This window comes from Sinohyriopsis cumingii, chromosome 4 (genome assembly GCF_028554795.1).
Source record: "Sinohyriopsis cumingii isolate HCF-2022 chromosome 4, ASM2855479v2, whole genome shotgun sequence".
Lineage (NCBI taxonomy): Eukaryota > Metazoa > Mollusca > Bivalvia > Unionida > Unionidae > Sinohyriopsis > Sinohyriopsis cumingii.
The window spans coordinates 75,844,788-75,988,966 of NC_142964.1; positions in this window are offsets into that span (position 1 = coordinate 75,844,788).

Sequence of the window (144,179 nt, forward strand, 5' to 3'; positions counted from 1 at the left end):
GCTGGCTTTGGTTTCGGGATTCTCGGTGGTAAAAAAATGAATGTCACGTTTCTTTAATTCTTTTTGGAAAGCTTGGTTCAGAAATTCGGTGCCTTTGTCCGTTTGCCATCGAAGAGGGTGACGACCGCTTTGTTTCAACACTCGTTGCAGGGCTCGCACTAACTCGCTGCTCGATTTGGAAGTCAAGGGTACGACCCAGGCAAATTTGGAAAAGACGTCGATGACACAAAACAAATATTTGTAGCCACGATTGTAGCTGGCCAAATGAGAGACATCGGCCAAATCGGCTTGCCATTGATGATCGATGCCTTCCACTCGGGTGCGACTTCTGGCAAACTTGCGTCGAATGGGTTTGTGTAAAGTGTAGGTAGCTTGTTCTTGTAACCATCGTTGCACTTGAGGTAAACGGAGACTTTTCATCGAGTTTTGGCAGCACGATACAATATTTGAACTCCTGCGTAACCTGCAGGATGCGAGGGATCGTAGTAAATGCTGGCTAACACATTCTCCATTTTTTTGGTATGTTATCAAGTCACCCACTCTTCCGTGATACTACTTTGGGTGGGACGAAAGGGTGGTTTAGAAACGGATTTACGTGTCCGATGTTCTACGGGAGTAGAAGTCGAAGGTAGTGGTGGTGGAGGTGGCAATGGAATGGCTTTGGTCTTCTTTTCATTTTTCACTTCTGGCTTCCCTTCATTCTTTTTCACTTCTGTCGAAGGAGGAGTGGACATCATCTTTTAACCCAAGCTTTCATTTCTTCTCGTTGGGGTGTGGGGGACGGGGTCAACAAGGATGCTGCAATCTTACTTGAAATGGGTGCTGCTGACGGTGTTTGAAACACTTCTCGCATCTCTTCTTCCTTAGGTCTTCGTGGGGTAGCATCTCTGGTAACCCCTGGAGATGGTAGTAGTGGTGGTGGTGGTGGTAGTGATGATGGTGCTGCACTTTTCATCAAGGTCTTAAAATCTTTCAGAGTGGGTAGAGCTGTTTCGTCTAAAGCTTTCTGGTGAAAGAGTTGCAGTCGTTGCAACAGTTGACAGTACTTTTGCGATTTTTCTGTTTCGGACAAATCTTGGCGATCCATGAAGGACTGCAATTCTTGTTGTAACTGGGACATCTCGCTCAAATTGGGATTGGGAGGTAAATGCGGGGTGCGTTGTTCTTGCCAACGATGGTATTCTATCCATCGTTTGTAAGGCACTAAAGCTAGTTTTCGTCCTTCCATGGGGTTGTCAGGGGTCGATTCTGAGATCTTGGGACTTCAGAGGGCCTTTTTATCTTGCTCCCACCAGTCCTCCCAACATGGTTCTCAAGACTCCTTTCAGCAATGGACCTAACAAGAGGGGTAAAATACCTCCACGTTGGACCAACATCTTCTTCTTTTGACGAATGGGAATTTTCTTTTGAACCATTTGGCGAAGAAAAAAATGATGTTTGCCTAAGCATTGTTTCTGGTGTTTGGACAAAGGAATCGTGCCTTTCAAAACGTTCAAACAACATTCGCACACGGTATCGATGACCTCTTTGGAGGCCGTTTGAATGAGTTTTTTTCGTAGGGGTGGAGAAGCTTTGGACAGGACAGATAACATGTCCCCATGTTTGGCTAAACGTGGTGGCAGTCCTTTCCTTTTCTTTCCTTGGGGTTTTCTGGAGGGTGACATCTTTGAGTCTTCAGGAGCACCAAAAAAACACTGATACCCTACTTGGTCACAGGCCTTTTTTATACTGGAACGCTTCGCCACTGATTGTCTTTACGTCGTATCAGTTTGAGGACAGGCATGACACGTCGTGCAAGGGTACGTAACGGACTAAATCGAGCCAGTTCTTGCTTGGACAAATCCAGTAAACTTTGTAACATGCCCGATCTTTCTTGGACTTTGATTTTGGGAGAAGGTACTTTGTGAGCAGCAGCCACTGCCACTAAATTAGAGGGTCCTGCCACTGGGGAAGTTCTTTTTGGGGTCATCAACGGAGAAGTTCTTGGTGTGATCAACGTCTCCAAGTACTCTTCAGTTCTTGGTGTCATCAACGGAGAAGTGGATGAACGTAAGGCTGCCGGAGACGCAGTCACCGTCGTGGCAGGTCGTGGTTTGCGAGTGTAAGGTTGCGTCCTGGCCGAAGTGCCTCTCTTGCGACTAGTTTTCTTCTGTGGACTTTTCTTTTTCTGGGGGCTTCTTTTCTTTTTCCGGGGTGGTGTCTGGTAAGAGGAGGGTCCCACCACTGGAGAAGTTCTCCTTGGGGACCTGGTCTTTTTCTTCTTCTTGGAACTTCGTTTGACTTTTTTCTTGGGGAGAACTTTGGGGACATTAGGATCCCATCTTAAGAGAGAGCGAATGATGACCCCTCCTAGAGTACCGCTCCCTCCAGGTTTCAAAATCATTTGTTTTTTGGTTTGAGTGTCGATGCGAGGATCGGCCAGTTGGGTCAAAGCGACTTTGTTTCGATCAAAAAAGCGTTTGGTTTGATGAGGAATCTGAATGATCCCTTGGAATAATTGACGTGCTGTCACCGTGAACCATCGTAAGACTTCTTTGAGACTAGCTTCTAAGACACGAGCTCGTGTTTGTGGATTTTTTGCTCGACTGATACCATACAAGGCACGAATCACTTTGACGGGAAGATGCGACTGAAGGGACGTCATGTTGACGTTGTGTGAGACAGACGAAAAGTGTCTGAGGTTTTTATAGATTTTTTTGTGGAATGAAGTTAAGTCGAGGACGGAGACGTGTACAGGACAGGCCCTCCGTCTTGGCACCAGTGGTGAAACAAGTGGGTACGAAATCGCAAATCCTCGGGGGTCGTAGGTTTTAAATCGACGAGCAAATAGGCGTGTGGAGTTTGAGTGGCATCGTCGTACGCCTGAGTCAGCCAAGGCGTTCCTAACTGTTTGGCTAAGACTTGCACTTGCGATTTATCTCGAGGGCTTTTAAACAAGACCACGTAATGCGCATTGAGACTGATGGTGCGATGGGCTTTACTTTGTTGAAACAAATTTTGGGTGATGTAAACGACACTGGCATTACGGTGATGCCCTTTGCGCGTAAACCACAATTTAATTTCTTCTTCGTCTTCTCCTAACATGTCGTCGAAAATGACCAAATGGGTTAGACGGGAGTCAGAGACGATGCCATCGTCTTCTTTAGGAATGCCTTCCACAAACACGATGGAATCGCCTTGACTTTCACGCAAGAGGTTGTACGCCGATTGCCACTCTTTGTAACACCACACGATCCGTTGAGGGGGCCGATCGATCAAATGATGTTTATGTTCGATCAAACGTTTGACGAATTCGGTTTTGCCTGAACCGCTAGGTCCAGCAATGAGCATGTTAAAGGGATGGCGAAGATACAAAGCCTCCCAACTGGCACGATCTAAGTGTTCGTCGATGACTTTGACAGTAGAGGAAGAGGGAGCAGAGACAGCAGAGGTAGCCATGGTATGAGAAATGTCACTTGTGACACGAAAAACAAACAAGACAAGAGTTTATATACTTTTTCAGAACACGTTTATTGAATGTTTCAAATATGAACACGAAAGACAAAAATACATACAACCCAAATAGTGATGTACAGGAATATAAAACACAGCAAAGCGATCAAAGTGGAATATAAACAAGTGTCTGTACAACATGTTTTGGGTAACCAAGATGTCCTAGGGACAGTGTGTAATGTTCTTACAGTCTCTACATGAGGTATTGTCACACAAGTGTCCTCCCGGAATGACCTTTCAGGAATGTCCATGACAGTCCTGTCCTGAAGCGAGTGGTTGTTCTCGGTGACGGGTTCTTCTGGCACCGTCACTAACACAGGTTGAAAAGTAACTTTTTTCCTTGAACAACTCTTGTGCATACTGGGCCACTTCTTGGGTCCAAGCCTCAAAACCCCCCTTTTTCCAGTCACGAACATCTGTCCAATGAGGGTGTAAGTCACAAGCTGCACACACATCGTCATACACGTCTTGGGTCGCTAAAAGTTGACGAATCTTTTTTTCCTGTTGAGGTCGAGAAGTATCCAGATGAAAACGCAAGGCTTTGAGCAAAAGGAGTTTTTCGTGACCATTTAAGGCCATGGAGGTGGTAAGTACTGATCGTAAAGAGTCCACAAAGAATCGGCTGGTAAACGAAATCCCAGAAAACAAGTCACTAAGACACACACCACTTGTCGTCCAAAATTGAATGGATACAGTTCTTGTAATAATCGATGGTAATGATCCACGGTTTGAATATGGTCATTGAGTTCCTTCCACGGAATCTGTTGGATGACATGTGACATAAACCGTGGCATGGCAGCCTGTTTTTATATTCTCTTTTTTTCGGATGCAATAGACGTACTTTCTAGCCAGAGATCTTCGTTCTCCAGTAGGGAATCTAAATCTTGCATACTGTAACCGAAACGTCAGAGTTCGTTTAGGTGTTTCCTCTTCCTCTAAGTAGATTCCACGTAAAATATGTTGGTAATCCTTTAACTTGTCTTCCTCAATGCATTGCACTAGGTGAATCTCGAAGTAACCATAATCATGAACATGTCGATCATTAGCGACCTCAAATTTTTGAACAATGTCTGACCATTGAAAGAATTTCTGACGAATCAGTTCTCTTATACCATTCAGGTACCAGTGGTTAAAGATCTGGTGACGTATCGGATGCAATTGTTCTTTACGTTTCACTTGTATTTTCACCAGCTCTCGGTAAATCCTTTCTCTCAACTCCACAGGCAAGCCCAAAATGTACTCTTGTAAAGTATCCATAAGTATATACACTGTTTTTGGAATCGTTGGGTGGTAGCCAATAGCCTCGTTTAACTATGTGCCTAATGTAATATCCACTCATAATCAGTCTTCTTGTACTTTGGAACAGAGCATAATTTAAAAACGGATGAATCACTTTGAGTTTACGTTTCACTTGTATTTTGACCAGCTCTCGGTAAATGCGTTCTCTCAACTCCACAGGCAAAGCACGAATGTTCTCTTGTAAAGTATCCATGAATAGGTCATACTAAATCCTCTTTGGTCTGACACAAGAAATGTACTCTTTGCACAAACATGGTTTCACTTCAGTGTCGAATTTAAATCGTTGAGTCACTAATCTACATATTACAATTCGTTCAGAAGTTTCCTCTTTCACCAAGTTGACATTGTGTTCAAGATGTTGGTAATTCGTTAACTCTTCCTCTGGAATTCGATGCAGTACGTTTACAATGATGTAACTACAATCGTCCATACCAAACCAATCCTTTTTAAAACTAGAGGATCGTTGATCAATGTCTGTCCAATGGAACACTTTCAATTGAATCAGTCCTTGTATAGCCTTCAGGTACCAGTGGTTCAAACACCGGTGACGTATCGGATGCAATTGTTCTTTACGTTTCACTTGTATTTTGACCAATTCTCGATAAATGCGTTCTCTCAACTCCACAGGCAAAGCACGAATGTTCTCTTGTAAAGTATCCATGAACAGATTATTATGGTAAGAAGTTACTTCAATGTCTCGGTCCCACTAAGGGTAAGTAATGACAATTCGGTGACCATCGAGCATGTTCTACGTAGGCCGAATCTTGCGGTTCCCAGTGGTGAAGTGACACACCGCAACTGAAGCACTTGACTTTATCTCCTTCGCCCAAGTAGAAAAATCCGGCTCTGGCTAATTCTTCGGGGGTCGGTCCTCCCAGATACTTTGGCCATTTTCCTTTGAACGATTGAAGACGATTTTCAAAGTCGCAGTATTCCGACAAACGCACAGGAAACGAATATTCGTTTTTCACAGGTTCGTTTCGATGAGGGTTGAGTGAAATGGGCAGGAGTTTGCTCAGGGCTGGATGACATCCGTAGGGAGGTAAACGTGAAGGTCGACATTCCCCTTTAAAACGAAACCCAGTAAAATGTCCAAGAGGACGAGCAGCATCGCTTTCGCATCCCACAGGTTTGACACGCACAGCATCACTTTCCATGACAGGGGTAGGGGCACTAAAGTTCCCATGATGCTTTACGGCATCGCTCAGGTCACAAGGTACAGCATCGGTCCCATCGCAAGGCTCACAATCGCACTCGTCTGCAAACTCCGTTACGCAATTACAATGGTAACCACATGGACAATCGCAGTTTCCTTCCGGACATTTTCCGTCGCAATGTCTGGGTCTTATCCATCCAGTATTAGTCACACTAGAGAAAGATACAGCTTTTTTACAATCCCCAAACTGGAACGATGTCTCTTTCAAAGTATTCTTCTTGTTCGCTCGGTCTTGGTAGTCACAATGAACTATCGATCTTGCCTAGGGTTCCTTTTTTATATACAGACCAATACCGACGTGGCCGTACGGTAAGGTGAAATGATTGGGAAGTCGAACTCGCTTCTGGTACACGATTTGATAGACTTTTTCCAGGGGTCGACTGACGATGTGGTGAGTGGGTAAACATACAATCTTGTTCGGTTGGTGAGTGGTCACTTTAAAGTTTCCATCCTCTCCCGATTGCAAGGCTTCTTTCAATACCCCAAAGTTGACCACTCGACTGGTACGATAATTCAGAGTCAGTCCTTTCACTTTGCACGTCGTGTGCACTTCTCCTTGTTTGTCCCGGTATTCGTAGCCGTAATTTTTGGGACCGCCACTGACGAAACTTAGAATCTTGTCGTCGGGATGCTCGTCTGTCCAGGCTCCTAAACGGTCTCCTTCGATGTTAGGGTGATGTTGAATCGGGTGATGGATGTAAATGCAACTGTCCGTGTCAAAGTACAGGACGCGTTCTTCTAACAGTTCTAAAGCTTCGTACAATTTTAAGCGAGCATGGGCTGTCACGTAAGCCGCAATGATGACATTTCCAAAAGGGTCGTCTTGCACAAAGTCCAGATCTTCTTCGTAATTGACCAAGATCAAATTCTCTCGAACGACGTCCACGTGTTTCATGTATTTGGTTTTGTCGTGAATCATCTGGAAGTAGCGGGAAGGTTCTGTCAAATATTCCGTCTTGGGTAAACACGGTCGTTGTGCCATTTTACCCCACAAGCAATTTAACATCACTTTGGCAAACGATCGCCTGCCTTCGTTTTTCTCGATGTGGTCTAAAGTGATGCCTTCTTGTTCCCGGTATTTCTCTTTGAATTGTATTTGGTCTTCGGGAGTGTGACACCAGGAAGGATAGCCGCTGGCTTCTTGCTTCAGTTTCAAAAAGGCATCCACGTAGTCTGCGAAAATGCCTTTCTGACTGGGATCACCCTTGCAATACTGTTGTGTCTTGGGAAAGTGGCAAATTTCGTACACTTCTAACAGTTGGTATCCCATGTCCAAAGCTTTGAACAATTCTACGCTGACCCAGGTTCCCGTCAAGGCCCGTTCTTCCTGGCTGTGCTGACAAGGTTGATCTTGGTTGCACGTTTCGGCACAAGTACGGCACAAGGGAAACATCAATTTGCCTTGACAATGGTGAGGTAAGACGGGATGGTATAGGTTCGTGGGAGGCAAAACTTTACACTTGATCAAGCCTTCGTATTGTCGAATGTTTTTCAGGTCGATGTGTTCCGTCAGGAATTGCGGGTGCCCTCGGGGAAAGCGACAATATTTGCACACGTAGGGATACAGCGAACACACGTCCAAGTATTTGATTTCTTCTCCTATCTCTTCGTCGGCTTGGTACAGCAAACAGGTGGCATTGGTCCTTCCTCCGTACAAACTATCCCTCGGGTTCAGCGGGTCCATGAACTGGTAACTTTCCACGAGGTGTTTAAACTCGGGATCGGTTTTCATACGGTGATCGTACTCGTGTTCCCACATTTCCACCACTTGGTATCCTTGCTGTTCTAACTTTAGGCGTCGCTGACAAGTGTCCTGGTACAAGTCTTCCATGGTTCGTTGCAAAAACTGATTTTTAGTGCCACGGTCAGGGTAACAGACGGGACATCCGTGAAATAAGCAACCGTTAAACTCGTACACGATCTTGGGGTTTTCTAAGTCCCAGCCATCGACCGAATACGTTCCGATGGTCTTTTCGCCCCCTCCGTTGCGGGCATGCTGAATCCACTTGTCTTCCTTGTCGCACAAGTAATGTAACCAACGTAGGGCTTTGACCGAGTATTGACGTTTGACAAAGTGGGTCGTTTGAGGACTGATGACAGCCACGGTCTTTTCAGGCATGAATCGTTGTCGATACACTAAGGAACACGCTTTGGCAATGGTGCAAGCTTCTTTCAAAGGATCGACCCCTCCGTGTTCCATGAACAGTTCTCGAAATTTTCCACAGCAACGCCGTAAAATGTCCACGTCGGAACGACAATACTTTAGCATTTCTTCCTGAAAGTCGAAAGGGTCCGAGGCGTGAATCTGGTACCAAGCGTAGAAAGCTTCTCGTTGTTCGGTACGCATGTTGTCGGGGTCGTAATAGTGAGCCTCTGGTAAATGGGGTAGAACGGCGTGTTGATTGGCTTCCGTATTGAAAAAGTGTGGAAAGTACCCTTTAGCCATTTCTGTCATTCCAAACGTTTTAGGCATTCGACTCAAAGGCATGGCCAAATAGCTCATCGAATCTTTAAACTGTACTTGTCCCACTTGCATGAAAATGATTTTGGCTCCGTTCAAAGTCACTTTAGGACGCTCGGTGCCTTGTTCCGTATAGTATCTGAGAAGAAACTGTCCATCGTATCCGGAGAAATTGTGAGCCATCACCGTGGCATGACGATGACAATCTCCGTAACGTTCGATGTCCTCTTGGCTCCACGTCTTGTCGACGGGGTCTAAGACCCATTGGGCAAAATCGGCTAACGTGTTTGGTCCCCGAAAGATTTTTTCACGCCCTCCGGGAATCTTGCTTCAGTGAGGGCAATGACTGAAGATAGGTTCTTGAATGCACTTCTCGCACGCTCGATGAGCCACGCAGAAATTAGGAATGTGAATGCCAGTCTCTTGCATGCATTCGAAATCGAAAAAGATGAAATTGCCTTTCTTCTTGTGACCGTCCTCTTTCTCTGGTGGGGGTTGTATTTTTGCACGTAACATTCGTGTTCCAAGTCCACGATGTGGTGACAAATGTGACATTTTTTCTTTCCTGAACATACGTGTGCCTTGGTATTATTGGTACGTATGCCTTGTCCACACGTAGGGCACAATCTCAGGAGTTGACAAGCGCATTTCTTCTGTGAACCTTGCGTCTTCAAATGTTGTTGGTAACAGGTAGGGCTGACAAACGTGCGCAGACAAGTGGAACAAGGCACTGGTTCTTCGCTCAGACAGGGTGGAGAGGCCAAACATCCTGAGCATTTCCATCCACAATGTTTGTGTTGCTCTCGATTATTATAACCATAGTCACATTTCTCACAGTAATAACCGTATCCCAGGAATCCGGTGATACTGGTAATGGTATCGAAATGGTCATCGTGATGATAAACATGAATGTATTTTCCGTCCTTAAAATCTTGGCCTCGAAACAATAGAGGCCCGCGCATTTCTTGAGGGTGCACTTTCAAGGTGTATCGTGGAGCTAGGACATCTTGCAATTTTTGCATCTCAGGAATGCCGCAGGGTGTGTCTTTGGGCAGTCCGGCTTGTTGTAACAGGAGTTCTGCTTCGTTTCGTTGTTTGGCTCGGTCGGAACGTTGAATAGTGTCCCAGGTTCTTTTCCATTCTACCGTGTCGTTCTTGTTGGCATAGGTTCGTCCCACCACGATGGCACGGGCTAAACACATCTGGTCATGAGGGTTGTTAATTCGGACGAGACTCGTTTTGGTGTTGCGAAGGTCGTCCACCAATAACATCTTTTTGCGTCCTGTCCCTTGAGGAGGAGAGACGTGGGTCATGTCCAGTGTGGCTTTACCATCGGTGATGTCAAACTGATCATTAGATTGTTGTACGTGTTGAATCTTGTCCATGACTTTGGAAGCAGTCAATTCTGCAGGGGTGCTAAACTCGATCCAAACAGGGGATTTCAAACCGTCGTGTTGTATGGAAAGTCTCAAGCGATCGTCTTCTTTGGGTTGACATTGTCGCTTGAGTGCAGTGAGCAAAGAATCCCACACCTCGGTGATGAACACTTCTGCTTTCTCTAACGGCACTTCGGACTTGAAATCTTTAAACTTCACCGTGTATTTGTAAGCCGTGGTTCTAAATTTTCTAGAGGAGCGCTTTTCCGTCTCTCGAATGGAATAGTACTTTTCAGGGTTAACTAAGGGTGGTGAACTTGGTTTAGAGGGTTCGGATTCTGGTTCACTCATGTCCTCTTCAAAATCACTGGCATGAATTTGTGCCAAGATTTCAGCCCTGGTACGAGGCGATAGATCACGTTTCTGCCTCTTACTTTCTTCTTCTTCTTTCTTCTCGAATGAATGGGATCGTTTTATCTTGAAAGCAAAAAGTCAAATGACTCAAGTTCAAACACCATAAACTACTTTATAGTCATAGCAGACCAGCGTATATAAAAGGGTGTGTGTCTTGTCCTTTCACTATTCATTTCACTCTCAAGCCGAGCACAACGATGGAAGAGACTAACCAGATGGAACGTTTCGTCAGAGCTTTGCGAGGGGTCATTAGAAAATTCTCTTCAGACCAGCCTACGGACTACTCTCCTTCCTTTAGAGATAAAAGTCAAGATACTTGCTATATCTGTCAGAAGAAAGGGCATTGGTCTTCAGAGTGTCCAGACCGTCAAAAAAGAAAAAAAACAGGGGATAAAAAAGACAAAAGTCAAGATACCTGTTATTATTGTAAAGAAAAAGGACATTGGTCTCCAGATTGCCCCAAAAAGAAACAAGAGGAGTCAGAAGAAAAGAGGAATTCTTCAGAAGAAGAGAGGGATTCTTCAGAGGAAGAGAGGGATTCTTCTGAGGAAGAAAGAAGACAGGTGAAGAAAAAGAAACAGGAGAAAAAAAGAAGGGAAGAAAGCGAGGAGGAAGAAGAAGAGGAAAAGAGTGTGACGGTGAAGAAATTCAAAAAACAGAGAGACTAAAAAAGGAGAAAAGAAGAAGTCAATGAACTTTTTATTAAAGTGTTGTGTTGTGAATTGTGAATTGGATTGTAAAAAAAATGGAGAAAAGAATAAATGAATGATATAAAGTAAGAGTCTTTGAGTTTTGATTTTAAAATAAGAAGCTACACTCACGCACTCATACACAGACACGTACTATAAGGGTAAAATGGGTGAGTTTTTTTTTTTTTGAGTTATTGGCAAATTGAAATTGTATTTCTTTTCGAGAAATGTGGGTGGCCCTGAAAAGGGCCTTTTTTTCTTTATGGTGCAGGGGTGAGTTTAAGCAATCAATTTTAACTGCCTTAAGCGTTTGCCACGGCCAAGGCCTACTTCTGGACTGCGTAATGATGATAATGATTGGGTTGAAATCACTAAGGGTGGTACGGTAGGCTTAGTCACAGGGTTGACATGTTTGGCTCGGGAAGGTCGTATTCTCTTCGGTCGTGATAAAGAAGTCTGATACATTTGTTTCAGACTTCTTAACTCCGCTAAAATGTCCAACAGTACCGTGACCGTTTGATTTTCACCCTCTTGTTTCTTTGCTGCTACTTCTTCTTGCTGTTGTTTTTTTCTTACCTCTTCTTCTTGCTGTTGCTGTTGCTGTAGGAGAAAAGCCTGTTCCGCTTCCTTTTGTCGTTGTATAAATTTCTCCAATTCTTCTTTCTGTCTCTGTCTAAAATTCTCCACTTGCGGTAATGAAGAAGGTAACGAAGGTTCCGGAACAAATTCTTGCGAGGAGAGAAAATCCACAAAATCCCAATTCACCTCTTCTGAAAGTAAGTCCGGGTTCCCTTGGGCGGTCTCCCCTGCTGGTGCACCCCACTGGATCGTTTTCTGAGTTTCCGTCATGTTGAATCACTATCGCATAGATTGACTGCACACAAGCGCTAGCGAATCTATATTGACTACGTGACGTCACAGACTGCTCTCTTCGGATTGGATGCGGGCTGACTGAATTCTGTAACGCGTGTTCGGATTGGTGAATGAACTCAATCCGTTTCAATCCTTCCTGTCCCTATAAATAAGCGCCGTTCACTGCATTGATTCACCTATTCTCGGAGCCTCAACATGTGGACAGACGTTGAATCTTCAACCCTTGTGTCAACGATGATGTTCAGGACGGACATGCTCATGTATGTCCGATCCAAGTGGACCGTTGTCCACAGGACCAACAGCAGCCTGTGGATAAGAAGAGTCTATATAGAGAGACAAGGTTGCCTCAAGAGGACTCTGATGTATGGCCCTGCTGTAAGACGAAGTTTGAGGAAAAGAAGATGTCGCAAATGCCCTCTATGTTAAGGGCATATTAACATAAACCAAAGGCCCTTTTTAGGGCCAGCCATATTTCTCGAAAAGAGATAGCCTTTCCATTGCCTACCCCTTTTTTAAAAAATTTTTTTTAAAAAAAATCCCATGTTAAATTCCCCTTGTCCGTAGAGTGTCCCACGATTTATTGCCATGTTAAATTCCCCTTGTCCGTAGATTGTCCCACGATTTTTCGCCATGTTAAATTTCCATTGTCCGTAGATTGTCCCAAGGGGTTCTGTAATGCTAATTCCCATTGTCCGTAGGGTATCCCCTTTCACTACTACCAACTATACCATTCAACACCCCGTATACACACCATCACAAGCGCTCCGTGTTAGCTTATGGTGTAAAAAGACGAGATGAAATCTCACAAACATACTCTCATGCAACTTATATACCATGACAATAGTATCCATTACATCATCTTTACCATCCATCACCAGTATACACTATCCAAAAACGTCCTGGGTCAGTTTAGAATATATTGGAAGGAGATAAAAGCAAACAAAACACACTAATCATCACGCCATAAAAAAAAATATCCATCACACCACCTATACCACCCAACATCCCAATGCCATCCAACACCCTATACAAATACAATCATACAATCAAAGCTAGTAAGTATTTATTGTCACATCGCTACACACTCGCATACAATTCACACACTAAAGTAGGGAAAGGGTTTCTGTTAGGGAAGAAAATGGCAAAGACAAAGACACACACACACACAATTATACCATTTTTAGGCAAATTTGTTAGTCTCTTTTCTTGAGATCTGGGTTGCTATGAAAATGACTGCATCGCTGTTTTCGGATTTTTGGTAATCTCTTAACGTCTGGGATGACGATTCGGTCCCGGTGCATACTTTCCTATGGAATAAGGTCTATTTCTGCGGAAGAAGAAGGACAATTCTTTAGTGTTCAATCGACAATTCACAAAACCTCTCTTTTTATTCTGTTGTTGTGTCGTTGCTGCTGGTTCTGCTGCCTATATATCACAGTCCACTTGTCCTCTTCTTGCTACACTTCTTTGTGAAAGACCTTTTCTATCAGGCTTGTGACAATTTTATCATCTAATATTTTCTATTTGTCCTGGCTTTTGCATCAGGCTCTGCCTGACACGATACAAATACACGTAGGCTTCGTTCAGCTTAGCTAACTTGGAAAGCGTATTACTGGTTGACGAGTCAACGATGGATGGCCAAATTGACTGGCTGCCTGAATTTGGATTATAGTGTCTTGCGCCGAATAGTCATTTACGACTTGTTTATGCCCACATAGGCGGGCTTCTTAATCGATCGCGAAAGGGGAAAATGTGCCACTCCTCTCACGCGTTTATGCACACATGTGTGCTTTTTAATGCTACCTTACAAGTCGAGAGACAATGAAGTCCCAATCATGTTGTTGTGGACTCTAATGACTGGGAGTAGACTCAGCACATACTAGTTATAATTTAACATCCATCGCAGCAGTATGAGACGTCGAGCGTGATTGGACAGAACTCTTGTGACGTCACCCTGGTTCCTTGCGTACACGCTCTTCGGGACACCTGATATTAAGACGTGTGGGAATCGGTCCACATACTCGTCTTAAATTGTCAGGGAAGGGAGAGAAAGGACTCATCGGGTGGCACCAGTGCTCTCGAAACCCCGAGGATGAAATGTCAGGCGTATTATATCTCAAATCTAGCCCAATTATACTAATGGGCGATTCATACTGCTAACAATGTTTAGGTCACCTGTGCAATTAGTCTAATCAATTAAAGAAAATCAGTTAAAGATGAAAATTTTCCTTATTAATTCATTCTAGTTTGAATTTAGTGTACATCATTTTCCTAAAATTAACCCAATCAGTTGAGTCTTAGTGACTCATATTAATTTTGTACCACGCTAAGTATGAAAAAGATAGTATAATTTAGACGGCGGTAAACAAGAATAAAGAATTATCTAAAGGTGTTTCCAATAGCCAAAAGGAAAACCCCATCAATGGCAATTTTGGTCTCCATTCTTTAGAGTTTGCAGGGCTCTTGCAACTTCTCTACAACCGGTTTCAACTGGTCTGGTACTAACCATTCTCTTGTTATATGGATTTGATGGGACCTCAATTGATCATACCCGCTACACACCACTCTTGGTAGTCCTCCATGTATGTGAGTGGCTTTTCTTCCATTAACCGGTGAGCACCATTAAATGTTCATGTAACAAGGTGGCAAGTGGAACAAGACAACTTGTATATTTCTCTCCCATTGTTCTAATGGTGCTTGTCGCCTTCCTCTATTTTGGTCTGGTTGCTCGTGTGACGATAACATCTCCTTTTTATGGTTTTCTTGCATCACAGACCACTCGATGATTGTCAGTGTGTTTAATTGCAGCCGCCTTATCTCCGTACAGATGCCTTATTTCCATTTTGTCTGCTTCCTCCCGTATATGTAATAGTAGTTTCAATTCCCATTGTTCATCTTGTCTAGTTCCAGTGGTTTTGTATTACTCCCTCACCTTTTTATTGGTGTCATAATAGGCTATTTGGTAGAAGGGGGTTGAGGTGAGGAGGAGGAGTTATTTGTGGCCAGACTGATTTGATTAATTTGTTTAATTAACGCGATTTTTGCACTATTGTGCATGCATAACGATTTATGCCATCACGGCTGGCTGTTTGATTACTCATGGGGGAAGGAATTAGTGGTTCATCCCCCAGGCAGTTATGTGTTCACATAACACTAATTAATTTGGCCTTCAGGTCGTGGGACTAATTAGTCCCTAACGACCTGAATGTAGGCCCGTCATGAGTGGGAAAGAAACAAACACGCACTCATAATAAAAAAGTTGGTATTCAGCTGCGATTGAACGAACCAAGTGTCAACCCAAGCAGTATGTAACGTCCGCTACTGTTGGTCGGCACCGATGACGTCACATTAGGACACCAGGTTTTTTAACGGATGGAAATGGTTCCACATCTCCGTCAATGTACGGTGTCCGAGAGACGCAAGGAAGAAAAGGAACTCGGCAAGCCGACCATGGATGTCGTGTATTCCCAAAAACGCCAGCCCGTACTTATTTCAAATCGAGTCCAGTTATGTAAATGAACAATGATATACCAATAAGGTGTAAGCCACCCGTGCAATTGTTCAAATCAACTGAGTCAGAAATTTAAAAAAATGATTCATTCTAAAGTTGGAATTTAGAGTACAAAGTGTACATTCAATAACTAATTTAATACCAATCGGTAAAGTCCAAATGACTTATAAATAGTTTGTATCACGCATAATAATAATTAGAGAATAACATTTAGATGGTGGTACCAAAACAGGTCAAATTAGGATTTAAAAATAAAGATAACGTAGGACACCATTTTTGGTTCTGTTATTTTGTGGTATTATAGGACACTAATAATTAAGACAACCATACATTTTATGTGAAAAATGTTCATTGTTTTCATTCATTCATCAATTGTATAAGAAGGTAGTGTTATAGTTTTATTCTCGACTGAGGGCAACCTACATTTGCTGTGTATCCAAAAATTGAAAAGATGTCATGGGTTTTTTTTTGGTTTTTTTTCCAGCACACACAACAAACAATGTTGCAAAATTTTTATAAAAGCTGCGGACAGCATCAAAACGCGCCCTGTTCGAATCAACAGTCTAAACTCAGAGATAATAGGTCGAACAATGTCACATTATTTTCTGAACACACGAGAAGTATTTACGTATAAAAGCACGTAGTCACAGTATGACCTTGAAAACCCCCCGTCATTTTACTCTCATAATAGGATTCAAAATAAAATGTTGTTTACTTGTCTCAGTGATTTCTAAAATCAAGGTCTGGAACTAAGTCAGCTTTAGGTGTTTACAACTGAAGAATCAAGGTCAAACTATTTTCTGAAAAATGTCAAGTTCCTAGTAAACAAAACTATATTATTTTGACATATAATAAAATTAAAAATTAAAAGATTTTAAAAACTGACAAACAATTAAATTAAATCAAATATAAGTTAAATCAAATATACGTAACAGTTATGCAGTGCAATGTCACTCACATCATGGTTGAAAAAGCCGTTAGTTTGTTTCCTTTCTGAAGAAACAATTCGGTAGATCTAATCTTAGATATTATTTTCTGTAACTCAAGTTAGTGCCAAAATAAAATCAAAGATATCTGTCTTCTCAAAATAGATTTAGCCTGGAAATAACGTCACATAAATAACTCTATCCACAAGCTAGGGTAATAATCAAAACAAAATAAGTCTAAACCTACCATAACTAGTAGACAGGCTAACAATCCAAAAATTAGGGAATAAATAAGAACAGATGTCTTTGACAACTCTTAGCGACCCGAGTATTCGGCAAATATATCTGTGTTATCAAAATAGATTTAGCCTGAAAATAAAATAACATCACATAAATAAAACAAAATAGGAACAACTATCATAACTAGTAAACAGGCTAATAAACTTAAAATTAGGGAATAAATAGGATCAGATGAATTTGACATGTCTTAGCGACCCGAGTATTCGGCAAAGATATATGTCTTAATCAAATAGACATGGCCTGAAAATAAAATAACAATATACAAATAGCTTCATCCAAAAAACTAGGAAAATAAATCAAACATAAAGATAGATTAGCAAGTACTTAGCCCAACCAGAAACCCACGCATATAGAAACAAATAAACTGCAATAACCCTTAATCTAAATTAATTAAAAAGATTTATTTCTTTTATTTTTTTCTTTCTTTAAAAAAAATTAATTATTTTTCAAGGGCACCACAATCCTACAACATAAAATTAAGGACACTACCATCTTTTTCTACCGCAATGTGACCGCAAATTATCTGTAGTACAACAAACGCAACTGCACGAAGGCACAGTCTCTCCTCGAAGCGCTAAAACAATTAGAACATCTAGATGAGACCCCAAAAACTAGAATATATAAGGCAGTCTAAAAAGCCCAAGACCATCAGGCCCCGCTGCACAAGGCGACAAATTCTATCAAGATAGGAAAACTTACTATAACCCCAAAATTAATGCCCATAAGGTGGTCCAAATCCCAAGGACTATCAGGCCCGGCCGCACAATGCGGCAACCAAATGCCTAGCAAAACTAGTTAGGACCATAAACTTAAGAAAAGATCAGGTGGTCCAAACACCAAGGACCATCAGGCACAGCTGCACAAAGCGGTGCACCATTAAGCCCATGAAAGTTTAAATAACCATACACAAAAAGATGAACTCAAACCAAGAACCACCCCACCCAAATCAGACTCAATATATAAAGCTTAAATAACCCTACAGACTATCACTAAGCGGTCACTGGTGCGATAATATCTTTAATAAAAACGACACAGAATATATCTCCAAACTTCCGTCAAGACGACAATTCATTGACCTTTTAGCAAGGGAGCCAAAAATGTATACCCTGGATAAACCAAGGTGCTTTCCTATGGAGCAGGGTGCTCCTTGACCGAACCTTCCTCCTCGCCACCGCCGGGCATTAAATTAATAAACGTGCATAGCACATATTAAATACATGTAGGGAGAGGAACTTTTTCTCTCTTCATGAACAATTAATTAACCCTCCATATAGGAATAAAAACCTAGGTGTCCCGATGTGACGTCATAGGGGCGACCAATCGCTACTGGCGTCACATACTGCTTGGTTGACACCTAGCGCAGCTTATGCAGACTGAATTGCTACCTTTAACTCAAGTATGTGCTGGATCTATCCCCATTCGAGTATAGCCTTACATTCAGGTCGCTGGGGTAATGCCTTTGGGATGAGGCTCTAATTCCTTCTCCCGGGATCAATTAAATAGTCCACTTATGGATATTGACCAGACGTACATGCGCGTCTAGGCGAAACGTCTATAATTTAAATGTTGTTGATGTCTACGATTTATTGTCTATTCAGCAAAATGATTATAAAGATAAGGTTAAGGAACGTATCTTGAAAGGGTACGTGTTTGTATCTGAGGCATATTGAAAACGAAGTCAAAGAACTATAAAATGAAACTCGACAGACCCATGTCGAATTTGCAGGAGACAAACAGCAATTAATTAATTGATTGGTTGTGTTAGGTCAAGAAAGTTCATAAAGACTATAATAATCTCAAGCAGCTCAAATTAGAATTTCGCCCATGGTGACGTTTACGTCTCCCTAGATGAGAAAAAGTTATATATTTTAGAAAATCAATTTCAGGTATAACAAAAATACAAAGAAAATGTTTTCAGTCTGGTGATAAAGATCTGGCTCTCTTGCCCATACCTCAAAATCCTCTTTAAGCAAAATAACATTCACCTTAAACAGTTGAAAAGAAAGTAAATGACTTAAATTATATCATTACACTCCTGGGAGGTAAAAAAAAGCACTGACCACATGAATATGTTAAAAGAGCATATTAATAGAGATAGCCCTGTTAGTCATTTAGTCGATTTATTGGCACCGATCCCACACTCTGAGGATTTAAATAATGGAATGAAATCGGACTGTAGAGACTTTGAAGTCACCAGTCTTTGCAATTCAGAAATTATTTATAATCTGGAACTGGAACTTTCACATAGACAGCCAGAATAAAGATTGAACTGAAATAGATATTACTTGAATATGAGAACCTGTTTCATGATGGTCCAATGCGAAATAACATTCTACCATTACTTTAAAACTGTAGATTATACACAAGTGAAACAAATTAATACAAATTCAGCATTTGCTAGATAATGATTTCGTAGAACCAAGTGAGCGTAATTGGAGTTCACCATGTATCCTTGTGCCGAATATGGATATTACTTTCCGCATGTGCACAGACTTTAAAAAAGTGAGTAGTGTGACTTAAAAAAATTAGTTTCTATTTCGTAGAATTGATGAGTGCTCTGACAAAATTGAAAATCAAAAATATTTGACCTTTTCAAAGGATTCTGGCAAATTCCAATGACGAAAAGGCCAAAGTAAATATAGATATTCATGACTACAGATGGACTTTATCAATATAATATATATTCCACGACTGAGAAGGAATAATCAGCTCTGATACTGGCTTTGCAACACTTTGAAAAGTATATTATATCCGCTCTTTTTCTGATTATTATATTCAGTGATAACAACTTATTCATTTTTATTAGCGAGACGGAAAAAATCATATTATTAGGGCATAGTTTGATGTTGCATAAATACAATATTGGCATCAGGCACATCAAGCAGAAAGATAATCTGATAGCAATTGTACTTTCACACGAATAATACTGATTCATGAATATGTTTGTGTCACTCATGAAACTTCATCAGATGTAATTTTAATCACATGTATATATGACTAATATTGAAAAGAAAGCTTAATTTTACTATTTGTTTGGTTTTCTTAATGATCTTATGTATATTTGTAAATTGTATTTGATCTTCATCCAAAATCAATTTTATTGTGTACCTGTGTAGGTACATTGGTTTTGTAAACATCATAAAGCATATCTAACATTTTCTCTGTGATTCTAGACTAAATATTCAGATCATTATTAATGTAAACATGTTTATCTTGATCTTAGTCTAGGACATTAGAATTCACACACACACACACAAAGACACACACAACATGGAAAAACAGTAAAAGGGATTATTTTCTTCGCAGCTTAAAATGTCCTAGAAATGAACTTTTAGCCGTCATCCTGATTCCTTTTCTGTCTTAGAATTCTATTTATTTTTGTTTACTTGAGAAATTGCTCATTCGTTCATTAACATCTAGACAGAATCAGCCTTATTGCTGTGTTCAGTATTACATGTAGGTGGAATTGTTCATTCAAATTGTCATTAACCGGAAATACAAAGTGCTGATCTTTATTATTCTTGGACTTGAACATTAATTTGGACAAAATTAATTAGTAAATTCAGGAAACAATCATCTGGACTATATTATTGTGATATATCAACAACAAAAATTAGCACGTCGCCACAAAATAGGCTACTGGCACATTAGTATAATCGAGACTACAGGTACATATACATATTCAATATTGCAATACATTTGGAACAACATTGAAATTATAAATTTGGACTTGTGATAAAACTCAATAAATGTTTGTTTATATTTTGCAAAACTTATTGTTTTAGCTGTTTTCTATGACTTAATTTAAGACCGTAGATTCGTACACTTTGATTGTTAAAAGGCTCAGCAGATCAAAGTTGTTGAAGAAATATGCGTTAAATTCACGGTGCGTCCGGTTACATCTTAGTCCCCTATATACGGTCCTATCAGACCTGTTATGGTGTATACCATTCTCACAGAGAGCATTGCAGTTCAAACAGTGCAGCTTATTCAAGCTTGCGAATCCAAGGAGAGTCACAATCAGCTAGAGTTCACGTCACTACCTACTGACATGTCTCTATAAACCCAGCTAATGGTTATCTTGAATGTTCTGCAACACATCCTTCAGAACATTCTGCGCAATACATACCTACTGATAGTTCCCCGTATACATGTGTTCGTACGTCATTGACAAGTCAAGTTACTGACCAGCATTGTGCAATTGGAATGACTTTTTTTTCTCACGCTAGGTCAGTGGTGCTCCTACTACAAGAGAGAATATACAACAACGACAATAAGTAAAATATGGCGATTACTATTGTATCAGAAACAGTTTTCTCTCTCTAAGCAGCGAATGTAGAATGATCAGGATTCAATCCCATTTTATTCATGCCAACAATACGAGATCTGTTTGTACAGATACTGCTGCCGTAAACGGCTATGTTGGCAATGGCAATCGAATGTATCAGCAGCTGTAGTCAAGTCTGTTTTCTTCCTGTAAATTTCTACACGAACCAGATATTGAGTCTGTCAGTCCGCACGGGAAGCGTTTATTACCAAGTCCACTTAACGTCAATTAGTGAAATTGCAACCATGATAAGAATTTAGTATGTTTGAATATAATAGTTTATTTGAATTTGTTACTGGCGAGCGGAATAAAGAACGAATGCTAAATAAAAAATCTTCTACTACATACGCTTTATATTTAAAGTTGCGATTAGTACACACAACATTATAAAAAAGATGCTCGTTGCTGCTTAAGTGATACAGATGGCGTTTAGGTTTCATGAAAAGCAGTGACAAATGGGTGTGCCGATAAACTAACGGAAGCATGGTCAAGATATATCATTACAGAAAAAGAAACGAGGTTATAAATACAACTGCTTGAGTATTACTCGACAAGAAATTAATTCTTTCATTTAATATAATTACATATTCCATACCATTGGGAAGAACCTCTAAATAGCACGAACAATAAAAGCATTACATGAAGAAATGTGTGTATATATGTGTTAAGGTGCTATTATAAGAGGATATTAACAATTAATGTTTCTAGTAAAAATACTGTACATCTGTGACCCAGAGTCAGCTTACTCCAACCATGCGTAGACAGGAATGCCAAAGATGTTATCATTAACACCAAACTAAATTGGCAAAACTGTCATTAATATCAAGCTGATTGTATTCAATGTTTAAAAAAACCGGGGTTGTGCGAAAATAACCATTTTAGAATTGTAAAATCCTTGAAGTCAAAGCTATTTGACTCTCCTTGCAATAGACCAGATTATATTAGCTTATGAGATGGCCTGGCACCCACCGTCCGTCTGTCCGCACAACTTTGTTTTCGTTACTACTCCTTAACTACTTGGAGGATTACCATTAAACTTTACACACACACACACACACACACACACACACACACACACACACACATTCACCCTATGGTCTAAATGGTCCCAAATGAAAATGGTGATATTTCGAATATCTTGTTATCACTGAAGATTATCATATATGATTGCAACACCACTCGGCAGTTAAATGTAAGGGATGATATTATCTTAAATTCCTGGAAATTCTTTCTACCCAGTAGAACGTCAGTTCTTTCAATGGACTTTGTTAAGATATAGTGTTGTTCTCTGGGCTAATAAAAGAGCCCCGTAACAGTATCTACATATGATTGCATGGTTTCGTCTGCTTATAGGTACGTTAGAAGGTAGAACATACAACGTTATTCCGGCCTTGTTCCTAAGTTGTATACTTTTTAACGATGATTAGACTAAATTGTTCACAATGATAATAGTATGTGTAACAGACACTGTAACATTAATTTAGAAGTTTACATATTTTAAATCAAATAACCTTACTACTACTATTACTAGTACCGCTGCTGCTTCTGCTCATCAGTCTTACATGTATATGTATTCGTAATCGATACTTCAACCATCAAACGTCCGTGTATGTATGTATGTATGTATGTATGTATGTATGTATGCATGTATGTATGTGTTCATTTACGTATGTATGAATGAAGGAATATTCTTTATTTCCTTTTTTAAAGAAGAATTTAAACTGTACCAAAACAAAGTAAGAAAAAATTGTTGCGATTATATGGCCTTAAACTAAGTATCAGAAAAGAGCGAAAACCAACTAGTTTTGTAAAATTCAGCAAATAATTTACTTCCCAAAAATACAAAGTGACAATTTAAAAAGAACTTACATTGTTGTGAATTAAATCTCAAATAGTCCAAAACCTTCTAGCACAAGCGACGTTACGAACGAATTCCGATCTTGACTGTGCTGATGTACCAGTATCCTGCAATATCTTAATATGTTAGAATCACCAATCAGTCATATAGAATCTACATGAATGCTTCATTATTCTCCATAATAAAATAAGACTGGGGATAGTTTGACCGAACAAATGCATTGATTTCGGTACATGACCGTGACCCTAACCTGTTTGAAATAAAAATAGCTCTGTGGCAATCAAATATAGCGCGCCATTTCTTCTTAGAATAAGTGCACGCAGCAAAGACAAAGGAAGTTTGATCAGTCTTATCAGAAGTTTCATTTCTAAACGTTGTTCCAGACTGAGTTTTGGAAGTACTCGTATGAGATAGAGATGGGTTTTTGGCACACACAAAAATGCTGCTGAGAGGAAGACGTATTGACAAATGAAACGTTGTGAGTCAAGGAATAATCATCAGCTGTACGAACAGCATTACTAAAGTTCAATCTTTTGCTCATCAAGCAGGTCTTGACGTCAAAATGGAGGCTATTCTTAAACCAACTCATGACCCTTCAATATACATTCCTCAAAACATCATAATTAGCACTTTGTTGTAATGACAATATTGTGGATAAATCTCAAACAGTTCTAAAAGTTCCATACAAGTCCAGAAGTATATAGTGTTCCGAATGTATACCAGTGGCGTTACGAAAAAACTTCAATCTTGAATGTGTTGATGTATCACAATGATAAAATCCGGAAAGCCCTTGATTGAATTAACAATAATTCCAAACGTAGCAATTTACTCCAAATGTATCAATAAGTACTTTGTAATTATAATGAATAATTTTTAAATAAACAAATCCTCTCAAATTATATCTGACCACAACTTAAGATAAGTATAGGAATGAATAAGTCTTATGTAAAAACACCCCTAATTTAAAACCTAAGACCCAACAAGAGGTCAGAATGATGGTCAAAAATCCATTTCCAAATGATCTAAGTTGTAAGCTATATAAAATAGATCTCCATATGACCTGTGTAGCAAAAACCATTTTCTAAAAGTACTTTTGACGTCTTAACGGAAATTTCCAACTAGCTGTAAACAAAATTCGTTTCTAGATTCCTCTAAGGTCAGAATCAAGGCTACCTCAAGAACTCAAACCTAAATAAACATGTTCTTTACGAGTGATAATTAGCTTTAAACAATGACAGACAAATATTAGCTATGTAATTTATTGTTTAGAAATTGATCTATAGAATCTACAATCATGAAAAAATAAATGAGGCAACATATAGATACACACAAATAACATTACATTATGAAACATATATGTACATAAAATAAAAAGAAAGTTACATCTGCATACGCGAATGTATCTTTTCGAAGTGTGTAATCAAGCTTTAGAATCCATGACATAGCGCATGCAAATCGGATTTGAAGAACTACGAAAGAACATTTTGAGGAAATCCAAGATGCAAAAATGTGAGTATATTTTATATTGCCAGCTAAAGAAGACATGATTATTCTTTGTCACATGCATGCTCTTCGTAGGGACCCCATTTATGATCTGTATGCTCTATCGCTAGCCTAAATCCAAAACATCGTATCAACAAAGTTAACGCGGAAAATTGCAAAGCAGCTGGTGTGTTGATAGATATTCAGCCAGTGGAAATCGTCGTCTTGGCTTATTAGCTCTGATGCCTTTACTTTGTTTACCAAAACCTTCATTTGCATTTTTACCATGAATTAGTACTATGATTGTAAAATGGTTTTGCGATACCCCTTGCCCTCAGTGTCCCTTTCAGAGAACGCTGGTCATAGTTTGAACCATTACACCAATGAAACGTTACGAACATTTCTCTGAAATAACTGTTTAAATGATCAGAGTGGTATCTTCAAAACTGAGTCAGTCACGTTTGTTGTGGACATTGCGAATGTCACGTTCATTCATTTGCCTGTTTAAAAGTTTCATTTATGACCCAGGAAAATCGTCCACGTTGTTCACTCTATCATCTCTACTTTCAGACGAAACAACTGCTTTAGCTCATCCACAAACACATCTAATAAACTAAAACCTAAACCGTCTACTACATGAGTGTACATGGTTTGCTTACAAAGTAGTTCCTAATACACCATACTGTCGTAGGCACACATTTTGAGCACGTGCGTGGAATGTAAAGGTATTCGGCATCGTAAAAGACTGCACGATTGTGACAGTCTAAAGTTAACAGAGAAAAAAGGAGTATATAATAAAATACATTGCTGATTAAATGTGCATTTCAGTATTGTCGTACAAAAGGTACCAAAAGGTTTGACAATGTATTACATATACATATATTGTGCACTTTGAGATGAAGAGCTTCCCTTACTCTTTCCCTACAAGTTTACTGTCTAACACAATAATGAATGATATAGCGTATTTTCCATGTATATTATTTAATTCAGTTGTGCGTGTGGAAATGCAACAGTAAAGAAACAGTCATTGAGTGTATCTGTTGTAAATAGATCGACGTGTTTTACATAAGACTGAAGAGGTCAAAGTATACTGAAGCATTATATCATCCTGGATTTCAGACAGTTTCCTTGAATGAATATGTCCTGGAAGCATCGCATCATAAAGGAAACAATATAGTAACTGCGAGAAAATTCTGTCATAATACGTAAACACTTGTAAGAAAAATGTTTTTAAAATTGTTATGGTGCCTCTGTCAGGGTCATTGTTTTAGGACAAGTGATTGCCTTATACACATGAGTGTAAAAACATCATTCTAAAAATAAATTCATGAAATGCCTCCTTTATTGAGAACATGTACCTTTTCTCTTACGTGGAATTTTTACCCAAACCTTTCATTTGGAAAATATACCCTGCTAGATATTTTGTGTATTAATAACGAAATTCTCCTGAACAAAAATCTTCAACTTCAGTCTATATATAATTTAATTTCTTGAACAGACTCTGCACTATAACATTTGAAACATATTGCTGTATGTTCCTGTTCACGTAAGATTCATTTAGCTTCCTATCATTGGTCGTAGTAAAATCTAATTTATGCTAAAGATCGTGACTCCGAAAAATTGAAATAAATAAGAGAAAACCGGAATAGGTGACATAATATAACTTTATTCAAGCCTAGACATATGTTGCAGATTATATTTTCAGTTGTAATGGATACATTGCATATGTTCAGCTGGTACGATGGTGCTGGGGATATCCTGGCCTTGAAACCCGTGTTGCTTTGACATTCTGTACAGTAGATGTAATCAGGTGGACGTTTCCAAGTGAAGCTGGTGACAACTCAGGTTTCAAGCACTTGTAGTTATCTTGCAAATCGTGATGTGTGAGCCTGGACAGCCAATAACTTGTCTGGCCTCTGGAATTGGCTGCATAAAAGTGGTGGCAACTATCAACCGAATCTGGTTTCCTGACCATTTCCTCTGAAAGAAGGCATTTTTCCCCAGTAGTTTAAGAAACTGAGAAGTATTTCATTAACTGCCTATATTCACACTGACAAATTAACAGAAACATTAAGTAAATAGGAAGAAGTTAAAATAGTATTCATTTTAACAAATATATAACTCGTGTTTGAATAAATAATTATTTTTGGTTCAATATATGATTTTTAATGTGATACACAAATGAATCTGAAATCGACATTTTTTATATTAAAATCCATGAAATCGGAATTGCTTTGCTATCCTGTGCAGTAGATGCAATCAGGCGGAAGTTCCCAAGTAAAGGTGGTAATTACACAGGTTTCAAGCATTTGTATTTATCTTGCAAACTGAGATGCACGAGGCTGGACAGCACTCGCCTTGTCTGGCCTCTGGAAGTGGCTGCATAGACGTGGTGGTAACTATCAACAGACTCTGGCTTCCTGACCATTCCCTCCAGTGCTGTCATGAACCCTTTAACATAATCTGAAAGAATACATTTTTCTCCAGTAATTTAAGAAACTCAGAAGAATTTCATCCACTACTTATATTCACACTGTCAATTTATCAAAAAGAATTAATGGAGCCAGAAACAAACTTTATATAGCATTCATTTTAACATACACATTAACCGTAGTTCAATAAATAATGAGTTTGTCCCGATATGTGGTTTTAAATATATGCTACAAAAATGAATATGCATCGACCCTTTTTAATAAATTATATAGTGTACGTAGTGTATTTGCAATCTTTCTTGAATTGTTTTGTAATGTACTCTCCTTTTGGGTACTTTGGTAGTGAAATATTGTATCGTCTGGCTCCAGTCCTATTGGCTATTGTCTGTTAGCATGTTCATTGAAATGGAGTGTCGCTAAGTTAAGCCTGATGTTAAGAAGTAAAACAAAACTTAAAGTAGCAACAAAAAATGTACTAATGTGTTATATGTGGTACTTTATATAAGGAATAGAAGACAAAAGTCTGTGATTGAACAGCTTAAAGCAGTTTAAGATGTCTATTTGTGAGTATATTTTACTAAAGGAATTGTAGAAGATATTTAACTTTTCATGAAACTTCTCCTTTTTATTTTTTCAGAATAGTTGCCAACTATCAAAATAATCATTGTTACGATGAAACAGACAAATTTAATGAATTTTCATAGATTGTACACAATTTACCTGTTTCTTATTCCAAAGAAGGAAAATGATAACATTAAAAGACCAAATTGGTTAACATCGATGTGGATTGTACATAAATTTGGAGTTTGTTGGAATAGTGACAACTTTTGGATGTCTTTCGCCAGCTGCTTACTCCGTACAACTTCGTGACTGTTCACACAAGCCTTTGCACTTGAACAGAAATTAATACTATTTAGCAATTTTAACAAAACGGATTCAACCTTTTTCAAACTTTGTTCTTCAGCAGGAAAAAATGTCTTTCTAAAGCCATGTAATTTGAAATAAGAAATTTATACAGTTTACTAGAGAGATGACATGTGTAAGCTATTCAAGAATAAACATATCATTTGAAGTTCTTGCAGGTTATTAAGTTTAATATGAAATATAATTCAGATCAGATTTTAACCATTCGTAACGTGCCTTGTCCTCAGGTAATCAATCATGCAGACAGCTTGGAAACAGACTATTTCCATGTGTACGCCTGTGTTGGATATGATGTGCTGCAGAATGCCACTTGGCAACACTTAGGTCACCATTTTCTGGTTTGGTTGAAGCTGCACAGCAGTACAAGTGATCTGAAATAAACCGAATCCATTTCCTCATAGCATTGCATTCCATTTCTCTGGCGATGTGTTCTAGTTACTTCTTCAAACCTGGAAATAAAACGATTCAAGATAGTTATCTTCTCCCTCCTGTGTGTGTATGGGGGTGGGTGGGGGTGGGGTGACTGTATCACTAGTGATACACTCACTGTCCAAGTTTAAGTAATATAACTTTAAACATACAACGATTATATTACTATATATACTTGTATATACGACGTTTATCAAATATTATCATTCAGTGTAGCAAAACCTGTAAGAGCTTTGGCAACATGCCACACATCAAAATAGTGAGTGGTTGTCATATTCTCTCTGATCCATTTCTGTATCTGAACATGCCTGTATGTCATAATAGTGTCCGCCTCCACACCATGGCTCTGCGGGTTTTATGGCTCTAGAAAGTCCCTCGTTCCCCGTGTGTTAACTGCCCTTCACTTCATTGCTATAAAAAAAGAAACATAATGTGTTGAGCAAAATTAACGTTAATCCTATTTCTTAAAATATCACTTATACATAGCTTTAACTAAATTTTCCAAAACGTTTTTCTCATTTTCTTGATTGAGTATCACGTATGAATTTTTACAGCGGATGAAATTTGCACTGATGCAAAATATAGATATTTATCGAAATCTTCTTGTATATAATTATTTGAATTTCTATTTGGTAAGGAAGAACACAATTTACATGTACCAGTTCAATATCCAGGACTTAACCCAAATTTACCTAGCACACTATAGGCTCCAAACTTCACATTGTGTTCTGGAATGTCACATCTATCATCCTAGCAAAAGAGATTTGCTGCCAAATACACTCTACTCTCAATAGACCCTATCCTGATGCGTCTTCAATACTTTCTCGATAGTAGGTGTGAGTAGCACTCTGTGACGGGTCATCAGAGTGGAAAGGTGCATCACTGAGATACACATGTGGTGCATAACCGGATGATCTTTTTGTTGGAGTTGCAAATGCAAAAGGATGACTCCTGACAAGATAATGTTACCGGCTGTCATGTCTCCAAGATACGGCTGGTTGTTCCAAGTGTATGACTTGCTGCACTACTGTGTAACTGTAAAGTGCCATATGTGCCGGTCACTGTCCCTTTTGCTGATCCGCGACAGTAGCGACAAGTCCCTGAATAATGATAGCAGCTCTTCCTCAAACACAATAAACTTTCTCTGAGACATAATGGTGGTGCGTGGTTGTTCTGAACTGGAAAGAAAATAAAAATGAAATTGGAGCAAGCTTTTAGAACTCAAGCGACAGACCCTTTTTGTAGCATCCAAGAAATGTAGCATTTAGTAATTGTTATGTCAATCCAATAATCGGTTTCATGTGTATATGGGTAAACTTGTTGACATGATTGGGACATTAATAGTACCTTTGAAATAGCATAATGAAATCAGTAATAATTTCATAACATGGTGACGTTGTACAACTTACATTACCATTTTCCAGAAGTATTCGAGTTGAACCTGGAATACATAGGGTCACTTTCATTTAGTTTGTAGCTTGAATCATCCGACTCCCTTATCATGGAACACTCATCATCAATATCACGAACATCAGTATCAGGGTCTGTGTCAGGTTCATCAAAGTTGTCTATTTTGTTCTCCATGTCACTATCAGTGTCGATCTCTAAAGAACACTGAATGCCTTTGCTCCTTCTCTTTACGTGCCGGAAATTTACCTAATAACATGTGAAATAAATGAAATTTCAGACATGTATATACAGAGTATCGTGGATTTCACACATATGGGGAATTCTCGTAGACATACTTATCAATAAAAGTGTATCAGTGCTCAAAAATAAAATGTAGACAAGAGCTTTGGTCTATCGAGACAAACACTTAGATGATGATAATGGGCTGTAGACAAGAGCTTTGGTCTATCGAGACAAACACTTAGATGATCATACTGGGCTGTAGACAATAGCTTTAGTATATCGAGACAAACACTTAGATGATCATACAGGGCTGTAGACAAGAGCTTTGGTCTATCGAGACAAACACTTACATGATCATACTGGGCTGTAGACAAGAGCTTTGGTCTATCGAGACGAACACTTACAAGATCATACTGGGCTTAGTTAATAAAATCTTACGTGTTTCATGTGCTTGTTCATTTTTAATGGTGAGCTAATCATAAGAGTTAGTCACTTTACATCAATGAAAGTATAATGGTCCACTTGTATAGCATTAACGAAAGATATTACTAAACTTGACGAGTTGAAATATCTGGCGGTAGAATGTAAAATTCGTTGAAAGGTTATATGTATTATAATTTCCAAAATCAATTTTTCCTTCCACTAATGCTTGAACTATTCTTGGTCGCTTACACATCCTGTCAGTCTGACATTGAACAGCAACACTGAATGATAGTGTCTAGTCCCTGTCAGTCTGACAATGAACAGCAATAATGCATGATGGTGTGTCTTATCCCTGTCAGTCTGGCATTGAACATCAGCAATGTATGGTGATGTGTCTTGTCCCTGTCAGAGTGACATTCCACAGCAATACTGCATTATCGTGTGTCTAGTCCCTGTCAGTCTGACACTGAACACCTATATTGCATGATGTTGTGTTTATTCCCTGTCAGTTTGACAATGAACAGCAATACAGCATAATGGTGTGTCTTGTCCCTGTCAGTCTGACAAAGAATAGCAGTACTATATGATGACATGTCTAGACCTTGTCAGTCTGACATTGAACAGCAATACTGCATGATGGTCTGTCTAGTCCCTGTCAGTCTGACATTGAACAGCAATAATGTGTGATGACGTGTTTTGTTTCTGTCTGTCTGACACTGAACAGCAGTAGTGCATGATGGCTTATCTAGTCCCTGTCAGTCTGACATTGAACAGCAATACTGTATGATTGTGTGTCTTGTCCCTGTCAGTCTGAAACTGAACAGCAATAATGCATGATGGTGTATCCAGTCGCTGTCAGTCTGACATTCAACAGTAAAACCGCATAACGGTGTGTCTAGTCCAAGTCCGTCTGATACTGAACAGTAATACTGCTTGATGTTGTGTCTTGTCCCTGTCAGTTTGACAATGAACATCAATACTGAATGATCGTGTGTCTCGTCCCTGTCAGTCCGACAAAGAATAGCAATACTGTATGATGATGTGTCTAGTCCCTGTCAGTCTGACATTGAACTGCAATACTGCATGACGGCGTGCTTCGTCCCTGCATGTTTGACATTTAATAGCAATACTGCATGATGGTGACTCTAGCCCTTGTCAGTCTGACAAGGAGCAATGATACTGAAAGATGCTGTGTCTTGTCCCTGTCAATCTGACATTGAACAGTAGTACTACATGATGGTACATCTCGTCCCTGTCAGTCTGACAATGAATAGCATTAATGCATGATGGTGTGTCTTGTCCCTGTCAGTCTGACATTCAAAAGCAATACTGGTTGTTGGTGAGTCTAGTCCCTGTCAGTCCGACATTGAACATCAGTACTGAATGATAGTGTGTCTAGTCTCTGTCAGTCTGACAGTGAAGAGAATTACTGCATGATGGAGTTTGCAGTCCCTGTCAGTCCGACATCGAACATCAAAAATGTATGATGGTGAGTCTAGTCCCTGTCAGTCCGACATTGAACATCAATAATGTATGCTGGTGTGTCTTGTCCCTGTGAGTCTTACACAGCAATACTGCATGACGGTGTGTCTAGTCATTGTCAGTCTGACATTGAACACCAATAATACATGATGGTGTGTCTTGTCCTTGTCAGTCTGAAATTAAACAGCAGTACTTCATGGTGGTGTGTCTATTCCCTGTCCACGTGATAATGAACAGCAATATAGCATGATGATGTGTCTTGTCCCTATCAGTCTGACATTGAACAGTAGAACCGCATAACGGTGTTTCTAGTCCAAGTCCGTCTGATATTGAACAGCAATACTACATGATGGTGTGTCTAGTCCCTGTATGTCTGACACTGAACAGCAATAATGTATGATGGTCTATCTTGTTCCTGTCTGTCTCACACTGAACAGCAGTACTGCATGATGGTGTGTCTAGTCCCTGTCAGTCTGACATTGAACACCAATACTGCATGATAGTGTGTCTAGTCCCTGTCAGTCTGACATTGAACAGCAATAATTCATGAAGGTTTGTCTATTCCCTGTCAGTCTGACATTGGACACCAATAATGCATGATGCTGTGTCATGTCCCTGTCAGTCTGATATTAAACAGTAGTACTGCATGATGGTATATCTCATACCTGTCTGAAAATGAATAGCAGTACTGCTTGATGGTGTGTCTCGTCCCTGTCAGTCTGACAAGGAACAGCAAGACAATATTATGGTGTGTCTTGTACCTGTCAGTCTGACATTAAAAAGCAATACTTTATGATGGTGTGTATAGTCCCTGTCAGTCTGACAATGAACAGAAATACTGCATGATAATGTGTCTTGTCCGTGTCAGTCTGACATTCAACGGCAATACTGTATGTTGGTGTGTCTAGTCCCTGTCAGTCCAACATTGAACATCAGTACTGCATGATGGTGTGTCAAATCCCTGTCAGTCTGACATTGAACAGCTGTACCGCATGATGGTGTGCCTAGTCACTGTTAGTCTGACATTGAACAGCAGTAATGCATGATGGTGTGTCTAGTCCCTGTCAGTCTGACATTGAACAGCAGTACTGCATGATGGTGTGTCTAGTCCCTGTAACGAAAGCAAAGCTTCAAATCTGTGTCTGACAAATTCTAGTACATACCTATGCATTAAATATGGAAGTCATACATCAAGTCTTGTGTATGTCTATACAATAACTGACAAATGCATAAAATCTCTTTCATTACTTTTACAACCTAGGGCTGATCATAATGTTTGACATATTGCCAATAAATTGCCGAGTTTTTTTCTGTAATTCATACCTACATATTTTTATAGATTTTTTTGTATGCTATCATGTATGTGGCCTTAGGAAGTCATTTGAAACAATACTAATCATGTGAATACCGGAATGCATGGAAAGTTCTCGGTGACATCAACATTCTCAACAAGATATGTCACACGATCTACTGTTTACTGTTTGATTGGTATCTCTTGGGTTCTCACTAATGCATTTTTTCTTGGTGCTGGGTCTACAAAATCTCTTTCAATACCTAACAAAACGATATAAATAATTAGATCAGCATTCGAAGTTAAAATCTTTACATAACAAACATTAAAGGTCTTTTTAATACAATTCCCTTACATGATTCTTTACACGTTGTGACTGATGATAATGCTGATAATAATAATAATAATAATAATAATAATAATAATAATAATAATTATTATTATTATTATTATTATTATTATTACTATATACTTTCAACATCGAACAATCATTACTATTCACACTCACGATCAGTGGGTTGTAGGTTTGAATCCGACATTAACCAGCATAAATTGACGCAATGGTGTATATCTAAGCAAGTAAGGTAACTCACTCCCAGTGCCTCAGCACTAATTAGCCTTTACAAATTAAACATAATCAATACATGTATTATTCACACAATTTTAGCATAGGAAGAAAACTTGCAGTTTGTCATTATTATTGTTGTTGAAAATAGCAACAAAAGGAAACAAGGATGGGCATCAACAAAAATTATTGGGGGAAGGGAAGCCAAGTCAATATATATATATATATATATATATATATATATATATATATATATATATATATATATATATATATATATATATATATATATATATATATATATATATATATATATATATATATATATATGTATGTATATGTATGTATGTATGTATGCATGCTTTGCATACACATACACATGAACACATAAAGGGCATGATAAAGCAGGATTCGTATTTTAGAGTAGGGGTGGTCCGTTTATGATTTGCAAACACCCACCCACCCTCGGCATTAATCGTTATTTTGCTGGTCACATTTGGGGCAAGCGTGAAAGGGTTTGCAAATAATGATAAAGCATGATAAAGATCTATACGCTTCTTAATCTTGCAAGCCTCGCTTTCGAAAAGCTCATCTTGGGCTACGTGTTGTTCGGCCGACCGTAACGCTATGGTTTTGTTGATCTTGGTGTGCACAGACTCCTAGTCATGAACGGCGTTTGGGTTGGCAAGTGAGGCGACCGCCCCAGGCCCCGTTCTTGAGGGGGGCCCACGCTTCAGACCTAAGGTCGTCCTTATGAGTTTGTCCTTATGAGTTTGTCAAGCTATATTCTCCGGAAAATTGGAAACGAGTTATGACCAAGACGTCGACGTTCAGAGTACACATGCAATTAAGCAAATTATTGTTCTTAACTCGTGTCTTCATGTTATTTGAAAAATGACAATAATAATCAGTTTATTAGGTCAAAGGCATTGTCGATTTTAAAAAAAAAAAACATTGTCCACAAACAGGAATTTTTTTATGAATAATGAAAAAACTAAATTCGTGCGCCAAATCTCGAAAGTACATCTGGTCTAGATATAATCAGTGTTTGCAGTTGTTGTTGTTGATGTTGTTGTAGGGTTTAACGCCATTTTTCAGCACAAGATAGGCTATACATGGCGGCCAGTATTAATGGTGGAGGAAGAACCCAGGAAATCCCCGGAAAGAACCACCGACCCTCGAGAAGCTACTGGCAAGCTTTCTCACATACCCACATTGGCCGAATCCGAGACTCGAACCTACGCAGACAGAGGTGAGATGGCAGTGATCCGTAACGAAGAGCGCTTTAGACCACTCGGCCACCCTAGTGTTTGCAGTAGCATACCAATCGAGATACCGATACTCTGGCCCCGCGCGGCCATGGTCGGCCCTAGGCCCCGCGTACTCCTAACGCCGCCTCTGCTTCTAGTTATCTGGCAAAAAAAAACAATTGGAACTACATTTAACAGGAGTCGTCTGATGGTCTTAATCCCAAGTGATTGTTTAATTTTATAGGCGGGGTCGAAACCGTCTTCTCTGAAGTGATCACTACAAACAACTTGACTATCTGACCTGTCTTTGGTCAGCTAAGTCCAGTCTTTTCTTATATTTCGTATCTGCTTAATCCATAGTTTTGGTAACAGGATTAGTAGTAAATTAATGCAGACTCAATCCTTCTTATGTTGTATTACTACAACCTGCATAAATACACCTTTTTACTATTTTATTTCACAGAAGGATCCAACTATTGAACGCAACTACAATGAAAGTAGAAAAGCACTATTCCCTACACTTAGTCAAATCCGCTTTGTCTTACATAAATTACAAAGCACGAAATTAGCTAGGAGTTTGCTACCTCCAGCGGTAAAAATCATTATTTTGGTAGTCATTCTTGTCATTAATGATGAGATATTTGACATAACACCCTCACCAATCATTTCCAGAAGGGTTAAAGGTATCACATAATCAAAAGTCCTATGAGTGCACTGGTAGACCTTTTACCTGCTTGCAGATAAAATCCTCCGACCATGAAAGGGCAGCTAACAGTACCAAAGACTTGTGTCTAAATAATATTAAACGTTTAAAGAAGACAATATCTTATTTAAACAATATATTTGTCCGCTTGAGTAAGATCATATCTGATCTAAATAAAATATAAAACTATTCCGTGACGATTTCTAGCCATCGTACTATTCAAATATTTTTCATGTCATCGACTGTTGCTTTCCAGGAAATTGACTGGTCATTTGATACAAAGTGATCTCGTGTTACGTCTTTCCTTTTAGAACACAATGTGTGTTGGGTGCATATAAAAAAAGATATGATAAAAGTGTTTCCCGTAATGAAATGGATTCCTGCATTTTTCGAGTGTCATATGTATAGGTTACTGCATTTGTATAGGAAAATATAAACGAATTCATATTTTCCCATTCAAATGCAGAAACCATTTTATTATATACTCATTTTGTTTTTCTACCTAAGGCTTAATAATAAAAAGAACACAATACAAGAGCCAAAGTAATTGAATTTATGTTGTATCCCAAAATAAATACACAAACCAGTAGATTCATAAACATCCATCGACTTTTGAACTTCGTCGCGCTCTCGACATTGCTTTGAAAAACATCTTGTTTTCATGTACTTAAAATTGAAATTTAGAGTCATATTGTGAATGAATGCACACTGAAACAACTTTTCCAGTTGGTTTGGAATGAATTAATTTTATTTTTTCTGTTGATCCAACTCAGTTTTGCTTTTTGCTTGTGATGGGCTGGATATTTTATAGTTAGATCAATTCCGTACGATGGACATGTAATTTGAGCAGTGGACTGCCATTGACTCAACGCACCTCTGTTTCTGTTGTGTCGTCGATTGTTTGGAATCATACTGCGTGAAACATATTAATCATTTTAATTTAAATTATCAAAAAGACGCTATGGAATGTCACATTCATTTCGTTTTGAGTCCAGTAAGGAGAATATGATTTCTGTTGTAAATGTAGTCCAAATTACAATAAAATTTTGCGGGGTATATCAAGATTTGGGACCCATGACACGGACCATGTAATTTGGATTTGCAGAACTAAGAAAGTACATTTTGAGGAAATTCAAGATGCCAAAATTTAAGTATATTTATAGACATTCTTATTACAAGCTAAAGAAGACATGTGATTATGTCCTGTCATTTGCATGCCCTCTGTTGTAAGGACTCCAGTTAAGTACATGACCTGTACGGCTTCTATGGCTAGCCAACATAAAAAGCATTGTATCAAAAAACTTAAGCGGTGAGATTTGCAAAGCAGCTACTGTGTGACAGCTAGCAGAAATAACACCTTTTTGTCGTCCAGGCCTATTGGCTCTGAGGCCTTTGGTTTTCTATCGAACCTTTCTTTTCCATATTTTCTCAACATTAGTGTTTTGACTTACGTCTAGGATTCGGCCAATGTGGGTATGTGAGAAAGCTTGCTAGTAGCTTCTCGTGGGTCGGTGGTTCTTCCCGGGGTTTTCCCGGGTTCTTCCTCCACCATTAATACTGGCCGCCATACATAGCCTATCGTGTGCTGAAAAATGGCGTTAAACCCAACAACAACAAACAACAAAATTTTGACTTACATGTAAAGCGGTATGCATGTGATATATATGAGATAACCTTTGGCATAAATCGCTCAGCCACTCACGTACCGGCGAATGGAAATAAGCGTGGCGTAGAAACGAAGCAAAATGACGAGCCAACAAGAGGTAATTCAAATATTTTGTATATATGCAGTTGATCTAAGCCATTATTCTGATTTAATTAATATTACAACCGACCACAAAGTGTTAAAATCTCTCTTTCTCTCTCTCTCTCTCTTTCTCTCAGATCTATCTCTTTCTGTCTGTCTGTCTCTCCCTGTCTTCTTCAGAGACATCATCGTATGACACAACAGAAAATCCAAGCGGAAATCCTCTATGCTCGTCTTTGAAATGGACTTTCGCCCTTATCTTGCTACAATGGGGGGGGGGGGCGGTCTTTGGACATTTTCATATTTAATAATTAATAATCGATCTTTAGAACATTATAATAGATTTATGATAAAACAACAAAAAGAACAAAAACTATAAAGCATAAAATATGTTACAGTATGTGTGCCTTGTAACCAAGAAATGTATCGTATATTGTGGACAGGCTATTGGAATTTTGTGTCATTGATTATATAAACAATGTAGATAAATCTCAAGGAAAGTTTACACATACCAACACGACGAACCATGTTCTTGTAAGTTACTTGGTGGAAGTTCAGTTTCAAGATTTTTTTATCTAACCCTAATTCTTTTTCTCTCCCTCTCCAGATTTCTGCGTATTTTGTCCGTTATGCATGAGAGGTGCAGGGGGACGAAAAGCAGAAATGATTGGGATGAAATTGTGTATTATCTTAAATTCATTTAGAAAACAGGAATTATCAATACTTTTTATTGTTATTTTCATAAGTCACTGATGATTAATCAGTGAAAATTCATCTTTGATCTATTAGCCAAGAATAAACTGGAAAAATGTGCTAAAATGTTTATCTATGCGTACTATTGCGCCATAGGCGGATCACAATATTTTTATATACCAATAACATTGGTATATCAAATTTCTTTATACCAACACACACACACACACACACACACACACACACACATATATATAGTGATGGGCCAAATTTCTGTCGCTCTACGAAAAGCACATTAGTTTGGGACATAGAACAATTAATTAGATTTATGGGGACAGGCGCTTGTTAAATCGCTATGCTGCAGTGATTCCAAATGTCTGGTCGGTGTGGTAGAGATTTTTTAATTAAGCATTCGTTTACTTAACGGCGAGAGGGTCACCGCTAACTTCGATTTCACAGTGGCACTGTCAAACTTGGAAAATTTCGAGAAACCATTAGTTGAAAACCTGGAAGGTCAAGTTGACCCCAATTTTGGCGGCTAGATAAAAGGTGGTAAATATATTTCATCCTGACTGGTTACGCTGAATAGGGGCGTGTTTCCCACACAAATTTCCTAGCAGCAAATATTCCACCCCACCCAACCCCATCGAAAAAATCTAATTAGTCTAAGCTTTGCTGCAATAATAAAGGTACAGGGGACTCCGAGAGTCAATTTGGAAGAAATTCAGTCGTAAAACATTTGTCCAAGGGACCAGATGTCTGGAAGGTCAACGGACACAATTTTGGCGCTGTAAACGAACAACGCTCGAAAACAACAAAAAGGGGGTGTGGGGAAATTGGTATTCAGACGTTTTCCCAGAAGTATCCTCAGCTGTACGAACGCACTGACGTATCCAAGCATATGTGTATCTACATGCTTACATATCCACCTTCCCACACAAAGTTTGAGGTCCAAAAGGAGGCGAGACAGTAGGGAGGATGTTAAGAAAAAAGAGAAAAAGGCGAAAGGACAGAGAACAGCTACAGTGAAATTGGAGTGAACCAGAGATAAGCGGGTTATGCAATTGTACAAGGCAACGACTTCGATTGTTCACTCGATCGTATGATGAACTAATTCTATCAGTAAAATAGATCAGCTATTTTTATAAATATATTTATGTTTGGAAATTTGGAGAAAGATTTATTCCAAAAAGAAGTGTACCTTCCTAATGTATTGTGTTATCACCATTGCTTATGTAATTGATTAAATTCTGATTTTCTATGTACAGGGGCTCGAGTCGTTCTGTTCTATGTATCTGCTCAGATCTCTATTTATTCTACCTATAAGTTTACTAGATCCGGGCAATAACACCGAGGGCGATCATCTCCTAGATAATGAGAACCGAATAAAGCGGACACCTTGAAAGAAGGTACAATCCGCCAATCAACCCTCACCATTTACAAAGAGTGGGGGCGCTTTACAAAGTGGGCGCTCTCGTCCAGGATCATGACATTTGTATTCGAGTAAAAAGTCTGAGCAAACATAGAATAGAATAAGTATTTAAACATTGATAATTTCCATAGTACTTGTCAAGAAATAGCGATCAGAGTGAATCGAATCATTGTCGGCTTATTTTTTTTTCTTTTGTGCTTGCAATTTCTCTTGCCATTTCTTTTCATATTGTGATGAAAATATTATAAGAAATTGAGACATATACCTTGCTGTCGGGACGTATTCTAAAGTTGTGAAGTAAAGTGAAGAATTATCTGTGTATTCCCTTGGGAGAAGAGATATTTAGACCAACCCCGCAGTAGTAATTACGCCTTGTTAGTGTGTAAGCGTTACGCTTAATTTGGGGAAGACATTCCAGCTGTGTACTGCCGTTTATTTACTGTTGATGCATGAATAGTTTGGTTTAATTAAGCAGGCCATACTAGAGGTAGGGTAAATACGCGTGTAGCTATTTTCGACCAGGGCAGTAAAACTTACGTATAGGTAAAGGACTTAATTCTTGTGTCACCGTTACAAGTAGACAAGGATGGCGACAGACAGACAATTGGTTAGAGAATTTAAATCAACAGGTAGGGACAAGTTAGGAAACGAAGGGGCCCAGATAGCTGAATTTGTTGAGCGAAGTGTTAGAGAACAGAAGTTGCAACTAGCAGCTGAGTGCGAACGAGAGAAAGACAGACAAGCAGCTGAAATAGGATCAGAACAATATACTTGTTTGGAAACATTTAGAAAACATGCTTAAATCTTATCATGTTCGATTCTCGTAGTAATACTACGTCTCATTGTCAATTCAGTTATTGACTTGAAGGGAAAAGACAGGAAGCAACGTTTTAAATAGCGGTTATTGAAATTCATGCCAAGAGTATAAAAAAAGATTTGTTAAATTCCAGATATTCCATTTCAGAAATATTATTGACGGAATAAATATTTTAATCAGGTAATCAAACAAAACAAAAAGAATAAGCCATATCAATGATCTCTTCGGAGGTCAAATCTCTAGTCAGCATTTGATTATTTCCATATGCAAATTTTTTCACATCTACATCAGTCCTACATATTCTAATTACAGCTGGTGTCCAATTATTTAATTAAATGTACTATCATACATCTTATCGTTAGTGGAATTCAATATGAATTTAACGGATTCTTACATTTAGACCTACCATACTTCATTCCTTATACATACAAACAGATATTCTTGAGATAAACTTAACAAAGGGAAGCTATTTCTTGAATTTCAATAGAATATTTGGAAACAAGGTAGATGCAAATTAGGTATCATAATCTGGTAAACGACAATGCTGATTCCATTATTGTATAGAAAATGACCCAGGTTCTGTGAATGAATTATATGGCTCACGTTTACCTGTGTAGTAATATACTTGCAAACCAGTCCGAACATGGTTATATACCTTGCAGATAATGGAACAGCCTTGCACATAGGTTTCTAGAGCTATGTATTCATTTCTCTCAGGCTTTGTCCCCAAGAGAACGAGAGGGTAACACTCGGTAACAGAAAACGGAAAGACATATATTTTCCTCCTACAAGCTTTAATTTTGTTTACTTGTGTGTAATTGTTCCAAAGATGAAAGACTAAAAATGCAGCCGGCCAAAATGAACCCAATTTTAATAATATTGAGATAAATATACAGTCTAAGTATGAGTTTTTCATTCTTTCTCGATAAAGACACTTCTGTTTGTCTTTTCTCTCAGCTTAGGCTTTTAATACCATTAAAGCGAAGTTTCCTTGTCATATAAATACCCATGGAGTTGTTCTTAAGTTGGAGTTGCTATTAAAAGTAACTAATTTGTGCACTGGCATTTCCTTTTAGTCTTGACTACGAGCTTTGATGGATAATACATACTTCGCACTTCTGAATAAGTATCCAACTGGCAAATATGCATGAATAACCTGTAAACACCTGCACAAGATTGTAGATGCAAATGAAATATGTGCCTATCATTTTAGCAGACTGGACTAGTGAATAAATATTGGATTTAATAATGTGAAATGATAACAGCTAAAGTGGAAGTCGCTGGGTAAGCCCTTATTTGCATTGTCTAATGTAAACATCGAGAATACAAGCTTTTGGTTTTACAAGCAGAATTTATACATATCAATTACTTAGGGAACAAAGAAATGAAATTAAGCGCCATATTAAATCTAAAGCCTGAATATACGAATTTGAGTCATATAGTCATGACATTGAGGATATCACCTGATAAAGGGGTCCTGGGTTGTTTAAATGAACAAAAATGCCTATAAAGCTGAGAAGAACAGACGAGTGTCGGATGGAAAGTTCTATGCCAAATTAGACAGAAAAAAGAGCCAATGATAGCAAGAGAAACACCAAATAGTGTTTACGAAGTCGGGCCCGTACAAGATAAAAAATCCTCACTATTCTGCTTTCCGCTCACGAAACTCATTCGGTTTCATCTTCCATCCTAAAATTAATTCACACACCAGGTAACCCCTTGTATCATCTTCTCTCCTTTGTTAAACCATTCCCTTCTTGTATGCAAGTCATAACAGAATATCTGAGCAAATTTACTAAAACCAGTCTGTCCAATAATGTAATCCTTGTCATCATAGATGTTTTTGCTCATTCCTCACAAACAGACCACACGGTAAGAACCTACAAGCTTGCAGCATAATATGGTCTATATATTCACATAAAATGGTCAAAAGAGGAAACCTAAAGTATGCTTGAAAAGAAGGGATTACGAGAACAAAACTGTAAAAGAGTCAGATTTAAAAGGAATGGGATACAAAATCAAAACTATAGAATCGGCAATAGGATATCCAAAGCCCACTGAACGCAACATTTTCGTCAGATACAAAACCAAGACTCAACTTTTCATAACAAACTACCACTCAGATGCTCAGAACACTGGACGTATTGTTCCGAACAAATCTTAGTACATTATTGACTCCTCTGCACGACTAATGAGGTCTTAAATGAACCTCATACGATCTTGTGTCGACTAAAAAAGGACAACAAAAAAAAAACTAACTGTAAAAAAATTACCATGTGCGTGCCCATATGTACTCAAATCAAAGAACGGAAACAGGAATATGTATTAGGCGCCGTAGCGGACAAAAGCTGGTCCAATGAGAAAGATTCAGTTGAAATTTCGACTTGATATGTCCAGATATCCAATATCAGGTGGTGGGTCAAATTGCATGTCCTTAATGTTAAATTTCTAGATCGAGATTTTAGATTGCATATTTTGAATTATACAGTGGTGGTTTAAAGTTCTATTTCATATGTCAACGTTTTACAGTGTATATTTTGAATTACACAACGGTGGTTGAAATTTGAATAAAATATGCCGAGAATCCCTAATTCAAACGTTGTATGCAAATATTTGTGATGAATTTTCCATTTGATATGGCGAGTATTTAGATTTCATCTGTTGAATTTAACAGCAACGAGAAGCAACCTCCTTGCTTAAAAATAACGCGGTCCGTTCACGAGAAGGACCTCTAGCGAAGAAATTCATTGTAATTCTCGACCTGTGAATGGTAACTTTCAAACTGTAAATGCATGAAACGTAATCGCGCCTCATTATTGAATACACGAATGATGTATCTTAATACTCGATATTATTTTGAATTATTAAAGTGGACATTGCGTAATGTTACTTTTAACACCAACACATCATTTCACTACATAACAATAACAATTCTGACACGAAACAATAAAATGTCTAATCACCGCTGTGTAATTCAACAGATAGAATCTAAAAACTCAACAGACGAAATGGAACTTTCAGCACAGTCAATGTGATTCCACATGTTAAAATGAAACTCTCGACATATGACATTAAAATTTCAACTACCGCCGTGTAATTCAAACGACACAATCTAAAACCTCGACATAGAAAATATAACTTTCAACCAATACTGTTTAATTCAGCAGATACAATCTAAAACCTCGACCTAGAAAATGGATTTTTAAGGAAAAGCAAATTTGATACAACACGTGAAATTGTAAGACTGGCCATTAAAATTTCAACGGCAAAGTTCTAATTGGACCAGCTTTTGTCCGTTACGACGCCTCACCATTGCTGTTGTAAAGACGGACGTTGTTTGTTTCTGATGGCAACTACCTAAGACTGCTACTTACAGGAGCTCTTCAACGGGACTTTCTTACAATAATTACCAAAGGTTACGAATAACCTCCAGATGTGCAGCATCTGCGCCTTGATTTAAATCACAGATGGGCTGCCAATGAACGTGGTAATAAAGAACAATACTGAATAAAACAGTTGCAAACTCATGGTTATTCAATTCCAAAAGTGTTTTGCTTATGACCGCTGTCAGTTTCTTTCCTGTCAGTTTGCTTAGCATCCCCCTCCTTATGTAATATAAGTTTTTAATTAGTATTGTTATGACTATTGTTATTATTATTAGTAGTAGTAGTAGTAGTATTAATTTCAATAATAGGATTTTTGATTACGACTATTCGTCTTTATTTTGTAGTACTTAATGTTTACGTATGTTATAAAGGGTTTTCATTGCTGAAGTTTAAATGAAAGGGTTTATATTCCTATGAGTTTCTTTTTCTTTTGTTGCAATTCTTGATATTTACATTTACAATTTTAGAGCTTTATCTTTGATCGGCACCATGCAGTCATTATTGTGCTAACCTGCCTTTAAACACACATGCATACATACGAACATACATTGATACATACGTACATTCAACCATACATACATACATACATACATACATACACACGTACCTACCTACCTACATACATGCATACATACATACATACATACATACATACATACATACATACATACATACATACATACATACATACATACATACATACTTTTTACCACATTCCGATACAATGAAATAGTTTTCCTTTCTGTTGCAAAAGTAAATATTTATTATTGTAAATGTGTCACTCTTTGTATATATGGGGTTATTTTTTTGTTCTCCAAAGAGGAAGACCTATTTTAATTCCAAACGAAGTATTTATTACATGTTCTCAAAGAGACATATATATTGCATGGAGGAGTTACAATTCACACTATTATTATGTGCACGGCCATATATTGAAAAGAATGCATGAAAATCTAAAGCAAGTTTTTTAATAACAAATAGCATTTTTAAGCGTGCTGGTGAATTATTTTCTTTTCCTGCAGTTTGACTGCGTAGTATCGAATGTGCGGATTATTGACAGTGTAGTATCAAATCTATTGAGTATTGACAGTGTAGTATCAAATCTGTTGAGTATTGACAGTGTAGTATCAAATCTATTGAGTATTGACAGTGTGGTATCAAATCTATTGAGTATTGACAGTGTAGTATCAAATCTATTGAGTATTGACAGTGTAGTATCAAATCTATTGAGTATTGACAGTGTAGTATCAAATCTATTGAGTATTGACAGTGTAGTATCAAATCTATTGAGTATTGACAGTGTAGTATCCACAGTCCTGAGACTGACACTGTAGGATTGTATGTCCTACGCATTGACGATGTAGTATTGACTGTTCTGAGCATTGACAATGTAGAATATAATGTTCTGGGTAATGTTCGTGAGACAAACAGACAAATCTTACTTGTAGCATACGTTTCTTCCAAATATACGTCTAAACACATATACTATCCAGAACCTACTTTTGACGATAATGCAACATATTATAGAAATAATCCAGCAAACGCTTTGGAATAAAAATCTAGCACACACCACATATACAATCCAGCACCAACCTGTTGTTTAGTTTCACACACCAACTATCATATTATACGGGAAAGGTTGAAACCAAGGAGACGAAATCCAACAAACATACTATCCATCCCTCCATCTATACATCCAATACCCCCCCCCCCCGACACTCACACACACACACACACACACACACACAATCAAAACGCCAAACGTGGAGGGATTCGAACAAGCTACATGTAATCCCATAAACATACTATCCATCACACCATCTACACCATTCAACAAACAGCTTTTTGCCCCAGTATTCAATGGTGTGAGTGCGTGATTGTTATCCTAAGTTGAAAAAGTCAGGTCAAAGCAACTGTGGATGATCAGACTGACAAATGCTCTCTTTGTAAGCCTAAAGCATGAACGTGAAGGAAAACATTCCTTCGATTTTAGTTTGAGCGAAATCATGACCCAGAGAGATAAAAATATGAAATCGCATATATTCACACAGTCTCAAATAAAAAACAACACACCGAAGTGTTTCAAAAGTTAACAAGTTTATTATCAAAACGAAGCTTCTCAAGCACAAAGTACAGATCAATAATTCAACAATTGTAAAAAGTAACATATTTACAAGGCTAACATCTTTATGGAGTAAAGCGCAGCTTCCACTGAAAACGCAGCTTCCACTGATGTAAGTCATTTTGCCATCGATGCACACACTACGTTTCCTAGCTAGAAACAAAATATAACCTTCATGATCTCAAAACAATATTTCTATTTTTAGCATCGTTTCAAGCGTATACACAATCAAAACAATAGACTAAATGTTCTAAGGGATATTCAAGACTGCGTTGATCAAGAAAATTCATCCACTAGTGTCCACACACCATGAAATATGTTCCTTGTAATCTCATATCATTGATTCGACTCATGACGTCAATGATGTCTTCGTCCAAAGCCGGAGATCCGTAAGAATCAAAATTGTCCACACTGTCATCGTTGGGAAAATATACGTTTCCCAATGGGTTCCTGGTTGATGACCATCGTCTGTGTTAATAACATAGGCTTGAATGTCTTTAGGTTTGCGATAAGGAAGTTCATTTGTAGCATACACTATAGTAGTAATAACTTCTTTCTTGTAAAAGTCTATTATTGAATTTCGCAAGGGTAATGCTTAGCTAACAAATCACACCTGACTTTTCCTTAAAAATGTCTGAAAATTCCTTTACTCTACACGCCTCCTAAGTAGACGGCGGAGAGAATAAATGGTCATATAAGAAATTAAACTCCTTTTTCAACGCGCCCTCTTTTATAAGAACCCAAACTTCATTCTGATACTTTTCCAACCTTCCTTCTTCGCTCATTCAAACTTTTCAAGTATTCATTTCTTAACCATTCTACACAGGAATACTCATCAAGCGTGAAATCTGTAATTTCTTCTGCCAAGCTCTTAGCATAATAGGAAATTAGATTTTGTTTCTGTTGTGGCCATCTCGGCAACATGACTGTCTCCTTGTCTTTCTCTTCTCTAGCTTTTTTTTGTTCTTGTTTTGGTTCAAAGACGTCATAGTCACCCATCTCCGAAGATTGTTTGTATTCTTCCAACGATTTGAATAGTCAAGACACACTTATCTCAAGCTATTTATTACCAGAGTATTTTAAGATTCTACGTGCAAAATGACGTTCACCGTATTGGGCAAAGTTTCTGCAAACTGAAGTTCCACTTGAAGTTGGCCGAATTTTATCGGGTTGATGTCCCTCGTCGTTACTTTGGTCTGGAGTTAAATCAAAGTCCCACAAAGCATATCCTCTTGCATAATCGTTGTACGAAATGCCGTGGCTGCTGTTGGTACCTAACTGCCCAGTGGCTTCATTCATGGAAAAGCATGATTTCAAGTAATTTGTATGGGTAATGTTAAGTTCTAATGGTCTGAAACACAAGATCTGGTCATCTCGCGTGATTTCTATATTGGGCTCGTTAAAGTGTTTAAGCTGGAAAGGATTTTGATCGACGACTCCGTCGAGGGCTTCATTGCTGCCGATAAGCAAACGTTGGGGGTAACTATCCTTGAACAGATTCTGTCTGTTCGATCTTGCGTCGGAGTCCAGCAATAATTGAGAAGATTTTTACCTCCACTACTCGTATCGGATATTTGAATGTCGTTCTTCTCAACGTGTGACTGATATCGATTCCCACTTTGGGTAACTCTTCGACAAGGTGCATGTAGAGTTGGGCTTCTTCGAGGATGGTTTTATACTCGTTATTATTAACCATCAAATGGAAAACGGTACTACTTCGATTCCGTCTCAGGCGTACATCCACTCTGTTAAATATACTTATCTGGCAACTACATATCCAAATGCAAACGATCCATTAGTTCTAACCTCCGCCCTTGTTTTATTTTGGTTCAGAGGTCCTGAAATTATGTTTCCTTACTTCGCCAGATGTGTGTTCCTGGCTTCTTTTCCGTACGTCAAGAGATTCTCTAGGTACGCTTGGAAAGGGTAAGTATCTATCCTGCTGCTGACCATTGTGTTATTCACGTAGATATCCACTTTGCTGGACAAGGAATGCATGAAATTCTTGACTGGTCCTATTCTGGCATCGGCGCCTGAATTATTCTTGTCCGTTTTGAGAACTTCGACTTTCAAGTACAAGCGACTGTTAGTCATATCGCTGTAATTTCTGTTCATTGATTTCAAATTCGACAGGTGCTCAGAAAGTCAGAGAAGACTATGAGTTCTTGCATCACCATTATGGTGGCATGGCAAACATAGAGTTCTGACTTGCAACATTGCAAAAATATCAGTCTTTCTCGCAAAGTGTTAATGAGTTCTGAAAGGACTTCGAAGTTTCGTTCTGTCTTGTCCTTGCTGTGTCGTGGAAGAGGAAGGAACGCATGACCAGCAGATTGCAGCGATTTTATGGCAGGGTCTCTCTGTGAGTCAAAAGGTATTTTCCAGTTTGAAGCAACACAAGTTTGTCTGCTCTCACGAAGGCTTCTTTCGGGTGTTGTTTGTCGATGATGACCATTCGTGAAATGTTTTTTTTTTTCCGTACATCAAGCTGATATCTTTCAAATCGTGTTATCTTCAAGTCACTGTGGATTTTAAGATGGGACCACCGTATGAAAACCGGATTTGAACATATCTCCCAAACCATGTCCCCATTTTCGAGCGACACCTTGGTACACATGATACGTAAATTGCATGCAGCTAGAAAATCTTTTTCGAAAATGTAGTTTCACCGTGAATTCCGTTTCGAGAATGGAATATTTAGTCCCAGATCTCCTTTTCTACCGATATCGACACTGTCGAAATACGGTTTACTGACACAAATTCACTTTGAATGTGGCACGCATTTCCACCTTCTTCGTAATCAGCAATGGCATAATCCACTTTGAAAAAATACTCTCAGTAACGGAGCGATTGTGTTTGCCACTACATTGTACTCCACCGTATCAGAGTAGACAAAATCAAATACAAATCTTCGTACGGTTCCACAGGGTGAAATGCACGAGTAATGCAAAGAAAAATGTTCGATGACGTATTGAGAGAAGACAAAGAAGAAATTCAACTTGGGTTTTCGCGCATCATCGTAATGCCAGTATCAGTGGCATTCTCCAAAACTTGTTTGAATAGAGTAAAGCCCATCATACCATTAGTCTCAATGCACATTATATGGTCTTGTATAGAAGTCCCAGAGATAAATCCCTAGTGCTAGTGTTAGCCAAATAGTTAGGAACTCCTTGGCCGACTTAAGCGTACGACGATGCCACTCAAAAAGCTCATGCCTATTTGCTCACCGATTTAAAACCCATCACACCCGATTACTTGCGTTTTCGTAACCATCTGTCCAACGACTCGTACTAAGAAGGAGGGACGGCCATTTGAACGTAACTAACGGCAAAAAAAAACCTCTGTGGAAACCTCTGGCATTTCCTTTCTTCCTTTCAATCTCATCATCCAGCCAAATTGATTCATACTCTGTACGTCATCAGTCTCGAAAACAAATGCACTGGAGAGTTCTCATTTCTTAGAGGAAAGTCTCATAGAAGTTTTACGATGGTTTACGCTAACAACACGTCAATTACTTTAAGGCATAATCCACATCCCACATTAAACCAAACTCTTTTTTGTGCAAACATAAAGTGGCTTGTCACAACTAATAGATCTGCGAACGATACTCAAACCAAAACCAACAACAACATATTTTGGGAACCTGGTGGCAGCGCTCTGCAGCCGATGTCACTATTCGTTCCGTCTTAAAATGGAATCCTAATACTCAGGTAGTCATCATGAAAAAATCCTCTTCCCAAAAACGTTCGAAGAAGAATGGTCGTGCCACGAGGACACAACAGAAGAAAAATAAAAGCCTCAAGACGAAGAGTCCCAATAAGAAATCAGCTTCTACCAGAAACAGATTCACTGCTGCTCGAACACAACCTTACTCCCCCAAACCACGCCTCTCGGTGACCATGTCTCTAGCCTCATTGACTTTGTCGTTGGCCATGATGCACGCCATACCCAATTCAACACGCGTCTTTCCTAAATCATTTTTAGATTGCGTTGACTTTTATCTTGACACACTCTTGTAAAAGCGTTCGCTCAGCTCCAAAGGCAAATCAGTAATGTTCTCTTGTAGTGTCTATAACAATGAGATTACTTCTTAGTTCTCATCAAAGGAAGATCATTACTGCGTGGAGACCATCGAGTCTTTCTGTTCCCATTTGTGAAGTGACACACCGCGCAACTGAAGCACGTGACTTTATCTCCTTCTCCTAAGTAGACAAACCTATCTCAGACTAAATGTTTGTAGATCCATTTAGATGCTTAGGCCATGTCATTATGCAAGTTTGGAATCGACTTTCAAAGTCACAGCATCCAGTAAAAGCCACAGGCAAGGTGTATTCGTCTTTGACTGTTGCATTTCGTTTGAGGTGGCGGTTACCTTCCGAGATGTTTCCGCGGGCATGAATAAGATTCATAGTGTGGTAGACGCATCACGTCGACTATGAAAACCTGTAAAGTTGCAAGGTACACGGTAATGAGCGGCATCACTTTCGCATACTTAGGGTGGTACACGCACAGCATCATTTTCTATGTTGGTATTAGTAGAGAAGCGGTCGTGGCTTCCTGAATTGATGGTGTCTTAGGGAACGACATCAAAGTGATCGCAAGGCACAGCATTGCGCTCGTATTTATCACTGAACTTGAGTCTCTCGTCTGCATGTGACTGTGTAGAATGATTTATCTTTCTAGAACTGAAATGTCGGTCCCGGAAGTCTTCCCTTTTTTATACCGTCCGTACTGTAGTGTGTTGTGATCTGGAAGCCGTACTCCTTTCTGGTACTCGATTCGATAGACTTTTTCCAAAGGACGACTGACGTATTGGTGCTTTTGTATCCGTACAATTTTTTGCGGCTCTAAGGTGGTAACTCGAAAGTGTTGATCCTCATCGGACTGCAGAGATTCTTTCAGCACGTCAAAGCTGACCACTTGACTCGCTGGATAATTCAAGGTCAATCTTTTGACTTTGCAGTTGGTATGCATTTCTCCTTGTCGGTCTCGGTATTGTGGGGCCGACGCTAGGAAAACTCGAGATCATGTCTTTCGAGTACCCGTCCTGCCATGTTCCTAAACGATCCGCTTAGAATTTTGGGTGAGGTTTATCACGGCGATAAATGTAGGCGCAACTGTACGTGTCAAAGTACAAGGCTTGATTTCATAAAAGGCGTAAACGAGCATTGGCTGTCATGTAAGCTGCAATGATGACATTTACAAACTTGCCTCAAAGGACAAACACTGGCTCTCCTTCGTAACTGACCAAATCAAATCTTCACGAAAGACGTCCAAGTGTTTCATTCGTTTCCTTTTGTCGTCCGCCAGTGCATTGTAACGTTATAAATATGCCAAGTACTCCGTCTTGGGTAAGTATGACCGTTGTGCTAAATTTCCTCACAAGCAATTGAGTGTGACTTTGGCAAACGACAGTCTACTTTTGTTCTTGTCCATGTTTTGTAACGTGATGCGTTTAATGGAACGTTGCTTTTCGTTGAATTTTTTTGGTCATCTTTAGTCTGACACCAGGATGGACAGCCACTGGCTTCTTGTGTTAGTTTAAAAAGTGCAAGGACATAGCCCAAGAAAATGCTTTTCTGTTAGTCGTACTAATTTTGGTAGTATTCTGTCGTTTGGAAAGTGGTAAAATTTTTAAACTTTTAACAAGCTGTATTTCAGATCCAAAGCTGAAGTAATTCTAGGTGCCCCCATGTTCCTGTCAAAGAGCTTTCTTCTTCGGTGCTGTGCATTGACAAGATTGATCTTGGTTACAGGGTTCGGTACAGGTACGGCACAAAGGAAATACCGATTGTCCTTGGCAGTGGCGTTGTAAGCAGGGATTTACATGGCGGTAAAAGGAAATAATTTACATTTGATCAAACCTTCGTTTTGACAAATGTGTTTCACGTCGATGTGTTCTGTCAATATGTGGGGGTGTCCTGACCATATCTTTACACCCAATGATACAACGAACACACAATAATGTGTTTGATTTCTCCTTTTTATATATGTAGTAATATATGCTACCTGAGGGTCAAATATGCCACTAGGGGGTCCAAAGTGTTTATTGGGCCAAAATATGCCACTTGGAGGTCAAAAGTGTTTCTATGGTCGATATCTAACAGTTCGATGATAAAAGAGTTTCGGGGGTCAAAATATGCCACTTGGGGGTCAAAAGTGTTTATATTGTCAAAATATGACTTGGAGGTCAAACGTGTTTCTAGGGTCAAAATATACCATTTGGTGGCAAAACGTGTTTCGGCGGTCAAAATATATACAACGGTAACAGACTAGAGAGAATTCGAAGGACAAATCCTTGCACCAGGGTTAAATTAACTTTGTTGAAAACCTGTTTCAAATAAATTGTTATTAGAAACAATCATCTTAAAAATAATAAAATTTAACTCAAGATTGTGCCATCGTTTGTAAAGACAAGCTGAATTTTATTTAGTCCTTGTGATTTCGTTTTAGGATTTGATATGAATTAGTCCTATGTCACAACATTAGGGATGATAAATACCGTATAATTAAATGTGTCATTGGCATAGTTGTCCAGATGATGCTAGAAATAATTTGTCAATGGTCATTTAAAAGTTTGTTGAAGTTCCAAACTGAATTTAATTGAGGCATATCTCAGTATGATGATAACGTGGGCAAGGAGGTTATGACACATCGAAAACATGTAACCTTTATAACCATTTGACAAGTGGAGCCATGTTTAAGGACTAGTTTCCATGTATATATTTAAAATGAAAATCCAGTTAATTGTTTTTCATTTAATGTCCAGGATAAAGTTTATGATAAACTCGTAAATGATGCATGTAAATGTTACTCGTAATAAAGTTCCGATTGTGATAAGTAAGAAGGAATCTTGGACGTGTTGTTGGATAATTGATGAAAATATGATGAAATCCTGGTGAGCAATATCGTTCTCACAAATTGTGCAGGTGCTATTCTAACTGGCTTGAACTAGCAGACATTAGTTAACATGATTCTGTGTTTTACCTTCTATTTCAAATGGAAACGTTTACTGTCCATTTTTTCTGCATTGTGCTTGCTATGTTGGTAAAAGATGTAACCCTGTCGAAGTGAATGATATTTTTTGTGCATACTACATTATCAGGCTTTACCTTTATTTATTTAAATTTGACTGGATTTCGATTCTCTAATAAAAAGAATGAAACTAAACTCTCGAATTCGTATTAACTCAGATATTTTGGTACATGCTAGAACTTGTACGAAAATGTCATACATTGGTTTTAGTCAAGAGTGTAGTCAGTACAACTACAAGTCTTGAAATAGCCCCAAAACGTGGGTGGGAATCAGTGCCACTTAAGGCTATATACAGATACAAAAAATAATTATTTACGGTCTATTAAATCAGACTGGAAGTGGTGGTGTATTGAAGGTAACATTTAGAAATTGGTACAAGTGCCATTACTAAATACTGTCATGCATGGTACATTTTTAATTATGAAATTAGGAGCTTAAATGATAAGTAGGAAGTTAATTTCTAAACTAAGTTCAGTTTGATTACTTTTAACCAAATGCATCCCTGCTGTTACGAGTCTATGCTCTTAAAATAAATAACGGAAAAGAGTGAAAGACATCAAGCTTTGTCACATTTAACAAAATAATTTAGTTCCCTAGAATACAAAGTGAAAATGAGAAAAATGAACTTACGGTATTGAGAACTAAATCCAAAATAATCCAAGAATTACAGACAAAAGTCCTTGTAATTTAACGTCCTGAATAAAATTCAATACACGTCCGGTAGAAATCCAAAACATTAGGCGATGACGTGTCTATTATAGCTTATAGAGTGTTCTCGTGTCAACAGTCTTTTGGTGAATCACAGTAATCTAATTCCAGGTTTGAATTCACTATAAATTCCATTGAATGTCTTTATCCAAGACGTTTATCAGATCAATCTTGCATTTCCAGAGACAATGATCATTTGATTTCAATAATTTGAAGAAAAGAAAATTCATCCAAACTGGACACAACATAATATAACTTGAAAGTGTTAGATGTTGAAGCACGAATGACAAATTCCTCACAATTGCAAGATTATATAGTTCTCAGGTCACAATTAGCAGTTTCTAATAAAAACATTATCTAATAGAAAATATCCTTCTCGAATGATCCTGATGTTTACAAATTGAAAACAATAACCTGCAAAATTCAATTAGGAAATTCCAAAAACTTCACCCAAATAAACATCTATGCTTCTCTTAATAGTAAAACTGATTTTATACATACATACATATATACATACAGAGAATAATTTAGCAATGTATTAGTTCTTTACAATGAATAAAATAAAAATAAGTCAATTAGGTTAAGCAGAAATAAACTCAATTTTAGACAAGCTCAAGTTCATCATACAATGTTACATTACAATAGCATGTAATGAAATAAAAAAAATTAAAAATCTAACAAACAATTTAATTTATCATACATAGCAATACGATATAGCAATTAAATATGTGGGATTTCCTTGCTGCAGTCTAATCGTGGTGTAGTAGACAGCAGTTAGTTTTTCAAAAGAACACGCAAAATCAGTATGATATATGTTGCTGATTATACAAAATATCTCACATTTACCAGAATAATAATCATTTTCAGAAACGTATAGCTTCGTGTTCTATGGCTCAATATCATTTTTTGTTCTTGGGAACGGATTTAGTTACCTCTAACATAATACATTATATGCCCTTAAAATATCTACTCATGGAAAGATCTGACACAATCCACAACAGCTTTATTGATACTAACATCCAAAACAATCTTTAAGGGCACAATATTTCTAACAGTTATTTGCATTTGGTAAAGAGCTCGGTTCAGTACCATTAACCAAATTAATACACAAGTGCAGTTCGCTCAGTTATAATTTATGGAGATGTAATCTTATCACCATCCGTTCTTTTCGAACGAATTTTAAACAGAAAACGACCATGCTTTTCTTTCTGAGAGAATACAGTTTCATAATGCAAGAAATGAGTTTGTTCACAGATTAGCAGTAATGAATACTAAGACTAATTCTGGTACTTTTTTGGCAACAAACTCTTTACAACAGAACAAAACACATTGCTGCAAAAGTAAATATATGCAATTGCACTTAACACAGTACAATAGTACGTACAGAACTATACAAAACACTGCCCACCCTCAATCCCTTCGTCCTTGGCACTTAAATTATTTATGTACGTCACTTATCTTGACAACTTTTGCCAGCAAGCTCATTAATTACTTCAGTTTATAATTGAGAGAAACTTGCAAGTTGAAACACATGTCTTCAATCCAATTGCCTTTTATACATTTTTATGATATTCTTGGCAAAACAGTTTCAACTAAATTAAATAGAACATACAAATATTACTTGTAGCATATTTTCCTCCAAAATATGCCTTCTTTATTTTGTGTACATCTATTATCATTCTTGCAAACGCTATATGGATATGAATCATACAGCTGCATCCTGTTTAATCGCTGCATTACGAGTAATACTAGCATTCGTTTCTCAGAGATTTCATTTATCAAATGTCACAGCAGAGACTGCTGAAGCTTTCGAAAATTATTTAGAAATCCATCTAGGTTATATAATCCTGGTAAAGTGGCTTTAGACTTTTTTGTTGTTTGTCATAACATATATTATGTGGCTAATTAAGGCGAGCTGGATTGTCTCTCACGTACAAGTCGACGTTTCAAAGATTTGGGAGATGTCTTTTTATGATCAATTTATTCCTCTACAATCGCTCATAAAGTCATGTACATATTTAGGTTCAAGTTTAACTATTGCCTTCGTGAATGTTAAAAAAATGAAATCGAAATTCTTTAGTGCAAAACTAGCCTTAATGAAACTGGTTTATATATTTAGGTATTAGAGATGCCGTGAGCAGATTACGCCTAAATTTGTCTCGTAGCTGAAACGCGTTGTTTGAAATCAAAGAAGGGTAAGAAAATAACAATTTACCCCCTTGATTTTGTGTTGTAAAATGACACTAGTAAACAGTAAACGATGAATAATACATCATATGAAAGTTGTCAACTCTCAGATTATATATAAAAATGCAAATATCTCCTTGCGAAAATAACACCACTTTTTCAGCCTCTGCTTTTATCAAACAAAACTACCACAGCTAATAATACTTCTACTACAGCTTGACGATTCTGATCCAGATAACTACTTAAGAAATTTACTTTGTAACGCAAAGGATATCTTATCCATGCATTTTGGGGTTTTCAGGCACATAATGTTAACCACCTGTTTAAATGTTGTTTGGACGTTATGTTTACAATTGTCTGTGTTTTTATTGCTTCTTTACCTAAATTGTCAAAACATGTTACAGCAAGAAATACCTCCTAATGTATTCATAACAATGAATGGTTCCATTCTACGTGCAAACTGGGCCATTCATGTTAGGAGCCTATTCTTAAAATCACTGCTGCGTTGTTATGCAGTTCATATAGATTTGTTCATTTCTGACACGTTTCAGAATTGTTTTGTGAATTATTGTGGGTGTAATACATGTCAACTAGGGATGTTGAAAGACTTCCAGCATCTAAATTTATGTAAAATAAACCAAAAAAGAAAAGAAACGCAGTAAAACAAGAGGACAAAGTTGTTTCACTAATACTCTGACCAAGTTTGAATCAGCCTACTCGTTTATTTTTAAAATCAGGGCCTGATCTTAATTCACACTCAAGAGAACTCTGTACCTTTTATAGCCATTACCCTTGGTATTATAGCAAATTTGAAATTTGAAATTATATGCTTATTTATAATGTAACCAGATTATTTAAGTAATTAGTAATTATGATTTTTCTTTATAAGATTCTAATATACCTTAGTTGAGTAGTATGATAATAATGATTGCACCCGGGTCAGATCAAAGAATGTGCACTACCTGTAAATCAGTACCTGTTTTTGCTCGCTAGTGACCCGGTTCCGCATCTATGGTCTTCCATTGCGACCAGAACCATTTCGAACTTGGCCGTTCTAATCCTTTTATCCTCAATAGTCGTCGTGTAAAACATCGTAATTTTATTGACATTGATTTGTGCCGCCGAGATAAGTTCCTAATAAATAGGTATCCGCAATTGCGGTCGTAGCGATCGATACTCTTCCGACCACAAATCAGATTGGTGTACATATGATAGCTGCTGTGATCACAATTCCAGCAAAATCAAGGCAAACAGTGGTCTCAGCTGTGATTCAGCAAATTTTGTGTTGTGTACATATGTATTATGAGTTCCATTTTTACTCATGATTGTACATTGTAAAGGTCATTTCGTGACATCGTGTTAAACAACTAATTTTGTCTATTGTGGATGTGTACGCTATTATGAGGTCGTATCGCTTGAGTATACATTTGTTTGTGACCTTTTGACCTTGAAAGGTGTTGAAGTTGTCCTGTTGATGAATTTGATGGGATTTGGGTTCAGGTCATTAGTTATTTAATAGGAAATCATGACACGTGATTTCTGATTGGTTGTCACTTGTAGAATCTAACCTTGTTTACGAGTTCGAATGATCAGGAAATGAACGTTTGAACTTCCTCTTGTTTCTGAAATTGTATCGTAGTTTTTATATATGGTAGTAAATAACTGCACTATGGTTCCTATTTTAAACATCTTTTGCGTAGACAGTCATTTAGTTGTTCATTTATTATTCGAGAGGATTTATTTATTTCAATTCTTCTTTGGAATTGCAAAGTGATCATAAACCTTAGGACTAACTAACAATTTTGGAATTACTATGAATTCATTTAAAGACGTTTTGGGTTATATCATTGTGATTCATGAGGACTGTTAACATTTCAACAATTCAAGGTTATTAGCAGATCAGCACAATATATTGGACTTAATTTGGAACACCATTGAATATCGTTTTGGAATACTCTATACTTTTGGACTTGTGATAGATCTTTTAGGACTATATGGGATTTAATTCGCATTAGTGTAAGTTATTTAAAATTTTCACTTTGTGTTCTAGGCAAAGGAATTCTTTGTTGAATTTTACAAAACTTGTCGGTTGTTGCTCTTTTTGTTGCTCTTTGTGTTACTTGGCTTAAGATCCAGTAGCCAACAAAAATTGTGGACTCTCGTTAACATATTTCAGATTAATTACAATTGTCTTTGCAATTTAAACTTATCTTGGTTTGGAATTTTCTTAGTCCCTGGTGTTTTAATTTCACATATTTGAGAAATCTTTAATGAAACAAGCAAGCTTTTACCTAGCATCTAAGTGGAGAACTTTTTTGATCCTACCCAGGAAGGATTAGATTTCGTCAAAAATGACGACCTCGTTGAGCTTGCCAGGCATTATGACCTTTCTGAGGAGAAAGATTCGTTAACGAAGCAAGATATAAAGAATATTTTGGTTCATTATCTGATGCAAATGGGTATTCTTGATTAAGTTCTTTGCTTTTTGATATATTAGTCTGTATTTGGGAAGTATGGAGAATTACAGTTTAAAACCCAGATGAAATTATGTGCAAAAATGCTTCAGCCTTGGAAGTTATGTAAAAGAAAATGCAAAAAGGAGATAGAGAAATTCAAATCCAAGAGAAAAAAACGAAAAAAAAATGCAAATGCAAAACTACGAATGTAAATGCAATTTAAATTAAAGGAATTTAAACTAGCAAGTAGAGCCCCACCCTTTACATACACGTTCAGGTTTTGAGGTTACCAGAAATATTAGGTTAGTACCACCTTTAGAGAAAAGGAAGTAGATCAATATTTACCTCATTGCGAGATCATTACTAAAATTTGAAATGGCCAAGAGAGCATCTTCGCACGGTTTCATTTGTGCATAAAACATTCTCTTAGCAAGTGTTGGCAAAACAACCACTTCATTGGCATACGAGTACTTACAAATCGTAGTCTAACACAACTTTTAGGAATCAAACTTCTGTTAAGACTGATCAGAAATCCTTATTTCTTCCTACGTGTTACTACTCATTGCTACAGATTGAAATATAAATAACAGAAACAAGACAGAGCTATTACCAATGCTCTTATTTCTAAGAGGCTAAGGTCACAGACATGTATTGAACGCAATGCATTTTTGGGTCAAACTTGTCTGATTTCATTGTGGAGAATTATGAACCATTCATGTCGAAAGTTTCTGTATCACATATTGGTTATTTTTGCTACGCCTATCCCTATTAAAATATTAAAGGTCACAGGAGCTTCTCTAACAAAGAAAGTGTTCTTAATCAAGGAGCTGAGTGTGGCTTTATTAATCTTCCTTTCCAATGTGTAAATTTATCGTCAGACTTAGTTTCAGGACCCTTGACTGTATGAGCAATAACTTTCTTTACCTGTTTATGGTATTCAACTATCACTAAGCAATGACCTAGATGGACAGAATTTCGTAGTTAATCCACTTTTGTAACTGACCAGCCTTGTTTGGATCTAAATGTTGATCCTACTGAAATTGAAATCCCTAGTTTATAACCAGGTTGTGCAGTTATCAGACCTATGGCATACCCATCTCTTGACAATAATGTTTCTCAGGAAATTATTCCATTAACTGACACATTTACTGTTCAGTCTTTTAACGAGGTCACGTTTGCTCTTAGCATCGATAAATCAAAATGTATTGATCACAGTGGTCTTTTTACTATTCATTCCTACTTTTCTAATCAGGGTGACACAAGCCAATGACTTGTTGTTGAACAAAAAGACGATCCTGAGATCTCCTGTTTGTTTCAGAGGGCCATTAGCAAATTGAAACAACACAAGTACCAGCTTACTATCTTGTGTCAAATCGGGTCTTTTCAAAGAAATGAAGACCATTTAAGGTACCGCTGTTGTCGAGTGGTAAGTGAATTATCAAATTGGTGTTCTGGATCAAATAGACAGAACATTTTTTGTCTAGCCTATGAAACTCACTTGTCTGGTAATTTAGAGGTCAGTAAGACTAATCACAAGATCTTTAATCAATTTATTGTATTGGCTGAAAATTAAAAGCAATGTTTCTAAATACTGTCACACTTGTCATATGGTGGAAACCCCAGTTTGATGATACTTAAGGCTCGTCAACAAGCTATTGCTCCATTTAAAGAACAATTTGCTAAAACAATGGTAAAATGTTTCGATCACCTAACACCAAGTCAGCAACCAATATGTTTTGATCATAATGTGTCCACAAGATGTTCAGATGATATCTCTTTATCACGTTGTGTGTGAAAATGTGCTAACAATTCCTGCCTCATGTTTACAAATATCTTCTGATAGAATACGTAATTCAAAGTACTTTGGGTAAAGTCAATTTGATATTACGACTTTAGACCGATTCTGAAACAAAGACACTTTCTGTCTGAGACTTAGCCGTTGCGTCACAGTCAAGTTTGCGGTTACTTCCAAGAGAACCTTGCCGCGTTGGTGAGAAACTCTATTTGTTTTGCAATCAGCCATTGATGTAACCAGTCGGCTTAGGCTTAAAGAACTAAGACAGTCAAATTTTGGGTGGTTTTCTCACGTAGCCAGACATGATCATGTTACATTCGTTTTGAAAGAATTAGTGCATGTCAGGACGTGGCAAGAGTAAGTCATAGAGAAGTTGGGAGACACTAGACTGTACTCAAATTGGAAACTCGTATAAAAGCGGGAAAGGGAGTTCTATGAAATTTGGACGAGATTTGGAACAAAAGCTTCTGAGGTAAAATATCTTTGCCCGAATCTGTCTCACTTTCCTAACTAGGTTTTGTAAGATTTATGTGCATTTAATTTAGAAGAAATTGAATCTTCTATGTATCACTAAATTATCAACATGACGTAATGTAGCGTATAGCGAATTATTAATATTTAAGATTAATGTAATTAGTTGTTATGATAGAATTGAAGTGGACGGTGTTATCTGCTACAATGTCGCATCGTGGTGCATAACTGAATTTTATAGTGAGTTGTGGTAAAACGTGTACTTGTTTGTATTTTAATATATAGTTGGCCTTGTGCACGTATAATTAGGCATTTATATACTTGTAAGGTAAGAAATGTGTAGGAATATTGGTGATGTTGATAGTTTACAATATCGAAAATTATGGATATGTGTGTATATATCAGAAGTCGTGATATTAATGTTGTTGTTAATACCTTTATTATAGAACAAGCGTGTATGAAATATATAGATGTGAGTGTATGAGTTGACCTAAGGATTTATTTGTCATTATGCTGGCGAAAGGTCTATGAGTGTGTTAATTCTCGTGTGATTGAGCAAGGAAGCAAATTGTACGTCCCTTCCAGTCCATAGGAAGCTTTCCGGGTGGGAAAGGATGCCACCCAAAGATTAGAGAGAGGAGAAGACGTGGAGAGCAGGGGAGAATAGGCAGTTGTGCAAAAGCGCAGGGCCGAAGAACGGAAACAAGGGTACCGGAAGTACCGACAAGGCGGAAGTTGAAGATGAGGAATATAGAAGGGACACGGGAAGGAAACGTTCTCATCAATAATTTCGCGTGATGAAATAACCGGAAATTTGAATAGAATGGAAGAAATTGCATTGAAAACTTGTCCTATAATTGTTGAATACCGTGATATAGTTTTTTTTAAATTGTTATGTCTTTCACTTTATTATTTTTTTCTTTTGGTACTTTATACACCTAGACCGTCGGCCTTGTTGACTGGGGTCTCTAAGCTATTTAATCTATCAATTGTCCGTCCTCCTCTTGTGCTGCTAAAAACTCCGTAGGAGGCACATGACAATTACCCTAGTCAGGTACGCAGTGAACTTCACTTTGGAAAACGTCAATTTACAAATCACAATTATAAAAATAAAACTTTTTGGATAAAAAAAAATAAACAATATACGAATGAAATATGTACAACAGCTAGCTATGTCGAGGAATAACACTTAAGATAAAAAGCCATGCCAGTTAGTTGTGTCGAAGAATGACATTGAAGATAAAAAAAATATTAATTTTGTTGCTTCAAATATCAAACAAAACATACTTTAATTTTTTCAGAGAACGTGAAGATTTATATACCACATTTAATGATAATAACATCGATCCATGGTAGCATTAGGGTGGAACCAAGTTCATATTCTTGAGGTCCAGTGGAACTAAATGAAGGTTTGACTTGTACACATATTTGTAGGCGGCTACATTTGCAAGACAACTTAAAGATTTAGTCAGTTTGACAAGGTTGATTTCCAGTGAGCCAACAAAAATCAAGACAGAATTCATGATGGATTTAAAAACAAAACACGGTGAGTCAGAGTATAAAATTGCTTTTGTAGAGTTTATTCTAGTATTGGAAACATTTTACACAACTAAAGAGACATTTTAGAAAAGTCGTTCTGTTGACTTGTCGGCAACGCAAAAAACATTTGATTAAAAATCAAGCACTCCTGCATGTTTTGTTTCGTTTTAAGCATCAACATTTTATTTTATAGTCTCTTTACATGTTTACATGGCATATCTGACATTCGCTCAGTAGTTTAGAAACGTTATCTGTCATCCGTATTTTTTACTTGTATGCAATGTTTTCTTTCAACCGTTCATGCAATTCTAAATAATAGTTTCCCTCAGTGGTTGAAAACTCTCAGCGTGTAATGTTAAATATTTAATCCAACAAACGTCGCATACTTTTACTTTTTCTCAAATATGCTGAATCATTGCCATTTCAAAATTCCTCACATTCTTGATAGTTGCTACCATAATTTCTGTTCTCGTTTATATTTCTCTTAGAGGAATATCCTAGTGATTTAGTGATGATGCTATTTAAAGTATGCATATTCGTACTACTCAATTGTGATTTGTTTGGAGACGGATTAACGAAATTTTCATTTTTCATTCAACTTGCTTTTCAACTGGAATAGTTAAAATAAGTAAGTCTTCATCGGTGCTTAACTTAACTAGCATTATACATACTTATATATAAAATATGGTTATGATAAGGCATTCATAACGTCTGTAAATAGAAAATGCATCAAACCTAGAACGTTATATAATGTATATATGGTCTTAAACTAAATAACAGAAAAGAGTGAAAACAAACAAGTTATGTAAAACTTAATAATTTATTTCCCTAGAATACAAAGTGACAATTCAAAAAGAACTTACAGTATTGTAAATCAAATCCCAGATAGTCCTAAAAGTTCTATTACAAGTCCAAATGTATGAAGTTCCAATTGGATTCCATTCTAATATTGAATATGTTGATGTGCCTGTAGTCTCGAATGTGTTAATGTGCCAGTGACCTGGCTTGTCCAACAATCTCTTGATATATCACAATAATATAATCCAAAATGTTTTGTCTGAATTCAATATAATTGAAAATTAATTTTTAATACAAGAATATAATTGTCCACTTTGTATTTCGAGTGTATAATAATTTGAATAAATAAATTCATCCAAATACAAATCTGAACACAACAATAAGACTGATTAAATTTCATATATTATGGAAAGGATTCCAAGTAAACAGCATTAATATAAAAAGCTAAGGCACAATAATAGAGCCAGAATGTAGGTCAGTCTCCTTTATAAATCATTCAAAGTTGTCAACAAGTTTAGAAATTTCCAAGTGGAAAACTAATGCTCTAGACTCGGGATAAAAATAAACATGTTTATCTCCATTAATACAGAGCTGAATATTTAACCTATGATCTTAGAGAAATATTAGGTATGTGCTATGTTCTTTACAAAATAAGTGTCACTGGTCCAGTACACCATTAATTGACAAGATCAAGTACAAAATACAGATATACATAACATACAATCATTAAGAAAAGCGAGCAAATAATACTAATTAAATATACATCACAGGCTAAAATGTTGAAAAATTTTGAGTAATTATATTTTCGTCGTCACACCTTGTCCATGGATTAAAGTTAGCTGATTTTTTATCAAAAATCGTTCATAAAAACATTTTAAAAAATTGAATGCAAATTGCATTTGCCGTAATGACTAAGAAAGGAATATTTATTTCTCTGACGTCAAACACCCCCTCCCATCTTCCCGGGATTAAAGTTAACTAGGAGTGTTCCAAATTATTCCGTTTTTAAACTTAAAGAGCTGAACTTCAGCGGTAGTAATTAAGGAATACAAATCTAAACTAGCTTTTTTATTGGACTTTTCCTGTGCCAAGTGCATCTTCATAAATGTGGATGAAGTAGGCTATAATAGTCTGCCATATTATGATCTTTAATCAGTTTATTTTATTTTTTTTCTCTAGATTCTGGGTTATGAATATTCACATACCCTTCCAACTGCGAAGTTGGAACCAATACTAATTTTAAAAATAAAATAAGACACGAATGCTGTAAACCTCATCACAATGCCGAAGTATTTCGTAATTACTTGATTGACAAAAGCAAACAACAAATTTAGACTTCTTGACCCCGTAGTTGCATTGATATTTATATTTGGATAGCACAAATAAACCTCTGGAAGAACTTGCCCAAATACTGAAGATACAAGCATAACAAACATCAAGTAATAACCATATTTGATTTTAGTTTATTATTAAGAACGGTTAAGGGCTATTAGCAAAACGAAGAGGCCTAACCTGGTGGGTGGGTATGGTATAACCAAATATCACTTATATAACGTAATAAGTGAAAATTAATACCTTATTAACTTATGAAACAGTCATGTAAATATTCAAGGACAACCGGTTTTGAGGAAAATATCTTTGTGTGAGATAAAATAGACAATTCGATATTGCATTTTAAGTACAGATCACGGCATTGAGATATTATATGTCTATTGCATTGCAATTATCATGTTGCGTAAAGACTAAGTAAGCTGCAACGAGCGTTACATTTTCATATGCATTGGGATTTGTGGACAATGAACAAAAGCATGTTTTATTTTTGTGTTAAAACTTATTGGCTGGCAATATGTATAAAATATTGAAGTAGCAATTTTCATGCGTTATCTCGTGTGACAATGTCAACTGTTTACCGTCTGTGTTCCTCGGTGATTTCTGTATATTCAAAAATATCGGTAGTAACATAATTCTCTTTCCTAATTCAACTCAAACAAGCGAATAAGACAACAAATTGAAGAACAAATAAGCATTTTGTAGGATTTTAGTCAGGTACTCTTACTTAATGTCAAGCCTTTCTTATCACTAGACCAAAAAGGTGACAAAATGGTGGAACAAATTTCTTGGTCATAATGTTATTGATTTCTATTGACAAATTCACAGTGAAAATATGTTTTTAATATTTCTGTTATCAAAATTATTTCTGTTGGTAAAATTTACTTTATTGTGTTGTAACCTTTCATATATTTTGTTTACTTTTTCCTTTTCACTATTAGAGTTCTAACATTTAACATTGTGTTTAAGCCTTCAAGTTCTTGTATGATGTCATAGTCTGCAATTGCATTAAAATCTTTAAAAATGTGTTAAACCTGTTTACAATAAAATTTGTTTTCGAATATCGAAATGTTACTGCTTACTAATTTTAATTGTTAAACTTATTGGATAATGGTTTGCGAATATTGTTTTGTCTATTGTACATTCTTTTACTATGCTTTCACAGTATAATATTTACATAAAATTTTGTTTTGTTTGTAGTTTTTCTACTTTATGCATCTTCTTATCTCAGTTAAATTCTTTGTATATTTACTAAGAATGAGATTACAAGGATTAGATTCGACAGTGTGTCGACGATGTTGGGCGCATTCTTCATCACGAAGTCTTAGATTCCCGTTACATGTACTCATTTCTTTGGAAGTGATTTGGCTACAAACGACGTCAAATAAATATGTGTTTTTGTGAACATTATGTGTATCTTTTTCTTTGATTCAAAAACGCGGTGTGCAAGAATGGCAAAGTCCAGTTTTACTCTGCAGAGTTGTTACCCTTGCAAATGCGTTCCTATTTAACATGTTTTGGGTATTATATGAAGAGGAAGGGTCTAGCTGTAATTGTCCCTCTTCATTTGTTTGTTGATGTTTAAGTTAGCTGAGTTTTTTTTAACTCATGATGCTTAAAAATGTTGACTTGTCTTTTAAAGAAAAAATTTTAACAATCTCTTTCAATTTCTTTCTGTCGGTCTTTGAATTTGTTCAGAGGATATATTGTCTTTTACTTCTGCATTCCGAATCTGTGGGATATTGTTTCACATTTTTATGACTTTATGGTCTCACACTAAATAACAGAAAAGCGCAAAACAAAATCAAGTTTTGTAAAATTTAACAAAATATTTATTTCCCTAGAATACAAAATGAAAATCTGCAAATAATTTACAGTAATGTGAATAAAATCCCCAAAAGTCCTGAAAGTTATATCATAGTCCAAAAGTCTTGAACATTTCAAAGGAATTTCAGTGGTGTTCCAAATGGACTCCAATCTTGAAAGTGCTGATGTGCCAATAACCTGGAATGAAATAATCCAAAATGTACTTAAGTGAATTCACAATAATCCAAAAATAGTGATTATGTCCGAAATGAACGACGAATACTTAATAATTCCAGTGAATAATGTTATTAAATGCTCTCTAATATTAACCGAAACACATCTTAAACTGATTCCACTAAGGCTGATGTTAAGATATTGAATGAGTACATGCCTCCAGCAAATTAAGATGAGCGTTCGCCAGTCTTGACCAAGTGAGACTCCAGTTCGACCCTCCAGATCACCTAAAAGAATCTTCGTCAAACTTCCTCCTGAAACAGCCCTTTTAAATGCTAAAAGGAAAAATGCTTAAAGGTTCTCTCTTTGCAAAGAAAATTCGTTTCCATAATAGCTCAACAATTTACAAATTTGATCCATTCTTCGCACATTTAAAAAACAACAACAATACTCTGCAATATAATACAAAAAGTGTAAGATTATTAAAATTATTAATTAATAACTTACACGTTATACTGTTTTACATTTTGGAAAGCCTAAGTATATGTACAGTAAATTCTGAAACTAGACCAGAATAGGTAAATTCTAACTGATAGTTTGTTAACAATTAAAATGTGTGGTCAACATGTAATTGACCTAAAGGGACAGTCCGACTCACCACTACTGGACAAAATCTGACTTGAAGTAAATCACTTGTGTTTCAATTCAAATCCATCCGTTCATCGCCTACTGGAAAAGTTGCTTTAATGCACGTTCATTCTTAATATGACTCTTTTTTTCAAAGCGACAATTAATTTTTAAATGCGTATTCAAAATATTACAGTGTATTGATGAATCGAGGGTTTGTAATTTGTTGGAATAAATTAAATTACTTTGCTTCTTGTAATGCCTTGTTATATATATATATATATATATATATATATATATATATATATATATATATATATATATATATATATATATATATATATTACTTGACCAAGATGTGAAACGTTTCAATGGAAAATTTCAATCAAATATTAAACAAATCTGCCTCTAGAACGTTCTGAGCTATAAAGTCATGTCAGCATGTTATTTACTACTTATAACCATGGACAAAAGTTAAATATGTAGACATTAGAGGTGCGTCGTATTAAATGTATGCAGGTTTACCGCGGCATTGTTTTTTTTTTTTTTCTGGTTGTACGTACCACGATAATTTCTCACTGTACCGGTACGTTTGCACATTTAACACTGCGCATTTCATTTCACATTATTTCACTGAAAGGGTTTTAAATTATTAACGCTGTTGAAAATGATATAAAATAAATGTTACCCCGGAATAAAATTGATTTAATTATTACCTTTATTTTGGTAAGGAATAACATCATCTTGTTCATATTTTCATGTTGTTCATTGATAAAATCCATCATGATTTAGGGTTTTCTTGGAAATCTGATTCGCCACAATTGTTCTGTTCCTATCAGCTGTTATTATCTAAAGTCGTTGTCATCTGACGTAGCAGATAGGACTGTCTAAAATCAAACAAGAATGTTATTATTTTTGCTTTTATATTAAAAACGAAATGTGCTGAAACCACGAGTAGCCATTGCTTATGATGTAAAGTATGAAGTTTCTGAATAAACGTAACTATGACAGTAGTCACATTTAATTTCTCGTTAGATCACTGAAAGGGTCTTAAGTTTTTACGCTGTTGAAAATAGTATAAAATATTCCTGTATAAAATTTATTTAATTGATACCTTTATTTTAGTAAGGGATAAGATAACATCATCTTGTTCATTTTACCATGTTATTCATTGATAAAATCCATAATGATTTAAAGTTTGATTGGAAATTTCATTTAGCAATAGCACACTTGTTCTATCCATATCAGCTGTTTTTATCTAATGTCATTATCATCTGACGTAGCAGATGGGACTGGCTAAAACTGAACAAGAATATTGTTCTTTTATATATAAACAAAATGTGTTGAAACCACGGGCAGTCATTGCCTAATATGTAAAGTATGAAGTTTCTGAATGAACGTAACTGTGACAGTAGTCAATCTGTTCCTGTGATTCTGTACAGGTCATGTATTATGGGGCGATGTGAAGAGGCAAATGAAAGGAAAGTATATGCTACTTAAATTCGAATGTATTGTTGATGAAATACGTTGATTTGACGATAGAATGGACGAAATTGGAATTATAAGGATTAAATGATCATGGTTAGGTATATATCGATTTTGTAAATTTTACATAATCACTCATAAAGTTAACATAAAGTTCTTCGGACTTCATTTACTTTGTGAGTAATTAGGTAAAATTTACACATCGATAAATACCCAACCATGATCATTTAATCATATAATGATATTAGCATCGTGTTTTCATTATGCATGACAAAATAGTTCAAAAAGTTAGTTTTCCTTTTAAAAACTGTATATGTCACAAATTGATTGTGAAAATTACAAATACAATCTGATTACATACCCATTCAAACTTACATGACTGATCTGGCGTTTGATACACATGTTCAGTCTCTGATTCAGTATCGCACACCTAAAATTTCTGTATCACACCCAGACTGGAACTACTTTTACAAATTGAAATATTAAATAATAGTCCACTTATACCAAATTCTGAATTAAGTTATTGCTTTACGTTTTCAATCATTTAAAAGAAAAACAGCACAACTTTGTATTTGTAAGAAATACAATCATTTGCCGTGGAGATATAGCGAGAGTACCGTAAGTTGCGACGAGAAATGTATGTGCCTTACACAGTATCTAGACCGAGAAATTAGAATTAGCTGAGGTGGACAACAATATCTTGGACAGTATGTTGGATATGAGTTCTCAGATGTGAACATCAACAGAGAGAGAGAGAGAGAGAGAGAGAGAGAGAGAGAGAGAGAGAGAGAGCACTTTGCTGCTTAAATCTTATCAATCCAGACAAAGAAAGACTCTCTCGGGGAGTCATGTCAGGATTCAAGGCATGGTTAGAAATCACCCACTTTTGGAGAAAACTTTACCCCATGTACAGTTTCCAATAGACATTCCACAATGTAAATCATCTAAAATACAAAACTTAGCTAAAATCCATTACAGCATCAGAGTTTAAAAACAGTGTCTCTTACGAACCAGGTTTAAATGGAGAGACTTATCATTTTTCTAATAAAATTACAGAGGAATCGAATTGGTCTTGTAAATCTGAAGATAATACTGACAATCATCTGCAACATAATGGTTGAGGTTTCGTAGAGAACAGCAGCTCTTTTGATCGTGACGCAAATTTTGACAAAGTAATATTGCTACACAATTGTTGAGACTTTTTCATCACAGCGGCCCATAGAGGCAAATGTATGTTAATATTATTTTTTTCATTCTTGCGACTGTGTGTGTGTGTGTGTGTTGGATTTTTATTGTAGCTTTACAAAATTTTCAGTCATATCGCTATCATGTCTGAAGTGTGACAGTTTATAGTGATGTCTAGCTCTGGGGCATCATGCCACAGACATATATCATGTACATCATGTACATTCATTTGGTTTTCTCAACCGGATTCGGTCCTTAATATGTAATATGTTTAAGATACCAGCTAATTTTCCATGCTTTCTTTCTAGATTGGTATTAGCCCAAATGCTCTTTTTCAAGCTATGCTAGCTTTGCTATGTTTTTATAATTTGAATTACCCCATACATTATAACAGTAGTCCAAATAGGGTTGCATGTAACTGTTATAAATTAGTTTTTTGTACCTTTCAGGGTGAAAATGTCTTATCCCACTGAGAAGCCATAAACTTGAATTAACTTTTTTACTGATATATTTGATATGTTCAGTCCATGATAGGTTATTTTCTACCAAAACACCAAGTAGTCTATCATGACAGACCATTTGCAAATTTTTATCCTTCAACGTCTTATATAGTTCATCACTATCAAGATTTGTTCTTTTTTGCCGTGTTGACATAAATAATATTTTAGTTTTACCAATATTTACCACCATGACATTGCATGTGTACCAGTTGTCCAGTTTAGGGCACACTGAAAAAAATTTCGAGTTCATGCTTTGTTGTTTTGATGTCTGACAATGTTGTATGATCTGCATAGAGATCTGTAGATGATATTGAGTCCCTTTCATTAATAAACAGTATAAACAATAATGGATCTAGAACTGAGCCTTATGGTACTCCATATCTAACTGTTCCCGGTTCAGACAAAACATTATTTATATAAACATGTTGTGTTCTCTCACTTAAGTATGAAGTAAACAATCTAATTGTGCTTCATCACACTGGTAAATTTTCAGTTTCTTCCAAAGGATTTCATCATCCACCATTTCAAAAGTTTTCCTGAAACCTACAAAATAAGATCATGTTATTTTACCTTGATGAAGTGTTTGAAGCCATTTGTAAGTTATGGAGATCAAGGGTGCCTCACATGAATGTTTCTGTCTAAAATCTGATTGATTAGGGTGTAACAGCAAGTTTTTGGTTAAATGTGATACGAACGAGTACAATTTTTTATAAGTCTTTGGTTTGACTCGGCGAGGGTTCGAACCCGCGACCTCCCCCATTCGAGGTGGAGGCTCTAACCATAAGGCCGCCGGAGCTAACGCTTGTGACTGTTTAAAGTGAAAATGAAGTGAAAGAAACAGATCAATAGTGCAGTATTATTTTTTTTTGGTTAAAATTTCTTGTTACAATATATCTAATCGAATATTAAAATTCTAGTCCACACATTAGAAAGAGACCAAATCTTCCATTTATTAAAATATATGCTTTTATTATCACCTTTAAGTTAAATGTCTCAGTAATTTCTTGTAATGAAAAAATAAAATATTTTAAAAGTAGTGTAAAATAATGAGTTTTCTTTATAAAACTGAATGCATTTAATTATATTTAGTCTGTGAAATTTGTCCTGAAATTTGATTGAGAGTAGAGTGTGTGGATTCAGTAAGTATGGTAGACATAGAGAGGGTCACTTACTTGTCCAAAACCTTGTTCATTAGAGAAGTAAGGAAAAATCTACATCTGTAGCGAGCAAAGCCGACCAGATAGCTTCAGAAAGGAGGATAGTTGTACAAAATGAGGTTAATGATTTACATTCAATACTTTTCGACTTATTCAGAGAAAAGTGAATAGGTAGAGGCAGAGTTTAACAACACTCAAAAACAAAAATTTCGAGGTATTTCACAGAAAATAAAGCCACCAAATTGTATTCAAAGAATACAATCCAATTAGACCAAGAATTATATAAAAAAAATTCTGGACAACTGTTTTACCTATACAATAGCAATTCATGCATAAAACATGTCATAAGGAATTTCCACAAAATTAAACAAAACCATTTATATGGAAACAATTTGCACAGCACATGTATGGAGTAAAGCCCACCACACTTTTAACGGTGGGTGAATATACCGAGTTTAAAGATAACATTTTATAAATATTTTGATTTATGTAGCAATCGGAATTAAACTATATAAATACATGGTACAACGTAGCAAATGGTACAATGTAATATATGATACAATGTAACTTAAAATATATTTAAAAATGTAATATACACAACTGACGGAAGAGATGGACTAATGAAATGGAAAATACCAGAAATATAAAGTGTCATAAGAGCGGAGGAAATGAAACAAATCTCTACGGAAACCAGCAAAGAATTACATGTGTAGATGGCAAAACAGTAAGTAGCGGTTCAATGATTTTGCAGAGTGTAAACTAATATCCTAATTTTAGATAATAGACTTCCAACTCAAAGAAATTAATTATAACATCACCTTCTAGCAAATGATTTTAACGCTATTTGACATTACACAAATATGTAAAATAGATTAGACATTTACTACACTGAAACAATTTTTTACTTACACAAACTACGAAATATAGTTGATACCTGCACTTTATAATTTGATAATAATAACTATATGAACAGATAGAGCACAGTGTTGCATGCGGTTTCGGCAGAATCAATTAACATGATCAGTGTGGATGGCAACAACTCATTGCATAATCTCGTCCTGGAATTTAACAGACCAAAATCTTTTAGACATAGTTAAATCTGTTTACATATTTCATCTTTATTTCCGTATGTGAATAAATGCTGTCTGAATGTAGAATACGTTTATCTGATGATTAAGCATTCCAAAGAATAACTATTGTTGTCTTAAACCAATTTAGTTTCATGTTGAAGAATTTTAATTCTCCCTAATCAAGGCTGGAGATTTCTCAAGGGAAAACACAAGCGCTTGATTAATAATGAGTCAGAAGAACATAAATCTACACCGCAAGATTTCGGGAAACCTACACCTGATGAGTGATACCTGCTTATTAAAGACATTTGATTATGGAGCAGTTACAGTTGAATATTGGAGAACATTGACATTAATTATATGACATACAAATATAAGCCAACATTTTGAATGTGTTTTGTAAATGCATAATGTATGAGGATTTTCATAGGAAGATATTGCAAGGTTAAATCAAAGCATCGGATCCTACGTGAGACTGAATATATCGATGCTTATTATCGCATGAGCTGATATAGATTCCTTTTTAAAATAGTTTAAAAATGTCTAATTTTGTTAATTGCTTTGTTTACACCTATGATCCAAAATGTAAATAACAGAGCCACAAAACACAAAACAAACATAAGCATCCATCGATCAGAAATGAAATAGCACTATTAAGCAAACAAATTATAATACCACCAATAACAACGGGTATACTTGGTGTTGCTTTCCTTAGGTAATAAATAATTTACAATATTTACCAAACCCTTTTTATGGTGTCAACAAATGAATCATCTTTGCTCCTGATGGAGCACTTCATTATCCTTCACACCAGTTATAATACATTCAACAGTATTAGCAATAATCAGATATAAATATCCACATTCATATAATTATCCCAATTCATATAACTATACCCATTCATATAACTATCCCCATTCATACAATTACCCTATTCCCCCATTCATAACTATCCCCATTCATATAATTATCCCAATTCTTATATCTATCCTCATTCATATAACTATACCCATTCATATAATTATCCACATTCCCAAATTCATATAATTATTCCAATTCATATATCTGTCCCCATTCATAAAACTATCCCCATTCATATAATTATCCCAATTCCCCCATTTTATAATTATCCCTTTTAATGACTATAACAACTAGTATTGTACACTTTACTTTAAACAGTCTTCTGGCATTCAAAAAGTGTTTGATGTTCTAGCAATGCAGCTATTTGGTTAGATTCCTTTTCTTTGTGGATGTTTTTCCTATCAGTTTTTGTTCACTCATTTCAACATCAGGTTTCATATATTTTTCTTCTTTTGAAATGAATAATATTTTCAATACAAGTGGAATTTCTCCTTTTTAAATTCTTTCGTGTTTTCCATCTATTACGTTTTCTTCTTATTTTATCTGTTCGCAAAAAGGTTATTGTTTGTATTTCTATACTATAAAAGACTTATATTGGTTACCCTAGTACAATAGTATTCTCTAAATGGATATTTATATCCGGTGTCTTTAACAGGATACACAGTTGTTGCCTTGTTTAATCCAATTTAAAGATCTTTTCCAGTCTTACCTGCAGCAGTGGTGGGTGTTAGAATCGTTTAATGCAGAGATTGGATCTGTTTCACCATCAGGCTTACATAACATCGGTTAAGTATTCATTCGAGCTGTATGTTCCTTTCTCTCAAAAATGTTCTTCTTCGTTATATAGATCACCATCTTGACGTGAAACACAAAAATTTCGAATTGGCGCGAAATTATCAAATTTATTTGCAAGATTAACAGTTGATCGATAATAGTTAAATACATTTCTTTTTTCAAATGTATGATTAATATTACATATTTTTTATCAAACGATGTAGATTGCAACCCACAAAGATATAACTGGTTAAATTCGCTGAAGAGTTACATTAAACAGATGAGAAGCTAGTCTTAATTTTCGAGACATATTAAATACTTCTCATTATTAAGGTGCTAATATCTTCTAATCATTTTAGATGTAATTTATATTGTAACATCAATAATTAGCAGAGTTCTCCATATCGTATCTAAGAGCATCCGCCTCGGGTGCGGAAGGTCGCGAGTTTGAAATCCGGCCGAGTCATACCAAAGACATAATAATGTTACTAACACTGTCTAGCTTGGAGCTCAGCATTAAGAGGTTAGTGCTAGGACTGGTCGGGCTGGTGTCAGGATAATGTGACTGGGTGGACATGATGCTACATGTCTGCAGCATGATTCCCCAGTGCTAGACATAACTATAAACTGCCACACTGTAGACATCGTAGCGATATGACTGAAATTTTTTTAAAGCTATGTTAAAAATTCAAATCACACACGCATATATCGTATCTTATCCAGTTTCATATCGTTGCTTTATCCAGTCTCATATCATTAATTATTCAGTTTCATATCGTTGCTTATTCAGTTTCATATCATTAGTTTATTCAGTTTCGTATCGCTACTTTATTCAGTTTCATATTGTTACTTCATTCAGTTTAATTTAGTTACTTGTTCAGTTTCATTTCGTTACTTATTCAGTTTCATATCGTTACTTTAGTCAGTTTCTATCGTTACTTTATCCAGTTACACATAGTTACTTTATTTAGCTTCATGTTGTTACTTTGTTCAGTTTACATAATACCTATATGCCTTCAAACGGAATTAGATGCTTTACTGTACTTTTGTCCTATATACTGGGATTGCCACTATTTGTGCTGCGTGCTAGTTTGATAATCTTCAAACGTATCGAGTTTATCATTTAAAAAATGAGGAAACATAAATGACAGGAAAAATACATTATAATTCTATTTCTGTTTGCCTCGCCATTGATTCATATGTTCTTCCGAACAGCGTTGCTATACCTACAATTTTAGAAGTGTCTTTCTAACATTAAATAAGGTCGATAACGAAATGCACTACACAATACTGTCCTGAATTTTGAAGAAAGAAAAAACGAAGTTAGTACTTTGACTCATTCATGCACTTTGTATTTGACAGGTGAAAGCATGGTCTCTTTCGTTCAGGATCGGATAGATTATATGAAGAACATGAAATAACACAATTATGCCTAACTCTTATTCACTAGCAAATTCAAGTCTTCTACCGTTTAGAAATCTCCGATCCAATCAATACAGGGAGCATTTAATGTTGTCACTTAATGCAGTTGAAATTCTGTGTCTTACCAAATAGGTTCTACTGAAATTTTTATCATTTTGTAGTATTCAAATTATATGTTCTCTGTTTCAAGTTTTCCATTATTATTTTTATTTATTCAGTGCAACAGGGTTTGTGCCTACTTTTGATTTTCTTTGAAATGAGCCTATCCAATTAGTTTCTGTCTATACAATTATTTACCTAATTAGTTTTCAAACTATTTACCACTACTCAAAAAAACATCCAAAGATGCCTTACACCTTACCATTCTTACATACTCAAATCAAGTTAACTTCACGTTCCTTGTAAATTAAATGGATGCTGCATAAGACAGAATATGCAGCATGGGAGGTGAGAAAACAGTTAGGCCGCCGCAGACACGAGTGGCAGCCGCGCGTGGTAGTGTGTAGTCGTTGGTGTGCATTACTGCCAATTTTCGAGTGAGCATATGTGGATCTTTGGGTTCCTAAATATAAGATCGAGGGAATATTTACAGGCGCGCGTAGACATCACGGAAGGAAAAAAAAAAAAAAAACAGCACGCGCAAATAAAAAAAAATAGATTAATTACAAAGTTATAATATTACTGCATATAACTGGGGGAAAAAAAATCATTGTATTGCTCGATACATGCTGATCTTGTTCTTAGAGTGGCAGACAAGTTCCGGCTAAGCAATGTGGAGTTGGTGTGCGTGGAAATAGTATTATGCAAGGCATGTGGCAGTTGCAAACTACCATGAAAACTGAAATTAGAGACATCATTTCTTTTGGGTATACATGAAGATCACCAATAATAAGTTCAAGCTTGTAACACTCCAGGTGATAAGTTTATTGAGCTGATGATGGGACTGCGTTATTATTATTATTATTATTATTATCATTATTATTATTATTATCTCAATCATGGACGTGTTCATCTCCGGGAGAAATCTTTATGCCATCCTACTCGAAGAACCTGATTTGGAAAAGTCGCGTTAATGTACGCAGGAATGGCGACGGCACAGTGCTGACGATAAACTAAAACCCTCATTTTACGCACATTAACGACGTCCATTTCCATCGAAGGAATGCGACTTTTTTCGACTTTACTATTCGTCTCGCTGCGCGTGAAGGAGAAGGAAAAAAAACCTAATCTTTCATTAGTTCTCTCTCTCTCTCTCTCTCTCTCTCTCTCTCTCTCTCTCTCTCTCTCTATATATATATATATATATATATATATATATATATATATATATATATATTGATTTTATTTACTTAAATAAAATGCAGTCCAAATACGTCTGGACAAAACATGGATCTATATATACAATTGGTGGCAGCGAAGTGGGATCATAAATCCTGTATTCTAGTGATAAGGAAAAAAAATAATTTGATATTTGTCTAATGTCCAATAAAGCAACCAGACAGTATTTTATCCCTATTTTAATAATAAATATTTCACCAAGATGGATGATTCAGGTTAAGTTGTATTTAACCCAAACTCGCTCCCATCTTCAGATGAGGTAGACGAAGGAAATAGCAATGATTATTCGTTTGTCGACGAAGAAAACGAAAGTTTTCCATTGGTCGTGACTGGTCTCAGTGCAGACGTACTAAATAATGAATTGATCTTGATAAAAGATGAAATATGTAAAAGTGTTAAGGAAATACAACAAAAAACTTCTAAAATGTATGTGAGGTCCAACATCAGTTAGCTGAGCAGATAAATCAGCTGAGACAAGATTTCGGCCTTAAAATTGCAAAATCGGAATCAAACTTGAATGCACAGGGAAGTCATTCTGCCACAACTACACTAGGGCGCTCTTCAGTACGATGTGAAAACATCACTATTCCAGCTGATCATGCGTCTGGTATAAATATGAATCAAAATCAAGATTTTCATTTTTCAGTCTGAAGAGCCAGCCAGGGCAAATAAACAAAATTTACAAACGAAACCTCAGCAGTACGATGGAAGCGAGATTTGGAAAGAATACCTAGCACATTGACAAATTTTTGGCGGAGATAAATAAATGGGATTGTACAGCCATGTCACTTTACCTGGCAAGAAGCCTCAAGGGCAGTGCGCGTGCATTGTTGAATAAACTTAGCGAATTCCAGCGACGTGACTACAACACACTCGTACATGTGTTGAATACCCGATATGGATCGGTCAATAGGGTAGAAATGTACAGAGCACAACTGCAATCTCGAATTCGGGGTAAAGACGAATCTTTGCCGGAATTAACTCAGTCAATAAAAAATTGACGCGACAGGCTTATCCAGGAGCTAGTTCAGCTATTACCGCTCTGTCCGACATGCGGATAAAAGTAATATCTCAGATGCTGAAAGGTTATCTGACTCAAAAAGGGAAACCGTAGATGATAGGATCTCAGCATGCTTTATAAAGAATTTGACTCCTTCAAACATGAAATGGGAATTTAGTCAATGAAATAAGAACTTTGGCAAATCCAAACAAATATAACAAGCAGTTTCGCCACGGCAAAAACAACTCGCAGCGGCCGAATCAAAACCGAGGAGATTATCTGGAAAACAGCAATCGAAAATGGCGTAATCAAAATGGCGCACACAATTTACACAAAGAGAATAAGGTTACTGAGGGGAATAATAACACTAAATCTCCGGGAAACTTTTAAACGTCTAAATCGAGGACTTGAGGTCGACGGATACTAATGGGCGGCCCAATACTTTGACAATTGGCAATTCATTTGTAAATGAGGAAGGTTTATTTGTGAGCGCAAAAGTGCAAAACGCACCAATAACTTTATTGGTGGATACCGGAGCGACTGTTACAATTTTAAGCAAAGACTTTGCTGACAAGCTTGAATAAACGTCGCGCCCCGATATCTCTCTCACCTGTAAATGTAAGTCTAGTAACAGCCACGGGTGAAACCTCTTCCTACTTTGGTGCGGCTACCGTATATATCCATATGGTGGAACAAAAGTTTAAGCATAAGGTACTGATAGCTGATATGAAATCAAGGAATTTTAGGCTGAACGTCCAGTCGCTGTGATGTTTTACTGAGTGAACAAATTATCCTAGTAAAGGGCAATAAAATTCCATGCTTTAGATGCAGCAAGGATGCTCAGTATTTTAGCTGCATGATATCAGTCACTGAGAAGGTTATCGTCCCGCCAGACAGCAAAGTGTTGGTACCGGGGAAACCGATAGGAATCATATCTAATAAAAATGTGGGTCTCGTATCACCAACTTCGAATTTCACAGAGAAATTTGGTCTCCTTGTCGCTAAGGCCCTGGTGAACCCTTCTCGTGGATATGTGCCATTGCGCGTAGTGCATTTGAGCGACGAACTGCGCATTATCTAAAAAAAATACAGTTGCCGCTACTTTAGAATGCATAGAAGAGAATATGGTCGAATTACCTGAGAACGTTAATGCCGTTAAAGCTAAAGAAGGCAGTAAAACCACGCCCAAAGAACTCCCTGAACACTTGATAAATATATATGACGAGAGTAGCAGGAATTTAAATGGCATAGAAAAGGCTGCGTTGAAGTATTTGCTTATTAGATATCAAAGTATATTCTCCAAGTCACCAGATGACATGGGCCAAACAAGTTTAGTAGAACATTCGATTAATACCGGCAATAATGGATACGTCTACGACTAGGCATATACCCTTGGCGAACGTCAAGGATGCTGAATAAGAGATTAAAAAACTGGCTGAGCAAGGGATCATCGAACCTTTCTCTAGCCCCTGGTCGTACTTGTCAAGAAAAAGGTCCAGTTCAATCGCTTCTGTGTTGACTACAGGAAGCTTAATGACATTACAATTAAAGATTTGCACCCACTTGCCCGTATCGATGATACGTTGGATGCACTTTCAGGTTCAAGTGGTTTTCCCTCTTGATTTGAAAAGTGGGTATTGGCAGGTTGGTGTGGCAAAAGACTGGATTTTCCATCCTTGGTGGAGGTTTATGGCAGTCTTTTGTCATGGCCTTCGGACTGACCAACGGACCCGCGACGTTTGTCAAATTGATGGAAAAGGCTGGGGTTATCGTGGAAAATATGCCTCGTATATCTTGATGATATTGTTGTCTTCTCAAAGAATTTCGAGGGGTAATTAGATAATCTACGCCAGGTATTTCAAAGGATTTGAGACGCAAACTTAAAATTCAGTCCTGAAAAATGCAAACTTTTTCAAAAAGAGGTATCATTCCTTGGACGTAGAGTGAATGAAAACGGGGTTCATACAGATCCCACAAAAATATCGGCAGTGGAAGACAGGCCCATACCCCAAACCCTAAAAGATGTTAGAGCATTTTTAGGTCTCTGATCCTAGTATAGGTGCTTTGTTATCATTTTTGTTTTTATATTGCCCGCTTGTTGCACAAACTAACCGAGTCTGGTCAAACTTTTGACTGGTCACAAAAGTACCAAAATCGCATTTGAGACCCTAAAACAATGTTTGAAAAGCGCTCCCATCCTTTCTTTCCCCATACATGAAGGTCTATTTATTCTATACAATGACGCTAGCAATGAAGGTCTGGTGTAATCAGAACAAAATGGCGTCGAAATCATCATAAGTTACTTTAGTAGAGCTTTCAGTCTAGCAGAGAGTCGGTATGTGTAACCATACGAGAATTACTTGCAGTAGTATGTTCCGTCACACATTTCCACCACTACTTGTATGGACGTTTTTTCAAGGTCCGCTGTGACCATAGTGCCTTAAGATGGCTCCTCAATTTCAAAAATATTAAAGGGCAAGTATCCCGATGGATTGAAGTCTTATCTTCGTATGATTTTACCGCTGAACATCGCCCAGGACATGTTAACGGTAATGCCAACAGTCTTTCTCGAAGATCGTGCTTCGAAAACGTTTGTAATTTCTGTACAAGGGCAGAAGAGAAGAATCTGGATCTGGCAGTTGCCAGACCCATGATGATGAAAATGATCGATGTAGCCTAGACCAAACTTGCAAACGAGCATATAAGGCACGAAACCGTAATTCAACGGACGAGTTAGACCAAATAGACGCAGCTGGCGAGAAACTGCGTAATTTTCAAAACAGTTGCGCAGGTGTAGGCTTTGAAGGTTGCCTTGAGAAAGACACAATTCTACTGATTGGCTATATATTGCATGGTACTAACTTAGCAACAGAAATCGAACGTAATTATAGTTCGAGATCACAATTGCTCACCGAGGTGAACATAACCTATTCAGTACAATCTTGCACTCTGTCGGGTAAGTTATATGGACTGATAAATACAGCAAGTGAAAAGGCAGAAGGCGAGAATGAGGGATTCTTTACAAAGGAAAAGATACGAGAGTCGCAGATGCAGGATTCAATGCTTTGCCATGTTAGGAAATGGAAGTTAGAGAAGCAGAAACCTTCTTGGGCACAAATTTCACACCTAAGTGGGGCGGTCAAATAGTATTGGGCTCGATACGAGCCGTTGTTTTTGCATGATGAAATTCTTAGTCGGAAATGTGAATCAGATGCTGGTAAGCATATAGTCTGGCAAATAGTGCTGCCAAGTTCGCTAAAATCTTTTTTACTCGAACAGTTACACGACTCAATAACAGGTGGTCACCTTGGAGTTAAAAAACCCTCTTAAAAGTTCGTAATAGATACATCTGGTATCAGCAACGTAGTGATGTGGAACACTGGTGTGAAGTCTGTGACAAATGTGCTTCAAAAAATCTCCCCTAAATAAATCAAGGGCACGAATGCAACAATACAATGTTGGCGCTTCTTTTGAACGAATTGCCTTTGATGTACTTAGACCCTTACCGACATCTATGAAAGGTAACCGCTATCTCTTGGTGGTAGCATATTACTTCACAAAATGGATAGAAGCGACCCCCATTAGAAATCAGGAAGCCGTTAAGGTTGCCCGCAAGCTCATTGAGAGGGTCATATCTAGAGCAAATTTTGTGTCTCATTTGTTTAAAGAGGTCTGTAAAAACCTGAGTATTGAAAAAACAAGGTCTACCCCACTACGACCTCAATCTAATGGCATAGTTGAACGTTTTAATCTTTTTTTTTTTTTTTTGGAGGGTTCTCTCTCCTTTTGATGTTCACAGACCATTTAGGGAGGCCCTCCTGCCCTACATGTTACGATTGGTATTCTGTATGTTTAGCTATCGTGTTATTGCTTTTTTGAAGTGTACTTTTTTTTTTGGTATTTAATTATTAATGTTTGTTTTGTTGTTTTTTTTATATTCCATATTTTCTTTCAGTGTATTCATCGTAGCTGAACATAGGTTTTTCTTCTGTCCTTTTTTCCTCTTGTTGTCTTTTTCTCCTTTCTTGTCTTTTCGCTTTTGTCTTTTCTCTAAGTGCTTTCCTTATATCTAGGCTTGTTTCCATTGTTTGTAGCAATTCTGAATCTTCATTTGAATTTTGCTGCGGTATCTTGTTTATTTGGGGTGTTTCTAATAGTCTAGGTGTTTGTGTTTTCTGAATCTGTTGTAATTTGAAAACTGTAACTTCTGAGTCATTTTCTTGTAGTGGTGGCTGTATTGGTATCACTTCTTTTTCTTGTAGACTTCGTTTTGTTTGTTTTTGTTGTAGTTTGTTTTCTAGTTGTTGCCCAGTTTCAATATCTTGTTGGATTAGCATGCTATTTTCTTGTTGACTTTCTTGTATCTGCATTTGTATTTGATGTTGTTGTTGTTTACATCCCTGTAATTTGTTTTCCACTGGAAGCTGGTCTCGAGTCTGTTTATGTTGTTGTTGTTGACTTTTATTCTCTTGCTGTTCTATGTTTTCTGGTTGCTGTTGTGGTTTTATTTTCTTTTGTTGTTCTTCTTGTCTTTTTTCCATCACCTGTTGTTGCTGCCCTGTTGGTATCTTTGTTTGTTGTTGTTGTTGTTGTTGCCTTTCATGCCCTTGTTGTTCATTTCCTCGTGTCTGTTTTGGTTGTTGCAGTTGAACATTTTGCCCTTGTTTTTTGTTTGCAATTTCTTTCTGTAGTGTAGTTTCTCTCTCTTGTTGTTGTTGTTGTATTTGTTCTATCCTTTGCTTTTTTTCTGCTTGTTTCGGTATTTCCTGTTCTTGTATTTGTTGTCCCTGTTCTTGTAACTGCTGTTGTTGTTGTTGCTGCTGCTCATCTTGTGTTCTTGGTTGTCGTTGTTGTTGTGGCTGCATATTTCCTTTTCTTATTTGTCTGCTGCTTGTTTTTGTTGATGTCATTGTTGGTCCTATATTTTCCGAATTCTGGGGACATTTGAATGGTGTGTGACCTGTATTCCCACATCTATTGCATGTTCTGTCAAATATGCATCCTTTGTACCACGTCTTTGCTAAGAATCCGAATATGTAAAAGGCTCTCTTTACTTTCTTCATATTACTGCTTTCTATTTCTAATATCCGTGTTCCGTCTAAAATTGATGTTGTTTCTATCGTTCTATTCCTTGCTGAGCTAACAGGAATATTGAATTTTTGCTCAAAGCGCTTAACTATTTCTTCTATTGGAATTTCCAGCGGGATGTCTGTAACATGTAATTCTCCTGTTCGTTTTTTTTATCTCCCTTAGCAATAGTTCTGGTTCCTTTATTGTCTCTCTTTCTTTCCCAATACGCATTTCTCCATATGGTAATATTGGTTTCTTCCCTTTCGGTCTTATTATGTAGCCTTTGTATCCATTAGGGTTTATGGAGTATACTCTATTCATACATTCTGGGTTGGCTATTTTCATGGCTATCATTACCGTGGTTAGACTAGGTATATTTTCCCTTTGTATGTGCCTCATGTCTATTTCTTGTGTTCCTTCCCTGTATTTACATTGTAGGTAGCTTCTTCCATGCATCACTACTCTTTCCAGCTTGAAGAATTTCTCAAGGTAATTGACTTCTCTTCTAGTCGCCATACTGCCTCGTGTTGCACGTGTTCTGGTTTCGATTTCCATGTTGAGTTCCATTTGTTTTTTCGTTTCTTTTTTATTTGTTATTTTGTATAAGTTGATTCTTTCTTACTCTTTAAGAGCTTCAGAGTCCGTAATGGACAGTGTAGATAGTCCTGTGGGGGAATCCAGTGCTTCTAAACTGTTTGCTTCGTCCTTGCCATTTTCAGACGATAAAAGAACGGACTGTACTTCTCAAGAAGGAGTATAAGAACGTTTTAATCGAGCTATTGAGAATGCTTCGTCTGCCTATGTTTCAGAACAGCAAATGGACTGGGATGAATATATATATCTACTTATGCTGGCTTACGGATCAGCTGTTCATGAGAGTACGGAAGTTTCTCCCTATGAAATGATGTTCGGACGTTAGGTGTCATTACCCGTAGATATAGTCTTAGGCCGTATTGAGGCCGAAAAAGAAAATGAATACTTTCAAAGTGATTATGCATACGAACTTTGCCAGAAAATCGATAAAATTCACGAGTTCGCGGGCGAACATATCAAACTATCGATCGATCGAATAAAACGACAGTATAACCACCGAGCCAGGAAACCCAATTTTAGTAAAGGTGATGCTGTATGGCTGAATAAGCCCCATCAACCTAAAAGTAACTGTAAAAAATTATAATATGACTGGGATGGTCCATATTTAATCACTTTTAAATTGAATGATGTTCTCTATAGAGTCCAGAAGGAGTGCAGAAGTAAACCAAAAATGGTTCACTCTGAAAGACTCAAGCCAGACTTAGGTCTAGATAAACTCAACTGATTATTGTCATAAATCGATAAAATGTATTAATGATGACGAATAAATAACAAGAATCAGTCAAAAGCTGCATCTTTTTTTCTCACTAACATACTTGATGCGAATGTTATATTTTTATAATAGTATAGGTATAGCCTAAATATTGTTACTTACGTTGCCCATATTTTCATTGCAGGTGATTCTGTGGCAGTGTGCACATTGCAAAAGTGACTTTGAGAATCCCTCCGAGTGCTATGTGGAGAGGGATATGCTAGAAAGACACAGTGGCTTCGGATTCCAATGCTCCACATGTAAGAGTGTCTTTAATCTGCCCGCCACTCATGTAGCAAAAGAGGTCTGATAACAGTTATGACCCTGGTTAGAAGGACGACAATGAAGAGAGGCCCTGAAGTTAAGGCCGCGTACTAAGTGTACGCCCAAAGCTGCAAAAACAGTGTAATTTATGTTAAGATGAGGCTTGCCAAGGTAGGGGTAAGGCAAGAGGAAAAACTTCATAGAGCTCATTCACATCAAAGTCAATTATGGCAAAAGGATAACAGATCACCCTCCCCCAAAAGATGCAAGTCATCCACCCTTTGCATCGGGTTACAGTCCTAGAAAAGTCGCACCAATTCACTACAAAAGAACTAGCATCACCACTCAAGCAGATTGAGGTGAAAAGGGGAGGGTTTTTCAGCCTAACCAATACAATCTGCGGGAAACATCCTCTGTCAAGTTACACCATCCGGAACCAGCTTCTGATGCAGTCATTCCTCCATTTCAGGAGGAGAATGCCATTTCTATACTGGCTGAGGTGGATGATGGGTGGGGGTGTTCATACTGAGATTATGTATTCACCCGAACCTAGGACTCCAGCGAAGGCCCCAAGCGTGGCTTACATACCCACCAAAACCAATGTTATCAGGGTTCAACAGATGAAGCTGGCCCAGGAAAAGAGAATCGTACTGAATATTGGTGGTCAGAAGTTTGAGACATGTATTTCAACTTTACAGAAGGATTCATCATCTGTTTTGGCATATATGGTTATGCCAGACTCTCCTCTGAAACCATATAATACCGACAGTATATGTACGTACTTCATAGACGGTAACCAAAGTCATTTCAGACACATTCTAAATTATCTCAGACATGGAGGAGGAGACACCACAACACTTTCCAACACGACGTCAGATACTTAAGAGAACTTCAGAGAGAAGCAGAAGTTTACAATCTATCGCATTTCAGCCTACTTCTGGCGAAGAGACTTGCCATCTCAACCATCCGAAAAGATGAATAGATTGTATTTTTTAATGAATATGCTTGAATTAATTATACTTAATTTCAACAGAATTATCTATTCTGAATTACGACAGATCATTACACAAGTCTGTATTAGATATTGTTCCAAATAATGTAGAGACGGTGGGTTTGTAATAGTTCTTTTAAAACAGTTGACTCTATTGATCTTTGCCTAAGTAAATCAATTTTTGAGTGACTGGCACAATGTTATTGCATGTAAATTTTCATCATTGTATCCATGTTGTATCCACTTTGTCATACATCAGTATGATATATTTTTTCACATAGTGTTGAAGTGTACATTTATTTTTCATTTTTCATAAAATGTTCTTGACTTTAGTTAGAAACGTCTGTCAAAGTCGTTGTGGCAATGTTGTACTTTTTACCGTATGTACCTGCTTTTGTGACTACTTGCCTTGGTGCTAAATGGTATTATATGCTTAAATGTTAAATGCATTTTGGGTATGTGCCGCATTTTTGTGTTTATTGACATTAATGTTATTCTTGTTAGCTTTGTGGACCGAATGCTTTCGGGAGTGGGCAGTGTAAGAACATTACCGCCGTTGCGAATTTACAATGTAATTGCTATGCATCATTTCCTAGATGAGAGGTGTGCTTTATGTATGGAATATCTATAATGTACTTATCTAGGACACGTCTTTCAGTGTTTTGCAAGTGAATTTTGTTACCTGCATTGTGTATTGGAACACGCTGAATCACGATATTTTGACACCAAGTGATAAACAGATGCGGTTTGTATTGTAACTTTGTATGATTATTTTATGCATATATTTACGTGTTAGTCATAGCAGTATAATGAAATTACCTTGTATCATGTATAATTCCACCAGGACATGGTCAAATTATTCCAAAATTCCAATGTTTTTGCTGTGCACTCGCTGCCAGTACATACTAATCCGCCATTTGCACTCTTTTTTGGTCAGCGAGCGCTGTGGAATCCGTTTGGCTAGTAGTCACATGACCTTTTTCTATAAATAACACCACGTACATGTAATGTAGAGCTTCACCGTTATCTTGTCCAGCATTCGGATCAGACGGAAGTAAAGCATCGGGTGACGTTGTACCCATTTCATCTATTATATAATGGCTCAAGCTATGTTGGATAAACATAGTCAAGTTGCAATGGTTAGCTCTAATGAAATATTGAATGCTTGCTTGACATTACGGGGAAATCCAGAATTTATACATTATTCATGAGGTGACGTCTTCTACCGTATTGGTTGATATAATTTCACCTTCGGTGAATGATCACCGTGATTAACCTATGTCAGTGAAGGCGAGTGATCATTACGATATATATTATCCTGGGAAACATACAATGTTTTCCCTCATAAACTGATAAATAAGTATATTAACGTTAAGTCACCACTAAACCGTCACTTCTCACCTTTGTTAGAAGGCGAACTCGCGTTGCACCTTCACCTTACGATATTCACCACCTTCAGTACCTGAAGGTTAATACTTCTTCTTCCCCTTATTTAACCGCCCCGATTTAAGCAACTCTTTACTGTACTTGCATAACGTGAGTTCTAAGTGATATAAATCATCACAAATATATTCTTCAACCCACTGAGAGAGATGTGGAGAAGATGAGATTATATTTGAAGATCCATTGCACCTTCCCCCGCGGGAGTCGATCACCTTTGTCTTTCGTGATTATCTGGTTTACATAAGTCTGGTATTAAATCTTAAATGTTTATGTATATGTAACTGTACTGACATTCAGTAATTGCATGCTCACCTGCACTTGTACTTAAGGTAATTTACAAATAAATAATTTCGATGTTGATTCTATACGGTCTTGTAGTATTCTTTCTAATCAAAATCTAGACAAGAGGACCCAAAAATATTGTAGCCTGGATACGGCGTTATAATTTGTGGCAGCGAAGTGGGATCATAAATCCTGTATTCTAGTGATTATATATATATATATATATATATATATATATATATATATATATATATATATATATATATATATATATATATATATATATACAAGTTAACTCTGCAAAAATAGTTTCTCTTTAGCCTGAAGGCTTTCAACTCTTTGTCTTGTTCAAAGGCAAATAAGAATGAGAGGGTCTCTCTGATGATCATCTTCAATGTAATGATGATGGTGTTATTTACGTACTTTGCTTCTGATGTGGTTCTGTCCATCTGCATGTCGTTCGTCCTTTTGTTTTTTAATGTTTTCTCGTTAGAATCGCCGGTAGTGTTACCTGTTTTTCATTAATGAATAGTTTATCCGTTACCGATGCTGCCTTCATTCCTTCCGTCTTAGCTCTTTTAAATATCGGAAATACATTTTACGTGTTCTATGCATTTATTTGGGAAGCTGCTCGCTTCATCTGAAATGTGTCTTCTTAAGATTGCCAGCAATGTTTTCTCACTTTTTCTCTCTCCGGAAAGAATGCAAACTTTGCAACAATGGAACGGATCTTTTTTGGTATGAACTGTCGAAGTCGATGCACCCGATATAGTGTGTGCCAGTCTTTGGAACATACATTTCAATAGACAATTTAATATAAAACAATGGCGTTGGTTATATTTGCGCTAATATGTAATGTTATCGCATTTTCATATCTTTTCTTTCTTATTTTGTATTTATTATCCTAAAGGAGGAAAAAAGTGAATCTTCATGAATTACAACGAGAATATAAATATAATATATGCGGCAATACCAATGCCCCTGCTACCACTCATTTAAGATATCGTGCAATGGGGAATACATCACAAAATTTTAATTATCGATAAGGAAAGATTTAAACTCTGGTTTCAAAGAATATCCACTGGAAGTTTTGTTGCTTGAACTAAGCTTTACTGGAATGGTAATTTCATTGAATTTACTGTCTAAAAAAAAGCGCCAATACATTGAAAGAAAATAAAGATAACAATTCAAGAGAGAAAAGGTGCAGACACACAGTTTCAAGGCAGCGCTGATATTTAAAAGAAGCATGTTTTGGGGAACTAAACTTTAAAATGCAAGCAATGAACCCTTGAGTGAATGAAAGTAAAATCTAAAAGAAATCTTGAATAAACACACTCGCTGGTTTAGGTAAAAATCTAACGTGATCTGAGAGGAAAAATATAATAAATATTTCGGATGTTCCGCTTCTCCATGCATGCAAAGCAATCATTTGTATTGGAATATATTCCGTCTGGACGGGGAACATCTCTGACATCTTTATAGATATTGACACGCTACATGCCGATCATACTATTTCAAAGTACATCGTTGCCATACGACTGACATATAACCTTAGTAACCTCGCATTAGTACACGAGCCTATTGACTAGACCCAACCTGCCTTATAACATATCGATTATCTAATCAAAAGCAAGGCTTTAAAAAACAGACTTTGCAATTATGCGCGTGTTATTGTGATCTCATTAGTATATTGTAACGTCTGCCGCTTGCTACCTTTTAACCTCGTCAGCCCCATGCTCGATCTCTGCAAGAAAAGAATCCGTGAAGGAAAAATCTTCATTGCTTTTAAAAATTAAGCAGAAAAAATGCATATTACTAACAAAATATGCAAGTATGGAATATTTAACTTTTCTGAGACCCAGTCAGTTTTGATATTTATTTTTCTGCTACGCTGAAGTTTGTATATTGAACTTCTCTGAAGATCGGTCAGTTTGGATACTGAACTTCTCTGACACCCATCAGAGGGAATACTGGACTCTGGACTACACTGACACTCGATCAGTGTGGATACTGAACTTTTCAGACACCCGCTCCTAGTGTTGATCTCTGCATTTACATAATCCATCATTATAGTATAAAAATGTTAAATATATATATATATATATATATAGAATTGTTTAACATAACATAATAATGTGTAACGGATGAGATATACCTTTAGAAACGACAATTGTAGATTTTTTTTAAAAAAACAGAAAAGAAAAGAGAAAAGAAAAAAAATGGATATGATTTTTCTCACATTCCAATATGTTTACAATCATGTTTTCCAGTGTGATCACCGGTGCATGATAATTCAATCCAACGTCACACGTGACCTTTATTCTGACTCGTGGACCATTTCGACATTCAATTACGAGCATAGGATAGTATACACAAAGTCGCAACAAACTTTCCGATTTGCATCATCACGTGGACATTCTTTCACAATAATCAAAATAAGCATTTATAGCAACACACTCATATACTAAGTCGAGCAATGGTTGAACTTAAGTGTCCTCCCAGCAGGCCGATTCTCATTGTTTGACCTCGCTAAGTGCACGGCCTATTGAGTCCAATTTCCAGTCGAAAAAAAAAATACCTGTTGTAATTGTTATATTGATTTAAAATCAAATTTTCATTGTTATTTCTGAATGGTAAACCAATTCCAGAACAAAATATAATCAAGGACTATTATATGTGCCTTCATTAGTCTTGCAGATAATAGTGGACTTCATGTTTTTACTCATTCATATTTGTAACATTTCGCACGCTATCTGCATTACATAATTCAGACTCTCTTTCTTTTGGTATTACCATAAAAGTTTCAACCACACTGTTCTTTGAAACTAAAATCTGTTTAAACTTCATTAAAATTTTATATTTAATAATTCACATTAAGTTCTTACGCTCTGTCTTAAGGTAGGGACATTTTGAATGGGTGTTTTGTGGCTTGATAGTTGTATATGTATTAAGAATACTCCATTTTGACTTCGACCCTTAATTTCCGTCCAGAAAATTTCAGGAAAAAAATCTTTCATTATGTTTCAGTACAGGATAGGTAGGAAAGTTCAACCATCGGGAACAAAGTCTCGTGTATGACTCAGAATTCTTATCATCTAGTACAATTTTGCTAGCGAACACTGATGCATATGAATGATTATACTAATCGAACACACTTGTATATTTTCTTCATTAATGTATTCATTTGTCGTTTATGTATTTATTCTATTTACTGAGACAAACGTAATGCATAATGCACGGATATGTAGCTACGGTGTATTAAGAAATAGGCCCCCACTCTTACTTGTAAAGGAAATAAAATATTTAAACAAAGGATGTAAATAGGAATGTCAGATATCTCATTTAGCTTCACACGTAAGCGATTAATATTACTAAATTTTTTTTTTGTCAGTTTCTAAACGACATTGTCAAAAATCATGACGATCATTTTAAACTTGTGTGAATTTTGATTGGGCCGGAAAGCACATTAAAAATGAAAGTGGACATATTTCCTGATTATTTCTTGTCATGCGATTAGTGGATCCCTGTCACTTTAAATTGATATGGCTCATCGTTTATAATGACGGTTCTATTTGTATTTTGCATGTTCCACAATACGATTATAAGAAAAGTAAATAATGAATTACCAGATCTTCAAAACTCGCGTCAATTCTGCTGTTAAGATATGATCAAATTACATCACATTATGGTATGAAGGCAATAATTTCGCTATATTTTAGGCAGCATATTACACGATAACGTGGCATTTGCTATTTTGAGATATGGAACTTTCTTTAATTCTAGTTTCTTATAATTCGATATCAGTACAATTAGCATCATTGTTTAGAACATGAAATCAATATACATTAGCGTTATAATATTTAACTAAAATGCATTCGAATGTGTCAAAGCAGAACGTAATCAAGCTATATGCTACAGCGAGAGACAAAATGAGTATAACGAAATAACCTTCTGTGTTAGGTATTCACAACAACAAATGTTCGTAATGACTTCTCAACTTTTAGAAAATTTGACCATTGTAATATAAAAGGAAAATGTAAATGGAAATTTGTAGACACTTCCTTTACAGATCCGTCCACTTAATTTGAAGGCCCTATAGCAAAATTTAGTGTGTGTGTGTGTGTGTGTGTGTGTGTGTGTGTGTGTGTGTGTGTGAAAGAGAGAGAGAGAGATAGAGATTTGGATTGTTAACGTAGCTTTAACAATTTTTCAAATTTAGTAAAAGCATTGTTACACATCACACATATTTATTTTCCATCAATTGCTCATATGAACAAATTTTATTTTATTTTTTTTAAATATAAGATGGATCTTAGGAGTTAATGCGCCGGTATAGTTGCAATTGGGCTGTTATTGGCAAAAGGTGATTTTAAGATTACGCTGCAGTTTTGATTAGCCTGGTATGGGCTAAAGCAGAATTTAATGTTAACAAATGCTGAGATGTTTAACATTGTGGATATAATGGCCACAAAGGGAATTCAACATCATTGGCCAATATGGGCAATCTAGTCAGAATAGAATTCCAACAATGATAATTTAACATGGGTTACCATGTTAAGGAAAAACTTTGGGCCGGAATGACGGTAACAGGAAATTAATGTCGACTATCGCTGTAGGAGAAATGTGAAGGTATGGGGCGTATAGAAAATCCACATTTGTGGATGTTTTGTTTGAGATTGTATGGGATCCAATGGAAATTTTTAATGCTAACAACATCCATAGGATTAACACCAGGTGACGCTATGGCGGTATATGGACACGGATGATGACACTTGGAGGTAGTACATATGGGATTGAACATGAAGGATGATTCTGTGGGTATCAGTGGGAATTGTAACATGGAATATGACTCTTTAGTTATCTATAGAATTGTAACATGGAATATGACTCTAGTTATCTATAGAATTGTAACATGGAATATGACTCTTTAGTTATCTATAGAATTGTAACATGGAATATGACTCTTTAGTTATCTATAGAATTGTAACATGGAATATGACTCTTTAGTTATCTATAGAACTGTAACATGGAATATGACTCTTTAGTTATCTATAGAATTGTAACATGGAATATGACTCTTTAGTTATCTATAGAATTGTAACATGGAATATGACTCTTTAGTTATCTATAGAATTGTAACATGGACAATGATCCTATGGGTATCTACGTGAATGCACCTTGTACTGAAAGGTAATATTAACAAACATACTTAATGACCTAACAACACGTATCTTTCCCATCCAGATGAGCTATGGCTAATATATCTTCAACTGACTTCTCACAAAATGTACAACGTGATTTTGAAAGTTCAAGATGGCGGCAATGATGAGGTTATATAGCACGCTCCTTACAACTCGCACATTTTAGACGAAAATTAATACTTGAAAAATTTAAAATCATAAATAAATATACAGATTTAAACTTTTGTTTCTCGGTCTATTACAATGTACAAATTGGAACATAAAACAAAAGAGCCTTTAAAAACAATTTAAAAATAATTAATTGTTTTTATATATTTCGAAAATTAAACAATTTCAGAAATTGCTTTAAAACATAATCAAAACAATTTAGAAATTTAAACAAAATTTAAAATCAAAACAAGTTTATAAATAAACTAACTAACAAACAGTTTTAAAAATGAATAGCCCTCTGAACAATCTTTAAGGTAATAAAACTAGTTGAAAATGCATTTCAAATTTATAAAAACAAAATTTTAAAATTGAAATCAAAATCTGCAAGCAAAATATTTTTATCAATACAAATTCAGCTATTTTTATTAAATTACGAAAGAAACAAACTTTTAAAACAAAAATTGAAAGACAATATTTAAAATAAAAGTAACGAATCTATTATTTGAGCAAAGGAAATAAGAACAAACACATATTTTTAAAGGTGTTAAAAGTAGAAAAATATTTTTGAAAATTTAAAACTAAATTGAAAATAGAATAATAAAAGTATGCAAAAAGAACGTATTACTTTATTTTATTTAAAAAATTAAAAATATTTTATTTTAGGAAAACCATCATAGGACCTTACTGATTAACATCCAACATTTTTTACCAATCGAAGTTACTGACGAATAGTCACCCGTACTGAACAATATCCAAACCTCCAAACGGATGTATCAGGCAGATGTAAAATCGAAGATGAAGTGATAAGGACCCACACCTAATGACAATCTACCGCCCACCATGTCCAAGCAGCATCCCCATCTACAAACAAGACGGATGAGGGAAAAGATAATTATACCATATATAATTACAATCCAGACCACTGATTTACCAGAAAAACAATAATAGTATAGGTGACGGCTACATACACCTATTTATGGACAAACAATTACACACACTTATATACGAACACACGCACACACGCACGCATGCACACGCACACAAAACAGAGAACAGTAAGGTACTAGTTGAGAGCCACTCATACATATATACATACATACATACATACATGCATGCATGCACACACACATACATACATACATACATACATACATACATACATACATACATACATGCATACATACATACATACATGCATCCATACATACATACATACATACATAGCAGATGGGAGGGCGAACAGACCATTTTGTAGGAACGTCCAAATATTGAAAATAAGCCTTCCTCCGAACGACCGAAATATAAAAAAGCGTCGACAGATTTTAAAAAAAAGCGTTGATACTTTACTGAGAAAATCTCTATGGAATTTCCAATTAATATTACTCCATTGTCGTTGGTGATTTTTTCTAGTTTATTATGCGCGTTGTTTACGCAACTACGTCTTCGCGAGGTCCCACCCTCCCTGCTGCTATATTAATTAAATCATTATGTTATAATAAAATGGTACATCCGGAATCTCATACTGCAAAAATAGCACGAGAACGATTAGAAGCAATCAAAAAATTTCTTCCTGTTAGAGATTCATTTAGAGAAAACCTACAAGCGCAGCAACAATCACAAGTTGAGTACGAGGAAGACACTAAAAGGTTATTTAAAGCCGTCACTACAGCTACTAAGAAAGCTGCAGCGGCTGTTGAAAAAACTATATGTGGAGATATTGAGGAGGAAGATGAGAAGAGGAAACAGGGTATTTCTCCAGTATTAGAACAAACTGCAGCGCAGACTGAAAAAAATAGCAAGAAGAACTAAACAGACAAAGAAGATTTTACGAGATCTTCCAACTCGCACTCCACCCGATGAAGAAATACTTGAGGGTATTGGAAAACTTCGTAGTGAAGTCGCCGACGTGAGAAAAGAACTTGCATCTGAACCCAAACCAGTAGAAGAAAACGTAGAATTAATTGCAAGATTTAGGAAAGGGTTTGTCGAAGATATTAGAAATACTAAAAGAGAAAAATTACCCGAAATAATATTATTTGGTATATTTAATAAATCTGATATTTTAAAACCCTGTCATGAAAAAGTAATTGACGATAATCTTATTAAATGGATATATCGCATATATAGAAACAAAAAACAAGCCAGAAATCTGGAATATAAAAATCTTGATAAAGAAGTAAAAGACTTTATAGAGAGAGACTGGAACAAATAGAACAACAATATCAACTTCCTCCACCGCAGCAACAAATAGAACAATATCAACTTCCTCCACCTCTGCAACAAATAGAACAACAACAATCTTCTTCACCGCAGCAAAGGTTGATGTCGGAACTTGAGAGGTCTGAGGAGCTACTTAAAAAAGCAAAAGAAGAAAGATCACCCTTAAGACTATTTAAGAAAACAACAGAAGAAGGAGCAACGGTGAATGGTCTGGGAAATAATTTTTTTTGTCCCGATAATATCCTCAATGAAGTGTCGCGGTTAGAAGTTCTCATAGGGGGAAAACGTGCCGGAAATAACTCACCAGAAATAACCAATGAAGCAGCTGATATTTGTCGGCGATTATTTCAGGGTGGTATCATGGATATCGGTGTTTACCGAGAACTTATCGATGAGCTCGTTGATGATTACAGTGACTAGTTGTTAGATAAATGATAAATAAGATAACATGATCATACACAATAATCATCGTAAATCCGTACAGGTCAGAGCTGTAAACTCACGATTACCAATCTATAGAGCAATTTACGGAGATGGACTTGGTGATGTTATTCAGGGATTATTTACAAGGTTAGCCCCAAAAGTAGCACCTGTTGCAAAACAATTATCGATGAAAGCTATCGATGTTGTTCGTGAAAAAGCTCCTGGTGCTATCAATGTTTCTGGTAAGGCGTTCTCGGCGATCAAAGATAGACTAGCACGATTAATAAGACGAAAACGACAACCAGTAAAATTACCAAGTACTGAAATTATGCCCGCAGATGTCAGCAAAATAATAAATCAAGCTGCAAATCAAAAACTGGCAGCTTTAGCAGATCGGGGACTTGGTGAATCGGGAAATAATATCTCAAGTTTAATATCAGGAAGTGGAACTTTCCGAGGTGGAACTTCCCGAAGTGGAATTTCCCGAACGCGGTAATCAACGTGTTAGACGAAAATAATTACAATAAAATGTTCAAGCGCGTATCCGACACAGCATTTGACATGGAAGCACCTGTCCTTAAAGATGAGTCTGTACGCGATTGTCAGTTTTATTCTTATGACGCACGATCACCAGATCAACGTGGAGGAAGAATTGAACTACAAGTTCATGACACAAGTAGATACTTTTTACCCGCTGAGGCTTTTATTGAGGTAGAAGGTACAATTGTAAAAACGGATGATACTAATTACGAAGATGCAGTAAAAGTTGGTTTTGTCAACAACGGGATCATGGCATTGTTTAGTAACGCCACATACATGATTGATGGAATAAATATCGAATCGATTCAGAATGATGTCGATGTTGCTACAACAATAATAGGATTGGCAAGATATTCTGATGATTATATAAGATCAGCAGGTCCCACAATGATGTTTGTAAAAGATAATTCTGGTCACCCTGAAAGCGATCCGTATAATATAAGACGACCAAGAAATTTTGCCGGAAACGCTGATGCTGATGTGACGCCAGTAGTTCATGGTGCTAATCCAGATTTCAACTTGGGATTTTCAACGCGTAGAAATATGCTGCTAGGAGCCAATAGAAGTTTTTCATACAATTCCACTATCGCATATTTTTGGATTTTGTAGAAATATTAGAAAGGTTATTTTTGGAGCTAGACACACGGTTGTTCTTGTAAGAAAGGGTGATGATAACGATGCTCTGTGGAGATCTGCTGGTGATGATGGTAAAGTAATATTATCGAAAATTTCACTGTGGATGCCGGTAATGACTCCAAAGATTGCAGAAGAACAGCGATTACTTTCTTTCATGGACACAGGTGGTAAATCCTTGTTGTCATGGTTAACAACAAGCACGGATAGTGTGCAAACTGATGTTAACGGTCAGTTTACATGGCATATAGCATCACAACAAGGTGTTTCTGCACCACGGCATATTTTTATTGCGTTGCATACCCGTGATCGTTTAGGCTCACAAGTTCACTCTCATATGATATTTGATAAACTAGGTATCACAGATATTTCCTTACGGATAAACGGACAACAAGAACCAACAGAGAACATACAACTAAATTATGAACAAAATTATATGGGACGTGTATATCATCGTTTGATGTCATTCATGGGACATGATCAAAATGTAGATACTGGGTTGCAAATATCACAATATGATTTCAGAACTTTGTAACCGATTTATTATTTTTCACTGGAGCATCTTGATCTATCAAAACAATCTGTCGTTGATATACATCTTAAAGCAGCGTTAAATACAGGTGGTGTTAATTATAGAGCAATCGCGGTTATACTCAGCGATAAAGCAATGCTACTTGAAGGTGGTAGTGGTCGAATGAGAGTCGTTGATGCACCAGTGGAAAATCTTTAATCATTATTTGGAGCGTGGTAAGTATTTATCATAAAATGTCATACAGTCATGTTAATGTTGTTCTGACTCCCGGTCAGGTAAAAAAATTACAATCAAAAAACGCCAGTAAATGCGGAACAAGAATATCACTAAAGCGAGATCAAATTTCTAGTGGCGGTCCAAACAAATTATCGTTGACAAATAACCAGATTAAACATCTTAATAAAGCCCTAGAATCAAAAACCGGGGTTCAAGTTCATCTTTCTCCAAGCGCCATCAAGGACATGGTTAAAACAGGTGCAGGTGATATTTTTCCACTTCTCGCGGCTATTCCAGCGTTAATAGCTGCTGTTGCTCCAGCCGTAGCAAAAGCAGCCGCGTTAGGTGCTGTTGAAACAGCTGCTGGAATGGCTCTAAAGAAAGCAACAGGAAAGGGATACAAAAAAAGGGCGCGGCCTAAGATTGCCGGGATCTCGTAGTGGAAGAGGTCTGAGGCTTTCAGGAACACGTTAGACGTTCCAGCATCAAATTTTGATTTACTTGATGCTGCTAAACGATTAAAAATAAAAAACCTAAGAGGTGTTTTTATGCGAGATCAATTACCGAAACAACCGAACAAACTCGAAACAGGTATTATTAATCTTGACTCAAATTCAGGACCCGGTACTCATTGGGTATCATACGCGGTTGATCCACGTGGAATCGTTTATTTTGATTCATATGGGTTAGCTCCACCCATTGAATTTATCAAGTATGTCGAGCCACTTCACGTGCAAGTTTGGTATTCAACGCTACCCACACAAACAATGACAGATCCGCCAATATGCGGCCGTGAGGTAATTAATGTACTAAACGCTATATCAAAATCATCCAAACCACCACATAAAGTCGTGCATGATTATACAAGCAACCGCTTCGTTTTAAACAGATCTTAGATCTTATATAATGGTTGATATTTACGGAAGAAGATCTTCCCGCGTTAAGAAAAGACCCGGCGACGTTGATCTGTCGAAGTACGCGACTAAACATGAACTCGCTGATATTATGAACCTGGCTGGAGTTGACCCATATGAGGTTGTTATTTTTCAGGATCGACATGGTGTAAACTACAAACCAGCAATATCAAATGGAATGATATAATTCGACGAGTACTTGGCGCAGTTACGGATAATATCCCTGTGTTTACTGACAGCGGAAAAATCAGGGATTCGAGTATATTGTTTACAACCATCAGAGATCAAATTACAGCAAGTGTTGCTAATCGCGTGAAAAATACTGGTGACACAATGATGGGAGAACTCAACATGAACGGGAATAAGATAGTAGTTTTAGCGGATCCAACATCCGACGAAGACGCAGCAACAAAAAAGTACGTTGACGTCAACTACAACACAGATGGTAAATTATCCACGTTGCGGGCCGAGTATGACGTTCACGTACACGGGTTTACAAATCTTCGCAGAAAGTTTAGAAAAATTAATGAAACCGCAGATGTATTTTTTGGTACTCCGCATACCGTTGACGTAAAACTCGTTGATATCAAGACGAACATCGACACGATCAAACAAACACAGCAAGACATCGTAGCGGGATTCCTGTGATCGTTAATAAAACCAGTTTGATTAAAATTCCCTGCGGGGTTACTCCCGGGCATATTACCAACATAGCATACACAGTATCATCTGGATTCGCAACATGGTCTCAGCAGAATAATACTATTAAATATACCGCAATAGTCACTGGCGTGTACAGGCTATCTGTGTTCAGTGCTGCAAAATTTGAAATATTTACAACGTATCCATGGCGTCATTCAACTGATAAGTTTTCTGGAGTTGTATCTGTTGTATCAAATAGCGGAAAGGAAGAAACATTTATTCTGGAAGCAGCTGATAAGAAATTAACCGCAACATCTTACTGGTGGTGTTTATAATTTGTAGCTGAAACACCTCAATTGGTTACTGCATAAAATATAATGAGTACTTCAATCGACGTTCAGAAATTTAGGTATAATCAAGCGTGTGAATGGCAGGCATCGTTAAAAGATCGAGTCGAACAATACACGATAAAAGTAAAGAAATATCGACGACGACTAGTTATCGTCGACGTGATCGTTTATTCAGTATCCGCTGTTGTTGCTGAAACCGGTGTGATATTATCAGCGGTGACAATGATGGCACCAGTAGCGTAACTATTTGTATTTCAGCAGCAACAACTATTGCAGGTGTGCTTAATATCATTACAAAAAAATATGCACCTGCATGAATGAAAAATTATCCGATTACATGATACAATTACACACAGCGACGGTCGCATACTCGAAGTTATCTTCGTTGTTATCAGCAAGTCTCAGTGATGGAATTATATCTGATTTTGAGTTTTCAGAGATGATTAAAATATACAACTGCGCTGGTATTAAAGGTACGAGTATTAATAATGATGGAGCTACTCCAGCAGATCGTGACAAGCACAACCCCGCACAAGACCACGATGATCTCGGTAAGCTCGACCAATTCCGAATTTAGTGTTAATTTTCCAACTGCGATTCGCGCGAATGAAATAGCGTTAGTACAATTACAAGTATATTACAGCTGGCCAAAAATCAGATCGAAATCATTTGATGGTACACCAGCAAATAATTCACTTGTATTTGCTAATAAAAACAAACCAGATGGAACACCTGACTGGAACGTTGTTGGAATACCAACTGGTAGTTATGAGATCGAACAAATCAATGAGGAATTTGCTCGTAGAATAAAATCAATAGCAGGAAAAGAATCAAAAATATCAATTAATGTTCATGAGCCGACGCTATCTTCTGCGGTTGAAATAAACTCGCCTGATTACGTTGTTGATATTTATCAGTCCAGGATAAGATCCGTACTAGGTTGACCTGATATTGCTCCAGTGCATGAAGGACCACCAGAACCAAAATTAAATGAATTTCTCACTGACGATGCCAAGTTTATAGCAACTCCAGAATACCGAAAATCGTATCCATGGACTGGTAGGGTTTACATTTTTAAAGCTGGTAAAACATATCCTATGGTACCGTTTCCTATCATTGATCTTGATATAAAAACTTCAACTAATATTGTCTATGAAATAATTTTCAAATCATCAGCTAACGAAATCAAAACCGAATACACAACTACATTAACGACATTAGCACGTTTATTTAAAAACTATATCCTGGAGAATCCCAATATCAATATAAAACATCAGATCATTGCAACCATACAACATTTAAATCAAATTGTATTAGATCTTAAATATTTTAATCAGACTACTATTGAAGCAATAAATGCTAGTACTTATATAGATACAGGAGAAAAAAATAGTATCAAACAAACATATATTGATCATTATAAAATAACTGAAGCAGATTTATTAAATTTTACGCTACCAGGATTTGAAACCGGCGAATTAATAAGATCACTCAACGATATTATCAATAAAAACTTTCGTGAAATATTAGCTCTGTGGAGAAAAATAGCCCAACCAGCAACCGTTTTTAGATATAATAATGATCCATATGGAAGCGGCAGACATGTATCCCCCGGAATCGTTGATATAACATCGACAATCGCGGTTAATCTTGTTTGTGACGTAATCGATGGCAGCTATCAAATAGATCTCAAAAAATCAAATCAGGCTCAACAAGGATACATCTTATACACGTTCACACCACAAGTTCCCCCTGGCGATTTGATCGTGCAAGTACCAGCCAATCCTCTTTATCTACGTACACATAATCAGTATTTGTCACGAATAAATTTCAAACTCACAGACCACATAGGACGATTAATTGACCTGCATAATGAGGAGTTGATTGTCAATCTACATGTAAAATCTTAAAGATTTTTATCGTAGATCTTCGTCTTAAAGACTTTTATCGTAATGATTTTTGATCATAGATCGTTGATCACAGATCTTTGATCAGAAACATTTTATTTTATCAGAAATATTTTTATTTTTTCTGAAAATTTGATCATTTTACATAGTTCTGAGTACCAACTAGCCCATCAAAATTACGAAATTGATTGGTTTGCATGATTCTGAGTAAAAACTAGCCCATCAATTTTAGAAAAAATAAAATATTTCAGAAAAATAAAATATTAAGATCAAAGATCTATGATAAAATAAAGATCAAAGATCTAAATATTTCTGAATAAAATAAAATATTACACGTGCTCGGTCGTTTCACCAACGAAGTTACTCTGGATCGTTTCACTAACGAAGTTACTCGCTAACATAATTTGTCTTAATTGTTTTATACGAGTACTAATTATTTTTTTTGCCTCGTATTCGTGGGATAACTCCAATCTAACTTTTTCTACTGCGGTAGAGAGAGGAACTAGTTCTTTCACTTGATCTTCTTCTACGGTAGCCAACGACTGAAACATCGCCGCTTGAAGCTGTTTCATAAACTTGTATTCAGATGATAGTGTGTGTATTCCATGGTTCCTGCGTTCTTGTAAAATTTCAAAATCAGAAACAATTTTTTCAGGATTTAGTTCATTAGATACATTAATTCAATTTTTTTCCAATTTTTTAATAGCAACAATTACATCATTAATATTTTCGTAGTTCATTATTTAGTATATATTTATTTAAATAAAAAAAATATATATCCTCGTGTTAGCCCCAAATCGAGTATTTTAGCGAGATCACGAGGATGTTTCAAGGACGGCACAAACAAATATGATGAATGATTGAACTTCTATTTGAGTGTTTTAGCAAGTTCAGTAAGTATACAATGAATGAATGACAGCAGAAATATATACAATGAATGACGACCTATGAACTTCTATTCGAGTGTTTTAGCAAGTTCATTAAGTATACAATGAATTAAGGACGGCACAAACATATACAATGAATGAAATGAAATATATACAATGAATGAAATATTAATTAACGACGGCACAAACATATATGAGGCCATTTTCTACGCTCAGCAGAACACCCACCCCCAATAATCAGCCCGTGGGTGATACAAAACATGTATCAACCACCAGTGACGTGTGGTTGGAGGGGTTCTGTTGGGCGCAGAGGGGCTGGCGGTGCCCCAATTAATTATAAAAATCGCTAACCACCGACGGTTATCAGTCATGGGATTCGATCCTGATACCGTGAGTATCACGGCCAGATATGTTATCGACTGAGCTATCGAGCCATCTTAACAGTATACATTTCAGAGGTTATTATGTAGCTACAGATCGGTTTCTGAATAGATTGTAAATATTTCTGCATTAAAACAGCGGTTTCTGAATAGTTTGTAAATACTTGTGCATTAAAACAGCGGTTTGTAAATATGTAAATGAGAGCAGCGTGTTCTGCCAAGATTTCTCGTAATAGATTGTAAATATCTGCATTAAAACAGCGTGTTCTGCCTTGATAAAATATATTTACACACTACCACTGCACCAGCAAACGTTTTGCCACCTGCAGATCGGTTTAAATACTTGTGCATTATAATAGATTGTAAATATCTGCATTAAAAACAGCGTGTTTTCCCTCGATATCTAATAACAGGTTTTAAAATAGCTAGCTACATTGTACGATGTGAAATACGTTTATTTTTCTATTTTGTAAGTTAGAAACCATAAATATCTTTCTTTGGTATTAACTACGACGTAGATAATTAATTAACTAATTACAACCATAAAAATCAGAAATCTACGAAGAAAACTATATTACAGAAGTAATCTCCCTTTCTCATGATCGAAAAATAAGTAGTATAAAAATGGAAATTTCTGCCTAAAAGGATAAATAATTCAAAAATAGTTAATAAATATAATTCTACGTAATTACTTCATAGTGATGATAATTTATCTCACTAACAATATTGGAATATGATTTTCTGTTTATATTTGCTGGAAAAAGTGGATTTGGTTACATTTTCCGCGACGTATTTTACCACACGCGAGTTAATATCAAAGTATTTTGCAGCAGAGTACATTGATTGAAACGTTTTCTCTTCGCCAGTTTCTATGTTTGTGGATTTTACAGCCCTCCTTACAATTGTTCTGTCAAATTTACCAGTACTTCACCGTACAGAGTTCTCGCTCTGTGTGACAGCTTGAAGATTAGATAAATTATTGTCAATTTATCACCCCGTTGATATGATTGATCAGAAGACAGTCTTTGATCAACCCAAAGAAACACTCGTATGTGAAACGATGACAAAGATAAGCTTTCTTCCTAATAGTAAACTTTAGATATCCAGTATTGCTAATAACACCAACTGATCTCTTCAACCTGCAATTTCTAATCATACCATCAATATTTGATTCGTAGTCTGATATTATAGGATGCGGGACAAATTTATTTTCCTCCATTATATAATAATATCATTTGTTTAAATCATAATTTGTCTAAAAAATTAGTTAGATAATCCTCCACGGATTTTATAGCTCCGTCACTGACATCATTTTTTTTATCATAATATCTTTTAAGCTCTCTGTATCATTTACCACCACAACACGCACACAACTCTGTTTTACCTCGTACTCCAACACCACATCGCAGACATGGTATTGGTCCTAAGCTTCCACGGTGAATGTTTTGCATGTGTTGTCCGCAAAATTCCCTTTTACAGGATTTATTGCAACATTTCAATGAACCCACCATGAGCCATTTGCATCGAGACATTGTATACATAATATTTTAATTTAAATACTTGTTTGAAATATAATATTTTAATTTAAATACTTGTTTGAAATATAATATGAATGAATTCGATAGATTATCCCGAATCAAGCCTTGGAGCGCAGATGAATTTAATCTCGACAGAATATCTGCTGATTTACCAATAAAACATCTAGTTGATAAGAAAAACAAAAATTTGATTAATAAAATTCACGACGCCAAGAAAGAATTTCACGCAGATGGTGCATCTCATGTCTGGTCAACGTTCAAGATTATACGCGACAAATATATCATCGACGCTACGATGAATGACAAACAAGCAGCAATTATCATTAACTATCTTGATAATCGCAAATATCTTTTCAGAATAAAATTTGTCGTGTTGACAGAAACAGATGATTGGATTATCCGTGACAAATATGATCCTGTCTACGGTGATAAAAAAACTGTCATGCTAAGTAGAGATTCCAAGCCAGGTCTCGTGACCGGTATTGACAAACCGTATTATGAACGAGCATATCCTGTGACCGCGGTTATTTATGGAATCTATGTGATAAATGAAAAACCTAACGTTGATAAACTGGCGCCGAAGAAATTTTCAAAAATAAATTGTGTGGCTGAACGAGTAATAGAACATTTTACAAACGCGGCCCGTGGAAACGGTCTAACGGATAAAAGACGTAAAATAATAAACACGTGGGGAGAAATGGTTAAAGATACCGGGGCGTCTATCAAAGATGTCGCTGAGTTAGGAAAAAGATTAAAATTTCCAATAACCGTAGCGACTTAACAGGAGAGATTTTGTATGAATCGAAATATAAATCAAAAGGAGCTTCGATCGAAATTATTGATCATAACGCACACGCGTGGACTAACGCAGTAAAACAGTGTTTCCACGAGATCGAACTGTTAAATGTTATCCCGGAGATATGTTTGATTTTATTAACGAAATAAGTAAAATCGATCCTGTGTCAGTATGGTTATTTCAGAGTTTTAGCGAAGAATCATGCATAGAGGAAAAGAATAAATTTGATCAGTTTGTAAGACCAAATGGTGTTATTTATCGAACAGATCTTCTCCACGAAGAAATGAAAAATCTTGCACTGCAATATACTGATGACACTGACCAACTACTGAGCAACTGTTTTACTGTTCCGTCAGTTGCGACTCATTTTGCTAGAAAGAAAAATTCGTGGAAGCCAACTCGGTCTGATTTTCTCAATGACATAATATCTAGTTGTGTCAAATACGGACACGGCGGACTATGGAATACTAAATACGATCATTAAGATGTTATTTTAGTTGATATGGTTGCATGTTATCCTGGAAGTTTTCTTGGATACGGAGATTGTTCTGTGTACTTTGAGCAATTCGGTCATCCGACGCACGAGATGACACTAGTATCTATAAATGGACCATTACCGGATTTTTACCTAACTGGATTTGCTTGTATCCAGTCATTTGAAATGTCTAAAGAGCTCCATGCGATTTGTTATACCTGGTTTGGAAAACATTTGATTGTAAGTGAAGCAATTATATCATACCGGAAACAAACCGAAGTTTGGTTACCACAACAAAGGGAGTATTCGGATGAAACCGATTACGAGAATAAAGTTACAAAAGATCTTGGTAGAAAAATAATTGGCCAGTTTACCCAAGGAGGAGCATATGATCACAGACGACATTGTACAAGATTGATTATGGACGATGCTGAGTTAGATTTTATAATCGCTGATACAACGAACAGAAATACGTTTATAAGTCGCGAAATAGCTTTCTTGTCAAATGGAACTAAATTAGGTACAATTGTAAGTTACATGGACGGTGAGTCACCGCAGTATACTCATTTAAGATCTTCAATGCTCGCGTACGTTTCGATAAATCTATTATCGATGATAAATAAAGTTTCTACACTCGCTGTCAGAGTTGCTACTGATTCGTTTAATATAAGTAAAAAATATTCAATACTGTTAGAAAAATTAAGCATAAGCAATTGTGCATCATGGGGTTCGTGGACAATAAGAAAGGAGTATATACTCGATTATTCCGAATCCACTTATGTTTCGGTTAATGATATTTACCTGATAAAATCAGGCAAAAATAATCAGATATCTTCTGCACCATCGGTGTACGATGCAATAACTAGACACAAAACAGTTTATCTAAACGGACCTGGCCGTTCTGGTAAAACCACTCGAGCTATCGAACTATTTCAGAATTCAGATATGATTGTGCTAACACCTACAGACAGATTCGCGCGAAAAATGAAACAACGAGGAGTACAATCGTGCACTTATCACACCTTCTTCTGATGGAAGGGTGATACATGGACATCTTTAAGGATTGGCGAGAAATACATTCCAAGGATTATAATATGGGATGAAATATGCACTGTACCGCTAGAAACACTAAATTGGTTGTTAACAAGAAATAATGCTGTGATAATGTGCGGCGACCACGGTCAACCACCACCGTTTGTTGGACCATCTCCACATGATTGGCTGAAAAATTTCGCTGATTACTATGAAGAAGTGGCTGATGATGATAGAGCGCTTGATGCAACGTTGAAGGAGTTTAAAAAATTAATCAGACTACAACCGAATAAAATTCAGTGTGAAGTAATGCGTGAAATAATTCCAGAAACACCCATGAACGACTTTCTACAAACGTGGCGACCAAATGATCTGATAATTGCAAGCAGAAAGATAGTTCGTGATATACTTCAACAAGAGTTATTTCAGTTACAACGAGAAAAGTTTCCGACGCTGCCAGTGCCGTTGTGTTATCGACCAGCAGATACGCGACGGCAAAATAATGACGTTGATATACCAGGACAGACCGAGAAACAAAATTTAGTATTAAATGGTATTATCACAGTTGATGTTGATGTTGTTGAAGATGAACAAATCTCCGTGGACACTAGGATATGCAATGACAATACATTCATCTCAGGGATTAATTATTACCGATACAGTTGTTTGGATTATAGATGATCGTATCGAGTGGTCAAACTTAGTTTATCTCGCAGTGTCTAGAGTCAGAAAAATATCTCAATTGAGACGAATTGTCCTGGACGAGTCAGTGACTAGTGATGATGTTGACGGTGACATAATAAGAAAAAAATTAGCTGGTTATAAACAAAGCGATAAAAAAAATAATCGAGAATTTGATCTTGATGTTGAATTTATCAACGCGCTGAAACAACAACAGAATAATAATTGTGCAAATTGTAATTGTGTGATGTTATGGAGATATTCGAGTAATAATCCAAGGCAATTTACCGTAGATAGAAAAGATAACAGTCGCGGTCATACACGCGAAAATATCATGTTGACCTGTCTTGAGTGGAGCTACTTAAGTGATCGCGGTGGTAATTGCGTGTCCTCGGAAATTACTTGTACTTGTTCACGTACAAATCCACGTTGAGGAGCAGTTGAATCTAATCTGTAGATTGCGGGTCTACCTGAGGATCTTGTTATGTTAGATATCTTATGTGTGGTAACACTCCAAATAGGATCAGTCGCTCTTTTTTTACCGCCTTCAAGTTCACCGGGCTCGTATAAATACCTGACAGTGATATTACCTAATATTGGTTGCGCTGAAAATCACGTCGTTGTGTAGTTATACCTTTTTGTGACTGCGTTAATAGGTTTCATCTTGGTCGTTCGAGTTACTTCATTATTTACCGCGGCTATCACACTTGGTAATCTTGCAACCCATTCACGAGATCTCGTATCCTGAATAAATTCCTTTGCATATTGATATCCAAATAATCGCACAGCGAGTGTTCGATTAAATCGTTCAACAATTGCCTGATCACGATGAATCGCAGTATGTCCTCGTCCTATTTTGGTATTATGTTGTTTCATCAGCGATGATACTGGACCAAGAAATTCCTTGCCAGGATCAACCTGTAGCAGCTGTGGCCATCGTAAACCACCTCGTTGATAAATTCTTTAAAAGCATCGGCTACCTCAGGTGCTGTTTTCGTTGATAGCGGTTCTGCATCTTTGTATCTACTTGCAACGTCAATGACAGTTAACGCGTATTTGTATGTTCGACGACGACCAATTTTAACGGTATCATGTGGTAGAAATAATATATCAGCTTGATGAACTTCATTAGGAACAGTGACATTGAAATGTGCAAATCAAATTTGCTTAGGTGGTGGTAGATAAATTTGCCATATTGCTTGTTTGGATAACCACGCTTTAGCAGTAGAATGTTTAACCGCTGCTGGATCAGCAAGTTTACTAATTGCTGCTTTACCCTTCCAGTATCCACTTGGGGAATAATAAATCCATTCCATTTTTATATATTACCAGCCCCAAGCGCTAATTTACCTTTCATCGCGGATCTTACTAACCAATTAGCTAATTTTTCTTTAATATTTTTGTTTTTATAGAACTCAGCGCATGAATTAATTTCACATTTCCAGTATGCCTATGTTGTAGATCATTGCTTTTATACGCAACATCATGAGCATGACATGCTTTATCAATAGTGTTTATTGGTTCCTCTCCTGGTTTTGGTTGATCTTGATTATCAAGCCTGATATCGAGTAGAGTACCAGGACCGCAATAATTATATCCTGGTAGATGTTTTTCTCCTCGGCATTTAGCCCACGGAGTTCCCGGTAATTTTGTTAATTTTGCTGCAATATCACCTCCGCGTTGCTTTTTTTTAACGCTGACTTTGCCCCTGAATTATCACCGGGAATAAATTTAAACTTCTTTGCACCACACCGCGTACACTTACCCGTAACCGCTGATCTGCTATTTTTTGTGGTAATAGTTGTTAGCGTATCCGTCGGGGTACGTGTCCTGCACTTCACACAATATAAATCCATGGATATTTTATACAGCATGGATATAATTGATTTCTCAGCGACAAGAAAACGAGAACCTGTCAAGCACCATCCTGCGTTACCGAATTCTATCAGAATGATCATAATAGGACCATCTGGAAGTGGAAAGACGCAGTTGTTACTTAATCTTATAATGAGATGGTTAAAGTGGGATAAATTGTATTTGGTAGCCCCGTCAGTTGATGATCAACGATGTTATAATGTGCTTAAGGATTTTAATGAAAACGCGCAAATAGATAAAGATAACGATGTTATCGAGTTTATAACCGATATTGATTAAGCACCATCAGTAGATTCCATAGACGGATTTATTAATAATTTAGTTGTATATGATGATGTGATGCTGGACAAGCAATCAAATCCAGCCAGGATTTTTTCTCGAGGTAGACATAAAAACACCAATGTCATTTATGTTACTCAACGATACACACAAATACCAAAAGTGGTCAGAGATAACTGTAATATTTTAGTTGTGTTTAATGGAGTTGATACACACACGTTGCGAAATATTCATCAAACTTGGTGTAGCGGTGACATGGATATAATTAAATTTAAAAACTTCTTTTCACAAGCGCAAGCTACTCCGCATGGATTTATAACAATAAATTTGCACGATCCTAGAACAAGACATCGTATTGGACTTGATAAAATATTTGGATAAATTAATATAGCAGCAGGGAGGGTGGGACCTCGCGAAGACGTAATTGCGTAAACAACGCGCATAATAAACTAGAAAAAATCACCAACGACAATGGAGTAATATTAATTGGAAATTCCATAGAGATTTTCTCAGTAAAGTATCAACGCTTTTTTTTTAAATCTGTCGACGCTTTTTTATATTTCGATCGTTCGTAGGAAGGCTTATTTTCAATATTTGGACGTTCCTACAAAATGGTCTGTTTGCCCTCCCTGCTGCTTACATACATACATACATACATACATACATACATACATACATACATACATACATACATACATACATACATACATACATACATACATATAATTAATTGTTCAATATTTTATTTTCATTTAGAAGCATTTATCACCATTAAACGATTTAGATATCCTCCTCGACTCAGACAATCAAACGAGACACACGCCCCAAGTCTCGCTTACAATTAACGAGTTAATGCAATCGTCAGTGTTGCCTCGGTTATACTCCTTGATTGAAAACAAGTTGAGTCCTTCATTTACGATTTTGTAGTACAGTGAGAAAATAAAACATCGTGCAACCTGCAAAATAGTTAATTCTGTATATTCGCCTTGCATTAAAAGTTATGTTATTGTTGTTGTCCTTGCAAAAGCCATTACCGAATATTTCCTGCTCAACCACAATTGGAGCGATTTAGAAGTCTCTAGTCATACATAATGTAATGTAAAAATAGGTTAGGAATTATTGGTAGAGATCTAAACATTCTTGCGGTGAAGTTTCACACAGCTTCTGTTCAATCGGTGTGACCGAGGTCAAGCACATAATTAAGGTTTTTATCCCGCTGGTATTTCAAATTATTTCTGGTTTGATTTGGAACTAAATGTTGTTCAGCCAAGTACTGCATAAAGCTTTAGGGCATAGGATGTTAATATTGCAACACAAATAATATTTATATCTTGGTATCATTCTTGTAAGGTTCCATCGAGACTTGGCTTTATTTCTTAATACCACGCACATCAACGCAAAGGGAGATAAGTATATTATGTGTTAAATAAATAAATAAATAAATAAATAAATAAATAAATAAATAAATAAATGAATAAATAAATAAATAAATAAATAAATAAATAAATAAATAAATATTTTTAAAAAAATAAAGAAATGACAATTTATGTCAAAATCTTTCCTAACAGCAAATACTTTTATATCGTTCCGTATTTCTTTAGAATTTCCGAGCGAGAACCTAGTATCATATATTCAAATAGAAGTTTTACCTCCGTAAATAATGATCTGAATATTTACTTTATAACCATAGATAAATATTAGTTATGTACTATGTTGTATGCAAAAGAACTGTTACTGGTAAGGTAGACCGTTGTCGTTATTTTGGTCAAGGTCAGTTCCAAAATACAGATATGAATAACATATAATGTTTGAGAAAATGCGAATTAAATGTACATACCGCCTCCCTCATAAGGAAAAAGTAAGATTTATACAATAAAGCTTTTTTAAAAAAATATTTGTCAAATATACGTGTGATTAAAATGTGCAGAAGACGATGTCTTAGAAATGCCACAAAATAGATATGAAAGCAATGCATACATAAACGTGAAAGTTCGTCTGCAATTAGATTATATGTTCCCTTACTGTGCCTGGTGTCAATATTGTATTCCTGCACCACCAAACTCTAGCCTAGTAATCTCTGATATTTGTGTTTCATCTTGCTAATGAAAGTAAGTGATTTCTGATCAACAGATACAATAACAGGATAAAGAGCTGAACTAGCATACACTTCAAAGTGTTGCAAAGCCCAAAATCAAATCCAAACATTCTTTCTTTTTTGTGGAATAATTTCTCTGATGCTTATTTTTTTCTTTAGAAAAATAGCACTTTGGATGATCTACACCATTTTTGTCCTAAAGAATCAAAACTCCACCAACTCAAATATCACTTGCATCAACAGACGTTTTAAATATTGGCTGAAATCTGGTTCTGAAAGATATGATGCACGCTTAACTATGGCGTTTAACTTATCAAAAGCCTACTAACATTTTTCACACCAAAGAAACTTGGTTTTCTTGCTCAATAAATTGATCATGTGATCAGCGGTTAAGTAAAAAGTTGGATAAGATTTTCAGATAATATCCAGCCATACCCCAAAATCAAATCAGCTGCATTTTCTGATAGGAACAGGGAATTCAGTGATAGATTACACATTAACTTATGAAGGTTAAGCATGATCGTCACACGATATGTCAAAAAATTAACAGAAGCGGGGCAAAACTTACTTTTAGTTATATTAATTCTCAGATTTGCATTACTGAGTCTTCCAATGAATTTCCGGATGTTTTCCAGGTGGTCTTTCCAGGAGTAGTATGGAAGAAGGGCTTTTGCCTTCTTTGTCCCCCTTCGTCTCATTCCACCCGTTATCGCCTCTACCCCCATAATATATTTAGCCCATAAGTGTCTGTATCACGTTGATTACTCTTAATTTTGTCCTCAAACATATACGCACACACGTGACGAGTGTGGGGCAGTCATGGGGGTGGAGTCTTGTCCGGGTGGAAGTCCCCCAAAGGATTTTCCAATAAATGTCTAAACCTCTGCATTTGATTATGCTCTAGTCTAATCTGCTTTGATTTTAAAACGAAATCCCGCAGAATATACTTATACCAGACAAGCCAATGATAGAAATTAATACACACACTCTGAATGAATAAATTGCATACTGAAAGGCGTGGATTTCTATATTAACAAAAGCTCTGTAGTAATTTTTTCTCCACGGCTAGAACAATGACATTTTTTAAAAGATAAAGAGAGAGAAAGAGAAATATATTTGTTGAGTTGTGGCTATCTTTGTATTAAAGAAATGCTAGCAGCGGGTTATATATAAATGTTGAGAGGAAGCCAGGCCATTGGCTTCCAATGTATACTGAAGGAATTTGTAGAAATAACAAATAATGACATAAAACTGTCAAATGATTGGAATGTCAATTTGATGGTAAAACTAAGATCGTTGTATCGTTTGATTTCATCATACAAATTGATTAAGGAAGCATAAAAGATGGTGCACTAATCAGATCACATTTATAAATTGGAGTGACCTTAGAAATAGAACGAAGCAAACTTGAGCAAATTTTTCAGCAAATATAACTATTAGGAATCTGCAGGATATCGTGCATGAAAGAATACACCGAAAAAAAACAGCATAACCAGCCCACTGCGTCTGAAGAAAGTGACGTTTTTGATGAGTCCAGTGACAAATATGTACAAGAGCAGACTAATTAAACGAATGCTTTGGGGGCCATAAGTATAAAAAATGTCATACGAACTCACTTTTCCTCAGTATATATACGAAAGGTTTTATGAAAACGCAGAAGAGGACAGACGCAAGCATCGACAACACTTTTTAGAAGTTATTGCCAAAAGCAGCGAAGAAAAACGACTTAGAAATTTGACAGAGTTCTAAGAAATTAGATATTATCGGATTCCATCACACAAACCCTGGCTGTCTTCGAGTTGGTGTAGTATTTACTCACTGACGGGTACACAAAATTAGTTAGGCCAATGAGGGACTGGGATTTAATTTATTTGGGTTTACAAAGGTGTTTGACGATGCCAATGATAATAATGTGCTATTTTATCTAAGAAGGCCTGACCTGAAATTTCAAGTTACCATAAAGTCTTGTAATGGACTCTAGAAGGCTCGCTATCCTCCTAACCGTGAAATCCTTGTACCATCTGATGCAGAGAAGGAAATAAAAAGCGACGACTAGCAAGCTAACTTATAACAGTGTTTCTGCCAATTAGCTACGCTCGCGCTTGTGTCCAAGTAACTCCATGTCATTGAGAGGCAACAAATTAAAGCAGCCTGCATTGGAAAAAACGAACTCTGTGGAAGAATATGCCATTAAGAGTACTGTAAAACACACACACACACACACACACACACACACACACACACACACACACACACACACACACACAGAGGTGTTATATGATGGTTTATGTGCATGACCCTTCTTTAAATGCGGCATGGAAGTCAGATCACTTAAATAACGTTTCTCGTTCTTGTGGATCTGTTCGTAAGCACTATAAAGCGCGCAAAATAAATCAAAACTACAAATACATGTGGTTGTCCAAGCACAACAGTTACACCAACAACAAAACAGAAATAAATGAAATAATAAACAAGACTGAAACGATCTTTCTTGTGGTGATAAAATACCAAAATTAAAACAAGCCAATGACAAAATCTCCCATTAAGAAAACCGCTTTACCCTCCCTTAAGTACAAACATGCCTACTATGCCACAGCTAAAACAGCTCGCACGGCAACGTGGAATATACATAACAAGTCGCATGAGAAAAGCAGACAACAACAACAATTACAAATAAAACAACGGTAAAACAACTAAGACAATTTTCACGTGATAATTAACAACCGAATGCCCAGAGGTGCAAGAAAAGCCAACATCATGGTGATAGGCCTAGTAGACGAATATAAAAAATCATCTTGCGTCTACTATAGCTAGTCATTGAGTATGTTCGTGCAAAAACACATTCATCGCTAGTATCATAATTTAACTTTCACAAACGTAGGTTCTATTTGTATTTTGCATGTTCCACAATAGAATAATAAGAAAAGTAAATAATGAATTGGCAGTTATCCTTCCAAATACAAATCAGGCAAAGACACGACAACTATCGACAAATATGATTCCTGTGATTGTAGCTGTGTTGCAAATCTTTGGCATTATCCTTAGTGCTCATCTGGTTATGTCACTTAGTCGTGACAAGGACGGATTTAAAACTAAAAATCCGTGGATTCACAGTGGTGCTCGCTTAATCCTGAACCGTAAAGAACAGCGCTATCTATGATGAAATTGGCAGAGGAATTAAAAAGAATACATCGTTTCAGTATTGGGGTTGACCCTCGAAAGATGTACGTTAGTCAGGGCCCATCTCTCACCGTATCAGCCGTTTCGCGGATCAATTTACATAGCAATACCAAACTGGATGCTATAAAGGTCAGTTTAAAAACTAAAAGCTTTGAGAGATGTTTACAATGGACAATTTTATAGGCGTTATATCCAGTCACTTATACCCTAGAATTGCCCCAAAAATATCAGTTTTCTGTGCAGTTTAGAAAAGCCACACTTAAGCCAAGTATCGCTGTTGATGTGTTGAGTTATGAAAACGGCTTTTATCCAATGACATAATCTCCCCAAAGACTAAACAGGCGAAAATAGATTAAATTTTGTTGCTGAGTGAAATGAAAACATCAGAATCAGAATCAATAGATAATGAATCTTGCTCGGCTGCTTAATCCACACATCAGGAGCATGTGTTTAATAGTATTTTAAAAAATGCTCACCAGTCATGACTTTTTTGCGGTGTATTGTTGAAAACCCACACCGCACAATCATGCCAGAGCTTAAGGTAAACACTGTCAAATTTACTGCAATACAACAAAAGATGAAAATCCTGTACGCGGATTTTGCAATTTTTCAGTGATATCGCAGGGATGTCTGCAGTGTGGCAGTTTATAATGATGTCTAGCATTGGGGCATCATGCTGCAGACATGTAGCATGATATCCCACCCAGTCATATTATCATGATACCAGGCCAACCAGTCCTAACACTAACATCTGAATGCTGGGCTCCAAGCGAGGCAGCTGTTAGTACTATTTTTATAAGTCTTTAGTATGACTCGGCCAGGGATTGAACCCACGACTTTTTCCTACACTTGCAAACGTCTTCCCTCCACATCGAGCACAAGTTTCAGCAATTGATCTTACATTAGGTGTTTAAACTAGAGTTGGATATGCGGCACGTGTTTTAACGCGACATAGCACACAAAATGAAGACTTGGTTGCATTATATGACAGATAATTGTTCAATGTCATCGCGTCATAGAAAATTCACAGATTTTTCCCTCATCGATTTCTCCGCACAAACAACACATAAGCCATCCAAGCATGTTGATGGAACCGTGTTTCAAAACTCAGTTCGTGCACTAATTATTGGCACTGTTGAATCAGGACAAACTGAACTATTGCTGACTATGGTTGTATGGTGGTTCACCAGACATTGGTTTTACCTGATTGCACTATTGGTTGATGCTCAGCCATGTTATGTTCTAAAAGATGTTCAAAAAGAGTTGAGTAACAAAAGATCGTTGACAAGTGGTAACAACGTAAGTATGTAAATAGGTTATGACAATTCGATCTGATAATGCTTATGCGTCAGATTTCTTTTTATTCCATTAGCGCGTTTTGTGACATCTCCACCTTCAATTTGGCTGAATGAATCTTACTTCTCAAACCGACAAGTTCCGCTAAAGGCACCGATTTTGTCTCGGCTTTAAATTTGCCGATGACTATTTTGATTCGAATCAACGTAAAATTTATTCGCTTTAGGATAATTGGAAAAATCTAATAAGTGCTTGTTCGAGAACATGTCTTCGTACACATCCTCGGTTTTGATTTCGTAACATAAGCTGTCAGTGTCGGTAAACAACAACTTGGTGTTTCTTCCGTAACGTGATTTGGTGTGCCCGTTAGGAAAATCGCACACGAGAGTTTCGGATAACTCTATAACCATGAAACTGGAATAGATCGGTTCGTTCATCACAAGCTCGGTTTCTCCCTGTGGATGGCAACTAAATTATTGTAAACAAAATTGACATGACAACAAACGTGGGGTCGGCTACTAATTTATTTCTCCGCACAACATCGTCGACCAGTTCGACATCGACCCGTTTATCCATGGTTTTACCAAACACCGAGTTGTTCTTCAGCTTAAAGAAATCATTTTCGAAATCACTCGTGGCCAACGTTCTTTTTGAAGTGTTAAAAACTAATTGAAGTCTCTAGCCACCTTCGTCCATCAAATCTGAACACACAATAAATTCCACCCAACTCGAATCCTAGACATTGACTTTGATTTTTGTAATGAATCACGTACCGATTTTTTTTATCATGAGATAAGGTACTATATTTTGATGTGTTTCCTCCTCCGCATTCTAATGCTTGTTTTAACTGCAGAGTGCGATGGCTAAACATGTCCTCGGTCACTTTTAAACTATCTGGTACCAGTGAGATATCGTTAAGCTGCTCGTAGAGTTTTCGGGGATAAAATAAATTGACTTCGAGAAAGTAACCTATGCCATCATCACTGTTTAGCAACTCCTCTGTAAATTCTTCGGGATTTATCCACGATAAATTTTAGACAGGCATCGGTTGCGACATTGCCTCTCCATAAAATTATTTGTATCAAGATAAATGGTACATTTAGATTCCTCGTTAGGATCGTAATCAGGCAGGTACTTTTTGTTGGCTTTGGAGAGCTTGTGAGTGATGACACTGATGCCTCTTCTAATTCCTTTTTCGATAAAATTAAACATGTTGACGTCAGTAAACAAATCTAATACGATCCAGCTGATTTTCAGTAACGCGCCCTACGATAAACCTAGAGAGGAATAATGGCAGCAATGATATAATCCATGTTAATTGAGACATATTCCCTGAATTCTTGAACACGTCAGCGAGCAGCATCACGTCTGTGGTCAAGTATGAATCATGATAATCTCCCATGGTGGCCATCCTCAACATATCCCATACTTTGAGCAAATGACTATAAGTCGCCTGGGTAATATTAGAATATATCAATGAGCTGTAAAATTCCATAAGGTTTTTAAGACGTCCTATCAAAGTTACTGCAACAGTTCATACATTCGTAATGATAAACTCCTTTGCAGGTCACGTACTTGATGCCATCTCCATATTTTTCTTTTGTGTGCTTGAACTGTTTCGTGTTTTGACGAGATCATCTATCGATGCTGCCATAAACTAAAAACTAGTGATTAAGGTCAATTTGCCTAACGAGAACGATATGTATATTTCCATTTTGTTAGGAATGCATTTCATTTTCTGCGAAAATTTTCCAAATCATGTGACGATCAGGTGTAAATCGTATCGTCACAAATTATACATCACTACTGGAATAAAAAAAAAGTTTTTTTTAAAATATAAAGTACAAGCGTTATGCGGTATTTGTTGCTGTAATAACAATGATCTCTGACACGATCATTTACTAACAAGTTTCCGCAAATCAAGCAATCCACAGCATTATTAAAATTGATCTTGTTTTGCTTGGTAAAAATGATCGGAGTCGGTAATACTGATTCTATTCTGTCTGCCTCTGCCAGTAAATTCTGCAATGCAATTTGACCTCGGAACTACAATTTTCATTGATGCAAACGATCTTGTACGCAAAATCATGTTGTACCCACGCGTTGTGAACTTGTCCACCACCTCCGCTGTCGATCCCAGGTCACGCAGCAGTGGTAATCCAAAGTAAATTTATCGGGATAACCAAACCATTTGACAAGCGATATTTTTTCCTTTGGTCGAAATGATTATTTCTCTCCTGAAAATTTCCTGGTCGGTTTTTTGCAGTTCCTGTTCATAAAAATAACCTTCAATAGGTACTCCTGCCGAGCCTTCAAGCGTATAGGTGACAAACAATGTTTTCTGAGCTTTATCTACCACAAATACTTCTTAAGTCAAGTTGGGTGTGTACCCTTTCCAAAAGTACTTTTCTGCATGCTGATTCACACTCGGTCCCTCTGAGTTAAATTTCTTGGATGTAAAATGTAGCGCGTGTTTCACTTCATGTTTCCCACAAAAGCACTGAAACTTTGCTGGGCTTCTGTAGTGGTCATTCTGATATTACAGTGCCTCGTGTGATTATACTCATCTACGATTTCTGGTTAAAAACAATCTAAATATCAGTTAGTGTTATCGCTGGTAAACATTTTCCACATGCGGTTTTTTAACGTTCTGTAAAAACACTGGATTCACTCATCATTTTTCCTGGGTTTTTTCCTCTATGGTGTTGAACGTGTCGAAGATGTAAGTTCCCTTTTTATTTTTTATCGGAATGACCCAAACGAAATTGCTAAACACATTGTTGACCATCAACAGATACTTGACACCTTCATTGTGTGCGCTGTAATCTCATGTGCACTAAGTCTGCAGATCAAATATCATCTACAATAATAACAATTACCATATGCTGTGGAAATTTTTTGTGCTGGTTTGTGATGTTCTTCAGCAAGCTGTGCACTGTGCCCAGTGATTCCTTTAGAATCACAGGGTGCACTGTTAGACATACCAATTCGCTGGGCAGGTGTTAAGATTCTAGTGATGGCTGTACCGGACGCTTGGTGCTTTTTGAAGTACTGGAGCCTACACCGAACATTATGTTTAGCGTCAATGATTTCTTGCACTAATGCACAAATGATTCGCTCTCTAAAATGTCGAGGTTTTTAATCCCGTAATTCACTTATTATCACTTCAGCTTTTTTTCCCGGAAAGTCCCGATAGCAAATATCATGACCCATGGCAATCACATCCATGCTGCTATAGGGTTCTTGGCCAGGGAGTGGCTGACTGATTTCACCGAGTTGTTTTTCCAGAGGATTCCGTCATTCCGTAATGTCCATCCTCTTTAGGTAGTGTGCGTTTCCCGGTGAGTTTGTGAATATCGATAGCCCCTCTTATAATTTTACGTCTTGCGCACTGAAGGCATCATCCCATGCACACATTACGTTGCAGCATAAAATCATCGTTGCTCATGTCCAGACAGTGAGTACCTCAGCACCGGTGACCCGGCATTTTTTATAAATGAATCTTACATTAAAATACATCCGGCTTCGTCTGCGCTGTTGGTGCCAAAGGTACCTGTATCTGCGTTGCCAGCACCTTAGTTGCTGGTGACGGGGGGTGGGAGGGGGCGGATTTATCGACATTGTCCATAATGTTCTTGCACCACACAGCGCATTTCGACTCGATCATGTTGCGATTATTTCAGTCACCAATTCCTCTTCCTTCATGCTTTCTGTCCTCGTTCTACAACGTAAGCACTAGGCCAACATGATTATACTGGAGTAACCACTGAATTTGAAATACTTTGTATTTCTAGAGATGCACAGCATTTCAAAACAGTGCTAACACTGTATAAAGAGATAAAATGGCTTCTAAAGGCAGTTTTCCATTGAGCCTCTCCAGGATGTTGCCGATGTAACAGTGATAACGTTGTATAAAGAGATAACATTGGTTATACAGGAAGTTTTCCACTGTACCTCTCCAGGATGTTCCGATACAATTCCAGCCAAAAGTACTATCATCGATTCCCTGAAAATGAAGTGAATTGTACACAGCTCTTTTGCAGTGACCTCGGTTACTGCGGTTTGTTTTCAAGAACTAGACCACATCGTTGAGAAAAGGTAATCCAAAAGAATTAAAATATCAGTAGGGAGGGTGAACAAACCACTTACTTGAGACTCCGATTATATATAAAAACTACATACGAAAAAAATGAACAATATCAGGTAAATAACACAAAACCGATGCCTCAAATAAACGCCGAGAGTTTCTCTGGTTCGGTTAGCTCATTTGGTTTTTTCATCTTTTGTATTTCGTGTTTTCAAATTTTTATGTGTTTTTGTTCACCTTTCAGACATTCCATTATTGATCGCATCCTTCCTGCTGCTATAATGTATGAGTAATTAAATCATATTATATCAATAATGGAATCTCGCACAGCTAGATTAGCTCGAGAGCGACAAGAGTCAGTTAATAAATATATATGTTTGTGATGCTGTCAAGCTTCAACTACAAGCACGTCAGGACTCTCAGATGGAATTTGCAGAAGATGCAGAACAATTATTTAAACCGATTACGAAGTCTACCGAAGGAGTTACAGATGCTACCAAAGATCTTCTTCAACCTTGGAGTAAAGCGCTAAAGCAAGTGGAAAAATAGCAGAAAAACAAACCAAATAAAACACCAAGAAAGATTCTACAAGAACTTCCAGCTAAAATAGCTGCGGCTCAACCACAATTAAAAGAAGAAATACAACAAGTACTTGAGAGCATTGACAAAGTCCATGAGGAGGTCGGAGATGTAAGGGATCGTGTTACACCAAAACCAAATCCACCAAACCGATTTACTAAAGGTTTTAGACAACTTCAAGAAAATGCTGTAAATGTTTCCGCAACAGGATATCCAAATCGTGATAAATTATTAGATGCGGCAACCGCCATTGTTCCAGGAAAAAAAATGGATTCCTTTTATATTTCGAGAGTTCCGTGGTATATCCAAAATCAGTATAAAAATATAGGGATAAATTTTCAGAATTTGACAAACAAGTCGTTGAGGTTAAAAGAAAGTTCTTACTCTGAGTTTCCAATTCAGCCCACCTCTTATTGAGGAAGAAGAAGCAACTGGACGTGATATTGGTTCAGGTACCAAGGGGAGTGGTCTTATTACTCCATGTGCCAATAACGCCCTTGCAGATGTTGAACGATAAGAAATTGGCAGAAAACGAGCCGGTAATAATTCCCCAGAAATTATTAATGAAGCAGCTGATATGTGTCAACGATTATTTACAGGCGGTATCATGGGTATTAATGTTTATCGGTATCTCATCGATAAAATCGTTGATGATTATCACAATGATAGAGGGTATACAGCTAGATCAGTGACAAGAAAACAAGATGATTATACATAATGCTCAACGTGGACCTGTTATGGTCAGAGTGATAAATTCGCGGTTACCGGCATTAAAGTTACATGCGGAGATGGACTCGGTGGTATTGTTCAGGGTCTATTTAAAAGGACAGCCCCAAAAGCATTACCGATTCCAAAGCATCTCGGAATGAACGCTATTGACGTTCTTCGTGATAAAGGTATTTGTGTTGTTGGTGATGTTGCTAGTAAAGCATTCTCGGCAATCAAGGATAGAATAGCACGATTAATACGACGAAAACCACAACGAGGAAAATTACCCAGTACCGACGTTATGCCTGGAAATGTTAGTAAAATAATCAGTAAAGCTGCAAACAAAAAACTAAGAGAGTTGGCTGCTGTACCACTATCAGAAAATGAAAAAAGAATAAATGCAAGTTTAAATCCAGGAAGTGGTCTTCGTGTTTGACAATATCAATTATAATAAAATGTTTAAACGTGTATCTGATCCAGCATTTGACATGGATGCCAGTTCTCAAAGATGAATCTGTACGCGATTATCAATATTATTCTTATGAAGCGCGGGAGCCAAATCAGCGTGGACGAATCGAACTTCAAGTTCAGGATACAAGCAGATATTTTTTATCCGCTGAAGCATTTATTGATGTAGAAGGTAGAATTTTACAAGCAGATGGTACAGGAATCGGAATTGGTCATCGACCTGGTTCTGTTAAAAATGGGATCATGGCGATATTTAAAAGTGCCATATACATGATTGACGGAAGACCTATTAAATCATGCCTGGAAAACGTCGATATTGTCACGACAATACTTGGCCTTGCAAGATACAGCGATGATTATTCGAGATAAGCTGGTCCGTCAGTGATGTTCGCAAAGAACACAACTGATTATCCAGAAGACACAAACGTAACAATAAATGCAGCTGGGGACGCAGTTGCATCGATGAATGACGATTTCACTTTAGGATTTGCGGCACGTAGATCAATGTTAAATGATAAAGAAGAATTTTCATGTGTGATTCCACCTGTCAGAAAGGTTATTTTCGGAGCCAAGCATACAGTTGTACCTGAACAGACAACAACATTGATGCAATCTGGCTACCTGACGTAGTTGGTGCGTGTATAGTAAGACTAACAAAACTTTCGGGGGCCTCCAGTGGCCGAGTGGTCTAAAGCGCTCACCGTTCCGGATCACTGCCATCTCACCTCTGTCTGCGTGGGTTCGAGTCCAAGGCTCGTCTAGCGTGGGTACATGGGAAAGCCTGCCAGTAGCTTCTCGTGGGTCGGTCGTTCTTTCCTGGGTTTTCCAGGGTTCTTCCTCCACCAGTTATACTGGCCGCCATGTACAGCCTATCTCTTGCTGAAAAATGGTGTTAAACCCTAGAACAACAACAACAACAACAAAACTTTCGTTGTGTATGCTAGTAACGACTCCATCGATTGACGAAGAACAACGGTTACTCTCTTTTATGAGTCAAGGTGGTAACCAGCGATAATAGCCGATGAGGTTCCAGCTGTTGCAAAATCAGCTGCACTTAGTGCTGTTGGAACTGCTGCTGGAAGGGCATTAAAGATAACAGCAGGAGCAGCAGAGAGGGCGAACAGACCAATGGTCGAAAAACGTCCAAATGTCGAAAATAAGCCTTCCTACGGATGATCGAAAAAAAGAAAAGTGTCGACAAAATTTTTAAAAAGCGTCGACACTTTACTGAGAGGGTCTCTATGGAATTTCTAATTAATATTAATCCATTGTCGTTGGTGATTTTTTCTAGTTTATTATGCACGCGCTTTACGCATTTACGTCAACGCGAGGTCGCGCCCTCTCTGCTGCTATTAATTAAAAAAATTATTGTTATAATAAAATGGTTCACTCTGAATCTCGTACTGCAAGAATATCACGAGAACGATTAGAAGCAATTAAGAAATTTCTCCCTGTTAGAGACTCATTTAGAGAAAACTTACGAGCGCAGCAGGAAGCACAAGTTGAGTACGAGAAAGACACTAAAAAACTTTTTAAACCCGTCATTACAGCTACTGAAAAAGCCTCAGCGGCTGCTGAAAAAACTATATGGGGAGATATTAAGGAGGACGAGGAGGAGAGGAAAAAGGGTATTTTTCCAGTATTAAAACAATCCTCAGAACAAACTGAAAAAATAGCAAGAAGAACTAAACAAAGAAGATTTTACGAGATCTTCCTACTGATATAGCTGTACTTAACGCCATATCAAAATCATCCAAACCGCCACATAAAGTTGTGCATGATTATACAAGTAACCGCTTCGTTGCGCGCAAGGTGTTTTAAACAGATCAAGGATCTTATATAATGGTTGATATTTACGGAAGATCTTCCTCTACAAGCAAGAAAAGTAAGAAAAAGTCCGATGACACCGATTTGTCAAAGTACGCAACTAAAGATGACCTCGCTGATATTATGAATCTTGCTGGAGTTGACCGAGATGAAGTTGTTGGTTTTCAGGACCGATATGGTGTTTTAAAAACGAGTAACATGAAATGGAATGACATAGTTCGACCAGTACTCGGTGCGGTCACGGATAACATCTCTGTGTTATGTATAAATGTATATCATTAACAACTATCAGAGATGAAATTGCAAGAAGCGTTGCTAATCGCGTGAAAAATACCGGTGACACAGTGACGGAAGAACTCAGCATGAACGGGAATAAGATAGTAGTTTTGAGAGATCCAACATCCGACGAAGACGCAGCAACGAAAAAATACGTCGACGACAACTATAACACCGCAGATGGTAAATTATCCACGTTGCGGGCCGAGTATGACGTTCACGTAAACGCGTTCACAAATCTCCGTAGAAATTTTAGAAAAATTAACGAAACCTCACAGGAATTTTTTGGTACTCCGCCCACCGTTGACGCAAAACTATCCGACGTCAAAACTAAATCGACGATGCATCTCAATACAGGTACAATCGAGCGCATGAATGGCAAGCAGCGTTGAAAGATATCATCGAACAATATACAGTAAAAGTAAAAAAATATCGACGACGACTGGTTATCGTCGACGTGATTGTTTATTCAGTATCCGCTGTTGTTGCTGCAACAGGTGTTATATTGTCAACAATGACGACGATGGCACCAGTAGCCGTAACAATCTGTATTTCAGCCACAACAATTGCAGGTGTTCTTAATATCGTTGCCAAAAAAAAAATGCACCTGCATGAATGAAAAATTATCCGATTACATTATAAAATTACACACAGCGACGGTCGCATATTCCAGGTTATCTTCGTTGTTATCAGCAAGCCTCAGCGATAGAATAATTTCTGATTTCGAATTTTCAGAAATGATTAAAATATATAAAAGTAATGTTAAAGATACGAGTATTAATAATGACATCACAGGAGCTACTCCACCAGATCGTGACAAACACAGATCCACCAAAAACAACAATGATCTCGATAAGCTCGACTAATCCTGAATTTAGTGTTAATTTTCCAACGTCGAATCGCGCAAATGATATCGCGTTAGCACAATTACGAGTATATTACTGCTGGCCAAACATCAGATCAAAATCATTTAATGGACCACCAGCAAATAATTTGCTTGTATTTGCTAATAAAAACAAACCAGATGGAACACCTGATTGGAACGTTGTTGGGATACCCACTGGCAGTTATGAGATTGAAGAGATCAATGAAGAATTTCAACGTAGAATAAAATCAATAACAGGAAAAGAAGCAAAGATATCAATTAACGTTCCTGAGCCAACTTTATCAGCAACGATTGAAATACATTCACCTGATTACGCCGTTGATATTTATCAATCATCGATAAGATCCTTACTAGGTTGGCATGAAATTCCGCCAGAATATCATGGATCATCAGAACCGAAGTTAAGTGAATTTCTCACCGACGAAGCAAAACTTATAACAGTTCCAGGATATCGATTTTCTCATCAGCATCCAGCATGGAGAGATTCTGTTGCTGCTGGTGGTGGAAAACTTATTACACCAACATTTCCTCATTTTGTTGTTGTTGATGTGACAGCTTCAACCACAAATCTTGGTGAAAAATATGTCAGGATTATATCCAACGAAATTAAGGCCGAGTTTACATATACATCAACGGCATTAACACAATTGTTTAAAAATTAAATCCTGGAGTATCCTAATAAGGATCTGAAAAGGAAAATTATTGAAACAGTACAATATCTGAATCAAATTATATTAGATCTTAAATACGTTAATCGGTATTTTATTAATGTCATAAATGAAGGTATTCTTCCGCTTAAGACAGGTAAAAGTACCAAACAAACTTATCTTGATCATTATTAGATAAATGAAGCAGATTTATTAAATTTTATACTACCAGGATTTGCCACCGACGACTTGACAAAATCACTCAAGGATCTTATCAACGAAAACTTTCCTAAAATACTTGATGCATCGAAAACAATAACTCTACCGGAGTTTATTCTCAGACAAAACAATGACCCGTTTCACCAGGAATCGTTAATATAACATCTACGATCGCAGTCAATCTTGTTTGTGACGTAATCGATGGCAGCTATCAAATCGATCTTGGAAAGTCAAATCAGGCTCAACAAGGATATATTTTATACACGTTTACACCACAAATATCTCCTGGGAGTTTGATCGTGCAAGAGCCAACCAATCCTGTTTATCTACGTACACATAATCAGTATTTGTCACGAATCAATTTCAAACTCACCGACCACATAGGATGATTTATTGACCTGCGTGGGGAGGAAATGATTGTGAGTCTACATGTAAAGTCTTAAAGACTTTTATTGTAGATCTTCATCTTAAAGACTTTTATCGCAATGATTTTTAATCATAGATCTTTGATCAGAAATAAAATAAATATTTCTGATGAAATAAAAATTTTCAGAAGAAAAAAATATTTCAGAAAAAATAAAACAAATATTTCTGATTAAAAAAAATTGTTTCTGAATATTATAAAATAAAATAAAATATTTCAGAAAAAAAATATTTCTGATAAAATATTACACGTGCTCGGTCGTTTCATCAGTAACGAAGTTACTCGCTGACATAATTTTTCTTAATTGTCTTATACGAGTACTAATTATTTTTTTTGCCTTGTATTCGTGGGTTAACTCCGATCTAATTTTTTCTACTGCAGCAAAAAGAGGAACGAATTCCTTCACTTGATCGTCTTCTATAGCAGCTAGCGACTGAAACAGTGCAGCCTGAATTCGTTTTATGAACCTGTATTCGTATGATAGTGTGTGTATTCCTTGGTTCTAATGTTCTTGTAAAATTTCGAAATCAGAAATTATTTTTTCAGGACTTAGTTCATCAGATACATTGATTCCATTTTTTTTTCTCCAAATTTTTAATAGCAGAAATAATATCATTAATATTTTCGTAGTTCATTATATAGTATATATGTATTTAAATCATATTTTTAACAATCTGAAGTGTTCGATGTATGGTTTCTTCATTCGCAAATAACCCTCATATGAACTTCTAGTCTGCCACCTCAGACTAGCAAGTTTAGAGGATACACAACACAACATTCAACCCCATAACTTCTAGTCTGCCACCGCAGCCTAGTAAGTTTAGAGGCAAAACACAACATTAAACCCCATAACATCTAGTCTGCCAACGCAGACTAGCAAGTTTAGAGGAAAACACAACATTAAACCCCATAACTTCTAGTCTGCCACAGCAGACTAGCAAGTTTAGAGGCGGCCCCATAACTTCAAGTCTGCCACCGCAGCCTAGCAAGCTTAGAGGCAAAACACAACATATAAAGCCAGTATATATAGTGGAGGAACCCGGAAAAATCCATAAATTATAATTGGGGAATTTTCTGGGTTTTTTCGCATCAACGATAGAAGTATCAAAATGACGAAATACATTGTATGTATCTCTGCAACGGATCTAAAAATAGCTTACTGTCTTGTATATTGTAAGATGTAAAATGCGTTTATTTTTTTATTTTGTGAGCTAAAAACCATATCTTTCTACGAGTATAATTATTGACATTAATTACGACGCAGATGGTTAATTGAATAATTACGACCGTAAAAATCAGAAATCTACGGAGAAATATATTTACAGAATTATCTCCCTTTCGCTCAAGTCGAAAAAATAAGTAGCATACGAATGGAGAATGTTGGGTCACCAAAATAAAAATTAAATAAATGATTAATAAATATAATTCGAGGTAATTACTTGATAGTGATAACAATTTATGTCATTAACAATATTGGAAAATAATTTTCTGCTTATATTTTTTGAACAAGGCGCATTTGGTTATATTTTCTGCGATTAAATATACAGAATGCGGATTAATATCAAAATCTTTTGCAGAATTTATTGATTGAAATATAATTTCTTTGCCATTTTCTGCATTTGTAGATTTTACCGACCTCTTTCCTGTTGTTTTACATCTCCCAGTATTACCCCATGCAGAATTTTCGCTATATGTAATAGCCTGAAGGTTGGATAAATTATTATTCCGAGGATCTCCGTCAATATGATCGATCACAAGACCGTCTTTGATTATACCAAAAAAACACTCATACACAAAACGATGACAGTAATAATTTTTCTTTTTATCAACACCAAATATCAGATAGCCAGTATTAGTAACAAAACCAACTGGTCTTTTCAACCTACAATTTCTGATCATACCATCACGATTTGATTCGTAGTTTTTTATTACAGGATGTGGGACAAATTCATTTTGTTCCATGATACAATAATATTATTTGTTTCAATCATAATTTGTCTGAAAACTTATTTAGATAATCCTCCACGGATTTTATAGCTCCGTCACTGACATTAATTTTTTTATCATAGTATCTCTTAAGTTCGCGATATTTTTTACCACCACAACGCGCACATAAATCTATTTTACCTCATACTCCAACACCACATCGCAGACACGGTATCGGTCCCAAACAACCTTTACGAACGCTTTGCAAGTGAATCCCGCAGAATTCCTTCCAGCAGGATTTATTACAACGAGTTAATGATCCGATTATCAACCATTTGCACTTGTTCTTTTGAGACATTGTATATACGATATTTTTTATTTAAATACTTGTCTCAAATATAATATGGGAGAATTCGAGAGATTATCCAGAATCGAGCTCTGGAAAACAAGTAAATTCAACCTCGACAGGATATTTTCTGATTTACCAATAAAACATCTAGTTGATAAGAAAAATAAAAGTTTGATCAATAAAATTCACGACGCCAAGAAAGATTTTCATGCAGATGGTGCATCTCATGTCTGGTCAACGTTCAAGATTATACGCGACAAAGATATCATTGACGCTACGATGAATGACAAACGAGCAGCAGCTATTATTGAGCAGCTCGATGATAGAAGTTATCTTTTCCGAATAAAATTTGTCGTGCTAACAGAAACAGATAATTGGATTATCCGTGACGAATATGATCCTGTCCACAATAATAAAAAAACTGTCATACTGAGTAGAAATTCCAAACCAGGAGCGCTGACTGGTATTGACAAACCGTATTATGAACGAGCATATCCTGTAACAGCAGTTATTTATGGAATCTATGTGATAAATGAAAAACCCAGCATTAATAAACTGGCGCCGATGAGATTTTCAAAAATAAACTGTGTGGCTGAACGAGTAAAAGAACATTTTACAAACGCGGCCCGTGGAAACGGTTTAACAGAAAAAAAGACAAAAAATAATAAATGAGTATGGCGTGATGGTTAAAGATACCGGGGCGTCTATCAAAGATGTCACTGAGTTAGAAAAAAAAATTAAAATTCCCAATAACCATAAGAACAATAACAGGAGAACTATTATATGAATCAAAATATAAATCAAAAGGAGCTTCGATCGAAATTATTGATCATAACGCGCACGCGTGGACTAGCTCAGTAACAGTGTTTCCACGAAATCGAACTGTTAAATATTATCGCGGAGATGTGTTTGATTTTATTAACGAGATCAGTAAAAACGATCCTGTGTCAGTATGGCTGTTTCAGAGTTCTGAAAACGACGATCTGATTATTAGATCAGATGGAAGTATTTGTACCGAAGAAAAAATTAAGTTCGATCAGTTTGTACGACCAAATGGTGCTATTTATCGTACAGATCTTCTCCACGAAAAAATGAAAAATCTTGCGCTGCAATATACTGATGACACTGACGAACTATTGAGCAACTGTTTTACTGTTCCGTCAGTTGCGGCTCATTTTGCTAGAAAGAAAAATTCGTGGAAACCAACTCGGTCTTATTTTCTTGATGATATAATATCAAATTGTGTCGAATACGGACAAGGTGGATTGTGGAATACTAAATACGATCATAAAGATATTATTTCAGTTGATATGGTTGCATGTTATCCTGGAAGTTTACTTGGATACGGAGATTGTTCTGTGTACTTTGAGCAATTAGGTCATCCGACGCACGAGATGACACGAATATCGATAAATGGACCATTACAGGATTTTGACCTGACTGGATTCGCTTGTCTCGAATCATTCGAGTTTGCTAAAGGACTTCATCCAATTTGTTGTTTGGTTTGGAAAACATTTTCCAGAAAAAATGTGGGCACCAATAGTATTCTTACGGTATACGCTTGATTGTGCGATATTAACACTACTGATTGTAAGTGAAGCAATTATATCATACCTGAAACAAACTGAAGTTTGGTTACCAGAACAAAGGAAATATTCCGATGATGAAAATCCTGATATAACCGATTACGAGAATAAAATCGCAAAAGATCTCGGTAGAAAAATAATCGGCAAGTTCACTCAAGGAGGAGCATATGATCATAAACGATATTGTACAAGATTGATCATGGATGATGCTGAGTTATATTTTATAATCGCTGATACAACGAACAGAAATACGTTTATAAGTCGAGAAATTGTTTTCTTGTCAAATGGAACTAAATTAGGTACAATTGTAAGTTATATGGACGGTGAGTCACCTCAGTATATTCATTTAAGATCATCGATGCTCGCGTACGTTTCGATAAATCTATTATCGATGATAAATAAAGTTTCTAAACTCGCTGTCAGAGTCGCTACAGATTCATTTTATATCAATAAAAAATATTCAGGATTACTAGAACAACTACATATCGGTACTTGTGCATCATGGGGTTCGTGGAGAATAAAAAAGGAAAATATACTCGATTATTCCGAATCAGCTGATGTTGCGGTTAAAGATATTTATTGTAAAAAACAGCAAAAACTACAATTATCATCTGCACCATCGGTATACGATCCAATAACTAGAAATAAAACAGTTTATCCAAACGGACCTGGCGTTTCTGGTAAAACCACTCGAGCGATCGAACTATTTCAGAACTCATATATGATCGTGCTGACACCAACACATAGACTCGCGTGAGAGATGAAACAACGAGGAGTACAATCATGTACTTATCACAGCTTCTTCCGATGGAAGGGTGATGCATGGACTTTTTCGAGGATGGGCGAGAAATACATTCCAAGGAACATCATTTGGGATGAAATATGCACGGTGCCGTTAGAAACATTAAAAACATTTCTTGATTGGTTATTAACAAGAAATACTTCTGTAATAATGTGTGGCGATCATGGTCAACCACAACCGTTTGTTGGACCATCTCCACATAATTGGTTAAACAATTTCGTTGATTATTACTAAGAAATAAATGATGATCATAGAGCGCTTGATGCAGAATTAAGAGAATTTAAAAAATTAATCAGACTACAGCCAAATAAAATTCAATGTGAAGTAATGCGTGGAATAATTTCAGAAACACCCATGAACAACTTTCTGCAGACGTGGAAACCGAATGATCTGATAGTTGCAAGTAGAAAAATAGTTCGTGATAAACTTCAGTGGGAATTGTTTCAGTTACATAAAGAAAAATTTCTAACATTGCCGGTTCCGTTATGTTTTCGACCAACTGATATTGACGTTGATATACCGGGACAGACCGAGAAAGAGAATATTTCTGATACAGTTGTTTCGATTATAGATGATCGTATCGAGTTGTCAAACTTAGTTTATCTCGCAGTGTCTCGAGTCAGAAGAATATCTCAGTTGCGGAGAATTGTCTTGGACGAGTCAGTGACTAGTGATGATATTTACAATGATATAATAAGAAAAAAATTAGCTGGTTATAAACAATCTCATAAAAAAATAAACGCGATTTTGATCTCGACGTTGAATTTATCAGCACGTTGAAACAACAACAGAATAATCATTGTACAAGTTGTAATTGTGTGATGTTATGTAGATATTCAAATAATAATCCAAGACAATTTACCGTAGATAGAAAAGAAAACAGTCACGGACATACACGAGAAAATACCATGTTGACCTGTCTTGAGTGTAATCGTCGTAGGGGTGCTAGTTAAGTGATCGCGGTGGTAATTGCGTATCCTCAGGAATTACTTGTAATTGTTCACGTGTAAATCCACGTTGAGGAGCAGTTGAATCTAATCTGTAGATTGCGGGTCTACCTGAGGATCTTGTCACGGTGGATATCTTATGTGTGGCAACACTCCAAATAGGACCAGTCGCTCGTTTTGACCACCTTCGAGTTCACCGGGTTCATATAAATACCTTACAGTAACATTACCTAATACTGGTTGCTTTGAAAAATCACGTCGTCGTATTGGTATATCTTTTTTGTAATTGCATTAATAGGTTTCATGTTGGTCGTTCGAGTTACTTCATTATTTAACGCGGCTATCACACTTGGTAATCTTGCAACCCATTCGCGAGATCTTTTATCCTAAATAAATTCCTTCGCGTATTGATATCCAAATAACCGCTCAGCAAGTGTTCGATTAAATCGTTCAACAATTGCCTGATCACGATGAATTGCAGTGTGACCTCGTCTCTTGGTGACATTATGTTGCTTCATCAACGATGATACTGGACCAAGAAATTCTTTGCCAGGATCAACCTGTAGCAGCTGTGGCCATTGCAAGGATCCAAGTTGATAAATTCGTTTAAACGCAGAAGCTACTTCAGCAGCTGTCGTTGTCAATAATGGTTCTGCTTTTTTATATCTACTTGCAACATCAACAACGGTTAGCGCGTATTTTTATGCTTTTCTACCTACAGTATCATGTGGTAAAACAGAATATCAGCTTGATGAACTTCATTAGGGACGCTGACATCGAAATACTCGTACTGAATTTGTTTCGGTGGGGTAGATAAATTTGCCATATTGCCTGTTTAGATAACCATTTTTTTAGCGGCAACACGTGTGACTTTTGCTGCATCGGCGAGTTTGCTAATTGCTGCGTTACCTTTCCAGTATCCTCTTGGGGAATAATAAACCGATTCCATTTATACATTACCAGCACCTAGCGCTAATTTACCTTTCATCGCGGATCTTATTAACCAATTAGCTAATGATTCTCTTATATTTTTATTTTTTATAGAATTTAACGCATGAATTAATTTCACATCTGCAATATGTCTGTCTTGTAGGTTTCTGCTTTTATATGCTACATCATGAACATGACATGCTTTATCAATACCATTTATTGGTTCCTCGCCTGGGTTTGGTTGATCCTGATTGTCAAGTTTGATATCAAGTCGAGTACCAGGACCACACTAATTATATCCTGGTAGATGTTTTTCTCCAGGGTATTTAGCCCACGAAGTTCCTGGAAACTTTGACATTAATTCAGCAATATCGCCACCAGCTTTTATAGGTAAAAAAGAAAACGTTTTTGTGTTACGTACTGCACATCTTCCACCATATGCTATTCTCGCATTTTTTGTTGTAACCGTGGATAGATCATTAGTTGGGGTTTTAGTTCTACAGCGTAAACAATATAGATTCATATAATTATATAATATGGATATAATTGATCTCTCAGCGACTCGAAAACAAGAGCCAGTAAAACACCATCCTGCGTTACCGAACTCGATTAGGATGATAATAATAGGACCATCTGGATCGGGTAAGACGCAATTGTTACTTAATCTTATAATGAGATGCCTAAAATGGGACAAGTTGTATTTGGTAGCACCATCAGTTGATGATCAGAGATGCTACGATGTGCTTAAAGATTTTAATGAAAACGCGCGATTACTGGACGACGATGTCATTAAATTTATAACCGATATTGATAAAGCACCATCTTTAGATGATCTAGATGGATTTATTAATAATTTAGTTGCATACGATGATGTGATGCTAGACAAACAATCAAATCCAGCTAGAATATTTTCTCGAGGAAGACATAAAAACACTGATGTGATATACGTTACTCAGCGATACGTACAGATTCCTAAAGTAATCAGGAAAAACTGTAATGTTTTAGTTGTGTTTAATGGCGTAGACACACATACGTTGCGCAATATTCATCAAACTTGGTGTAGCGGAGATATGGATATAATTAAATTTAGAAATTTTTTTCACGAGCGCAAGCTACTACGCATGGATTTATAACAATAAATTTATATGATCCTAGATCCCGATATCGTGTAGGTCTTGATAAGATATTTTAATAAATTAATAGCAGCAGACAGGGCCCGACCTCGCGTTGATGTAATTGTGTAAACAGCGTGCATAATAAACTAGAAAAAATCACCAACGACAATGGAGTAATATTAATTAGAAATTCCATAGAGACTCTCTCAGTAAAGTGTCGACGCTTTTTTAAATTTTGTCGACACTTTTCTTTTTTTCGATCATCCGTAGGAAGGCTTATTTTCGACATTTGGACGTTTTTCGACCATTGGTCTGTTCGCCCTCTCTGCTGCTGCAGGAAAAGGAATAAAGACTTCTAAAAGAAAGCGAAGGGGTCTAAGAATACCAGGAACTCCTCTCTGGTACGGAAAAGGTCTGAGACTTCCAGTAACACTTCGCTAATTCTTCCTATGTACAATTTCGATTTACTTTAAGCTGCTAAAAAGTTAAATGTGCAAAATTTCAGAAGTGTTTTTATACGTGATCAATTGCCAAACAACCAAACCGTGTTGAAACCGGTATCATTAATCTCGATACAAGTTCTGGTCCAGGTACTCATTTGGTTACATACGCGACTGATCCATGTGGAATAGTATTTTTTTTATTCGTATAGACTGGCTTCACCAAAAGAACTTTTAAAATTATTAAGCACAATAGACACTCCCGTCTGGTATTCAACATTACCAATACAAACAATAACTGATCTGCCAGTATGTGACCGTGAAGTAATTGATGTATTCGACGCTGTGTCATCATGAACAACAACACCTCATAAAGTCAAGCACGATTATACAAATAGACGGTATAACCGTACAACGTCGTCCCCAAACAGATCCTAAAGTATATAATGGTAGATATTTACGAAAGATCTACTCTGAGTAAGACTCAATGCAAACCTCAAGGCGACTTATCTAAACATGCAACCCACGACGATGTTAAGGAAGAACTCGCTAATGTTTTCAGTCTTGCAAATGTGGACCAAAATGAAGTCGTTGTTTTTCAGGATAAACAAGGACAAATAAAGGATTGAAACATAGACTGCTGAATTAGCTTAATGAATCTGTATTATGTTGGTAGTGTATATCTCGCTTCAAATTTTCATTGTTGTAGTGATTCAAAATCACAAATAATTTTCTCAGGATTTAATTAATCAGATATATTTATACCGTAATATTTTAATTTTTTATTTGTAGAATTAATACCAAAAATATTTTCATAGTTCATTATACAATAAATATATATTTAAATTATATTCTTGAACCAAGACGATATACAATTGTGTAGTACAGCGCAAAAACATCCCCTAGATTACTAAATTAATGTTTTACCCACCTGTTTCCTCCCATGAATGCACTTCCAGACTGATATCACAAAGAATTCTAGACGCTTTTATAGTCATTAACGCCTGCGCAGAATGTTCCAGAATAACTAACTGTTTTCCAGGATAATTGAAAAATTTCCAGAATAATTGACTGAATTTCAAGAATAACAGAATTCCAAACTATATGAATTCCAAAACTAATTGAAATCCAAAACTCGCTGATTTTCCAAACTGATTGAATTTCAAGACTAATTGAATTCCAAAACTGACTGCGTTTCCAAACTAACTGAATTTCAAAACTGACAGTTTCCAAATTAATTGAATTTGAAAACTAATTGAATTCAAAACTAATTAAATTTTAAAACTAATTCAATTCTAAAACCTACAGAATTTCCAAACTAATTAATTTTCAAAACTAATTGAATTCCAGAACCTATAGAATCTCTAATATAACTCAATCACGTGATTTTCTCGAACATTCTGTGTAGGCGTTGATGACTATAAATGGAACCCAGAATTTTGCTCTCCCTGTCAGTTCGGAAGTGTATTCGTGGGAGTGAACAGTTAAGAAAAACATTTTCTTGGACTGTGTTATGTTAATTGCCACTCAGACATTTAACATTTAAATTAATGTATATTAGTACTGAATAATGACACAAAAAATAAAATAATTGCTTTAAGTAGTCATTAAAAATTACGCAGTAACAAACGGGGTAACTACTGAATTACTCTACTGGAGAGAGCTTTGTTTGACAGAGTTATGTCCCTTGATCTGTTTATATCTAACACAATATATATGGTAATATTATCTGCGATACGTTCTGCAGAAAGCATTGAAATATCGAAAAGTTTGCCAGCTGCGTTCATTGAATGAACTAATATTTCTGCTCCAGTCTCTGTATTTACGGATTTAATAGCTCTCGGAAATTTACTGTGCTTACCAGTACCACCACATGCATAATTCTGGCTTTGTGTAATAACTTGTAAATTACCGAAGGAAATATCTTTCTGATCTGAATTAACATAATCAATCACAATAGCCGTTTCGATTAATCTGTGAAAACACTCGTAAACGAACCTGTTACTGAAATAATGTTTTTTCTCCTCAGTATTGAACACGAGATAACCAGTATTAGTGACATTACCGACTGTTTCTTTTTGTCGACAGTTCGTGACTATACCATCGCGATATGCCTTGTAATTCTTGATGATATGATGTTTTACAAATTCATTTTGCTTTATTTATATAATAATATTATATGTCTAAATTGTTATTTTGAAAATCTGGCACGATAATCTTCAGCATTTTTTATGACCTTGCCATTATTGACAGTGTTATTTTTTTATCATAATATTGTTTTAGCTCTTTGTGTTTTTTATCACAACATTGCGCACACAACTACCTTTCTCCTCTAACCCCAACACCACACATCAAACGCAGTTTTGGTACTAGACTTCCGCGACTTACGCTTTGTAAGTGAAGTCCACATAATTTGTTTACGCAAGCTTTGTTACAGGGATTTGTAGAACCTATCATAAACCATTTATATTTATTCCTTGTTTGAATCGTTATATATATTTTAATTTAAATATATATTTGCCTTAATTATAATATGGCTGAATTCGAGAGATAATCTACAATCGAGCCTTCTATATCTAGATTCGATCTTGACACAATAACCCCTGTCTTGCGGAGGCGAGCTCTGTTTGATCCGACGGAAACTCTGATCAAAAGTATTCGTGGCTCCAAGAAAGAATTTCGCGATGATGGTGCAGCTCATGTGTGGTCAACATTCAGAATCATGCACAATAACAAAAGTGTTGTCGATGCTGCAATGAACGGCCAACGAGTAGCGACGATTATTAATTATCTCTACAACCAACGATGTATTTCGAGAATAAAATTAATTGCTGAAGTAGACCATACGTTAAAAAAATTCTAAACCAGGAATGTTGACTGGTATTGAGAAGCCGTACTATGAACGAGCCTATCATGTAACTGCAGTTATTTATGCAATATACCCAATAGAAGATAAATCGAGCGTTCATGATCTTAAACAATGACATTTTCGAAAAATAATTGTGTAGCCGAGCGAATTACAGACCATTTCTTTAACGCGATATGTGGAAATAAACTAACGGACCTAAGACGTAAAAAAAATAAAATAATGATTGGCCATAAATGGTTAAAGATACCGGAGCGTCTATCAAAGACGTTGCTGAACTGGGAAAGAAAGTAAAATTCCCAATAATAGTTAAAACAACTACCATAGAGATTTTGAAGGAATCGAAATATAAATCGTAAGGCGCTCCGATAAACATTATTGATCATAATGAGCATGCTTGGGCGGTGACAATACTTCCTCGAGATAGAACAGTCATATTTTTTTGAAGTTAATATTTTCGATTTTATTAATCAGATTAGCAAAAGTGACCTTGTATCTGTATGTTTGTTCAAAAGCTCTGAATATGATGGTGATATGATAAGGCCTGATGGAAGTATTTGTACCGAAGAAAAGCAGATTTGATCAGTTTGTAAGACCTAATGGTAATATTTCTCGAACAGAGTCTCTTCATAAGAAAATGAAAGATCTTGCATTAAAATATACCAGCGACTATAAATAGTTGCTCTGGAATTGTTTTACTGTTCGATACGTCGCAGCTCATTTTGCCAGAGAGAAATTCGTGGAAGCCGACTCGGTTTTAATTTCTAGATGATGTAATATCAAGTTGTGTCGAATATGGACATGGTGGGGTATGGAATACCAATACGATTACAAAAATATTGTATCATTTGATATAGCAGCTTGTTATCCTGGAAGTTTCTTTAGCAATGTTTGATGTTCAGAACATTTAAATAGATTTGGACATCCAACTCATGAAATAACCGGGTTTTGAACGAATTGCATCATTTAATTTTGTTGAAAATCTTCATCCGATTTGCTATGTCAAGTTTGGTTATAAATAAAATTAGAGAAAATGTGGACATCTACTGTATTGTTATGATACATGACTGATTCAGGAATTTCATTATTGTTAACAGTGAGTGAAATATTAATATCGTACTGTTAATGTCGCATCGTCCACAAAAACAAGTTTGGTTACCAGAAGAAAGAATTTATTTTAGATCCACTTAAGGATCCAGAAATGATTGACCATGAAAATAAATAAACAAAAGATCTCGGTGCAAAGATAATTGGAAAGTTTACGCGAGGTGGTTTACAAAATCATAAACGAAGTTGTTGTAGGTTAATTACTATGTTGAATTAAATTTTATCATCGCCGATACAATATATATATTAGCCGAGAAACATGTTTCCTGTCAAATGGAACTAAATTAGGTACAATTGTGAGTTACACTGATGGTGACTCACCACAGTATATTCATTACGATCTTCGATACTTACGTATGTTTCAATAAATATATTGTCGATGGTGAACAGAATCCCTAAATTAGCCGTTAGAGTAGTGACAGATTCATTTTATATTGATAAGAAACATGCAGATTTGTTATAGAAAAAACTAAATATCGGCACTGAATCATCATGGGTTGGATGGATATTGCAAAAAGTATAACTAAACGGTTGTGATGAAATAGCTAATGTCGAGTGTAAAAATAATTATTGTGAAAATATTCAAGAAACAATATCATCGTCACCATCGGTATATGATCCTTTTGCCAGACATAAAACAGTTTATCTAAACGGACCAGGTGGATCAGGAAAGATAACACGTATGCTAGAATAATTTCGTCAGAGTTCTTCAAACTCTGTTGATATGGTTGTATTAACACCTACACATAGACTCGCCTGAGAAATGAAAGTGCGAGGGGTAAAATCTAATACTTGTCGTAGCTTCTTTCGGTGGAAGGGTGATAAATGAACTCCTGAACAATTGGGTGAAAAATATATTCTAAGGATTATTATCTGGGATGAAATATGCACAGTTCTATTGGAAACATTAAAAATATTTCTTGATTGGTTGTTGACAAAAAATGCTGCTGTAATAATGTGTGGCGATCATGGTCAACCGTCACCTTTTGTTGAGTTGTCTCCACATGAATGGATGAGGAATTTTGTAGATTATTATGAGGAAATAACTGATGCTCATAGAGCGCTTGATAGAGAATTAAGAGAGATTAAGAAATTAATCAAACTACAACCAAATAAAATTCAGTGTGAAATAATGTGTGAAGTAATTTCAGAAACTCCTATGAACATTTTTGGAATTTATGGAGACCAGATGATTTGATAGTTGCAAGTAGAAAGATAGTTCATGAAGCACTTCAACAACGATTATTTATGTTACATAAAGAAAAAATTTCAAATGTACTTGTACCATTATGTTATCGACCAGCAGATACTCGACGACAAAAATTTCGATGTTGAAATTCCAGGTTCCTTGACAGAGTCAAGGAAACAAAAATATTGTACTAAATGATATTGTTTTAGTTCCTGTCACTGTTGTTGAGAGCATGTTAACGATGGACAAAACTCCGAGGACTCTAGGGTATGTTATACGATTCATTCGTCACAAGGATTAACTATTTCTGAGACCAATATTTGGATTATTGATGATCGTATCGAATGGTCAACTTTAGTTTATCTCGCAGTGTCTCGTGTTAGAAGAATATCTCAGCTGCGGAGGGTTATTATAGACTTCAAAGAAAGTGATAATCAAACTCAGGAAATCATTGCTGGCAGTAGCGATGATATAATAAGAAAAAATTAGTCATAAACAGTGTGACAAAAAAAAACGCGACTTTGATCTCTACGCTGAATTTATCTCGACATTAAAACAACTACAGAATAATCAGCTCTGCAACGCAGTAATGTTGTGGCAGTATTCGAATAATAATCCAAGTCAGTTTAACGTAGATAGAATTAATAGTAGTCTTGGTCACTCACGCGAAAATGTGATGCTGACCAGTCTTGAGTGTAATCGACGTCTAGGCGCCAGTTCATAAAAGTGAATGCGATGGTAATTGTGTGTCTTCAAGAATTACTTGTAATTATTCACGTACAAATCCACGCTGAGAAGCAGTTGAATCTAGTCTGTAGATTGCAGATCTACTCAGGGATCTTACCACACTGGAAATTGTATGTGCCGTAATACTCCAAATAGGATCAGTAGCTCTTTTTTTACCACTTTCAAGTTAGCCAGGTTCATATGAATACCTCACAGTCACATTACCTAGTACATGTACTGGTTGTTTTGAAAAGAAGTCATCTCGTTGCATTGGTATATGTTTTTTTTTTTTGTGATCGCATTGGTAGGTTTCATAGAAATTGCACGAGTAATGTCATTATTTAATTTAGCTATAACACTTGGTAATCTTGCAACCCATTCACGAGATCTTTTGTCTTTCTGAATTATTTCTTTGCATACTGATATCCAAATAATCTCTCAGCAAGTGTTCGATTAAATCATTCAATTATTGCCTGATCGCGATGAATTGCGGTATGTCCTCGTCTGATTTTGACGTTATTTTTTTTTGTCAGAGATGATACTGCACCAAGAATTCCTTGCCAGGATCATCCTGTTGTAAATGTGGCCATTGCAAGGGTCCTCATTGATAAATTCGTTCAAACGCAGATCCAACTTCGGATGCTGCTTTAGCTGCTTTAGTTGATAGTGGTTCTGCTTCTTTATACTTACTTGCCACGTCAATGACAGTCAACGCGTATTTGTATATATGTGTTTGACATCTACCAATTTTAATATACCTTGTGGGAAAAAAATATATCTGCTTGATGAACTTCATTTGGAGCGCTGACATCAAAATGTGGATGTTGAATTTTTTAGGTGGTGGTAAATAAATTTGCCATATTGCCTGTCGTGCTAACCGATTTGCAGCAACAGAACGTATGACTCTTGCTGCATCAGCAAGTTTACTAATCGCTGAACTACCCCTCCAATATCCTTTTGGGCTATAATAAATAGATACCATTATAATAATAATCGGTTGATTAATTACCGGCCCCTAGCACAAGTTTACCTTTCATCGCAGATTTTACAAGGAAGCTAGCAAGTTTTTCTCTGAGAGATTATTTTTTATGGAATTTAACGAGTGAATCAACTGCACATCTGCAGTATGTCGTTGTTATAAATCTTTATTTTTATACACTACATCATGAATGTGACATGCTTGATCAATCCCATTTATTGGATACTCTCCAGGTCTTGGTTGATCTCCCTCGTCAAGTCGGATATCAAGTCGAGTGCCAGGACCACAATAATTATATCCAGGAAGTTGTTATTCTCCTGGGTATTTAGCCCATGGAGCTTATGGCAATTTTCCTAAGGAAGCAGCGATATCACCACCTGTCTTCATACGAAACAAAATCAATTTATATTTGCTTGTACCACAGTTCACACACTTGCCTGTAAGTGCACGCTTTTTATTTTTTGTTGTTATTATTGTTAATCAACTGGTGGGGGTGGATGCTTTGCATCGAACACAATATAAATTCATATTATTTGTTAGATTTGTACAACATGGATGTCATTGATTTTTCAGCAACACGAAAGCAAGAGCCAGTAAAACATATTTCAGTATTACCGAATTCCATCAGAATGATAATAATAGGTCCATCTGGATCGGGTAAAACACAATTACTGGTTAATTTGATAATGAGATGGCTCAAGTGGGTTAAGTTATATTTAGTGGTACCATCCGTAGATGATCAGCGATGCTACGAGGTGCTTAAAGATTTTAATGAAAATGCAAAATTATTGGACGAGGATGGTAATGATATTATTGATTTTATCACCGATATTGATGAAGCTCCATCTGTAGATGACCTCGATGGATTTATTAATAATCTCATAGTATAAGATGATGTAATGCTGGATAAACAATCAAATCCAGCCAGAATATTTTCTAGAGGCATGCATAAAAACACCGATGTTATATATGCTACTCAGTGATATACACAAATACCTAAAATGATCAGAGATAACTTTAATATTATAGTTGAATTTAATGGAGTCGATACATATAATCTGCAAAATATTCATCAAACTTCTTTTCAAAAGTAGAAGCTACCCCACACAGATTTAAAACAGTAAATTTACACTATCCTCGGTCGCGATATTGTATAGGTCTTGATAAAAATGTTGGTTGTGAGACTGATATAATAATGATTTAATTACTCACACACTACACTCACACAGTACAGCAGCAGGGAGGGTGCGACCAAAAATGAGTGTCCGAAAAGTAAACAAAAACACATATAACAATTTCAAAACATGAACGACAAAGATCAAGTTACTTATGAACTAACCCAATCAGAGAAACTCTCTGATTTTAATTAGAGGCTTTGGTTTGATGTTATTGACCTTATTTTTTTTAAATATTTTTGTGAAGTTTTATTTTTCATAAATGGACTTTCAAGCAAGTTGTCTGTTCACCCTCCCTGCTGCTAAAATATTAAACATCGTTCTGGGCCTTACCGCTGACCACAGCAACCAGTATGATCTATTTCTGTCATGATAATTTTGAATGTTAATCACGGAACATTCATTGTCACGCATTTAATCTAGAAGCTGATCCTTGGCATTTTTCACTGCAGGAGCTAAAAAAAAAAATGGAAAAATGGATATCTACAATGGAGAGAGGTTCGGTGAGCTCTGTGCACAGGAACGTCATTGGATTGTTTATGCATTTTGAATATTGTGCATTCAATAGTCACTGATTTTGTGTTACTGGTTTTCAATGATGTTAGAGATGAATTTTCTCTCAAATCGCTTTGGCGTTGTGGTCACACTAGAAAAGGGGTCATCAAGCATAACAGTAAGAGGTGAGGAATGAGCAGATTGCTGAGGTACTTTGGCTTACCCCCACCCACATGACCTTGGCGAGCTTCAGCTTCAGGTCGCTGTCAGGACTGTCCATTGTTGTGTGATCAGGGGGCGGAATCATGGTGGTTGTTGGTCTTGGCATTCTCTAGCCTCCCAAGGATGTTAAGGATTGAGGATTTCTGTTGGGCTCGTATATTAATATCATCAGAACTGTTTTAGGAAACTTTGTTTCCACCCATATATAAATCTCCTTGACCAATTTCTAATTGAGAGTTATCTTGCCAAATAAGTTAAATTTTCCGGTCTGACCTCTAACTGTAATACAATGAGACTATGTAAAGACCGCTCCAGTGGCATAGTGGTTAGAGCATCCACGTCAAGTGCAGCAGGTCGTTAGTTCGAATCCCGTCTAAGCCATATGAAAGACTTATAAAATGGTACTAAGAGCTGTCTCGCTTGGCGCTCAACATTAACAGGTTTGTGTTAGGGCTGGTTGGCCTGGTGTCAGGATAATGTGACTGGGTGAGACATCATGTTACATGTCTGCGGCATGTTGCCCCAGCGCTAGACATCACTATTTACTGCCACACTGCAGACGTCGTAGCAATATGACTAAAAAAAAAATTGAAAGCTCCATTAAAAATCCAGATCACACATACATTCTATGTAAATATTCAGAGATGTTGATGATGTTACCACACTTCAAAAATGGGCTGACATTTGAGCCTGGATGTCGCATAGAAGTATGATATCCCACACTCTAGCCTCGTTTGTAACAGGCAGATTGTGTAATAAAAGTAAAAAGTATAATAACATTGTCAAAAGTTCTTTAATTTATTAGATTTTAATTTTCATGTCATATAATTGTCATGAAATATTTTTGCGTGAAATATATGCAGTATGCATTGGCCTTCCTAGCACAGACTGCTGTACTAAACATATCAGTTACTTTGTGGATAATAAAAAATATTTAACAAATTTTGGATGTCCCACTGTAGGCTATAAATTACTAGTTGAACAGTATCAGTTGATACACACTGATTTTCCTCAGTTAAGAGAATTAATTGACTTCACATTTTGTCTTAATGATATTACTGGCTAATTAGTGAATTATAGACATAGTCATAGTAGAAGCAATTTGCAGCATGCAAGGTACATATTATTTAAGACAGATAAATTAATTATGACAGTTTGTATCAGAGTAATGCTTACAGTTCCTACAATACATGATTTCTCTTACATGCAAACCACGACTGACTTCTGAACTCACAGAAAATTGATATATTAATTTTAAATGAATACATTCAGCAAATAATTACAAACTTACCTCAATGAGCATATTGTATTGAGTTAATACCTTTGTGCCTTTATGAGACTCACTCTTTCTATGCAGCCGAATATTTCTCTAGTTCCAGGTCTCTCATATTCTTCCAGACCCCATTCCTTGGACGATTTAATGAGAAATACTTGTTATATTTCAGAGCTAAATTCTGGCTTCCCACAAAAACTTAGCCTAATTTCATGAGGAACGTTATTTAAAACCTTGAATTTCATCTGGAAACACACATACCCTAGTTTAACATAGCCAATCAAGATTAACTTTATCTAACCGCCAAAATTTAGCACTTCCATCAAAGTCATAATAATTCTCTCTAGTCAGCCTGTATTAATAACTATTCCTGGACAATTTCATTTTATGACACTCATTTCCAAGTGGCATAAATATTCTCTGGATTGTCTCTACTTTGTCATGTTCATTTACCTGAACATACGTTAACATATCTGTCAGACCGTTATCCTAGAGAGTCCTAATTAAAATCCAATCAAGCCCCAAACAGAGCATGTCCCATCCTTCACAGAAAGCAATTTATTGCAAAACGAGCCCATATGTCAAACTTTATGGTTGCATGTCACACTGACCACGACAAAATGCGCTGCAACAAAACGGTAACAAAAATTTTGTACTTAAAAATTAGAATATTATACAGTTCTCCTCTGATGTCCTTAGGATGAACAAACTATTGAAAATACAAGAAAGAAAAAAAATCATTTAAAAATAGATTTAGCATAAAAGCATAAAGGGTCTATGAAATGCATTAACAGAATAAATTGGAGTGTATGTATTTCAATATTTACGATGAAAACTGCCTTTCAAGAAGGTAGTAATATATTTTTGCTTGAACACATTTGGGGACGTCCATTAATTATGTCAACAATTTTTAGGCAATTTTTACCCCCCCCCCTCCCCCGCCCATGTCAACAACTGTCAAATTCTCAGTGACCCCCCTAATAAAATTCCCCCCCCCCCCAAAAAAAAAAAAAAAAACTAACAAT